This window comes from Elaeis guineensis, chromosome 7 (assembly GCF_000442705.2).
Source record: "Elaeis guineensis isolate ETL-2024a chromosome 7, EG11, whole genome shotgun sequence".
In the NCBI taxonomy this organism is placed as follows: domain Eukaryota; kingdom Viridiplantae; phylum Streptophyta; class Magnoliopsida; order Arecales; family Arecaceae; genus Elaeis; species Elaeis guineensis.
Window position 1 is genome coordinate 89,885,002 of NC_025999.2, and position 122,443 is coordinate 90,007,444.

Genomic DNA, 122,443 nt, shown 5'->3' on the forward strand with positions numbered 1-122,443 from the left:
ATACCGATATGCAGTCAGTACATCAAAATTACCGATATATAATCAATATATTAGAAACTGCCAGAGCCGAAGGTGCGCAACGGCTACATAGGCACTAACTATCCATCCCATGATTACATAATTTCGAAATAAGCAGGATCCACGTACCTAACCGTTACAAACGATTACCAACAACTCGTCTATAAAAAGAAGATAAATGAACAGCATTGGTAAGATATTTCTGGACTAATACTCTGCTACTTTGAATATTTTATCTGCTGTTCACAACTCCCCACTGATATATACCGATATGCAGTCGGTACATCAAGATTACCGATATATAATCAATATATTAGAAACTACCAGAGCCGAAGGTGCGCAACGGCTACATAGGCACTAACTATCCATCCCATGATTACATAATTCCGAAATAAGCGGGATCCACGTACCTAACCGTTACAAACGATTACCAACAACTCGTCTATAAAAAGAAGATAAATGAACAGCATTGGTAAGATATTTCTAGACTAATACTTTGCTATTTTGAATATTTTATCTGCTGTTCACAACTCCCCACTGACTTAAGCATTAGAGAGTCTCCATCGGATACAATTCCGACCAGTGAACTTTTTTTGCAAGTTACTCTTCGTCGGAGCTAGATGCAATAGGGGATTGGCCACAACTAATATTTTATTTACATCCTTTGAACATTTTGTGGTAATGAAGTTTAATTCAAGACTTCAATACAAACTACACCTAACCACACCTAAGCAATTAGTAAGTCTATGTTGCATAAGCCATACTTGCCAACAGGTCAAGCTTCATCATACAACATGATCAAGTTAATTAACCCAAAACATGGTAATATACATATCATAACCATCGTATAGCCTTGCCAAATCTAAGAGCTGGTTAATAATTTTTTCAAATAATAATATTTGGCTCATTTTCAGCAACAACCTGGATGGTTAATTCAGATGTTTCAGCTTTCAACTTTCAACCAATCGACCCACTATCTTGTTGGTACCGGTTTGTTTGGGTTTCTGTAAAGATGTATGTTGGCCTGGGCTTCACTGTGAAACAGTTTCTTCCTATTGTGACCCTCTTATTGATCCAATAGAGCTTTGCCATTTCTTATCCAAAAAAAAACACAATCGAACCACTATAAATTTAAAATAATTCAAACAGTCAACAAGGTAAGATTAAGCAATTCTCTTTTTTTTAAAAAAAAAAAGAAAATGTGAAGTGAGATTTGAACTGCATGATGCGCAATCGCCGTGTCTTGTATATGGATCATTGTGAGCCAAGTCACAACTGCAGCCAATTTCGTCCATCAGGCTTGAAATGTGCCATGGTTGACCAAACGCCGGTCAAACGTCTGATCCATCCGAACCGGACACCATAATTGCTTAGCCAACTGGCATCAATAAAAATAGCGGTTCACTTTTTCAAATAAAAAAAATAAAAGAAAACAAACGCGATTCTACGAACTTCATTGACACATCGTAACCCGCTCCCGCGCAGTATAAAGTACCGAAACCCATCGATCCAAGCGACCACCCTCAGCCCGTTGATCCAAGTATTACTGGACCCAGTTGGATAACATGCCACGTTACGTATTTAATGAATTCCCGATTGCGCGCTATCCGCCGTGCATACGCTCCCATATTTGCCCTATTTCACTTGGACCTGGCGCATGCACTAATTTCTCCCGTCGCTGATCTCATCTTCTTCGTCATAAATTCGAAACCCCCTCTCCTCGATAAATTCCGCAAGCCTCTCCATCTCTCTCTGTTGCTCTTGCATCAGCCGCTGCGAACTCGACTCCAAGCGGGCTCCCCAATTCGACGACCGAGGTTTGTGGAAAACCAAGGGTTTGATGCGGTTCCGCTCGTGGCTTTGCGTTCGCTGGACGAGGAGAACGAAGGTAGATGGAGGAGGAAGAGATCAGCAGCAGCAGCAGCAGCAGCAGCAGCCGCCTTCTTCTTCTTCTTCTTCTTCTTATTCTTGGAATCTATTGATGGATCTCAAAACATTGGAGGCTGCCACGGATAACTTCTCCGATAACAATCTCCTCGGCCGTGGCGGTTTCGGCCCCGTTTATAAGGTATCCTCCATTCCAATTTTCCATCCCAATCCCCAATCTTATTTTCCCCTTTTACATTTGGCAATTCGGAACCAGCAAAAGAAAGTTTTACAAGCATCTCTAGGTTCTGCTCTTCTTCAATTTTTATGTAAATTGTGAAGTACCGACCTAGATTCTAGATTTAATTAGAATAATAGCAAGGTGGGTTTGTAATTGTGGGAGTTCGGGTTTTGTGGTCATTTAACCGTTTTGGTGGGCATCCAAGAGAGTTAAGTAGCGCCGTTCCGTATGTTGTCTGTCTGATGTTGATCGGACGGTCACCATTAGACCGGAAGCCTTTGAATCTGCCTCTCCTTATCTCATGTTACTTCCGGGATGGGCGGTGTTGCGGTTTTCTGAATATGTACGATTCTCTGTTTTTAAGGCCAACGGAAGCACACCGGAAACTCCTCAAAACATCCGGAAGCTGACAACTCCAGGACTCATCAATGCGAGAAGATATTCGTTCCAACGGTGATTTCACGTTAAACTTATAATAATGATCCAATCACAAATCGAAAATCGATGAAACAGCATGAATATCATTATAAAAATCGGTAAAATATACAGCGGACGATAAAATACAAACGTTCTCGTTGATTTATTATAAATCTAATGTGATGTCACCATTGCAATGAAATTTTTTTCATCAATGCTCCCTTGACGGTACTAAACTGACTCGCTGTTTTGGACGACACGTGTCATTTTTGCCGTCAACGTGACAACTTCCCAAATTGAGGAACCAGAATATTCTGCGGTGCCTGCACCTCAGAGCATGGTGCAGCCGTGGATGGCCGCCATCAAAGAACGGACGGCTATCAAAACAACGCAAACCGTGCATAGCACGGCCGGCGCTCGTGGACTTGTCGATGGTCTGACCCGCAAGCGCACAGCAGAGGATCCGTGCCCGAGGATGAGAGCAGATATGGACGGTCTGAACATGGTTTGTTTCATCCGCAGATTAGTCCAGAGACGTATCAAAGCCAGCCACGACGTGATGGTCACTCGAGTCCGCAACTTAGTTGGCTCGTTTCCGACAATTCCAGATGGGTTTCGTAGACGTGCAATAGGGGAGGAAAATTCCTATACCCTGACGGATGTCTTTCCCATGTCGAGGTTCCTTTTTGACGTTGACAGCCTCCGGTTTGCCGTCCACCTCGATGGGCGCACCTTGTTGACCTGCCATTCTTATTCTTAACCCAAGTAGAGAGGCTTGTTTTCAGGCGAGTGGAAGCAGGTTGATTTGTTTGGATGCCGGTTGCCATGGCATACTTTTATATTATACGTATGACCTAGTGTAACGGTTTAATCTTGGGACAGGGTTAGGAGATGGTAATATATGGTTTACGTAAGTAGTGAATTATGGAATGGATGGATGCAGGGAGTGATGGGGAACGGGCAGGAGATTGCGGTGAAGAAGCTGTCTCTGGAATCGCGGCAGGGGATGAGGGAGTTCACCAACGAGGTGCGGCTACTGCTCAAGGTCCAGCACCGCAACCTCGTCTCTCTGCTTGGCTGCTGCGCTTCTGCCGGCCAGAAGATGCTCGTCTACCCCTACTTCCCCAATGGAAGCCTCGATCACTTGCTCTTCGGTATTTCTCTTTCTGAAAATGTCGCTTCACTATGCTTGTTGTGTGCTCGCAAAAAGAAAAATATAAAATAAAATAAAATGCAATCTAAGACCGCTGCAAACTACAAACTGAGTTTCACAGGCTGTAATATTGTAGGCAGACCCTAAATGAAAACTCGGGTGGACTTCATAGTCAATCAGAAGGTACGACTTTGTATGTTTACGAGTCTTTTGTTTCAAATTCTCCAAAAGAAATTCACATGGGTACTGGTGGCTGATGGAGAGACATGGAACAACTATTAATGTCGCTTGCGTACTTTTTCGTCATCATGACATCATAATTGCTCATAAAATGGCATTACTAGATAGTAGAATATATCGTTACTTTATTGGTGATCCCCTGTTTACAAATTACCATCTTATGAATCGGTCCAAGACGTATTTTCAATATCAATAAGGTGTTAATGCCTTCTCATGGTAGTACTTGTCAACTTTTATGTGGTTTCACACCATTGTTCTTGTAAACTTTTCCCCACTGTCGAAAGAATTTGACCAAAAAATCACTGGACCCTTGGTCCACGTAAGATGACAGATTCATTGGATGATAGCTCGTATGTGCTAGTTATACTGGGGAGAAAAGTCAGAATACAGGCATTTAGAACTTTCTTCACTTTCTGATTTATGATATCCACATCTCCCTAATATTTGTATTGCTGCACAGCTGGTTTCCTAAGGAGATTTTAGTCTAAGATTGATCCTTTGGTGCTTATATTAACTTAAATGCAGGACTTTGTCAATAAAATGGACTTCTTTTTCTGGAAAAGCAAGCAGGTTGACTCAACTTGTGTAATGTCACGGGGCAGGAAGACTTGGAACTTTAGAGTTTGGACTAACCTCCATTTTCTACATGAACATAAGAACTCAGATTAATTCCTGCCATGTCTATTGGGAGATACGATCGTCATGTTAGATTTTTTATATGTTATCTTATGATTTACTTGATTTTAAATAGAACCACTTTTGATTTTGCCACCCTAGGAAACCAAGTCTTCTAAGTAAGCTCATGATTTCTATCTTAGCTGTCCACGAGCAAACCCAAATCATAGTGAGATTTAGAAAAGAATAACCTTCTCTTTTCCTTTTCCGGATGACATGATCTTCATACACTTTTCTAATAGTCAATATCAGCATATGTAGTAATCAAACAGTTCTTTGAATATTATGTAAATAAAAAATTAAGTGTGCTTTTTTTAATTTTTCTTTGAATTCTAACTTTGAATTCAAAGTGTGTTCCCTTTAAGTTGTTGTAAAGTTAATTGCAACTCTAACCATTGTGTAGCAGCTATTACTCATATTATTGTTGTACATCCATTATACCATTCCACAATAATCAAAAAAAAATTATCATAGCCATAAGTTGAAACCTCGAGTGACCTATGATGGTGACTGTAGTGGTTTGCTATGGAGTTTTAAAATTGATAACATGTTTTTTAAACATAAATTGCTATTATCTTTAAAAAACTTTATATTTATGGCACCCATACAACATCAGTATGAGTATCTTGTCTCTAAGTACTATTAAATTATTAATAAAATAAGAACACTATATATCTGGAAAACCATGTTATTTTCACAAAGGCTATTATTGCAGTATAGTTTTTGCAAGGATCATAATGCGTATATTATATCCTTTATGTGGCTACACATATATTGTTACACTTGTTCTCAAAAATTAGAGCTTGCAAGCAGAGGCATCCTGAATTGTTGTTAGCAGCTTTTACAAGAGATATTCTTCGAATTTAGGGGAATGTGCTTGAAGAAATGCAGTTTAGGAGATTGGTGAGAAGAGATAGAACCCAAATAGCTATGTGGCATAATATGAGTTTTTCAGAAATGTGTGATATCCACACGGTAAATCAGTGCAACTGGGAGGTGAGAAGCAAAAGTCATATTAATAATCTATAGTCTATGGAATCACAAGTAAGTTGATGGAGACAATTTTGCTTCACGTTTGACTGTTACCTACTATACTGTGGAACCCAAAAATCTGAGGTAGTCCCTAATGCGGTGTGCTGGCTTCAATGTTGGTTTAAAAGTCATGTCGCTCATCCACCAAAGTTTGCCCTGAACCACTTTCTTATGGTGCAGGAACTGACAAGGTACTCCCATCTTATAAGATGCATTCACTTTTTCTTATCTCTTAAACATTTCAGATAATAGTAACGAATGGAAATATTAAATAATAAAGGGGAGTTAGTATACAATCTAACTTGGAGTGTTCAGTTGACAAATTTTGGTAAAGCACGTTTCCAAAAAAATCAAAGTGAATAAATCTACAAAACTGGATTTGGTTATTTTCCATAGAACTTCTTTAGCCAAAATTGACGAGTAATAAAACCTGAAAAATGAGTTTTGTGGAAAACAGGTTTCTCCTAATATTTCATATATCCTGTTTTACAGAGAATCATGTTTTATAATTAATTGTTTTAGAAAAAACTCAGGCAACCAAACAGCTCCTACATGAAGCCCAAATAATTGGTTGCATAAATTTTAACCATTTATATACTATGGTAAACCTCCATCTGCATTTGCATGATGAAATCTAGCAAAACAGTGCATGTGGAAGTGTGCCATCTGCACCTTGATAACTCCCGTGTGATTGATAAGCAAAATGTTTTTGTCTCTCATGCACATCCTTTTGCTTCGTATTCCCATCTAGAGTTAACCATTCTCCATCTTTATAAATACAAATCTTTATTGTCGGACATTCATAGATCCTCACATTATTCATGATCATCTAATATGATCAAATCTAAGTAAATCCCTTTAACTCTCTCTAATGCATCATGATTGGAAAGAGCACATGTTACCTTTTCAAGGAATTAGTCTTCCTTGGACTTATTATTGGCATTGTAGGAATGTTTGCTTCTGTACTTGGCAGGATGTTTTCTTGAAATCTTATAGGTATGTTTTGTTAGGAATACTTGCAGACATGTGAATAGAACATGCACCGCATAGTCTACCACATGGTCAAAAGTTGCAGCGTGTCTAAGATTATCCAAACAAAAAGAAATGAAAAAAGGAGTAATTTGTCTCTAGAACTATGGCACTTGAGAAAACATAAATTTTGGCACTGCCACAAAGAAACAATTTTTCATACTGCCAGATTGGTAAGAGGGATAGTCATGAATGAATTCTTTGTATTTGTAAACTAAAACTTTCCAATTTATTTGGGTCATTAACTTACTGTCTAACCTTCTGAGTGAGTGCCCATGTTAAACAAAATATTTCTTTTTCTTTTTTTTTTGAATAATTAAAAAATATCTATTTGAACAACAATACTTACATAATTACTTGAATTGTTCTTCTAAAAGAAAAGGATGTAAAGAAGTATGCCTGTGTATCTGACCAGTGGTTGGCTTTTATTTTTATGATTCTCCAGACAAGAGCAAGCGTGCATTACTAGATTGGTCTAAACGATTTGAGATTATTGTGGGAGTGGCAAAGGGTCTTCTTTACCTTCATGAAGAATCCCCAGTGAAGATCATCCACAGAGACATTAAAGCTAGTAACATTTTGCTTGATGACCAGTTGAATCCAAAGATCTCTGATTTCGGCATGGCGAGGCTCTTCCAGGAGGATGCTACCCATGTTAATACATTTAAGATATCTGGTACCTAGTGAGTTTGCTCCCCCAATGCCTTTAATGTCTTCTTGCCCGAGCTGCTCCTTTTAATGCTTCTGAAGATCTTTGATTTCAAGTTTAAGAATTTCATAGAATTCTTGTCTGAAAAATGATTTGGGGCTTTGCAGTGGTTATATGGCTCCCGAGTATGCTCTAAACGGATATCTATCAGCAAAGGCAGATGTCTTCAGCTTTGGTGTGTTGGTGTTAGAGATTGTGAGTGGGAGGAAAAATCTCGATAAACATTTGGAAGAAGAAAAGGTCGACTTATTGAGCTATGTAAGTTTTTCAAGCTTAAAGCAATAAAAACAGCATCAGAATTTTTAACAATGCATGCAGGCAGTCACTTGCACAAACTAGGAAATTTTACAATCAGTGATATCAGAATCTAATAAATAAACAAAATAGGTATGCGCTGCAGTTTGTTTCATCAAGACATGCAGATTAATGATTTGAGACTTGATTTGAAAAGATAAAATTCCAAATTTCAAATCAATCTTATCTCTGTTTTGTTTTTGATGCAGACCATCCTTAATTGCACTTCATATTGATCTCACAAGCAAGTTAGTCTGAAATACACACACTCATACAGGAGGTTCTCTTTAACATAAACATGTTCTTTGCTTCTGTCTTTTACAGACATGGAAGCTGTCAGAAGAAGGCAAAGCATTGGAGGTTATGGACCATTCTCTTTCAACTTGGAACAGTGATGAAGCAGCATTGTGCATCCAGATAGGGTTGTTATGCTGTCAAGCTATTATCTCAGACCGGCCTGACATGTATACCATCCAACTCATGCTATCAAGTGATTCATTCACATTGCCAAAACCTGGTAGGCCAGGAATACGAGGCCGCACAGGGCGTTGGACCAGTACTTCCTCTTCCACACTTACTAACACAAATACAAATAGTACTTTAACCGGTACCGACAGTACGAAAGCCTCTACTTTATGCAGTATACCAGAAGATTACTCTAGGAATTCTATTTCTGTTTCTTTTACTTCAGAAGGTCGGTGATATAAACCTTCCATGCACTATATTTCGAGCACCATGTAGCATACCTTTCTGGGGCTCTGCCGAGGAGATTTTTGATGAGCTATAGCTGTAGAAAGTATATTACCAAATTTCGGTGCAGTTTTAAGTGAACATTTCCTTGCAAGGTGGGTAATGATATAGAAGGGTAACTAATGCCACTTTCATGTGCTGTCTTAAATGGATTCTTCTCTGAAAAAGCAAACGAAACGAGCATTTGTGACATGGCAGTCAGGCACTTTGCCAGTTGACACCCCTCTACACAATGGAAAGGTCAGTTTGATGTGGAATCATGACTAAGCTTTTGACACTGTCCACATGATCTGGTGGGTAGTGGCTGGACAGGTGCCTGCAATTTAACTGAAGCTACAGAAGTCCAGGCAATTTTCTCAGTTTGAAATTGGGAGATAGAGTGCGAGTTGAAGTTCGTCGCCCTCTGAAAATGGCTGCCAAGGAGTTGAGGATCTTGCTTCATATCATTCCTCCAGCTGACAGAATTCAACTCAGAACATGAGGGTCTGGGATTTCTTAGTAATGCCGAACAGAACTGAGAACTTCACCATTGTGATTTTCTTTCTTAGATTGTGTAAAATTTCTTCAGCGAAGGGATGAAGTATTGTATTTTCTCTTTCCAAGTTAAATATTAATTAGAGGAGACAACATCATTTGTATCATCTCCATTTGTTTGAGTCTATTCTGCTGTCAAAACACGAACAAAGATCACCAGGATGTATACTGGTGTGGATCCTTACAAGCCAGTGATTGCAATCTCTGAATTTTTGTTCTTTATAGAATTAAGTGGGCAGCCTCATCATGTTCCCAAGTTACAAGTTGTGCTGCCATGATGAACCCCCTTTTTTTCCTTCTATCTCATTCCCTCTGTATTGCTGAGGGCTCACGACTATGGCGCTGATAAATGATTAGGACTTCCACAAGTTATTGAAAGATCATATGGTAAACTCTAGACAATCTTTTCACACATGAACCAGTTTTAGCTTAGAGTCCAAGTAGATAATTAATTGTAGTTTAAGGGACCCAAAATCCATGCTTACTTTAAATAAATATAATGTGATACAACTATCTATACTTAATATCTATGTCTGTGATACTTTTGAGATTCTCAGGGGCCTGATGGTGTCTGAATGTTGGCAATTGGTGCTGCAGAGTATGTGGTAAACAAGATCTGGTAATAAAAAACAGGGTGTATTAGAAGCCCGTGGTACATGACAAAGTTCTCTACCGTATGCTCCTCATTCAAACCACGCTTGGCTGCTGGTTTCCTTGTCCTTTTCACCCTCTCTTTATAGTTTTTCTTGTAAAATTTCCACAAACGTTATGCGTGACTAAGTACATGAATGCAGGGGTTCTGGTGGTGAAAGTTTCATGACATGTGTCTGTACCTTCAGTTGGATGGTTCAAAGAGATACACACAAGGAAGAGTTGGAGCATTCAAAGTGATACACACAAGGAAGAGTTGGAGCATCATCAACAGGAGTGACTGGTTTGGGCTACCCCCAATTTTTTGGGAAAACAACGTGTCGTAAAGATCATTAATTTCCCTCTCTTCTTTCATCATTAATTTCCAACTAGCTGCACATGAAGTAAGAAAAGAATTTCTATCTAACATAAGAACAGCAAAAAAGGAAACTTATGTCGATGCCGTGAGGATTTCTCGAAACAAGAAAAGAATTTCTATCTAGAAAAGTAGTTCTATCTAGCATAAGAACATAAGAACAGCAAAAAAGGAAACTTATGTCGTGAGGATTTCTCGAAAGAATTTCTATCTAGCATAAGAACAGCAAAAAAAGAAACTAATGTCGATACCGTGAGATCTCTCTAAACATAGCGTTATCAACATGATTTTTAAAAGTTAGGAATGTAAATGGAGCGGCTGCAAATTACATATACGTGTATTTATATTCAACTTTTTATTTTGTTGTCGGACATGAGACTGCTTTATTTTTTTTAGGTAAATATTTTTTTTGAATCTTAAAGTCAATAACCACAGTATTAATGAATACTGAGGTGTCGAAAACACTCCACAAGAAAAGTGTCTTTTGTCCTTCCCTATTTTCCCCACTTTTTGAGAATTATGGTGGGGTTAGTACCAATCTGTTGAGGTCAAACGCTTGGAAAAATGGGTTTCAATATGGAACCTCGTTTATTTGGAGCTCGGGTATGGCTTATTGCTTCACAAAGGTATAGTGGGATCTGAAAGGATAAAAGGCAAATAAAGAAAGAAATAAACCCGAAACTAGTTGAGCCTTGAAGGATATGAAATTATTTTGCATATATCAGTATACATAAGGATGCTTGTCTTATGGTTTGTTTTGATCAGCGTCAAAATCTAAAAGCTTCACTGTTTTCATTCCTGAATATGAGTGAGAAAAAACTTATACAAGAATATGTATTATATGCATATATACCATAGAATTTTCATGTTGTATCTGAAATCTGAAGGTACAATCACATCTATGCCTGATTCCAGTTAAACTAAAAACGTATCTGCATCTATCTGCGATATTAAATTGCATATGATAGATACTTTTGTATTCGGTTAAACTCCATTGTTGTCCAAATTTTGTCAAATATACATGGATCCACTGGCAGAGTCATAAGAGGGACCAGCGTGGGTCACTACCCCTCTCAAAAAAAAAAAAAAAAATATTTATTACCTATATATTTATATATACGGTAGCTCCTTCAATATTTTAATCTTACACTTATTACAAATCCATCAATTTGAGAAAAGATCATATAATTAATTTATATATTAATTTTTTATTAAAAATAATAATTTTTTTTTAAAAAATAGTTGTTTATCTATTCTTTAATTCTTTATTTATTTTTTAACCTTTAATGTGGAAGAGATTACTGAGATTTTTATACAATCAAAATCATTTTGCAGATGACATAAGGTAATATTTTTTACTTATCTTTGTTTATACATAAAAATAAATATTTATTAATATTTTTATAATATTTTAATTATATATATTTATTTTATTATTTATTATAAAATATTTTATTTAAAAATTATTAATAAATTATTATTTTATCCTTCCAATATTTAATATCAAGCTCCACCACTATATAGACCGGTTTGCATCCCTACAAAAAGTTTACGCATATCGTGTTGATGTCCATTATGAACAAAATTTGTTGTACCTTCTCATATCAGATGGGATTTCTATACTATATCCGTACGATACATTATCCTATATGCATATTATTGTACCATACCAAATCGCATGTCGATTCTATTATAAAATTTTATCGGTATGAAATTTGATAGTGAGATGATGAATCTTAAATATGAATGTTTATTTCTCCTATCTTTCTTGTAATGCTATGCCACAACCAAGCAAGATGCGCTTGTAGAAGGGATGCTAGCTTCCTCTGCCATATTACTTGAATACTATATACCACTAGAATTGTACCCCAATATTGCTTTGTCATGGTGGTCCATTAAGGGAGAAATTATACCCCTCATTACAGATATCACATCAGCATGCATCCTACTATTGTAGGAATAAACCAAGATGAGCAGGCGGCAACCCAAGACGCGAAGGATCGACACAAATCATATACGTGATGGGTATGGTACACCACCATGAGGTGCATGGTTTAACTTCTCCCATTAGGGCCCACACACACTACATGGAATGATCCACTCAATCCAAACGAGGGAAAAGGAACAAGTCCCGTCTAACTTGATAGAGTGCAAGCCGGAAGATCCAAGCAAACATGTGCATGATGAAGAGGTGAACAGGACAAGATTATTTATGACAAGACCACATGCTGCATGCTTTCACCGCAACGGATGAAAACTTAAAAATAATGGAGCTTTGGATCCATCATTGTGTACTTATTATGTTTTATTTATTTATTTATTTATTTATTTTATAAGACTCTCTCCCTATCCTTGGGTGCATTATCATGGTCTCTACTTTTCTCCATCCCCTTTTTGTGTTGAAGGTGTAGGTTCCTACGCCGGTCGTCCTGTCTCCCTCCTTCAATTTTTTATATCAAAAAAAAATATTTTAATCACCATTAAATTTTTTTTAAATCAATTTTTGACAACATCTGAGATCAAAATATTATTATGCAAATTTTAAGTTGGTTGCTTAGTTGTGGGGATATTATTTGTTCTTATAGTTTAATCAAGTCCGATATTATTAAGAGTACCTTTCAAGCTTAATGAAAGATGAAAAAAAAAATTATATTTAAAAAAAAATGAAAAAAAATATCGAATGCGATTTGAGGTCGGGACTCACATGAAAAAATTACTGCATGTATTAAATGTAAGTGAATTGAGATAAATTTTTGAGCATATGTATGATGGAGAGCACATTCGAGAATAGGTGAAATAAAAAAGGTAGCATGATGTGTTATCTATCGTGAGATCTGCGGGATCCTATTGCACCTAATCAAGCAGTACGGAGGCCACCATGTGGCCCATAAAAAGAGACACAGGCACGTGAGACGGACGTACTAGCTCCGCGTAAACCATCATAATTGTTTATCTATTCTTTGTGACTTTTGAATCCTTCCCTGAAACGGGTATGAATCTTGAAATGCGTGTAGATGATAACTATCTTTGGTATCTTCGTTGAAAAACAAAAAGATCAATCCACCCCTTGTTTAGTCTTTGCTGATGGATCTTTTATTTGCTCACCTTGATTTAGATAGTCATTATATATGCAAAAAATATATCTCTGTGAAGGATACTTCGTGTAACCCCGTAATGACTAAAGTGAGACCACCTTGACATGTTTGAACTCGTTACTATGGACATGGATGATCTGAAGGCGCAATCACATTGATCCAAAAATATCGGCAACAGTTTATATCTACAACCACCATCACATAATTAAAACAATCGAAACTATAATAGCATATGGATAGTTGTTATGGTCCATTTAATCATGAATGGATCAAAAATTCAAATCTGAATCCGACTTATTTATTAAATAGATAATTCGATCCGTTTAATATATTAATTTAATAGGTCAAATTAGGTTAAACGGGTTAAACAGATTAAACAGATCAAGTTAAATGGATCAGAAACAGGTTAAACAGGTTTAAACAGATTAAACAGATCTTAAATGGGTTAAATATATTAAACAGATCGAGTTAAATGAGTCAGAAATAGATTAAATGGGTTATTTGACTCAATCCAATCTAAATATTAAATAGGTTAAACGGATCAGATATCTAAAATCCATATCCGACCCAATTATTAAATGGATTAAACGAATCGATTCGTTTATGATCTAAACCCGTTTAGCCTAAATCCAAATCTGTTTATGGCGGGTCGAACACGGATTAGATTGGAGGATTGAATCATATTTTGTCGGTCCTAGTCGCGCACGGTCGTTCCGTGAATGATTTGCGCTTGCACGGCTGTTCCGCATGTGGTACGTGCTTGCACAGTCATTCCACGAATGCTCTGCGCGCAGGCGGTCATTCCGAGAGCAGTTCATGTACACGTTACTTCTGTGGCCGATTTGAGTCTATAAAAATGCCGCTTTCCTCAGCTTTTCTATCTACCTCGAGTTCTTTTTTTTTTCAAAATCTCTCAACTCTCTCTCTATCCCCCACTCATTTTTATTATTTGGGCTGAAAATGAGTTTCATTAGCATCTGTTCGAGATCATACCATCAATGGATATTGGAGTATTTAGTTTTTGGATTATACCTTGGAGGAGAACATGTGGTCTAAATTTTTGTACGAGAAGAGGCCGAAGTCTTCTTTAGGACAGTGGTCTAACCACCTCCCAAGCTAGGTTCCGATATTTCTTTTTTGACACCAATATATATTTCGGATAGGTATCTGTATTGCAAATAAAACTTTTTTTTTTAATTAATATTTTATTTAATATTATTTTGTCAGAAACTTCCTCCTAAGGCACATTCTTTAATACATAATTTTTCAAATAGTTCATTTTCATATCGTTTAACTTTCTGTGGTTATATATATTATTTTGCCAGAAACTTCCTACTAAGGCACACCCTTCAATACAAGATTTTTCAAATAATTTATTTTCATATCGTTTAACTTTCTGTGGTTATATAATATATATACATATACATACATACATACATACATACATATATATATATATATATATATATATATATATATATATATATATATATATTTCATATAATTTCTATAACAGTCTAAAAGAGACTTTGTAGATATTTTCATAATGCATGCATATAATTTTATATTAAATAAATTATTATACATAATTATAGTTTATGTTCTCTATATATTTTATATTTTTCTTTAATTAACCAGCATCATTTCTATAGTTTTGTGTTGTGCGAAATTAATCAAAGATTCTCACGAAACTTGTATTGCTACATGCTAAATTAAACCTTAATAAATGTTATTAAGTGACACTAGTTAATAAAGTAAATTAAACAAAGAACTAATAAATTTTCTTCAAATACCAGTTATCTCCTCTGAACCATACTTAGACCAAATGGCTACCCTTAGAGATGAAATCATTAGTCTTAAATCTGATAAATTTGATAGAACCAACTTTAGAAGGTGACAAAGCCCAATAAAATTTTGGCTAACCACATTGGGGCTTTGGTCGATTATTAACCAATCTTCTGCTTCCTCTAGTTCAACCACTCCTACCATCCCTGAAGAAAACTTTCTTTGTAAGGATAAAATTCTAAATATCTTTTCTGATTCACTCTATGATGTTTACCTATCTACAAAGAGTGCAAAGGAATTATGGGATAACCTAAAGTCTAAATATGGCCTTGATGATGCTGGGGTTGAAAGGTGCAACATTACATCATTTCTTAGATTTGTTATGGTAGATGATAAACCTATAAATGACCAACTCCATCAATTTCAAAAATACCTTAGGAAGTTTCAAACCAATAGAACTGTTCTCGCTGAAGAATTTAAAGTCTCGAACCTTCTTGATAAGATGCCTTCTTCTTGGGACGGCTTTGCCAAAGGTCAGCTCCATAAGCAAGGAGAGCTAACCCTAACTCAACTTCTAAATTCAATCAGGATAGAAGACCAGCATAAGATCCAAAATCCAGCAAACCAAAGTCCCAGATGCCTAAGCTAACCTAATCCATACCAAATCTAAATCAAAATCTAGATTTCAACTAAACCAACAACACCAGTCAAACCAGCCTAACAGCCCAAACTCAAATAAGTTCAAGCCCAAGGGTAAAAACTTCTAGACTAATAACACTAGATCCAATAAGCCTGCCTAAGGTCCAAATGATAAGTTCTGCTTTGTGTGCGAAAGGATAAACCATCTTGCGAGAGACTATTTTTATCAAAAGAAGGAGCCCTTTTGCAAACTTTCTGATTCCTCGGGGCCTCAAATTCATATAGTTGAAGGTCCAGAAGACACCACTTTTAGGTCAGTAAGCTTTGATCCTAAAGTTAATGTTATTTTCTCTAACCTTGATTGGTGGTTGGATTCAGAAACTAATGTTCATATTTGGTTTGACTACTCCTGGTTCACTACTATTCAAGACTCAAACGGAAGAGGTGTAATCTTTAAGAATAATACAGCCACTAGGATCAAGAGACCAGAACGAATTGATTTGAAGATGACTTCTGAAAAAGTTCTTACCCTAACGTATGTATTGTATACTCCAGACCTTAAAAAAAATCTAATTAGTGGGTCTCAACTGGTTCAGAGAGGATATAAAATTATCCTTGATTGTAATAAAATTATGATAACTAAAAATAATGCTTTCATAGGAAGAGGATATGTAAGTGAAGGCTCATTCAAATTGAATGTAATAAATTATTTTATTAATAAAGTTGAGAATCAAGTTTATTTTGTGAATAAATCTAATCAAAATTTGTGGTATGATAGATTGGGTCATGATACTTAAGAAAAATCAAACATATGATGGATTTAAAGCTTATTCTCAAATCAATCTTAGATACATCTAAGTGTGAAATATGTACTGAATCTAAATAATCAAGAAAACCATTCAAATCAGTTGAAAGAATTCTTCAATCTTGGAGTTGATATATAATGATTTATGTGACTCTACTAAAACTACATCCCGTGATGGCAATAGGTACATAGTAACCTTTATAGATGATTTTTTTAGATACTGTTATTGTTACCTAATTAAATCTAAGGATGAAATTTTCAATAAATTCAAAATTTATAAGAGTTAAGTAGAAAATCAACAAAAAAAAATTAAGACTCTTAGGATTGATAGAAGAGGAATGTATACTTCAAATTTTTTTTTCTGTTCCATCAAGAACATGAAATAATTCATGAAGTAACTGCTCCTTACTCCCCACAGTCCAATGGTGTGGTTGAGCATAAAAATCATATCCTCTTGGATATGATGAACGCTATGTTGATTAGCTCAGATCTACTTGAGAACTTGTGGAGGGAAGCTCTTATATTTTCTTACTTCATCCTAAATAAGATCCTTGTTAAGGATAGTGGTAAGACCCCTTATGAGTTTTGGAAAGGTAGAGCTCCTATCTTAAATTTTCTTAAAGTGTGGAGGTATCTAGCTAACGTAAATATTTTTGAACCCAAAAAGAGAAAGCTAGGATCAAAAACTATAAATGCTGTCTTTATAGGTTATGCCCAAAACAATAGTGCCTATAGGTTCTTAGTGATTAAATCAAATATTAGTGATATAAATTATAATTCAATCCTTGAAGCTAGAGATATTTTTTTCATTGAAGATATATTTTCTTTTAAGATTAGAATTTCTAGATCCCTAATATGTGAACCATCTTCTTCTAGATCTATAGAACTAGAACTTGAAATTGAAACTGAATTAAGAAAAAGTAAGAAGAATAGAATTGAAAAAAATTTTGGAAAAAAATTCTTTACATACCTTATAGAGGGTGATCCTTGCACATATGATGAAACTATGTCATCATCAGATTTATCATATTGGAAGGAAGCCATATATAGTGAAATTCAATCAATCTTAGAGAATAAAATTTAGATTTTATCAAATTTATCTTCAAAAAATAAAGTAATAGAAACTAAATAATTTTTTTAAAAAAATTAAGACTAGATGGAATAGTAAAAAGATATAACCTATGGATTATTTTGATACCTATACTCCTGTAGCTAAGGGATCCAGTCAAAGGAAAGACATAGATTATTTTGATATCTATACTCCTGTAGCTAGGATAATCACTTTAAGAATCTTTGTAGCATTAGCATCAATTCACAAATTAATGATTCATCAAATGGATGTAAAATTTGTATTCTTAAATAAAGAATTAGAAGAAGAAATCTATATAAACCAACCTTAAGATTTTATAATCAAAGGACAAGAATATAAGATATGTAAACTAATTAAATCACTTTATGGATTAAAACAAGCTCCTAGATAATGGCATATTAAATTTGATAAAATTATCCTAGGTGATAACTTTAGGATTAACAAACATGATAAATGTGTGTACTATAAAAGAAATAACTCAAATTTTATCATTTTATGCCTGTATGTAGATGATATTCTATTATTTGAAATATCACTAAAAATAATATAAGAAACTAAAGATTATTTATCAAGTAATTTTAATATAAAAGATTTAGGAGAAGCTAATATAATCTTAGGAATGAAACTTAAAAGAACAAATAACGAAATAGCAATAAACCCAACAAATTCAATAAAAAAATACTTAAAAAAATTAAATATTTTGATCTAAATTCTGTCTCTACTCCATATGATCATAGTTCTCATTTAATTAAAAATTTAAGAGAATCTGTAAGATAATTAGAGTATTTTCAGAGGATAGGATCGTGGTTATACGTAACGAATATAATCCATCCTGATATAGCTTATGCAGTAGACAGACTAAGTCAGTATACTAGCAATTCTAGTGAAAAATATTGAAAGCTCTCAAAAGAGTCTTTAGATATTTGAAGAGAACTCTAGATTATTCTCTTTTGATCTCTAGTTATCCAGAAGTACTAGAACAATACAGTGATACTAACTGGATAATAGATAATTTAGATGTTAAGTCTATCACAGGATATCTCTTCATATTTGAAGGAGGTGCAGTATCTTGAAGATCATGTAAACAAATAATAATAATAATAATAAATACGTAAGAATTTGAATTAACTACTCTTGACATCACTTGCACTAAAACACAGTGGCTAAAGAACTTAATTAATGATATTGAAATTCTTTCATTCAAAATATCTGTAATATCAATAAATTATGATTGTAGACCTCTAATAGATCTGTTAAATTAACAGACATCAAACAAATAGATGAATAATCATATCCTGATCAGATATAAAACTATGAGAAATAAAATGAAAGATATGATATCACTTCAATTTATAAGATCAAAAAAAATAATCTGTCTGATCTTTTGATCAAAGATCTTTCAAAAGCTTCGGTATTTGAGACATTGAGGGGGATGGGGCTTAAGGCTGTATATTGGTCCCCAGAGTGGATCCCTATCTTTACGATTAGAGATCTTAGGGTCAAGATTCAAAAGATAACGACCTCTAAGGTGACGTCTGGGAGCATCGATTTTTAGAGTTTGTCTCCAATCCATCCCTATGGTGTAGTGCTCTATATATAACGATTAGGTTGAGCATAACTCTTAATAGATCCAAGGCTGAAAGTTCAGCGAGGTATGATTTTGTTATACATATCCTTAGAGGATCTATCTTAGTGATAATAGTCGTGAGGCCACGACTATGGGATTAGAACGAATCCCTAGTAACTCTCATAAAAATCAAGACAAGCGCATAGCCTAAATAGCGTTATCCTGCATTTTCGTCAGTTCATCTTCATACTATGTGTATTTTTATACTAAATACAAGTTCAAATCCAGAAGGTACTTGTACTAAGCACAGTAAAAACTCAAAATTTTTTTTAAAATATTTACTAAATTTAAATATTTTTTTCATGAGTTTTTGAAATTTGTGGAGGATTGTTGACTTTTTGGAGTTTCAAAAACTCCTCTCGATCGCACTCGGCCATTTCGTGAATGGTTCGCACTTGCTGGGCTACTCCACATGTGGTAAGCATTTGTGCTATCGTTTTGCAAATGCTCCATGAGCAGGCGGTCGTTCTGCGAACGCTCCATGTGCAGGTGGCCGTTCCGCGAGCGATTCATGCACACGTTGCTTCTACGGTCAATTAGAGTCTATAAAAAGACCACTATTCTCAGCTTTTCTATCCACCTCGAGAGTTCTTTTTCTCTTTCAAAATCTCTCAACTCTCTCTATCCCTCACTCATTTTTATTATTTGGATTGAAGATGAGTTTGATCAGCATCTGTTTGAGATCATGCCATCAACGGACGTTGGAGTACTTGGCTTCTGGATTGTACCTTGGAGGAGGATATGCGATTCAAATCTTTGCACAAAAAAAGGCCGAAGTCTCCTTTAAGACAGTGGTTTAACCACCTCCCAAGCCAGGTTAATTATGTTATTTCTTTTTTCATATTAATATATATTTCGGATTGGCATCTGTCTTGCAAACAGAACTCCTTTTCTTTTAATTATTGTTCTATTTAATATTATTTTGTCAGAAACTTCCTACTAAGGCACACTCTTCAATACAGGATTTTTCAAACAATTCATTTCCATATCGTTCAACTTTCTATGGTTATACAATATATATATATATATATATATATATATATATATATATATTATATTTCATATAATTTCTATAACATTTACTGTATGTATTCCACTCATCTCGGAAATGATTATTGACCTCCCTCTATAAATAAAGAAGTTAAGGGATCCTTAGGTAAGTCGATAACTCTCATTCTCTCTCATTCCTTTTTCTCTCTTCTACTAATTACTGAATTTCAATTGACTTGAGCATCGGATGTTTCTATTAGAAAAACTTCAATAAAGTGACTTTGTTTTAGATTATCGAGGAGCAATGAGAGCCATATCCTTAAGCCTAGGCAGTATATCGAGAGATTACCAATCTCATCACTATCATGGCCTTACCGACCTCAACATGACCTCGAAGTTCAACAGCAATAATATATAAAAATAAGTCTAATTATGAAAAATAAAACTAATTTTATGGTAAACAAATCTATATGCAAAAACTAAGTGCAAAATGGTTAATGTGGATGGGTTAAATGTCAGATGGCAATAAAAAAAAAGAAATATTCATACAAAAAAAAATTAAATGAAGAACTAGATAAGTTTTCTAAGATTAAAAAGAAGTCTTTGCCGTAGTAGTTTCAAAGCCTGTAGAGTGTTCAAAAGAGACTCTTCTTCATAGAAAAATTCATTTTTTCCCCACACAAACAATGCTCTAGAATAACATAGATGAACAAGAAACTCCTTTTCACCGAAAAGTACTCATTATTTGAATGCCCATAGAAAAATCTGACAAGATTCTTTTTTTTTTTTTCATTGGATATACTTGGTTTTAGATGTAATGGTTTGTCAACCCTAAACTAGAAATTTTTCTCATTGGCAGGAGAAATCTAGCTAGACATTAATGTTGTTTATGCTAGTTGTATGGGGGGTGATGCATCACTAAAAAGTAAGAAATCTAGCCAGATACCAGTATCATTTATGTTATATATGAAAAGGTGAGTGAGTTGGCATTGTTGGTTAATGGGAATATATTTTTTCCTCGCAAGTTGTGCTATCTAACTTAAATTATGATATTAGATGCATATTGGTCCTTATAATGTGATATAGGATATTGTCGGGAACATCATCATAGTACATAATGTTTGATTGTCAGACAAGATACAAATTAAATCAATGAGAACAATTATAATTGATGTATCATGTTGGACAACCATGCAAACTCTAGAAAAAAAGGCACGACTTCTTCCATCATCCATCCATCTATTTAATTTTTTAATGCCTATGTGGATCAATTTGGAAATAATTTGCTCAAAATATTAATTATTCTTAATATTCCTATATAGTGCTCATGGTTTGTTGTATTTACATACAATGTATCTATTCTCTATCCACTTCATTTTTATTTTGCTTGACAGTAGTGGAAATAATATATATTTTTTTTCACTTTTCATTTTTTCTAAAACATATTTTATGGAGTCACAATCTTGAAAAAAAAATAATATAAAAAAAGTTAATTAGATAGTAACTCAGCCATCTGTGCTTCTGCACCTGCTTCAAATTGGCAGCCATAAAAAGAGAAGTCCCGGTGCAGTCCATCCTTGTATTCTTTTTCTTTTTGGTACAAGTCCACCTTTGAATTCTTAACCACTGATACAAACATCTAAATCGAACCGGTGCCCCACGCTCAGGCTAATGTAAGAAATTTATGAAAGAAGACTAATAAAAGTTTGACATACTGTGAGGCCCAGTGGGGTAATGTCAACTTACCTAACTAATCGGAATCTGCTCACCTCCAGTTAGGATCTCAATTGTCCACCAAAGCCCGAACTCGAGACGGTAAGTACACGGAAGAGTAACCGGATTCCCGCGTTATCCCAGAATCTCCCATTTAAAACTATTAATCAAATACACACGAAGTGGATTACTGGACCACGCAGCTTACACCATAACCTCACGTCATGTAAAACGTGTGACACGTACCACACCAGACCACAGGTTCGAAACATGCGCTTCCACCCATCTCCATCGTACACCGTCCATTAACTACCATCTTCCGTGCCACAGCATCGCCCACCGATCGTCTCGAATCCGATGGTCGACGCATGGATTCTGGGCCGCACAACCGCGTTAACTTGAAGCACTGTTTCCGTAATTTCGCGCTCTTTCCGTAATTTCGACAAGTCAAGGACGACGGTGCTTCTCTTTTCGCACTAGATGCCAGGTTTCTTTAAAACAGGCGCCGGTCCGTTAGCCCAACCGCGTCGGAGCCGTTACGAAGACGACAAATAGCCGCCGCCGAATCCAGCATCCGGCTCCACTCCACATTACAATTGTATGGGTTTTTGCTTGATCATCCTTTACCTATTTTGTAACTTCAGAAACACTTTCTATTTTCTAAACACAATAATCGCACTTTGTAAAAGCATCCAAGTAGATCCCTGCAATTTGTCCGATTTGTTTCATATGCGTTCCTCTTGGAACCTTGTTGACAATGTTATCTTTATTATTTACCAGTTCTATTGGCTATTGAAAACTTAATTGGCTCAAATAGTTATTTTAAGACTTCAACGTCGGTGATGAGATGATGGGTGTTGGAGCTTTGGAGAAACAAGGAGATGAAGATGATTCACAAAGAAGATGCTGATCAATAGAGATGATGGTTTTATATGCTGGAAAAAGAGGAGAAAAAGAGACAAAAAAAGATGCTAATGCATGTCCAGAGCGCTAGACAAAAATTAAAGGATGAAATAAGAAAAAAATATCTTATAAAGAAAAGATGATAGTGGAATATTATGTTGATCGGTAGAGCATAACATGTTAGAAAGGAAAAAAATGACGAAGAAAGTTAAGTGGGCGAGATAACCTCGGAAAGAAAAAAATTGGCCAACTTTTTATTGAACTTGATCCAACCAATTTAGAACAAAAATTAATAAAATATTTTTTTTAAAAAATAAAGAGATTGATAATGCACTGGTAATTTGTTAACAATAAAATATTTTAAATATTTTAATCTATCAAATGGCCAGGATCTCTTTTAACTTTATACAATAATATTAAAGTGTACCCTTGTTGCGGTTACGGGAAATACAAGCAGGAGCATGCAAAAAGGCCCAGAATGGGACACGGCTGGGCCTTAGGGCCGAGCCGCGCCACGGTGAGGATGGCGATCGGATCGATGTCCTCTATACCGGCTTTTCAGTCGGTCTCACCTCGCAATTCCCTCGACGATCGCGGCTTTTAAAAACCTCGGAGACGAGTTCTCATGGCGGACCACCGAAAGTCTTTCTCCTTCCCCTTCTGGTTCACATTCTCTTCCTCTCCTCGTCGCTCTCTTGTTGTAGGGTTTTGGACTCTGTGGTCGAGTAGGGGATGGAGATGGAGGTGTCGAGGCCGCTAAGTCTGAGATGCTCGGTCCAAAAGTACGATTGGGGGAAGTTAGGTAAGGACTCGAAGGTCGCGAGGCTTTTCTCGCGGAACTCGGAGGCGGAGATCGAGCCGGAGCGGCCCTACGCCGAGTTCTGGATGGGGACTCACGAGTCCGGGCCTTCGTTCTTGGTTCGGGGCGAGTCGGGGAGCCCTGACTCGAAGCCGGTGTCCCTCAGAAAGTGGATTCTGGACAACCCTGGCTATCTTGGAGAGAAGGTCGTGCACAGATGGGGGAGTGAACTCCCCTTCCTGTTCAAGGTTGCTCGCTTACTCTGGCTTTCTCTTTCTTTTGGTGCTTCATGTGTTTGTTGTCCAAGTTGATAATTATTGTCGTGTTCTGTTCTTTGCTGTAGTTTCCTTTTTTGGTTTTCGTATGTGATGTTGGTTGAGGTTTCAATTGGCTGTTGCGGTAGGTATTATCGGTGGCGAAGGCTTTGTCGATACAAGCACACCCAGACAAGGAATTGGCGAGGGTGCTGCACAGGATGCAGCCGAGTATATATAAGGATCCTAATCAGAAGCCAGAGATGGCGATTGCTCTCACCGATTTCAGGGCCCTGTGTGGGTTTGTCAGCATTGAGGTATATCGTATGGTTCTTTTGCATTATTGAAGCTTAAAATTGCTGGATCAACTTCTGTTGAAGCCATCATGAATTAGTCACATAAACTTTCTTTCTGAAAATTGAGCCCTTTCGCTACTTTGATATGATTATATTAGTTTTCAAGAAAGTTGTGACTGATGCATCTTTGCCTAATGCAGTTGAGTTTTCTCTCATCTTTTGTTACTCTTCTATAATATTACAACAGTGTCAAAGAATGCGATAATCAAAGATTTATGTTTGAACCTACTTAAATGATGAATTTGAATTTGTTGATTTCAGGTTATCTAGATGATCGGTATTGAAATAGTTATCTGAGTAAATCTGTAGTATAAGATATCTGTAAAGTTATACAAAATGCAAATGTTGTAAAAGTTATTTTTTTCCCTAGAAATAACTGTTAGAAAACTTATAGGTTATGTTGCATGTGTTGAAGTTGACACAAAAGTTCTCTAGGATGCAGTACTTAATACTTATCAATGTTGCTAAATATAGACTGATATGCCATTGTTGCATTTACCACTACCTTCATTTCTTCTATGGCCTTCTCTTTTCTAAGGTAAAACTTCAGTTGGGTAAGCTTGAATTTGTGTTTTATGTGGTGATTCTCGCTACTCATGGATCACCATCTAGATGGTGGCCCCTTTGTACACTATGTGATAGACACTTAAGCTTTAGGCAAGCTGGAGTGTTGACATGTTTGAAGACTTCAGCACAGTGGGGCATGGCAGGACTTCAGGAGACTCTATGGCATTTGGAAAATGGAGTGCCTTTCTTACATTGGTTAGAAGCGTTGGCACTTGACATTGCTTGTCGTAGGTTCCTGCCTAAGGACATCATACTGCAGTTGATGACACTTTAGGCACAATGTGGCATGACACAAGACTCCATGGCACTTAGAAAATGGGTGCCTTTCTTACATCAGCTATAAGTGTGTGCACTTGCCACTGGTTTTAAGTACCATGTAGTATACTTTTAGTATTCTATAGTTGCTTGACTTTTTCCCATTTTAGCCTTCCTTCAGTTTTTATATATCCCGTTATGTTTTGTCAACAAAGAATTTCAAAATATTTAGTCATATTTTTATATCTCCATGCTTTTGATACTTCCCTTCTTGATATCCTTTTGGACATGCCTTTTGATCTTCAGAAAATTACTGCATTATGTGCCAGTATCTTGAACACTTAAAATGTAATGATTCTTGTTTATATAATCCTTGACATGATTGCATTTGCATATGAGATGTTGGAATATAGTTACTTGTGTTTTCCCTTGCAATTATGAGAAAGTGCATATTTGACCTGAAATCAGTCTTTGTTGTTTCAACATACTCAAACTTTGACTGAGATCTAAATAATGGTGTGCATGTGCTTGTTACCCACTTTGGTTGAGAAGATATTTGCTTCAAAACTCAAGGCTTTCAAAACCATGGTACAGATTTGTACTGTAGGTGGCTTGTATGTATACACAGTTTGGTAGGCATGGTCAATATTTTGTGTTGATATGAGTCAATATGTATTGGTTAATATGAGCCATGCTAACAGTACTTGAATACTTGTTGGAAACCCATATGAAAAACTAAGCCCCGCAACCTTGTTTGCTTTCTTATTCCTCTATCTTCTTATGGTAACTATTTTCTTTATAATCAAGATTTTAAATCCCGTAGGATGGGGCTGTTTCGATTTTTCTATGGAATAGGATGCGCCGCCGTCCTCCTCCGTCCCAATACTTAGGACAGAGGATGTCCCAAGTTATTCCAATTGAAATGCTGGGACGCTAATGGGACAGCTCGGTCCCGACACATGGGATGGTACCCTGTCCTATTGTTCCACAGAACGTCCTGTTAGGATCTGAATCCTTGCTTATAACTATTATTTACTATGTTATTCAGTATTGCTTATGTCATTGCTGGTTGTGTGTGTGGATGAGGGGTTGTTCTGATCTGTTGTATAGGAGCAAGCACTTCTCCCCCCACTAATTTTCATCCCTGTTGAAATTTCAGCTTTAATTGGCATCTTCATCTGGATATTTGAATTCTGTATCACTTTCTTCTCAACCATTGCATTATCTATTGGGTGAATATCAATCTATCTATTGTTTGACTAACTAGGCCATTGTCATTTGGTGTCCTGTTAATGAACTGTCATTCTTCATTGTCGTCATCGTGTGACCAATTAATGGATCACTTTTAGGCATGTGGAAAATGCATCTCATCGTCAAGTTCATCAGATCCACTATAGAAGATGTGATTTTTTGCAGTTAACTGATAAGGAAAAGTTATCCAGGAGATATTGGTTGTTTTAAGGGAATTTTTTGTATTATATTCTTTAAGATGGATGTCTTTTTATTTTTGGGGGCAGGCATTTGTAGACAATAACCTAGGTGATCTAGGGGTTGATAGTTATTTATATTCAAGATTTGTAACATGGATGTGAGTGCCTTTTGCCCCTGTTCCTTTAAAGGAATTTTGACTTTAAGCTAGCTTTTTGTTGAGCTGATTATCAGGAGCTTGTCACCCAACTAAAGATTACAGAATCAAAGAATCAATTTCATTTGATGGAAACTGATGAAATTAAACCTAAAATAAGCAGGTATCTTTGTTATCTGATTCCCCATTTTAATTGCTTGTAGGATCCTCCTTTAAATTACTTGCAGGCTTCTAACTTTTTTTATTAGGTTTGAACTACCTCCATGCAGGGATTTTAGGTCTAACCTCAACTTCTTTTATCCATTGGATCTTTTTTTAGTAAGTATTGTTAACACATTTTATAAGAAAGGATTGTAATAATATGAACATATGTTCTAGGGTATATACAAACTTCTTGTTTTAGTGGGATGCAGGCATCGTATAACAGGTTGGTCTGTATTTATGTTTGGTGTGTTGGTACCTTTGTTGTATTTTTTGCCAGTTTAAAGATGACCATAAGTGACAAATGGGAGGCCAAGAGGCCACATAACACCTAGTCTCTAGGTGGTTGCCTAGAGGTTAAGGCCTTGCAAAATGAGAAATTATTAAACAAATAAATAAAAAAAGAAGTCAAATATACAATTATGTTCCAACAATTAAACCATCTACATGCCAATAAGATGCAGTGAATGAATGGTAATTATTATCTTGACAAATTCCAACAGTAATTTATAAATCAGTCTCATCATCTATAGTTAAACATGATGCAAAATTTTAAGGTAGGTGGCCTGTTCGCCAAGGAGGTTGTCTTTCGAAACATTGACTAATATGGACCTTAATTTTGAAATGGGTGATTGAAATGAAACATGGACCTGTATTTTTATATATGGGGCGTTGACATTTGACTAGGCATTTCATGGCACAGTATGATGCATACTGAGCTGTCCACGGACCAGCATTGATGTGACATGCTATAATTAAATGTAGTTTGGTTGCCTGGAGATGTCCTGACGTAATCCAGGTGGTGGTGCACCAAGAATTTGTGGATTTCATGATTTATCTTGTCTTTAATGTAGTTTGGTTTGAAATAGTTTTCTTTGATAAGGATTTGGTTTACCTGTATTATTATCTTGCCAAGCCATTGAATGTCAATTGCAGGTTCTGTCCTTGGCTTAACCAACTTGTCTTTCATGGAGTCCCCACTTCCTTTATTCTCAGTATTTCCCCATTAGTTCATTTCAGCTTGGCCATCTGCATCATGCTAGACTTCCTATATCCCTGTCCCTTCTCTGCTTCCTTGACATCTAAAATGTAAGTTGGACCTCTTTGCTTTCTCTACTAGCATGTTTTCAATGAGTGCCATAACATCTTTCTGCATGTATTATAATATCCATATAATCGCATCGCAACTGAATCACAGGTTTTTTGATTCTCATCATTCATAAGTGGCTCGCTTATGTATCAATTGACCACATAATTTGCCTTTTTCATTGCACTTCCATGCTTATCTATATCTGACTTCACCAACTAGCATGTCTGTTTGTGATCTCTCTTCTCATCTTGCATCATCTGTGACACGTGCCTGTTCTACTTTGCAATCACCATTTCAGAGGATATTTGTGCTATTAGCATTGTGGCTTAAGTCTCCTTGAAATGGTTGGATAGCACTCATAGCATCATGTCTTGTTACTTTATGCCTTTTGTAATGGTCAATACTGTGCTTTGTTGGTTCCTTTTGGGGAGTATTCGGCTCATTTTCAGGCTTGCCTTTTTATTGGTTAACACTTATCACCTTGTCTTCATGGCTGTGTCCTCAAACCTCATCTTGGTTCATCATGCAAACTGAACACCTTGAGTACACCAGATGAAGCTACTTCATGTCTGTCTCTATGCTACATTTTCTATGCTTTTCCTCTATTGTTTAAGTTTTTAGTGCATTTGCCACCTTTAGTTTGATGGTGGGAAAGTGATTAGATTGATCGCATGGTAGCTTCTTGACTCTTGAGCATGTACCCCTCTCTCTTGAGGAGGTTTTTAGTGTATTTACCAACTCTAGTTATGGTGGGAAAGCAATTAGATTGATTACATAACAGCCTCTTTACTTTTAACCTTGTATTCATTACAACATATGCAAGTTCAGTGCCTTGTTCACTGATGTGTATCTTTTCTTTTTGCCTGAGTTTTTCCCCATATGAGGGAATGATCTTCTAAGCTTGATGTGTGGATGATATCTTGTTTTGCTTGAAACTTTATAAACTAGTCTTTAATCATTTCTTGTTATAATAAATTTTTGATAGCTCTACCTTTATCAAGATATCTGCATGCTAATTGGTCTTTCCTTCTTTTCACTTTCATGCAACGAAGAGCCACCATCCTATGCAACAGTATTGTTGCAATTTTTATTTTGACTAGAACAAGAATGAAGTTCTATTCAAAGTGAAATAACTGAGTGATATAACTAACACCAAATCATATGACATTTTAGATGTCTTTTTTTTTTTAAAAAAAATGAAATATGTATTCATAGCCTGCCCTTGTGCCAGATCTCTGGCATTTTTTAATCTTGTACTGCCACTTTGTAGGCATTTTTGGAGTAATTTTGTTGTTGATGTGTCTCTAATATTTTTCATCATGTCTCTTCACCATGCTAAGTACAGTTTCATATATGGTGTCTGCCACCTCTATGGGAAGGCACTTAAGCACGTTCATCTTGTTCTTGGAAACAATCTTGTTTTCTTTCACCCCTTTCCTATTTTCTACAGAGACCTGACATTTTATGATTAGAAACTGTTAGCTTTTACCTACGTTGCTTATCAATGGTTATTGATGTCATGTGGCACCATTTAATTTCTTAGAAAGAGATATATTTATACAGTAGTTTGTAAGAGGGGAACATTTTGTATAAAACAAGTAATTTTGGTCTATCTGATAAGCTAAAGAAAAAGCAACAAACAGTTTGACTTATGGATCACTATGACTGTGCAGTTGCTTAAGGATGTGCTTGCAGGTGTACCAGAGATTGTAGAGCTGGTTGGTGATGAGGATGCAAGCAAGGTTCTGAATATTAAAGAGCAAGATGGATACATGGAAGTAAAATCTATTCTGCGATCAATCTTCACTAAGGTTATCTCTGCAAGTAAAGAGGCAGTTTCTGAATTGCTGTCCAAACTAAAATGCCGCTTGAATGAGGAGCATAAGGTACTAAGAATTACTGAATCATATGGAATGTGTAGTTGCTGGTTATTATTTGTTTCTTCGAAATTCCATATCTGTATAACTGTTTCAGTTAACGTCATTTTGGTAATTGATAAATTACCTTCTGGTCAAGTAAATCTTCATTATGCTTCAAAAAATTCTCTCTCACTTCATGATAAGTTCGTAAATCTTTTCCTTTTTTTTACCTTGGTTTAGAACAAAATTTAGAAAGCTGTCTCCGTGCTATCTTAAGCTCCCCATTTGACTAGAATACGAGGTTCAAGCTTAAATGTGAAATTTGATATGCTGTTAAAAAAATGGACCTTATTCTGCTATTTGTACCCATTATTGGCATACTATGTCAAAATGTTTGCATGATCTGCTTGAATCTTCTAAAATTAGGTTTTGGAATTTAATATTTATTCATAGCCTATCATATCAGTTAGATTTTTAATTATTTACCAATATATGAGTCCATAAGAATAGTTCTATAAGCATGAGTCAGCACATTACTAACTTTTCCAGCCACCTGTATCATCAGTGACATTTTTCAATTTTTGATTCCCTGTCTGTGGCCTTGTAGCACTGCTGGACCTTATTTTTAATAGAAAAGAAACCTAGATCTTTCTTAAAAAGGAATTTCCAGATTTAAAATTTAGCTTAACTGCAAGACTTTTTGATTGGATGTACTTCTATATGCATAGAAGTTTCCAGAAAATCTACTATTTGGTGGAAGATATTTGATTAGTTGAATGAAAACATTAGCAGGCGGAGTTTGCTGCAATTCCCTGACTTTGTTCCCGTTTAATTCTTGGAGAGCACATTATTGGTTTGTAAACAAATATTTAACAACATACTGAGTTTTGCACGTGCTGGCTTCTAAGAAAAGGCTACTGGTAATCTGATATATATATTTTTTCCTCTGATAGGAGCATCTGGAAATTGGTTTTAATGGATAGTTTTAGAATGCTAACTTTTGATGATTCTTGATATTTAGAAAGGCTGCTTCCTGTTTCCTCTGATAACTCTGCATCTTACATGTGCAATTCTGCAATATCTCAAGGTCCTTTTTTTAACTATTATTATCATCTTAGACCACTCTGTCCTAGCAGCTAGTGCACAATCCTGCAATATCTCAAGGTCCATTTTTTTAACTATTATTATTAACGTAGACCACTCTGTTCTAGCAGCTATTTGATTTGCATTGTTATGCTGAGTGCTGTGATATAATAACCTGCATTTGTTGAATAGATGGGAAGTACGGCATATGCCTAATATCGCATATGATATAGAAGTTAAAAAAGTGCTTATTTTTCATTCTCGACTGTTTATCTAGCATGGGAATCCAAGTGTAGAGTTACATATGACATTTTTTTAAACATTTTGTTTAAGATTATAAAAATCATCAAAGTATCTTCTGCCTAGTAAGTCGATGCAATGACATTTAGTTCTGATGGAAGATTTGGAATCCAATTATTTGTGGTTTCCAGTTTTTTAGTTTGTCATTGTATTTACTGATGTTACTAGCCTGTCATGTGGATCAGATTAGGATGTTGACAGAAAAGGAACAGCTAGTATTACTGTTAGAGAAGCAGTATCCAGCTGATGTTGGAGTTATATCAGTCTTTTTCTTTAATTATGTGAAGCTTAGTCCTGGTGAAGCGCTGTATATTGGTGCAAATGAACCCCACGCATATATTTCTGGTGACTGTATTGAATGCATGGCTACATCAGATAATGTTGTGCGAGCTGGGCTGACTCCCAAGTACAGAGACGTGCAGACTCTTTGTTCTATGCTGACATATAAACAGGTTTGTATTCCTTATCATCTTTCCTTGGTGTAAAACTTTTTCCTTTTTTCATGCATTAGTTTTCTTCATTGACGAGCAATTCTAGCTCAATTTTTATATAAAGCGTGTTGGTTGCATATTATCTTTCATTCCACAATAAAGAACATTCTTGTGAAATATTAGAATATTTTGCTGAAATTCATAGCTGATACTTCTGGTGGACAACACAACAGTAAACGTGTGGTAGCAATTATAGCCTTGTTTGTTTAGTAAATCTATCACATTCTTCCACCATCTTCATTTGAGTATTTATTATTGCTGACATTGTTCCATTGACAAATATCTTGGTTCAACAATACATATTCCATTCAACATCTTATCTTTCTTTTGAATCCCAATATCATGCTTTATTTTAAACTCTAGATGTAATGACGAAATGAATAAAAATTGATAACTTTATATAATTCACTATTTTCATTTATTTGGGTGCTCTCTAGGTTGTTTAATACCTGTAAGTTTCCGTGCTTTACTTGCTTTCATATTCATCCTTGATTTAGGTACCTATGAGTCAGCTTTACTATTCATTAGCATCTATTGATGTCCTGAGTTTGAAGGTTTTAAGTTTATTTGTGTGGTCATTGTTGGTTTGTCCTAGTGACTCTATGGGAGTAGACACCTCTTCTTAATTATTGATGGTCTTGGGGTCTGCGACCCTGTATGCAGATATATCAATGTGTTGATGTATTGGTCATCTTGCATGTGGCTTTTCTGCACTCTTGTCTCATTAGTTGGTTTGTTACCCTCTGATGGTGTAGTCAAAGTTGCATGTATTGTTTCTCATCATGCTTGGATGTCTTCATTGGGGGCTTTACCGCACTTTGCAGTGTTGGTTCTCTGTCATATCTCAGACGGTGGGAAACAATGAAGGTGTCTTGAATAGGTCTGTATTGGTGCCAAGACGAGGTAGCTCTTTGACTCTAATTCTTGTGTATTAGGAATCTAACGTGTATTGCTGGGTAATACACTATTTATTTTTTGTGTTTGCTGTTCTCTTCTGGTTGGACTAGCATAACTTTAGCATAGTGGAACATCAGCACTTATCCTATAAATTTGCCTGATGGCCTGAAGTGCATTTTGATCTGCATCTCTTTCGTCGTTACCCTGTGATGTTTGATTAGTTACTTTTTGTTAATGTTGCTAGCTGTCATTACTAGTTGCAAGGTGTCAAATGGTTTGGGATAAAATCGTAAACTTCATGAAGCACTAGGTTTGCACATCTTTTATATTGCTTTACAAGGATGATGACTTGTATCTGCACATAGTAATTTTGTGCCTCTAATCAATTCTGTATGTAAGTTCAAAATTTCCTTTTTTAACTTATGAACGGTTATAACTTTTGGTCATGATATTTCCCCTCGATACACATGCATTTGCACATCAATATTTATGTGTATACAGATGCGCGTGCACACACATAGAGTCTTTTTTCCACAGGCAGGTTTTCCTGTATTTTTCCTATTCATGAATCTCTGAAACGTGAAACTTGGGCAGGGCTTTCCAGAAATTTTGCGAGGGACTCCCTTAAATCATTACATTTCAAGGTATACACCCCCATTTGATGAATTTGAAGTTGATCACTGCTTGCTTCCACCACAAGAGTCTGTGGTGTTCCCTGCCATTCCAGGCCCATCTATTTTTGTTGTTGTGGATGGGGAGGGAAGAATGCGGATGGGTTCTGCAATTGATGAAGAAATGGTCGCAGAGGGCCATGTATACTTTGTGCCTGCGCATAGTGAGATTGCGCTAACTGCTGCTCCTGCTGGACCATTGCAACTATATAGAGCTGGAGTGAACAGCAGAGTTCTTTGATTAGTAACTGTCGAACATATATTACTGCAGTTCTCAAATAATAGAGACAGTTCTTTGATTAGCAATCATCAAAGATTTATTATTGTAGTATTCAAATAAATAAAGATGGCCCATTCCATGAGACTCCCTACCACTATCTGGGAAGGTTTAAATGTATGCTGTCTTACCTGTGTATGCAAAGAGGCTGTTTCCGTGCTCCCAATCGACGACACCCGAGTCACAATGCAGCAAACTTGCCGTGGTGCCAAGGCTCGGCCACTCATGTAGTTCTCAAATAAATATGGCAAAATTATATGGCCATTATCCTTTTTTTTGGTGGACCTTATCCATGTTTATGGACGGTATGAGATGTAGTATGATACACGTATAGTTCAATGAAATCAGCTACATGACCTTTTTGTACTTGTTTGTGACGTACTTGCACACATACCCGTGAAGTATTAGTTGGTTCACTTTGTGTCAGCTGTAGGAGTCTTGCATCGGTGATTGGTTATTCAGTCAATTCTCAAAATAATCGGATGTGATTCAAGAAACCAGAATATTTAGTTGGAATCAGTTTGCTCGTATAATTCCTATTTTTGAACGTAAGTCTGTTGTAAATGGAGGAAAAATAAGGGTTATAAATGAATAACCTCCTTTCAGTCTGTTACCATTGGGAAAAAAAAAACTTGGTCCAATCCTAACCAAAATAAGGCTTAGGCCGAAAATTTTGGCCTGTTTCTTCCCACCCACTCTGAGCGCCGTTGAGTTTAAGAAATTAAGGTGTTATCAGTAGTTATTGGTATGTAGTTAGTTTATAATGTCTTGCTGATGATCACATGTAATTAATCTTTCGTGGAGCGAGTTGTTGGTAATGCCTACATGTTCTTATGATTTTTTAAACACCTGACGAATTCAGTTAGGTAAACCTGGTCTCAACTTTTTCCTTTTCTTGTTTGTTTTGGGTTCTTATCAACCCCATTTGACCCAAAAATCTTATGGATTATAAGATCAATGAACCCCGTCTAGATTGACATGAATGGAAGTGGATGGATAAAAGCAGATTAGTTTTGGAACCATAGATATGCAACATTGCAAATCTGTCAGGCTTCCATCAGGTCATACCTTGAGCCTACCTGAACTGATTGTGGTCCTCCCTAGAAAGGATAACCGAAAGGTTCAAGAGGTTTATTGAGAGAAGAAATTTTTTGAATGAATTGTTTTACCTGTCTTTGGATGTAACCCCAAGTTATTTCAATCTCTAACGCATGAAACCTAGTGTCAAGGAGCTCTTCGGATGCTATGACTTCTTGCTAATTTAGAACCCAAGGCATCAAATGTTCAAGCAACAATAGTTGGTAACTCTATGATCTGATGGATGTTTTCTCTCTGAGGGGGTGGTCCAGTGGGGATCTTTTCTTGACTCCGTCACAAACTGCTGTCAATTCGATGTAAAATTAATTAATTCTCGCAGTCATCAACCCACATGCTCTGACCCAACTGTAACATCAGCAAGGTTTAAAAAGTTATTTTATTAATATACTTTAGAATTATCAATAATTTTTTGAGGAAAGCAGTGATGTAGTCGTCACCATTTCAAGGTAGTGAAAAGAGAAATATTAAACAGAGTCCGCTCTGCTTAAAGTACCCCTATGGCCCAAAATAACAACGGTGTAATAACACCTTTTGGCACCACTGTCCTAACAAATTCGGGATCCATTAAAATTTTATAAATTTCAATAATTTTGGTTGATATAAATTAAATATTTAGAGATTGATGTAGGCACGAAGAAAAGAACTAACATTGATTAAAATATAATTTTTTGAATCTATGAGGTAGACTAAGATACATCCGAGCATAGTTTCACTAAACATTATTAGATGATAGGAGATTAACATTTATTATCCGAGCCATTAGATACAATTTATTGTCAATTACTAACTATAAAAAATTATATAATTTAAAAATTATTAGTAGATCCATCGAGCAGTGAAAATTTAGATCATTTAAATAATATAAAATAATATATATTTTTAATTATTTGATAATATAATCTAGTGATCTTCAAATCTCCTATGATTTTCTGTATATAAATAGTTTGGAGATTGAAGAGAACATATTTAAATTATCACTTGCAATAACTTCAAATTTCTCTTGGGGAGGAAAAACTTCATATCTTATGGTAACAAATTTGGGAACAACAGCTATCACAAATTTCTCTTTCGGGAGAATTACATTACGTGCCTTTCAGTATGTTATGTTTCTCTGAAATATGAGTTTTTGGGAGTTTCTAGTTTATTTTTTCCACAAGCTTTGCAGTTGGAGAATGGCTCATTCGAGCAGGACGAGGTCCTGACGTGTGTAACATCTCTCCTCCATTGGAGTGGTGGGGGATAACGTCAAGTAAATAAGCACATCAAGCTTTTCTCCTCCATTGGAATGGTGGGGGATAGCATCACATAAATAATCACATCGAGGAACTTCGGAACTGCAATCTCCGTATGGTCTTATCACAAAAGACTTTGTAGCTATAAGTGGGATGGTGACGACCGAAATGTACTGTTTTCCATAATGCTTGCCGTCCGTTCTCTAGTGACTGACAAGGAGGTCTACTGTACCACATTGACGTGGGTGATTGGCATTTGATGCCAACATAACAAAGCATGGAGGGAGATCACCATCTACGATATCAGATTGGTGAATGAAATATAAAAATAGCTTAAACAAACGTTTGTTTTTTCTTTTCTTTTGACCCGGGCAAGAAAAATGAGAATCTATCAACTAATCAACTTGACTTCGGTTCCAAAGAGTATCCTATACCAATTTTACTTTACTAACCGAAAAATTATAGCCGATCAAGTAACCAACCATAGCCGTTGGTTTATGTAACAATGTATTAACATACTTATTTGATGAATAAAATTCATAAAAATCAATAATTTTGATAATTTCTTCTAATAAATCATGTAGAACCATATGAGGACTTTCAAAGTCGATGGCCAGCAATTTTTCATGATCAGATAATTGTCGCATTAGAAAAATAACTAAAAAATTGAAATAGATATCAAGCATATAAATTAAAATATTTAAATAGAGCAGATGGTGCGACTTCTCACATCATGAGAGAACTTGAAGGCTTCCTCTCACCAATATTTTGAAACTAATTAACCCCTCCAGCTCTTAGTGATTACTTGTGTAGAAGGTCTACCAAAATTTGTTGACGAGTACTCTCAATGGCTTTCTCAAGCAAGGACTAGCTAAGTTGTGTAAAACTATTACAAATAAGTCAGTCTCTGGCTTTAAAGAAGGAGCAAATAAAGAATTATCAATTTAATTTGAATGGAGAAACAAGAAGTAGATGTGACCAGCAGTATCTATCCTTCTGATGTGTCCGTATGTGCTGGATAGTATTCACCATATTTCTTTGGACTACATTAATCACTGGAAAAGATATTTGATTTGGACTGCACTAGTCTTCGTGGTGGTTAAATGGGCCAGGTATCATGAGGTGGGTGCTAGAAGTTCTATATTTTGAACTTTAAATGTGGTTAGGGAGTCTACCATGGGCCTCCTTTATGTTCTATTTGCAGTTTGTACCAAACTTACGTGGGGTTGCTATTTTGTTATCCTTGAGTTGGCCTATCTTGAATTCAAAAGCTAATTGGATTTGAAATTTTCATTTTTCTCTTTTTTTTTTTCAAAAATTATACTATATGCAACATACGCACTACGTCAGCGGTGCATCATATGAGCAACCGACATAAGATGCCCATGATGCACGACCTCTATAGAAATTAAGATATGATTGGCATGATGCACTACCATATTTTTTTCATTTTTTTTTTAAATTTTACTGTTTTGATTTTTGTTTTATTTTATTTATCAATAAAATATTATAGTGATTTTTTTGATATTGTAAAAATAAAAGATTGATTTAGTTCCATTGAAAAATTAAACCGTCTCATACTTTGGAAACTATTTGTTGGCGGTTTCGAAGGAAGCGGAAACAGTAGAAATATTTCCTTGTAACATCTGGCCAACAACAGTTATCGTCAGCAGCAGTGAAGGGACAGAGGTCTAAATGATTTGGCCCCATGGGCGAGAGTTTAGTCCCCTCACGGGTCTAGCTGACAAGGAAATGTTGATTTGATTGAAAGGAGGTTCTCCTATGCATGCGTCCATCACCACTTTGGTCACATGCTGATGGTCCAATTTTCTTCCTCTTTCACCGAAGATAAGAACTCCTTTGAGCATGACTTCAAAGCGAAGCACTTGGGAGCTGGCCTCCTTTTTCTGGATTCTTCACTGGGCTTTCTTGCTGCTTAATTTCTTGTTCGAAAAGAATCAATGATGGCTCACAACGTTCGGCTCACTCTTGGTGGATGAGATCATCCAATCAAACTCATCTTGAGATGCGAGGAACGCCAATTAAATTAGCAAAGCCAATTCTAATCTACTATGTATGAATTATATATAGTAAGACAAGCATAGCCAGTCATAATTTTTTTTTTTTTTAAATAAGGGGCAATTGAGGTGTTATAACAGGTAAAATGAATAATATATGATATATATTTATCAAAAACCATGGCTTAGGTGGGATTTTCTGCCCATTCTATTCCCGATTTTTTTTTTAATAAAAAAAAATCATCAACAAATAGGCGATTGCTTGCAAGATCCTACCATAAAAATTGGTTATTCACAACTAAATTATGTGAAAGAAGAAACAAACCATCTTTTCTTTGAGAAAAAAGAAATGCTTGTTTAAAAAAAATAAATAGAAGAAGTATATTTTAAATGTCTCCTAGATGTTCCAAGGGTAAGAAGTCAATATATGAAGGGTGTTTTCATTCTCTAGAGTCATTTGTAGGTGAAGATGGAAATGTTGGCAGGCCTGTGTTTCATGTTTTCCGAGAAAAGATTTTGGGAGGCTTAACTTGAACTAGAAGTACAGAGAAAGGAGATAAGGATTAAGGAGGAGAGAAGGATAAAGAGAGTAAAGTATTCCCTTGAACTAGAAGTACAGAGAAAGGAGATAAGGATTAAGGAGGAGAGAAGGATAAAGAGAGTAAAGTATTTCCTGTTGATAGAAAAAATTTATTATTCACGACCCACCACATAGGTTTGAACCGGAGAATTCTCCCAATAGGAGACGTCTGCTAAATAACTCACCTTAGTCCTGCTGGCCAAAAGAATATAAAAGATAACTATTATTGGTATCTTCTTTTATTCAAATATCTAATTATTTTATATACAATATCTAGATATAGAAGAAAAGCTTTTCCTAACAAAATTTATGTATTACTAAATTTGCCAATTGTCCATCAAATCAAGCAATATGCACATGAGTTGTTGAATATTTAGTGACCATCATTTGCAAAGGCTTCATTTAAACTAGTCTTTAAGGTAAATAAATAAATATATCCCAAAAGTCTCTTCTTTCGAGGTTTGTCAAGGTAAACTTTGATAGCAATGCAGGGATGGAACGGATGATACGGGGTTTGTCATCTGTAGTCTAGATGCCAGGCTTCTGGCGGCCGAAGGCTCCTATTTTCGAGCCTTCGGTCCCGAATGTCGAGCTTCATGCCTTCTGGATGGATATTATCTTTGTCAGACAAGAGTTACATGCGGAGAGGATTTTTATTGAGGGAGACTCTATTACCACCATTGGATGGATTTATGATAGCACAAGGCAACCGAAAACCCATCTGCTCCTCTCTGACATCAGAACTGCACTTCACCTCTTTGCGTTGGTGGTGGTGCAGTATGTCTATTGAAAGGTAAATAGTACAGTAGATTGGATTGCATCGTATGTAGTGGAGCACTCCAGAGACTGTAATTGGCGATGGAGCGAGAGCTGCACGCTGGAGCTGCAGGATCTTTGGTACTCTAATTTCTGAGTTGCTCTCATACCAGAGTGGTGTGATCGTCCGCATGTACTATTTAAAAAAATAATAATAAATAAATCATAGATATGAAAAGGCATTGTGTGATTGAGAAGTCCATGACTTATGATTAGAAGACTAAACTTAGTCAATCCCAAAATCTAGCCAAATCACGGCCAACCAAAGTGGTTATATACATCAGTTCAACCTAGAAAACCATTGGTTGAAGCTCACCTTTTCAACTCCCAGGTCAACCCAATGGGGTATCCAAACTTTGCTTAAAAGAATTAAATGTTTCACCACATTAGGTGGGGTGAGCTAAGCAATCTGATTGAGGAATATTTGAAAACACATAGATTTTGTATAGATCCACTGCGTTTAAGTAAGGAAACAGAAGACAACAATGTTACGCATGCAATGCTTATCTTGTATGGCTATCGGTTTGGAGAATGTTGTTTTATCTCCACTCCTTGTCCATGTTTTTAGTGGATTTAAGATCGTGAGTGATGTGTTTGCTCTGCACTATGGTGTTAGATGTCGTTTTCTTTAGTTATTATTTATGCATGTTAATTCATATGTGAGATGGTTCAAATTAGGCTTTCTTGTTTGTGATTGGTTGTCAATTGAAGTACCTTAGTGGACACACCTCGCATCAAGTGTTTCATATAAAATTTGCATCAATGGATTGGATGGCAAGCTGATTTCTTAGTTTGAGTCCGGTGCATGTGGCCTACTTTTGGGAGGGACCATTTCCATTCTGGAGCCCAAACTAGCCTCCAACCGGATTATTGGGAGGAAAAGGAAATTATTATCTATATCTAAAACTCTGATGCTTTCCTCAAAAATATATAGACAAGCAATTAACCATTGGAAAGAATATCCTTCCAATCTTTACCATAGCGCCGTGGCTAACTTCGAATTTGAGCCACTGTCTCATGGTAGTCATGTTGATATCACTGTAATTGTAGTTGGCCAAAATGTTGCATTGAAAGTTTTTTCATCAAAAATCATGTCCTATTGTAACTCCCTCCCATGAGATTACTACATTATAGTTTGACAATGAATGCGCGAAGAAGTAATTGGAGGAGGTCAGCATCTTCTCCAAAATGATAAAACTTGTGTTTTAGCTCAGTCCAACAAAACAAAAAAAATATATAATTCTCTCTAAATATTTGGATTCTTAATTTAATGTATACATATTATTCCATATTGTGATAACCCGGCCTACTAAGCCCAGTAAAAAAAAAAAAAAAAACAGAAACAGGGAGGAAGACTCCCGATCGGAGTTTTCCTATTCCCCGATTCCGATCAAGAATCGGAGTCCTAGGGCCATTAAAAGACCCTAGAACGAGCTCTATAAGAACCCCCCTCCTCTCCTCTAAGAGTAGATCCATCAGCCACCGACGATCGTCGGAATTTTTCTCCGATTTTTTCGATTGAAGCCGCGGCCCCTCGACCTGTGCTTGCCGCAATTTCACACTGGTGGGGGTCATCGGAGGTTGTGGTAAGACCTCCTTCCTCTTCCTCTCTCCTCTCCCTTCTTTCCCGTGCCTGTGGACACGATTGCCGGCGACAGGTGTCGTCGAATTTTGTCGGAAAAGAAAATCCCTATCCGGCCTCTTCTTTTCTCCGATTTTTCTGCACCGACGGTCACCACCGACCGCCGATTCTAGCCCCTTCGAACTCGGGGGAAGGTCGCCCTTGCCGCCGGCCACCGCCGGACAAGGTGCGGCCGTGAACGGTCGGTTTAAGGAACGGGGACCTCTAGGTCCCCTGTTCCGGCCAAAGAAGGCCACGGGAAAAAAAAAAGAAAAGAAAAGGAGAAGGAAAAAGAAAAGAAAAAGAAAAGAAAAGGAAAAAGAAAAGAAAAAGAAAAGGAAAAGGAAAAAGAAAAGAAAAAAAAAGAAGAAAAAGAAAAGAAAAGAAAAATATATATAATAATAATAATAATTATATAACAATAAAAAAGAAAAGAAAAGAAGAAAAAGAAAAGAAAAGAAAAATATATATTTATAATAATAAAAATAAAAATAATAATACACATAAAAGAAAGTTTCTCTCATCCCTCTCTAAAGTCTTTCTCTCTCTAGAATTGGATTCGTTCTCTCTCCACTTTCTCTCTCTACTATCTCTCTCTAAAAAAAAATTCTCTCTCCAAGAAGTCCTATGAATCCCCTATTAGGCTATCTTCTCCACTCCTAGGGACCTATGATCTTAAATCGGTTTAGAGCCGAAGGGAGAGATATATTGGATTGATCATCAAATCGGTCATTTCTTTATATTATATAATTTTATTAAATATATGAAATAAAATTTATTGATGATTTGATATTTTAAATAGGACTGTCCGATTCTTTTAAGGAAGATTAAAAAGGTCCAGGACGATCGAGGTAAGTGAATTTTATGCTCCTTATTTATTTTTAAATGATCATGCTTTTATGTAAAGAATTGCTATTGATAAAATCATAATTTTTCATAAAATAAGGATCGGCATATGTGATATGAAAAAAGCATGTTTTGTTATGAGCATTGATTTCATGAATATGTCTTATGAAAATAGCATGATTATGAAGCATGAATTTCATGGTTTTTCCATCTATGTATATGTATGTTTTAAGAAAAAGATAAAATGATTTCAAAGGCTCTCAGATAGCTATGAATGAATCCCTTCGGGAAGGTCGACATCCGGAGCTAGCATCCACACGAAACATGGTCCTGCCAGCGGGTATAAAGTTGGCACATGAATTAAGAACTCTGTCGATTAAGAAACATGGCCCTGTCACGGGTATAATAGTGACCTTAGCACGAATGTCTGTGAGCAGTATTTTTAAACATGACATGAATACATGATGAAAATGATTTACGATTCATAATTGTGAAATATACATGATTTATGCATGCATGATGAGCTTATAACTTATTTTATTATATGCTCTATGAAATATTTATTTTTACAATAATTGTTATTTGCTAAATGATGCATTATCATAGAAAACTTATGCTTGATCCGGTAAGGAAGCGGAAGTCTACTTACTGAGCTGGTGTAGCTCATATTCTTTTTGTTTTCTTTTTTATGTACAGAGAAATAAGGCTAGGACTGAAGGAAAGGGAATCCAGGCTTCGGGATCAGCAAAGCAAGCTTGAAAATTTTGCTCTAGGAATTCAGTTTATGTTTATGGATTGTAATCATTATGAATTTTAAGACTTGGATTATTTCATCTTTGGATTTAGATGCTCTGAACCAGTTTTGGTTTAATTAAATATTTGAATTGAACTTTATTATTACATTTATTTGTGATACACCTGTTATTATATTTAAGAAGATGAATTTTGGCTTCGTGTTATCGTGGGTCCATCCCTTGGTAGCATGGCCGTGTTATGTCTCGGATTTGGGGCGTGACATTTTATGGTATCAGAGCGATAGGTTTAATCAAGGGTAGAACTTAAAACGTAACAGTGGGTAGTTAGATTACGCATAGTTAGACTCTGACTTAAATTATTAACTGTACTGCAACTCTGTTATAAAATAACGTAATAATGTTGGTATTTGAATAGGAAGCGATGAGCGATAGGGAGGGCAAGACCTTGGCAAATATGGCTGCTAGGACAAGAGGATCAAGAGGAGCAAGATTGACGTCATGGGGAGCTGACAATCAACCAGTTGAGCGGGATCCTGATGCACCGGCCACACAGGCGAACATTGCTGGTGTATGTCAAGTGGTGGCTCAGCTTATCCAGCAGCAGGCACAGACTGCTCCTCGATCGACATTATCTATGGAGTCATACTACGAGAGATTCAGAAGGCTCAACCCACCTCTATTTGAGGGTGGATTTGATCCTATGACTGCAGAGATATGGATTCGAGAGATGGAAAAGATGTTTGATGCCCTGCAATACCCTGAGAATGTGAAGGTCCGATTAGCCGTTCCTATGTTAAAAGAAAATGCCGAGTTTTGGTGGACTGCAATAAAAGCTGCCTATGGGAACAATGATGATCAGCTCGCTTGGGAAGAATTCAAAGAGATATTTTATGATCAGTACTTTTCGGGGATAATGAGATTGGTAAAAGAAAATGAGTTTCTAGCCTTAAAGCAAAAGGATGATATGACGGTGTTAGAATATGCTAACAAATTTAATGAGCTAGGTCGCTTCTGTCCCCAGCTTATGGAATTCGAAAAAAGTAAAGCTAATAGATTCGAACAAAGTCTAAGATATGGAATTCGATCCCGTCTGTCTTCTCATATTTTCAATAGCTACAAGGACGTACTGGAGCGAGCTTTGAAAGTGGAGTCTGAATTGAAAAGAGCAGATCTAAAAAGAGGAGATAAGAAGAGACCGAGATCAGCAGAAAATCTAAAAGATCAGCAGAAAAATTTCAAAAATAATAACTCTGATAAGAAGAAAGAATCTTCATCCTGCTCTTATTGTGAAAAAAATCACAATGGACCTTGTCTCAAGAAGATTGGAGCATGCTTTTTATATGGTGAGAAAGGACATATGGCTCATGATTGCCCAAATAAGAAAAGAGATGACTCTAGACCTAACAAACCAGTTGATCAAAAATAAAAAGGAAACGCACGAGTGTTTACTTTAAACCAGCAGGAGGCCAATGCAAATGATCAAGTGGTGACAGGTATTATCCCAGTCAATTCTATTTATGCTCGTGTGTTATTCGATTCTGACTCTTCACACTCTTTTATATCTCTCAAGTTTGCTACTTCTTTGAATTGTGTGCCTAAAAAACTAAATGAACCATTATATATTAGCACACCTTTTAAAAATATTGTTGTTGCTAACATTATTTTCAAGAATTGCATAATCTAAATAGAAGAAAAAGAATTAGCAGCAGATTTGATTCAGCTAAATATGTATGATTTTGACGTTATTCTTGGGATGAACTGGTTATCTTCATACCATGCATATATTGATTGTTTTGAAAAAAGAGTGGTATTTCAAATTCTGGATGAACCGCAATTCTTCTTTCAAAGCGAAGTTCATAATACGGAACCCAAACAGTCTTTGGGTATTATCTCAATCATGAACGCAAGAAAAGCTTTCAGGAAAGGATGCAAAGTATTTTTGGCCCATGTAATAGACGTTGAGAAGGAAAAGATAAAGTTGGATGATATCCCAATTGTCAAAGAATTTTCTGATATTTTTTCAGATGAACTACTCGGATTGCCCCCAGAGCGTGAGGTTGAATTTAAAATTAATATCACCCCAGGAACCGGACCTATTTCGAAACCTCCTTATCGGATGGCTCTCGTAGAATTACGAGAATTAAAGGATCAACTGCAAGAACTTTTGAATAAAAAGTTTGTCCGACCAAGTACATCACCTTGGGGAGCTCCTGTGTTATTTGTGAAAAAGAAAGATGGGAGCATGCGTTTATGCATTGACTATCGAGAGTTGAACAAGGTAACCATAAAGAATAAATATCCTCTTCCTCGAATAGATGACTTATTTGATCAACTTCAGGGTGCTCAAGTTTTCTCCAAAATTGACTTACGATCAGGCTATCATCAACCAAAAATTAGAGATGAAGATGTACTTAAGACTGCATTTAGAATCAGGTATGGCCATTATGAATTTTTAGTAATGCCTTTTGGACTAACCAATGCACCGACTGCTTTTATGGATATGATGAATAGGATTTTCAAGCCGTATCTGGATCAATTCATTGTTATTTTTATTGATGATATCCTAGTGTATTCTAAAAATATTGAGGAACATGAGAGACATTTGAGGATCGTGTTTCAGATCTTGAGAAAAGAGAAGCTCTTCGCCAAGCTTAGCAAGTGTGAATTCTGGTTGGATAGTGTTATCTTCCTCGTCCATGTAATATCTAAAGAAGGAATCTCAGTCGATCCAAAGAAGATAGAAGCCATGGTGAATTGGCCTCATCTGACTACTGTGACGGAAGTTAGAAGCTTTTTAGGCTTGGTTGGTTATTATAGAAGATTCATCGAGGAATTTTCTCAAATTGCAATTTCTCTGACTCGCTTAACTCAGAAACGAATAAAATTTGAATGGAGCAGTGAATGTGAGCAGAGTTTTCAAGATCTGAAGCAACGATTGATATCTGCCCCAGTTCTTACTTTACCATCTAATAAGGGAGAATTTGTCATTTATAGTGATGCTTCCAAGAAGGGATTAGATTGTGTGTTGATGCAGAACGATAAGGTCATAGCTTATGCTTCTCGACAACTAAAAGCCTATGAGCAGAATTATCCGACCCATGATTTGGAGTTAGCAGCTATTATTTTTGCTTTAAAGATTTGGCGACACTATTTATATGGAGAATCATGTGAAATCTTTACTGATCATAAAAGCTTGAAATACTTATTTACTCAAAAAGAGCTGAATATGAGGCAAAGAAGGTGGCTTGAACTATTAAAAGATTATGATCTAAATATTAAATATCACCCTGGAAAAGCCAATGTGGTGGCAGATGTACTTAGTAGGAAGTCTTCAGCGAATGTGATGACTCTGCTATCCTTTCAGCAATAAATTCTGAGGGATCTTGAAGATTTACAAATTGAAGTGACTTGTACTGATATTAAGAATATGTTAGCAAATTTAATGGTACAACCAGCATTGATCGAACAGATAAAAGCGGCCCAACAAAGTGATATTCATTTATGTCAGTTTAAGAAGGACATGGAGAAAGGGCTACGAACTGAGTTTAGGCTACATACAGATGGAACTCTTTATTTTGAGAACATATTATGTATACCAGGAGATCCTGAACTAAAAAAAAAAAATTGGAAGAAGCCCATAAATCCCGTTTCTCCTTTCATCCCGGTAGTACAAAGATGTATAGAGATTTAAAACAACTCTTCTGGTGGAATGGAATGAAGCAGGAGATAGCTCGATTTGTATCTCAATGCTTGGTATGCCAACAAGTGAAAGCTGAACATCAAAGACCTGCTGGTCTGCTAAGACTATTAGAGATACCAGAATGAAATTGGGAGCATATCACGATGGATTTCGTTACTGGACTTCCAAGGACAACAAGAAAAAATGATGCAGTGTGGGTGATTGTTGATCGGCTTACTAAATCAGCTCACTTTCTACCTTTTCGAGTTGGCACTCCACTTGATAAGTTAGCCCAGATGTATATTGATGGAATTGTACGCCTGCACGGTGTTCCAATAAGTATTGTATCTGATCGAGATCCACGATTTGTGTCTAGATTTTGAAAAAGTTTTCAAGATGCTTTGGGAACAGAATTGAGGCTTAGTACTGCATTCCATCCCCAGACCGATGGCCAATCTGAAAGGACAATCCAAACTCTTGAGGATATGTTAAGAGCTTGTGCTTTTGACTTCGGAGGATATTGGGATAATCATGTAACATTGATTGAATTTGCATATAACAACAGTTTTCATTCTAGTATCCGGATGGCACCCTATGAAGCCCTATATGGAAGAAAGTGTAGATCCCCTCTGTATTGGGATGAAATAGGTGAAAAAAAATTATTAGGTCCTGAGTTAGTTCAAGATGCTAGAGACAAAATTTATCTAATCAAGAGAAGACTCAAGACAGCACAGGATAGACAGAAGAGTTGGGCAGATAGAAAAAGAAGAGAATTAGAATTTCAGGTCGGTGATCATATTTTTCTAAAAGTATCACCTACTAAGGGTGTCATGAGATTTGGGAGACAAGGCAAGCGGAGTCTGCGATATATTGGACCTTTTGAAATTTTAAATCGAGTAGGAGATGTTGCTTACGAACTAGCCTTACCATCAGATTTATCCAAAGTGCACAATGTCTTTCATGTTTCACTACTGAGAAAGTTTGTACCTGATCCAAATAGTGTGATAAAGTATGAGCCATTGTAAGTTCATGAAGATCTAATCTATGAAGAATTTCTCCTCCGAATTATTGATCAAAAAGAGCAAGTTCTAAGACGGCGTATCATTCCATACGTAAAGATTCATTGGAGTAATCATGAAGAGAGAGAGGCCACTTGGGAGCTTGAAGACGATATGAAGACGAGATATCCACACTTATTTATAAATGAAGGTATATTAAATTTTGAGGATGAAATTTTTTTTAAGGAGGGTAGAATGTGATAACTCGTTCCATTAAGCCCAGTAAAAAAAAAAAAAACAGAAACAGGGAGGAAGACTCCCGATTGGAGTCTTCCTCTTCCCCAATTCTGATCAAGAATCGGAGTCCTAAGGCCATTAAAAGATCCTAGGATGAGCTCTATAAGAACCCCCCTCCTCTCCTCTAAGAGTAGATCCATCAGCCACCGACGATCGTCAGAGTTTTTCTCTGATTTTCTCGATTGAAGCTGCGGCCCCTCGACTCGTGCTCGCCGCGATTTCACACCGGTGGGGGTCATCGGAGGTTGTGGTAAGACCTCCTTCCTCTTCCTCTCTCCTCTCCCTTTTTTTTCCGTGCTTGTGGGCACGATTGCCGACGACAGGTGTCGTCGGATTTTGTCGGAAAAGAAAACCCCTATCCGGCCTCTTCTTTTTTCTGATTTTCGGGCACCGACGGTCACCACCGACCGTCGGTTCTAGCCCCTCCGAACTCGGGGGAAGGTCGCCCTTGCCGCCGGCCACCGCTGGGCAAGGTGCGACCGTGAACGGCCGGTTTAAGGAACGGGGACCTCTAGGTCCCCTGTTCCGGCCAAAGAAGGCCACGGGAAAAAAAAAAAGAAAAGAAAAGGAGAAGGAAAAAGAAAAGAAAAAGAAAAGAAAAAGAAAAGAAAAGGAAAAAGAAAAGGAAAAGAAAAGGAAAAAGAAAAAAAAGAAAAAAGAAAAGAAAAAAAAGAAAAAGAAAAGAAAAAAAAATATAATAATAATAATAATCATATAATAATAAAAAAGAAAAGAAAAGAAGAAAAAGAAAATAAAAGAAAAATATATATTTATAATAATAAAAATAATAATAATAATACACATAAAAGGAAGTTTCTCTCATCCCTCTCTAAAATCTTTCTCTCTCTAGAATTGGATCGTTCTCTCTCTACTTTCTCTCTCTAAAAAAAATTCTCTCTTCAAGAAGTCCTATGAATCCCCTATTAGGCTATCTTCTCCACTCCTAAGGACCTATGACTTTAAATCGATTTAGAGCCGCAAGGAGAGATATATTGGACTGATCATCAAATCGGTCATTTCTTTATATTATGTAATTTTATTAAATATATGAAATAAAATTTATTGATGATTTAATATTTTAAATAGGACTGTCCGATTCTTTTAAGGAAGATTAAAAAGGTCCAGGACGATCGAGGTAAGTGGATTTTGTGCTCCTTATTTATTTTTAAATGATCATGCTTTTATGTAAAGAATTGCTATTGATAAAATCATAATTTTTCATAAAATAAGGATCGGCATATGTGATATGAAAAAAATATGTTTTGTTATGAGTATTGATTTCATAAATATGTCTTATAAAAATAGCATGATTATGAAGCATGAATTTCATGATTTTTCCATCTATGTATATGTATGTTTTAAGAAAAAGATAAAATGATTTCAAAGGCTCTCAGATAGCTATGAATGAATCCCTTCGGGAAGGTCGACATCTGGAGCTAGTATCCACACGAAACATGGCCCTGCCAGCGGGTATAAAGTTGGCACATGAATTAAGAACTCTGTCGATTAAGAAATATGGCCATATCACGGGTATAATAGTGACCTTAGCACGAATGTCTGTGAGCAGTGTTTTTAAACATGACATGAATACATGATGAAAATGATTTACGATTCATAATTGTGAAATATACATGATTTATGCATGCATGATGAGCTTATAACTTGTTTTATTATATACTCTATAAAATATTTATTTTTACAATAATTGTTATTTGCTAAATGATGCATTATCATAGAAAACTTATGCTTGATCCGGTAAGGAAGCGGAAGTCTACTTACTGAGCTGGTGTAGCTCATATTCTTTTTATTTTTTTTTTATGTACAGAGAAATAAGGCTAGGACTGAAGGAAAGAGAATCCAGGCTTGGGGATCAGCAAAGCAAGCTTGGAAATTTTGCTCTAGGAATTCAGTTTATGTTTATGGATTGTAATCATTATGAATTTTAAGACTTGGATTATTTCATCTTTGGATTTAGATGCTCTGAACCTGTTTTGGTTTAATTAAATATTTGAATTGAACTTGATTATTACATTTATTTATGATACACCTGTTATTATATTTAAGAAGATGAATTTTGGCTTCGTGTTATCGTGGGTCCATCCCTTGGTAGCATGGTTGTGTTATGTCCCGGATTTGAGGCGTGACATATATTGTTGCCTCCCTATGCATTTTACCCAGGTAACAATTTATTACAATTTTAGAAGCCTAAACTCAAGGTTTTCTCAAAAATTTTTCAATGTAGTTTTCATGCCTTGGGACGCTCTTGTTTGTTGATGCTGGTAGTGGGTCCCCTATGATTCTTACAGGAATCTATGCCTCAATATACAACCAAAAAATTCCACCATCTGGTTTTGTACGTTTTCTTACCTTATTCTCGAAAGGCCACATAAAAGCAGTACGCAATTCCATATAATTTATATTGTGGCTAAAAGATAGGATTCGTGCTACGCCCATCGCATTAATTCCACCATGGTGTGTGATAACAAATCAAGCAGCATTTCGCCAACCTGATACCGGATGGACATGCATCCAAAGTACAATTATTTTTTTTCACCGAGTACAAAACACAATTAAAAAAATCATAAAAGATTCGACATGGGATATATATACTTACTTTGCACTCCTCTTTTGTATACGGCGGATACCTCTAAAAGGTGTGATGGTCATATGATCTGATTTTTAATAGAGACATATGATGGTTCATAAAACAATATATTTAGTTCCATATTAATTATATATTATATAAATTTTAAATATTTATATAGATTTAAAAAAAATTAAAAAATAATTTTTAAATAATTTTTTTAGATAAGATACTAACTTGTTACACAATCATCACAACTAGCTGGACCTGAACACAATGATTCCTATAATATAAGTGCATTTGCCAAAATAGTTATAAAATTGCCTTCAATCAAGGCCTGATGGGATTGATTAGATCCACAATTTCGCCGGCCATCAACCAAGTCACCTAAAGCCTTGGCCGCCATTTGCAAGTGGAAATGTATCATAATTTTCTGCAACTGGAACTCTCTCTCTCTCTTTCTCTCTCTCTGTAGAACACCTGTATGGGACCCATGAAGTAGACTTGACATAACGTAGAACGGCCAGGGGGGGCTTCCCTAGAATTTAATCACGTTGCTGTGTCATGCATTTCAAACCATGCAGTGATCGTCAAATTCTTTTTGTATGCTTTCCAGGGTAAAACTTTATCCAATCATAGAGATGGTATAACCAGTCAATGCTTCGTAACTTTTAAGAGCATCTGTTTGCCTTGCTGTGGCCCATATCATTATCCATCTCGAGGAGAAGTTTTGTGAATTGTTTCCATCCGTTGCATTCTTCCATTCTATTCAATCTGTCGGATGATTTTGTTTTTCTCCCTTTGTTTAATCTAATTTCCAGAGCACTTGCCTCCAGATTTTAAGAATAGCTAAGTGCTAAACAACCACAAGTTTCCCTCGCTATCCAAAAGTGGTATCAAACTATATGATGTAAGCTTAGAGCTATGCACTTCAACACATTATTATATTTTCTTCAAATTCTCTACCGTAAATTGAGACGACATATTATTGACAAGAAAACGGTCAAGATTACTACAATGGATATTTCTTACCTTTGACCAAGAGAAAAAGGATATTTAGGCTGACTAGGTGGCCTATTTGCCGTGAATGAGATACTTGTCGAGGCAAAATTTCGAGTATGGATTTTTTTTCTTTGGCACAATGACGTGTTTTTTTTTTTTTTTTTCTTGGGAGGGGGGGCGCGGCGGGGCGGGTTATTCTTGCTTTGTGGGCAGTGGATAGAGAGTATTTCCCGTTGTTCCATGCAAATAGTCAAAGTTAATCTTTTAAAATTTTCTTTTCTTTGTTTCTCAGCATTCCATTGTAGAAGTGTAGCGTAGATCTGCTTAAATAGAGGGCTTTGATGACAAGAGCATGACTGAAGATTATCCCAATTCCCAGTGGTGACAACGATGATAGATTGGGATGGGATCCATCTTCTGGATTGACCGTCAAGGTATTTGATTTTTATAAATTATTTTTATCTAAATCTCAACCAAATCATAATATCGTTTGGGTTTGGAGGATGCGTGTTCATCCCATAATTGCTTTATTATGTAAAAAGTAGCTTGGTATCGGCTTCCATGTAGAGATATTTTACATCAGTGATACCGAGCCATTGTGACTTGCGAGTTGATGTTGTCGAGTCTATTCTTCATATCATACTTTGACGAAGAATGGTGGCATGGGTATGGAGGCTGGCACCACTTCAAGATTCATCGTCCTTCTCTTTTTTATCATTTGATGAGTTTCTATGAAATATTAAAGAATGATCTTCCTCCAGTGATATAAAATCTGAAGCGATTTTGATCTGTTACATTATTTATCATGTTTAATTAGCTAGAAATGAGCATATATTTCAAAGTGAGAGGTAAAGTGTGTAGTTGTTTTTATTAAAAGCTTCCACTCATGCTCATAAATTTATCTAGAATTTTGCCTCAAAGATTCCAATGATAGTAGAGGCCTCCTCTGGCTCTTTCTAAGTAAGCTGTGCACATTCATCAGTTAATTTTCTTGAAAGTCATTATTTCTTTCTCAAGATTAATTTTGATAGTAGTATTTAAGAAAAAAATATTTTTAATGGATTATAATTTATTAACAGAAATGCTAGTGGTGTTTTGGTAGCTACCGGTCATATTATGATATTTGAGAGGAGGGGTTGATTTATGCTCCGAGGATATCCCGTATTAATTTGAGGGGAGATTCTCTGGTAGTTATTGGGTGGTTATCAAATCTGCCAATCTACTAAAATCAGATTGCATCCCTTTCTACACGATTGCTGGTGTTTGATGAGTATATTATTTTCTATTAAATTTTTTTATATATATAAAAAAAATTAATAGTGTAGTTGATTAGATGGTGCCTCAGCTAATCATAGTAGCACTACACTACGTGATTTTTCAACCGTTTCTTTTCTATCATTATTATTTGTTAACTGCCACGAATATATTTATTTTTATATAATTTAATTTATTTAAAAAAAATAATCACTGTTGGCGAACTTCCTCAACAATACGGGGATTTAACCTTATAATACTTAAATGCTTGGGATGGTTAGGCATATTAATTGGACCTCTAACCAGGCCTTTCAGGCTGTGCTGCCAGCTACTCTAGTGGCAAGTGGCTGCCCATCTAGGCGCCACTGAAATTTAAGACGTTGTGAGCGACGATCACTTGCCAACGAGGTATCCATTTTGAAAATAGCCGTTGGGGCACCGCATCTATTTTAAATAGATGACGCGAGAACTACGCAGGTCAGACATTCGAGGAAGTCACTACCTCGCAGTTGAACCACTTTCCGAATAAAAGAGCGTTGCAGCTGTTTGGCTACAGTTGCTTCCTCTTATTTTTTTTGGGATGAATATAAATAGATGAATCAACACAAGCGAGAAGAGCAAGGATTAGGGAAGACCCTTAAAATTTCATGAATTTCGTCATGAGAAAAAAAAAATATTCATAAATTAGAAAAAACACATTGTTAAATACGTAGGTATCAACACAACTTTAAATCAATCAAGCCACTAAGAAACATTTTCTACCCAATAATATGCCATTGAGGGTCTATTTAGATATCCTGCAGGATTGGACTAAAAATTCCAAAAGAATCAGATTTGATTCATCCAATATATATGTGCTCGATTATGTACATATATTGTATCTAACATTATAGAATATGAGATCTCTTCTAGTCCATTCTTATAGAATGGAAAAAAAAAAAATAGCGAAGTCTTTTTTTTTCCTCTATATGGGTGCCAATCTACTCTGAAAAATTTTTATGAATATCATGAAATGGGTCTTAACGGATCTGTATTCTTATGAATCATATGGATTTGCACAAGAATATTCCAAATTGACCCTTAGGAGTTCTAAATCAACCCAAAAACTATACAAAAACTTTCCGATAATAGAAACTCAATAATTTGACCAAACTAGGTTTTTTTTGGGTAAATACATGAAAATTTAATTGCAGTACTCAACCAATAGTGCTAAAGCCTATGAAAGAACTGCGAACCACAGAAAAAAAGTGGCAATCCAACAAAACCCATACAGTGTAATTGGATCTGTAACACCCCGGCCCAGAATCAGCCACAGCCCACATAAAAAAAAAAAAAAAGAGAAAACAGAGGAATCGGGAGGAAGAAGACTCCCGTTGAGAGTCTTCTTCCCACCGTGAAAAGGAGAGAGGAATCCGAGTAAAAATCGGATTCCTCCTCTATAAAACCCCCTTTCCCCTCCCTTTAGGTCTTTATCACGGGATTTTGAGAGATTTTTAAGAAATTGAGGGATTTTTTTTCAAGAGGATCCGCGGGTTCTTAGATGGAAAAGAAAAAAGATTGCCGGAGTTCTTCTCGGCTGCCGGAGCTCGAGGTGAGCCCCTCCCCTTCTTCCTCTCCCTCTTCCCTTTCTCCTCTGGCCCAAAGCCTCGCCGCCGGCCACCGTCTTCGTCGGAAAATCCATGAACAAGAAATCTCCTGTTTTCCGATCTCTTTTTGATTCTCGCCGGCCGAACCTTGCCACCGGCCGTTCATTGTCCATCACCGTCGTTGCCGGATCTCCGATCAAGCCACCGGAGCCCGAGCCACCGCGAGGGGGGACCTCACGGTCCTCCCCTGTTTCAGCCAAGGGAGGCCGCGGGAAGAAAAGAAGAAGGAAGAAGAAGAAGAAAAGAAAAGAAAAGAAAAAGGAAAAAGAAAAGAAAAAAAAAGGAAAAAGAGAAAGAGAAAATAAAAATAAAAATAAAAATAAAAATAAAATAAAAAGAAGAAGAAGAGAGAAAAATCTTTCCTCTCTCCTCTCTCTACTTTCTCTCTCTAGTTTCTCTCTCTAGATTCTCTCTCTATTTTCTCTCTCTAGATCTTTCTCTCTTTTTGTGAATTTTATCTCTCTAGAATCTTTCTACTCTCTCTCTGATTACATCACAAACCCTAGGATAAATTTGAAATAAAAATAAGATGATCTGAGGTTGCTCCGAAATTCGTGCGGTAGATCTGATCCCAGTCCGATCCTATTCGAAATTGTAACACTTGATTCATATTGAGTCACCATGATAGAACCTCTGATGATCTCGACCATGATTGCCTCATCGAAAGGATACGAAGATTCTCTCTCCACTTTCTCTCTCTACTTTCTCTCTCTAGAATTTTCTCTCTCTTCATGAATTTTCTCTCTCTAAAAGTCTTATGGATCAGTGGAGGATCCAGATACTTAGATAAATCCTAATTTTGATTAATCCTAAGAGAGATCCTCGATTTGTGTATTAGGATCAATTATCGGTAATTTTCTCCATATATGTGATTTTTATATTGATCAGGGTTATGAAGAGATGATTGTCTGCATATGATATCGAGTGAAATATTTTGTTAAAGAAATTCATAAATCAAAGAAGAACATCAATTTCTGTGTTTGGATCAGTCACCGGTAAAGGTAAGAATCTCTGTACATGATCACTATTATATATATGCTATTTTACTGTTGGTCTTGCATTATTGGTTTTGCATTATCGGATTTGAGATCGATGAATTTATTATATCTGAGATACTGTTATTTGATTTTGAGCATGAGTATGTTATATCAATATATATGTATCAGAGATTTATAGCATGATTATATGGATATGACATATCTGAGTTGATCATAATGCAAGTCGGAATTGATTTGATGAAATCAATACATAATGATTAAATGAAAAGAAAGAGATATATGGTATGGACTAACCTTGTCATGTGGAACAGCCGGCCAGGAGCTTATGCCTGGGACAGCCCGCAAGGAGCTTATGCCTGGGACAGCCCCCACTGGCTTACAGGTGGATCAGCCGGTCAGGAGCTCATGTCTGGGACAGCCCGCCAGGAGCTTATGCCTGGGACAGCCTCTCACGGGCTTTGGTACGTGGGACAGCCGGCCAGGAGCTCATCCTGGGACAGTCTTGAAAGACTTTTAAAATGGATTCGATCCGGATGATGACTGAGGTATAGACTTGGATAGTCCAGAGCCAGAAGGAAACTGTTAAAAATCATGTGATTGTGAAAGAAGAAATGAAAGATAAGACATGAAATAATTGTTGAACAAAAGTGTTTTACCTGTTAACATATGATGATGCATCTATTTTGACAAGACAGAAAATTTATGAATGTTTGCATTATTCTGGACATTGAACATGAGATTTTATATTTTATTGCTTATCCTTATTTTCAGACTATATTACTATATCAGTGTGATATGGGAATTCTTACTGGGCTGTAAAGCTCACACCCCTTCATCTTTCTTTTTCTTCTCAGAGTTACAGGATGACTTAGATTGGCTATGGCTTGGATTTACGGGTGAGGAGAAGGATAAATGGAGTATCATAGTATCTGATCAAAAAATTGGAAAAAATTTAAATTGTAATTATGCAAGATTTTATGAATTATTATTGAAATTAAATATTATGGTTGATGAGATTGTAATGATTTAATTTAGCCTTGCATATTCTTTAGGGCTTGCTCTAAGGAGTGTGCGGCCATCACGTATCCGACCCGGGTGTTGGGTTCGGGTCGTGACAGAATGGTATCAGAGCATAGATTATGATCGTTAGAGATTATGATATAAGTGATTAGAATATTACAGAGTGATATTAGAGCTTAGATTATGATCATTGGAGATTACGATATAAATGATTAGGATGTGATAGAATAATATCAAAGCTTAGGTTTAAGATCATTAGAGATTATGAAGAGACATTAAAACTTTATGTAAGATTAGTAGGATGTGACAGAGTGGCATTTGAGCTTAGAGCTTAGGTTATGTTTATTCGAAGACAATGATACAAGTGATTAGGATATGACAGAACAGTACTAGAGCCCAAGTTTAAGGTCACTAGGGATTGTCATATAAGTGATATCAAAACTTTGGGATTATAATCACTAGAGTATGATTGATAATATCAGAGTTTAAGATTTTGATCATTAAAGGTATGATAGAATGATATTAGAGTTTAGGTTATGATCACTAAAAAATATGATTTAAGTGGTATTTGAGTTTAAGGTTATAATTATTCAGAATTGTAATTCTAGTGATATCTGAACTTAGGTTATGATCATGAGGAATATGATAGATATAAAAGAGATGATTCAATATTTAGATTTTGAATCAATAGATATTAAGATGAAATCTATGCATAAGTGGCATATGTTATCTATAATAAAATTGACGAGTTATATCTTGGATTTCAATTAGTAGGGTGGCCTGAATATAAGAAGAGTTGACCTTAGAATGAAGTGGGAGGTATTGATATGTAATGTTGAGTATACTCGCTGATTTTGGAATGCTAAACTTATATGGAAGGAAATTATGATAACTTTTCTGATTTTGATGTTAATTATTTGAGCATTATAAATTTTTGGACTTATCAAGAGAAAATTAATTAGGGTATGGTCTAAGAAGAAATTTCATCATATGAGAGAGAAATATTTTTGAGCATTGAACCTATAGGAGAATCATATATGAAATTCAATCTTAGATGAAAAATATACTTGAATTTTATTATGAGAATATGAGATACACATTTTGGTAAAATCTTTGGTTACTCAAAATATCATATTCTGAATATGATTCCTTGATCTTTCAAGTTGTATTGAATTTAAAGTCAAAAGCTTACTCTTCTAAGTGGTTCAAAAGTATTTTGATATTATTGTTAAATTAAAAAAGAAAATTTATTGTGTCAGAGAATGATATACAGGTTATGATGAAATCTTTTAATAATTCATATTACTATCTTTGGATTAGATTTTTTTGGTGATTATTGAAGATGGTGAAGTGTATTAATTATTCAAGTCAAAGTTCAAATTTTTAAATTAAATTGAGACATCTTGCTAATGTTAAATTTTGAATGACTTATACAAGGGATAAGATTTTGTATAGATTTATTGATTAATATTAAGGGTTGTGATGAAGGAAGTTCTATAAGAAATAATCAAGTTGATTCTACTTAAGGATGCTGGCTTGAGTTCTTCTAGTTTGTCAAGTTAGAATTAATTCTTTTAAAAAGGAAGATTGATTTAGAAATTATCTAAATGATTGTAAGATAAATCTAAGGTTAACTCCAACTGATTCTAGATATGTTGGATTCTTGAAGAGTGATGAAACTTATGCAATGATTTCAAACATAGAAAGTGGATCAAGATTTAATTTTTATATGCTATACTCAAAGGTAGTAAAGATAAAGAAACTTAAAATTTTGCCCTAAGTCTTATATGAAATTTGAAGGTTGGATCTATTCTGAATTGATCTAACATATAAAGATATTTTTATCTTTGATATAATTATATAAATTGATAAATTAAGATCAAAGTGTGCAGCAAAAGCATGGTGGGTTAAATTGATTAGAAATATTAATTCTTTGATTCTGAAGATATTATGGAATACATTAGTTGTTAATAAAGAATAATTTTTAATCTGATCATAGTCGGATAATTTTTGTTAGTAGGTTGCTTCATTGTAGATAATGCCAAGAAATCTTAGATATCTCAAGTTTATTAACAGCTTGATAGTTCTGATATTAGTTCAAACTTAGAATGTCCTGACATAGATCTCATATTTTTTTTAAAATCTAATATTGTTAGTTGAACTGATATAGAAGATTGAGATTTTTCTTAAGATGAGAGTCTACATATAAAATTTATTGAAAGATCAAGTGAAAAAAAAAAGAAATCGATGATTGTGAAGAGCGCCCGATATTTGACCTTTATTTATTTTCTATCAAGGGTAGTCTGAGATAATTATGAATTTCGAGTGAAATGTATTAGACAAATAACGGTGGTATATTAATACAAGTCCAAAATGTTACAGTTCTTCAAAAAGTTGAGAAATCAATAAGAAGGGATGAGTTTGAGATTTCAAATAATTTTTGTTATAACAAGATCATAAGAAATAAAAGACATTATTGTAAGCTTGAGAATGATATGAAGAATGTATACTTTGAAATATGTCTCAACAACATAACTTAATTTCGAGGACGAAATTATTTGAAGGGGGGAGAATGTAACACCCCGGCCCAGAATCAGCCACAGCCCACATAAAAAAAAAAAAAGAGAAAACAGAGGAATCGGGAGGAAGAAGACTCCCGTTGAGAGTCTTCTTCCCACCGTGAAAAGGAGAGAGGAATCCGAGTAAAAACCGGATTCCTCCTCTATAAAACTCCCTTTCCCCTCCCTTTAGGTCTTTATCACGGGATTTTGAGAGATTTTTAAGAAATTGAGGGATTTTTTTTCAAGAGGATCCGCGGGTTCTTAGATGGAAAAGAAAAAAGATTGCCGGAGTTCTTCTCGGCTGCCGGAGCTCGAGGTGAGCCCCTCCCCTTCTTCCTCTCCCTCTTCCCTTTCTCCTCTGGCCCAAAGCCTCGCCGCCGGCCACCGTCTTCGCCGAAAAATCCATGAACAAGAAATCTCCTGTTTTCCGATCTCTTTTTGATTCTCGCCGGCCGAACCTTGCCACCGGTCGTTCATTGTCCATCGCCGTCGTTGCCTGATCTTCGGTCAAGCCACCGGAGCCCGAGCCACCGCGAGGGGGGACCTCACGGTCCTCCCCTGTTTCAGCCAAGGGAGGTTGCGGGAAGAAAAGAAGAAGGAAGAAGAAGAAGAAAAGAAAAGAAAAGAAAAAGGAAAAGAAAAGAAAAAAAAGAAAAAGAGAAAGAGAAAATAAAAATAAAAATAAAAATAAAATAAAAAGAAGAAGAAGAGAGAAAAATCTTTCCTCTCTCCTCTCTCTACTTTCTCTCTCTAGTTTCTCTCTCTATTTTCTCTCTCTAGATCTTTCTCTCTTTTTGTGAATTTTATCTCTCTAGAATCTTTCTACTCTCTCTCTGATTACATCACAAACCCTAGGATAAATTTGAAATAAAAATAAGATGATCTGAGGTTGCTCCGAAATTCGTGCGGTAGATCTGATCCCAGTCCGATCCTATTCGAAATTGTAACACTTGATTCATATTGAGTCACCATGATAGGACCTCTGATGATCTCGACCATGATTGCCTCATCGAAAGGATACAAAGATTCTCTCTCCACTTTCTCTCTCCACTTTCTCTCTCTAGAATTTTCTCTCTCTTCATGAATTTTCTCTCTCTAAAAGTCTTATGGATCAGTGGAGGATCCAGATACTTAGATAAATCCTAATTTTGATTAATCCTAAGAGAGATCCTCGATTTGTGTATTAGGATCAATTATCGGTAATTTTCTCCATATATGTGATTTTTATATTGATCAAGGTTATGAAGAGATGATTGTCTGCATATGATATCGAGTGGAATATTTTGTTAAAGAAATTCATAAATCAAAGAAGAACATCGATTTCTGTGTTTGGATCAGTCACCGGTAAAGGTAAGAATCTCTGTACATGATCACTATTATATATATGCTATTTTACTGTTGGTCTTGCATTATTGGTTTTGCATTATCGGATTTGAGATCGATGAATTTATTATATCTGAGATACTGTTATTTGATTTTGAGCATGAGTATGTTATGTCAATATATATGTATCAGAGATTTATAGCATGATTATATGGATATGACATATCTGAGTTGATCATAATGCAAGTCGGAATTGATTTGATGAAATCAATACATAATGATTAAATGAAAAGAAAGAGATATATGGTATGGACTAACCTTGTCATGTGGAACAGCCGGCCAGGAGCTTATGCCCGGGACAGCCCGCCAGGAGCTTATGCCTGGGACAGCCCCCACTGGCTTACAGGTGGATCAGCCGGCCAGGAGCTCATGCCTGGGACAGCCCGCCAGGAGCTTATGCCTGGGACAGCCTCTCACGGGCTTTGGTACGTGGGACAGCCGGCCAGGAGCTCATCCTGGGACAGTCTTGAAAGACTTTTAAAATGGATTCGATCCGGATGATGACTGAGGTATAGACTTGGATAGTCCAGAGCCAGAAGAAAACTGTTAAAAATCATGTGATTGTGAAAGAAGAAATGAAAGATAAGACATGAAATAATTGTTGAACAAAAGTGTTTTACCTGTTAACATATGATGATGCATCTATTTTGACAAGACAGAAAATTTATGAATGTTTGCATTATTCTGGACATTGAACATGAGATTTTATATTTTATTGCTTATCCTTATTTTCAGACTATATTACTATATCAGTGTGATATGGGAATTCTTACTGGGCTGTAAAGCTCACACCCCTTCATCTTTCTTTTTCTTCTCAGAGTTACAGGATGACTTAGATTGGCTATGGCTTGGATTTACGGGTGAGGAGAAGGATAAATAGAGTGTCATAGTATCTGATCAGAAAATTAGAAAAAATTTAAATTGTAATTATGCAAGATTTTATGAATTATTATTGAAATTAAATATTATGGTTGATGAGATTGTAATGATTTAATTTGGCCTTGCATATTCTTTAGGGCTTGCTCTAAGGAGTGTGCGGCCATCACGTATCTGACCCGGGTGTTGGGTTCGGGTCATGACAGAATGGTATCAGAGCATAGGTTATGATCGTTAGAGATTATGATATAAGTGATTAGAATATTACAGAGTGATATTAGAGCTTAGATTATGATCATTGGAGATTACGATATAAATGATTAGGATGTGATAGAATAATATCAAAGCTTAGGTTTAAGATCATTAGAGATTATGAAGAGACATTAAAACTTTATGTAAGATTAGTAGGATGTGACAGAGTGGCATTTGAGCTTAGAGCTTAGGTTATGTTTATTCGAAGACAATGATACAAGTGATTAGGATATGACAGAACAGTACTAGAGCCCAAGTTTAAGGTCACTAGGGATTGTCATATAAGTGATATCAAAACTTTGGGATTATAATCACTAGAGTATGATTGATAATATCAGAGTTTAAGATTTTGATCATTAAAGGTATGATAGAATGATATTAGAGTTTAGGTTATGATCACTAGAAAATATGATTTAAGTGGTATTTGAGTTTAAGGTTATAATTATTCAGAATTATAATTCTAGTGATATCTGAACTTAGGTTATGATCATGAGGAATATGATAGATATAAAAGAGATGATTCAATATTTAGATTTCGAATCAATAGATATTAAGATGAAATCTATGCATAAGTGGCATATGTTATCTATAATAAAATTGACGAGTTATATCTTGGATTTCAATTAGTAGGGTGGCCTGAATATAAGAAGAGTTGACCTTAGAATGAAGTGGGAGGTATTGATATGTAATGTTGAGTATACTCGCTGATTTTGGAATGCTAAACTTATATGGAAGAAAATTATGATAACTTTTCTGATTTTGATGTTAATTATTTGAGCATTATAAATTTTTGGACTTATCAAGAGAAAATTAATTAGGGTATGGTCTAAGAAGAAATTTCATCATATGAGAGAGAAATATTTTTGAGCATTGAACCTATAGGAGAGTCATATATGAAATTCAATCTTAGATGAAAAATATACTTGAATTTTATTATGAGAATATGAGATACACATTTTGGTGAAATCTTTGGTTACTCAAAATATCATATTCTGAATATGATTCCTTGATCTTTCAAGTTGTATTGAATTTAAAGTCAAAAGCTTACTCTTCTAAGTGGTTCAAAAGTATTTTGATATTATTGTTAAATTAAAGAAGAAAATTTATTGTGTCAGAGAATGATATACAGGTTATGATGAAATCTTTTAATAATTCATATTACTATCTTTGGATTAGATTTTTTTGGTGATTATTGAAGATGGTGAAGTGTATTAATTATTCAAGTCAAAGTTCAAATTTTTAAATTAAATTGAGACATCTTGCTAATGTTAAATTTTGAATGACTTATACAAGGGACAAGATTTTGTATAGATTTATTGATTAATATTAAGGGTTGTGATGAAGGAAGTTCTATAAGAAATAATCAAGTTGATTCTACTTAAGGATGCTGGCTTGAGTTCTTCTAGTTTGTCAAGTTAGAATTAATTCTTTTAAAAAGGAAGATTGATTTAGAAATTATCTAAATGATTGTAAGATAAATCTAAGGTTAACTCCAACTGATTCTAGATATGTTGGATTCTTGAAGAGTGATGAAACTTATGCAATGATTTCAAACATAGAAAGTGGATCAAGATTTAATTTTTATATGCTATACTCAAAGATAGTAAAGATAAAGAAACTTAAAATTTTGCCCTAAGTCTTATATGAAATTTGAAGGTTGGATCTATTCTGGATTGATCTAACATATAAAGATATTTTTATCTTTGATATAATTATATAAATTGATAAATTAAGATCAAAGTGTGCAGCAAAAGCATGGTGGGTTAAATTGATTAGAAATATTAATTCTTTGATTCTGAAGATATTATGGAATACATTAGTTGTTAATAAAGAATAATTTTTAATCTGATCATAGTCGGATAATTTTTGTTAGTAGGTTGCTTCATTGTAGATAATGCCAAGAAATCTTAGATATCTCAAGTTTATTAACAGCTTGATAGTTCTGATATTAGTTCAAACTTAGAATGTCCTGACATAGATCTCATTTTTTTTTTAAAATCTAATATTGTTAGTCGAACTGATATAGAAGATTGAGATTTTTCTTAAGATGAGAGTCTACATATAAAATTTATTGAAAGATCAAGTGAAAAAAAAAAGAAATCGATGATTGTGAAGAGCGCCCGATGTTTGACCTTTATTTATTTTCTATCAAGGGTAGTCTGAGGTAATTATGAATTTCGAGTGAAATGTATTAGACAAATAACGGTGGTATATTAATACAAGTCCAAAATGTTATAGTTCTTCAAAAAGTTGAGAAATCAATAAGAAGGGATGAGTTTGAGATTTCAAATAATTTTTGTTATAACAAGATCATAAGAAATAAAAGACATTATTGTAAGCTTGAGAATGATATGAAGAATGTATACTTTGAAATATGTCTCAACAACATAACTTAATTTCGAGGATGAAATTATTTGAAGGGGGGAGAATGTAACACCCCGGCCCAGAATCAGCCACAGCCCACATAAAAAAAAAAAAGAAAAAACAGAGGAATCGGGAGGAAGAAGACTCCCGTTGAGAGTCTTCTTCCCACCGTGAAAAGGAGAGAGGAATTCGAGTAAAAATCGGATTCCTCCTCTATAAAACCCCCTTTCCCCTCCCTTTAGGTCTTTATCACGGGATTTTGAGAGATTTTTAAGAAATTGAGGGATTTTTTTTCAAGAGGATCCGCGGGTTCTTAGATGGAAAAGAAAAAAGATTGCCGGAGTTCTTCTCGGCTGCCGGAGCTCGAGGTGAGCCCCTCCCCTTCTTCCTCTCCCTCTTCCCTTTCTCCTCTGGCCCAAAGCCTCGCCGCCGGCCACCGTCTTCGCCGGAAAATCCATGAACAAGAAATCCCCTATTTTCCGTTCTCTTTTTGATTCTCGCCGGCCGAACCTTGCCACCGGCCATTCATTGCCCATCGCCGTCGTTGCCAGATCTCCGGTCAAGCCACTGGAGCCCGAGCCACCGCGAGGGGGGACCTCACGGTCCTCCCCTGTTTCAGCCAAGGGAGGCCGCGGGAAGAGAAGAAGAAGAAGAAAAGAAAAGAAAAGAAAAAGGAAAAAAAAAAGAAAAAAAAAAAGGAAAAAGAGAAAGAGAAAATAAAAATAAAAATAAAAATAAAATAAAAAGAAGAAGAGAGAAAAATCTTTCCTCTCTCCTCTCTCTACTTTCTCTCTCTTGTTTCTCTCTCTAGATTCTCTCTCTATTTTCTCTCTCTAGATCTTTCTCTCTTTTTGTGAATTTTATCTCTCTAGAATCTTTCTACTCTCTCTCTGATTACATCACAAACCCTAGGATAAATTTGAAATAAAAATAAGATGATCTGAGGTTGCTCCGAAATTCATGCGGTAGATCTGATCCCAGTCCGATCCTATTCGAAATTGTAACACTTGATTCATATTGAGTCACCATGATAGGACCTCTGATGATCTCGACCATGATTGCCTCATCGAAAAGATACGAAGATTCTCTCTCCACTTTCTCTCTCTACTTTCTCTCTCTAGAATTTTCTCTCTCTTCATGAATTTTCTCTCTCTAAAAGTCTTATGGATCAGTGGAGGATCCAGATACTTAGATAAATCCTAATTTTGATTAATCCTAAGAGAGATCCTCGATTTGTGTATTAGGATCAATTATCGATAATTTTCTCCATATATGTGATTTTTATATTGATTAGGGTTATGAAGAGATGATTGTCTGCATATGATATCGAGTGGAATATTTTGTTAAAGAAATTCATAAATCAAAGAAGAACATCGATTTCTGTGTTTGGATCAGTCACCGGTAAAGGTAAGAATCTCTGTACATGATCACTATTATATATATGCTATTTTACTGTTGGTCTTGCATTATTGATTTTGCATTATCGGATTTGAGATCGATGAATTTATTATATCTGAGATACTGTTATTTGATTTTGAGCATGAGTATGTTATGTCAATATATATGTATCAGAGATTTATAGCATGATTATATGGATATGACATATCTGAGTTGATCATAATGCAAGTCGGAATTGATTTGATGAAATCAATACATAATGATTAAATGAAAAGAAAGAGATATATGGTATGGACTAACCTTGTCATGTGGAACAGCCGGCCAGGAGCTTATGCCTGGGACAGCCCGCCAGGAGCTTATGCCTGGGACAGCCCGCACTGGCTTACAGGTGGATCAGCCGGCCAGGAGCTCATGCCTGGGACAGTCCGCCAGGAGCTTATGCCTGGGACAGCCTCTCACGGGCTTTGGTACGTGGGACAGCCGGCCAGGAGCTCATCCTGGGACAGTCTTGAAAGACTTTTAAAATGGATTCGATCCGAATGATGACTGAGGTATAGACTTGGATAGTCCAGAGCCAGAAGGAAACTGTTAAAAATCATGTGATTGTGAAAGAAGAAATGAAAGATAAGACATGAAATAATTGTTGAACAAAAGTGTTTTACCTGTTAACATATGATGATGCATCTATTTTGACAAGACAGAAAATTTATGAATGTTTGCATTATTCTGGACATTGAACATGAGATTTTATATTTTATTGCTTATCCTTATTTTCAGACTATATTACTATATCAGTGTGATATGGAAATTCTTACTGGGCTGTAAAGTTCACACCCCTTCATCTTTTTTTTTCTTCTCAGAGTTACAGGATGACTTAGATTGGCTATGGCTTGGATTTACGGGTGAGGAGAAGGATAAATAAAGTGTCATAATATCTGATCAGAAAATTGGAAAAAATTTAAATTGTAATTATGCAAGATTTTATGAATTATTATTGAAATTAAATATTATGGTTGATGAGATTGTAATGATTTAATTTGGCCTTGTATATTCTTTAGGGCTTGCTCTAAGGAGTGTGCGGCCATCACGTATCCGACCCGGGTGTTGGGTTCGGGTCGTGACAGGATCAATCTAAACCCATATAGTATAATTTGACCAATCTAGTTAAACTCATAATATAAAACTTGTAGGACTTGAAGTTAGCTTTGAAACAAGTAACGTCTCATATCAAATGGATATGTATAACTCATATAATGGACATGTATCTCATGTTACAACTTTGGAAAATAGCTTATGCAAAAGACCCAAAAATTAATAAAAATCCTAATTACAACAGGAACCTTGATTTGCAGCAGTCCCTTCTCCTTGAAAAGAAGTCATCCTTGAGTCTCGAGCTTGAGACTTTAAAGTTTAAACAGACTCTAAAATCCAGTCTCACTAAAAATAAAATGTTACAGTAATGAAATAAGAATTCTACTTAACTGCATACTACATCTTAGTCATTGCCATGATCACAAGGGTTGATGAAAGTATATTAATGCATCTCGACTACATACAACTTCTATTAATCATTCTTTTAAACTATCAGGGAGAATACACCACTCACTCCAAGCTTTATCCCTTCACATGTTCTGCATGGTAAAATTTCTCATTGAAAGGCAAAAGTTGCTCGCTCACATGTGAGCTCTTCGTGAAGAACATTGCAAAGGAACCTTCACACTTGCATTGCATAACTGAAGATCTCGGTGAGCTTCTTGATTTCTCTTCTATCATCTTTATAAATTTCTTCAACTTGAGAGGCTTCAACCTGATTAGATGCACTAGAACGGACCTTGTAATTCACATGATTGTTTTCTAACATGTTGATGATCATTTGGTGGAAATTGGGGTTGCCATGCATATTTCTTCCTCTTTCTTTTTATTCATGATAAAAACTTCATCAATCATTGATCCAACAATTAATTCTATGATCCATCTTTATAAAAGACATAACATTCCTTCCTTTTTTAATATTTCAAAATTGCCCTTCTTCAATATCGCCTTAATTAGTTGTCTTGATAATAGAAAACAAGAAGTCATATCCACAACAAAATACAAGATTTTCTTGAAATATTTGTTGCCTATAGGAAAATAACTTTTGCAACAATTTATGAACTTAAGCTTACTATCCTCTTTGAATACTGATGTACCTGTAAGGATTTGCATATGGCCCCACCATCAAGTTTAACTTGCTGACCATATATTGCGATACAAAATTTTTGAAATATCTTATGTTGAGGATCATATTATAGAACTGATCTTTTGATGCACATATCGTTTGAAATATCTAAAATCACCTCTCTCCAATTAGAATGATTCCTTGCAAGGAAGTTTAAGATCATAAAAAGCACACTAATTGTGTACCACCAGTGTTACCGGGTCTAAGAGGCCTATATTGCTCCAAACGATTAGCTAAGTCATCAACGACATGTTGGAGTTGCACAAACTCCTCATGACACACAGCGCATGAGCCAACATGGTGGTTTTGTCTCCTCTTCTTCCCCTTTCATTGGTGTTGATAGTCTCTAATACTAGAGAATGCAAACGAGAAGAGTAGGGGAATAAGATAAGACCATAATCTTATGGAATCCACTATGAAAAGAAATTTTGTTCATAAATTAGAGAAAATATATTATTAAATCGGCAGGTATGGCTTTTTCTATATAAAACTATTTAAACAGCTTCTAAACCAACTAGTGTTTTCCTAGTAATATCGTACCGCTCACAACTTTAAAATTAACCCAAAAACCGCATAATAACTTTTTTAGAATAACATAATCTTTAATTCTATTTTGAAAATTTAAGCTAACTTTTGACACTCTTACATGTGTGGCTTCTAAGGAAGGAGTATTGTTACATCATAAATCAACATGCATGTATAAATCATGTTAGGACTTACAAATTAAGATTCTTGATTCAAAAAATTTAAAATTTAATAAAAATCTCAATTTTGGTGGAAATATTAATGAAAAAACTAGAACAAACTATCCACTTGAATTTAAATTTAAAAGTAGCTATCCACTTAAGTTTTAAGTAAAAGCAGCTATTCATTTGAAACATAACTTAAAAATAACTATCCAAATAGAGGTGAAATGATCCAATTGCCCTTGCAGTTATAAAGCAATACTACACTATTATAAAGTAATACTATATACTATTATAAAATTATACTGCACTATTGTAAAGCAATACTGTATTGTTGTAAAGTAATACTATAATAAAGAAATACTACACTATATATGATAATATAATACTACCTTATATATTGTAAAGGAATACTATATTAGTATAATATAATAAAGCAATACTGGGTTATTATAAAAGAATACTACACTAATTAATATAATATAATACTACTTTATTGCAAAGAAATACTACACTAATATAATATAATAAAGCAATATTGCATTATTATAAAGTAATATTATACTAATATAATGTAATAAAATATTATTGTAAAAGAATACTACACTATGATAATATAATACTGTAGTATTTTAAATGATATAAGGATATAAGAAATATTTTATCTAAAATGGGTAGCTACTTTTAACTTATGTTTCAAATGGATAGCTACTTTTAATTGAAACTCAAGTGAATATTTATTTTTACGTTAAAAAGATAGTTGAAGATTTATTTTTAATTCTTTAAATATTATTTATATTATTAATAAAATAATTTAAATTCAATAAATTTGATTAGATGAGTGCCGTTCTTTTAGTTTGGTTTGCATCGGATCCGTGACATACCAATATGTAGCCTAAATCATTTGCCCTGCACACCAATACAACTGGGCTCGTCCCATATGGCACGTGGCATTCACGGGGCCACGCCCCACGTATGACCGGAATCCACTACATGGACGGCTGTCGGCAATCCCAAGGGTGAATGGAAATAAGAAGTGCGATCCATCATATTCTTGATAAGATGGTTCAATCACAGAGCGAGCATCATCTCCCTTCCTTGGCCATCACACCTTTATCCCATTATCCCAGGCTTTATTTATGTCATGCAGGTGATGCCATGCAACTTTGTGGGGACCCTTCCTACAGAGGAAGTCCAGAGAAACAGTTTGCTTGAAAGCCTTGCCTCCCAGAATCTGATAAGAGGACTGGTGGGTCTTAAGAGTGTTGGAAGCTAGCCTTTCTACCCTGAGAGCCAGATGAATGGGGAGATGATGGGTGGTGGGGTGGGGGGTGAACGTGGCGTAAAGACCGAAGTTGGTCCACCTCCAATTAAAACCCTCACCTCAACTCGATCCAGAGTGAAGGTGACCGCACTTGTGATCCCCTTGGCTGGCATGAGAGCCCAAGTCAAGGATCCCATCTATTCCTTTCCATTCCCCACAGCCTCCATCACCTTCTCAAAATCTTTCACTTGGAGAAAGGAACTACTCTCATTCAAATCTCAAAACAACACACACATACACAATAATCAAACTTACACACTCAATTGGTCTCTCTTTCTAATACCTTTACAAGAGTTATCCTCACAAGGAACCTAGATTCCACCGCTCTCTCTCATGTTGCTTTCTTACATATATACCATAACTCATCCATATTCCACAAGCCATCACCAATGTTGTCCACGCAATTATTGGCAGCCATAGAGTAATTATATTCTGAGACTGAAGAGCCAAGCTGTGATGCTGACGCAGGCGCTGGATCCATGGTGTCCAAACCGTAGCCACTGTGATCAATGCAGTGGCCGCCCATGAATGGATTGAAGGTGAAACCATGGTAACTGTTGGCAGGGTTCGATGAGAATTCGGACAAATACGGGAGTTTGGGGAGAGCCATGGACGCCGAGGAGGTGCTCGGGCTGTGATTCTCCGAGCTTGAGGGGTCGTAGGAGCTACAATTCTCGAATGGGTGTTGCATGGCTGGATTTGAGAACGGCTGGGGAGGCCGGCCGCCGTGGGGAGTTTGGTCGATCATACCGGCGGTGGCCGTGGCGTTGGAGTCTATTAGAGGTGGCATGGATTGAGATGAGCCCATCTTCTCGAGCAACCTCGGCATCCAGGAGCACCGGATTGCGTCTCGGAACGTGGCGCTGTTGGCATCGATCTTGAGCTGCCTCGCTTGCTTCTGCACCCTGGTCCTCCAGTAGTTCTTTATCTCGTTGTCAGTCCTCCCTGGTAGGTGTTGTGCAATCCGAGACCACCTATACAAGTTGAAAGTTTGAACAAAGACCAACAAAAATGTATTGATTATGGCAGAATTAATTATATATATCTGATACCTTGCTGATGTTTTGATTCATCAGTAATATACTAATTTACCACATGAAGGAAGACCATAAACTAAGGAATTGTAAGCAAGTCGATGGAAAAAATGAACATGTACCGGTTTCCCCACTTGGAATGGAGTTCGAGGATCAAGAACTGCTCCTCCGGGGAGAGGTTGCCGCGCTTTATATCTGGTTTTAAGTAATTCAGCCACCTAAGCCTGCAACTCTTACCCGTTCTCTTCAAGCCTAGAGATGTATAAAAGGAGATAACCTATATAGATTAGTATTTATTCTATACAGCATGTATAACTGTGATTTTTATTAGGGGGTAGGAAAAGCTTGCTAACAAGAATAAAAAAAGAGATCGAGCTTGCTAACTGTGCGTAGGTTTAGATGATTACCTGAGCACTTAGCGAGGAGATTCCACCTGCCTTCGCCATGACAAGCAATGTAGTGGATGAGGAGGGTGTCCTCCTCGAGAGTCCATGGCCCCCTCCTCAGCTCCATATCCTCAAATTTGTTGGATCCCCTCCTTTCGGACATTGTTGCCACCCTTCCCAGAAGGCTCTCTAGGAGAAGCTACAAAGTCCCATATTATATAGACCATCCAAGAAGAGCCAAAGCCTACCACTAATGGGGTACAGATTTTTGAAAAAAAGTAGCACCCTAAAGATGAACTCTATAGGCTTCCTTTATTTAAAGAGTTGAAGCAATCATAAAGGAATTTTCGGAGGTCATCCACTCCTACACATAGACATGGGGCTTCTAGTGGGAAAAAAGCAAGGGAAAAACCGAGTTTCAATATTGGGAATGGGTCATTCTTTCAAGCTTCTTTGGGGCTTTTGGAAAGTTTTTCTGGATTCTTTCTACATGAAACGTGTTTGACTGACCAATATATCACACAGTAGCTTATATTATTAGACTTGGAGATTTAGAGAGAGAGAGAGAGAGAGAGAGAGAGGGAGAGAGGGAGAGGGAGAGGGAGGAAGTGGGAACTATAATGGTTTACCTAATCTAGCGGCGTTTCAGCTGCTGGAATTTTGAGAACATCTTCTCTTTAGGTTTCACCTTTCAAAGGATGTCTGCCTCACAAGCACAAAACAAGAGCACCTTTTCTCCGTGCACTCGAGTCTGTTTAAAAGCCAAATTAAGCATCCATTTAAGAGACGGTCCTGAGGTGTGAACATAAGATTTAGGTTGTTAATTATTATGATATCCCTAACTTTTCTCCATGCACTCCACCTTTTTTTCTTATTTATTTATTTTTTGATTGAAGGGGAGCCGAAGCCACCAATTTTACTAAGGGGAAAAAGTTATGCACGTCAGCAGTCGTGTTGAGTTATGTACAGACCAAGGACGAGAAGTTAGAGAGCAAAAAGATTACAAAAACAAGGGAGGAGGGCGTCTGAGTACTTGGCTTAAATTTGGAGGTAGCACGGACAATGAGGGAATAAGCAGGGAGAGGCAGGGGAGATCAACCATGAAGACTGGAAGACTGGTGTGCCACATGATGATGAATATATAGTGATCATCAGCAAGAAATCCAACAGAGAAGATCTGAAAGATTGGGAGATGCTCGGATGGTCAGCCGGCCTACATATATCGAGCAAACCAGTCATTAATTAAACAAGGAGACTCCTGATGAAGCGCCAGAAAAAAATGGCAGAGATAGCTCTTTTGAGAAAATTCTGGTGTTGGGCTCCTTCTATATGGACCAAGATATTATTGCCATTGAGAGGGCTGCCTCCCCTTTTTACCCCTAATTTTAACCTCACATGCAACTGTTGTTTTATTTCAATCATTTTCTCAAAAAATAAATGCACAACAAGCAGAAATCCAACTTCCATTGTCTTTCCCTATTTCTTAAACTCAGAGTTTTGGCGTCACACGTGCATATTACTACATTGAAGAAACTGGACATTATCATTAATGTTTTGCTTCATCACCATGAAGGCACATCCACCGCGTGTGTGTATAATGTGTATGTATGCGTATGTATTGCATGAAGTAGATCTCACATTGATGAACTGAAATATTGGATGTGATCTATTAGCTATAATTTGCTTACATATCAAAAATCAAATAATTTAGAGATCTCTAATCTATGCATCAAGTGGTCAAAAAATTTGATAATTTAAATAATATTTTTTTAATCACTTGATATATACGTTAGTGATCTCCAAAATTATATAATTTTTCATGTGCAAATTGTTTAGAGATAGAAAATCGTATCCAACAACTCAGATGATTAATATAGAATCTATATCATCCAGTCTAAACTTAATCGCATTTAAGTAGATATTCAATCGAGTGTAGCCAATTAAGTTGAGCTCTCTCTCTCTCTTTGTGTGTGTGCGTATGTATAATGTACACATACACTCTTTTAAATATGATTTGGACCACATGCATTATATTGCTATGATCTATACAGCAAAAGATATTATATTGAACATTGCATCCCAGAGAATAATGTCTATGTGCACTCTATATCTCGATAGAAAAAGATGCACGGCATCTTTAGGTAATAGTTGTCTACTCCCCCCTAAGAACATAGGAGAGCTAACTTGATGCTAATCATTGCTTCCTACTTTAACTTTAAATTGTAAATAGAAAAATTCTTTGTGCACCGTAGGTGGTTTAAAAAATTCGATGTGGAACGTACCATTTTATGTGATTGGTCTATATAGCTACCGCTTTCCAACGTGTATTTAATGCCTTCAGTTCTGTTTTTTCGTTTAAAAATTTTATATAAAAAATTTTTTTTTTTTGAAAAAAATTATGACATCTTGTGGCATATTATGACTTCCTATATGCAGAATGCCATAATATAGTCCAAAAAATTATGACATCCTGTGCATATTATGACATCCTGCATCAAATTATGACTTTCTACATGCAAAATGTCATAATATGGCTTACGATGTCATAATATAGTCCAAGATATCATAATATGGAAGGAGTATTTTTGCCTAACCACTATCCAACGCGCATTTAATGCTTGCAACTTTATTTTTTGGTTTGAAAATTTTGAATGATGAAAATACTCTTATTCTTTGAAAAAATTTAAGATATTTTGTGCATATTATGACATCCTGCTTTATATTATGATATTCTGTGGATAAAAATTATAATTTTCTAAACATAGGATGTCACAATATGAACATAGGATATCATAATTTTTTCAAAGAACAGGGATATTTTTATCATTTAAAATTTTAAACGAAAAAATAAAACTGCAGGCATTAAGTACGTATTGGAAAGCGATGACTATATAGACCAATCAGATAAAATGGTGTGCTCCACGATGGATTTTCTACACTGCTCGTGGCGCACAAAGAATTTTCCTTGTAAATATCTTCATAAACCATTTCCTCTTGCTGTGAGGGTGCATACATCTTCACATGCTAGGCTCAATGGATTAATGATATTAATTTGAGACTATAAATTGATCACTTTTTGCTTAAACATGGACACAGATCATATGTTGCAATCGACTAAAGCCTTCCATAATTAATCACTTACAGATGATCTTTTCCTTACCAAGTTAATTAATGCATCATCAGCGCTTAGATTCATATCCTTTGTTTCATATTTTTAAGCTCTTATTTAATTTGTTAAATGATTCTTAATTAAGGTAATCTGCATCATAAGAACCAACTGCATAAAGTTCTATATAATTCTTTTCTTTTAATCATTATTATTATAGTTCTAGAGCAGTTTATGGAATTGTTTGCTTTGTTTAATCCATAAAGCTCATCATCCTATGATGATGGATTGTAAATGTAGATTTTGATAGAACAGATCTCTGGTTGAATCTAAATCTGTGATCAATATTCAGAATACCGGTGTTTAGCTTAATATCCTAGATGACGACTGCCCCCATGATCGGTCCAATGGTAATCTGCCTTTGCTATTAGGACTATGCGCGCCTTTTCCACGGATGGTGATGATAGTTACTACCTATTTCCTTTCTCATTATTGCAAGTGGCACTATCTGAACTGAGTTCCGGGATGCACAAGGCTCTTGCGGCTCTCTTTTCTGGTCCTTTTGGAGAATCTACTTCAGCAGAATTCCGAGCCCGCACCGGTCGGTGCTGACCATCAAAAGTAAACCAATAATGGAACCTCAAGCATCCTATACCACAACAATATGAACTCCAGATAGGATTGGAAGTTATTGATGTCAGTAAGCAAGAAAAAATAAGAAGTAAAATGAGATCTGATTACAGAGAAAAATAAAAATACAGACTGCATTCTTTTTATCGAGAGCAGCTATCAAATTTCTGAGCTAGTGGTTCTGCATGACACCATTTATAGGATTTTCGTATCTAGATTTTCTTGGCTGGTACAAAACACTATGAGAACTTAGTGAGGACAATCGCACTGAAGTTTATGAGGCAATAGTAGGAACAATCACCTTCTCCGAATATTCTCTAAGGTTGCGTTTGGTAACAGACAATCTATCCAGATTATCAGCAATTTAAACCGGACCTACCAGATAACTATGTTTGGTATTCATTTTTAATGACAATCTATAGTGTATTGTTAACCTAGATTACCTCTCATGAGGCAATCCAGATTGCTTGAGCAATGGGTGGCTATCCAGATTATCGGAGATGTGGTAATCTGGTAATAAATATTTTGGATAAAATTGTCCTTGTCCTCTTCTCTGTGTGCTGCTGCTTCTCTTCTCTTCTCACAGTGCTTACCCTCCTCCCATGTCGCCGGTGAGCTGTCCCCTCTCCTCCGCCACCGTCCTCTCCGCGCCTCCTCCCCCCGGCCCCACCATCATCCTCTCAGCCCCCCTCCTCTCCTCCACTGTCTTCTTAGGCCCCCCCTCCTCTCCGCCACCATGCATCTTCTCAAGCCCCACCCCCCTCCTCTTCGCCACTCTCTTCTCAAGCCCCTCCCCCCTTGGCAAAGATCGAGAGATGCGGCAAAGGTGTTGAGGGCAAAGCTAAGGGGGATGATGGTGGTGAGGAAGGGCATCGGGAGGAGGCGAAGCAGGGTGGTGGTGATGGCGATGGGAACGAGACTGGTGAGGCTAAAGAGCGGTGCCGAGGGGGATGGTGGTGGTGAGAAAGGGCATCGAGAGGAGGTAGAGCGAGGCGGCGAAGATGGCAGTGGGGACGAGGCTGGTGAGGCCAGGGGGTGGTGCCGAGGGAGATGGTGATGGTGAGGAAGGGCGTCGGGAGGAGGCAGAGCGGGACGGTGGTGATGGCGGTGGGGACGAGGCTGCTGAGGCCAAGGGGCGGTGCCGAGGGTGATAGTGGTGGTGAGGAAGGGCGTCGGAAGGAGACGGAGTGGGGCGGCGGCAATGGTGGCGGGGGCAAGACTGGTGAGGCCATGGGGAGGTGCCGAGGGGGATAGTGGTGGTGAGGAAGGGCATCGGGAGGAGGTGGAGTAGGGCGGCGGCGGAGGTGCAATGGCCAGGGGGCAGTGTCGGAGGTGCAACGGTCAGGGTCGGTGCCGGTGGCTTGCGGGGTGGGGGGGAGGGGGGTTGGGGTGTGGTGTGCGGGAGAAGGAGAAGGAATGGAAAAATAAGTAATAATAATAATAATAATAGTAAATATTAAAAAATAATATTTTTTTCATTTAATAATTTTTATCATTAAAAAAATTAAATAAATAGTTTAAAATACTAAACTAATAATTTGATTTAAGGATATTTTGATAATTTGATATTACCTTACCAGTAATCTGATAGTCATATCAAACATATCAATCAAGATTTTCAGTAATTTTACTGCAATATTACCTGCGTGTATCAAATACAATAATCAACATTACTGGCAATCTATCCAGATTGCAGATAATCCAGATTTTTAGGTAATCCAGATTATCACTGCTTGGCAATATGCCAAACGCAACCAAAGGATAATAGTTAACAGTCAAATACACAGTACATTATGTGCTGCGGCCATTCGACTAGTCACAGATCATTGTCCATCCTTGGAGTGGACCTTTAGCTTGTAACATCCAAATCAACGATAAAGAACAAACGTACCCCTAGGTAAGGACAGCATGATCTCTTATACACAGCATCATATTCTCCGCAAATAATATGATTGAACTCTACCATTTCTACCGCAGATGCTCCCGGTGTAGCTAAAGTTGACCCCATTTTACTGTTTCATTTGTGTCCCTTTGATCAATAGTTGTCTTATTAAAAAAGAATGCAATTGTGCGGGGAGTGCTTGTCTGGTAGTTGCTCAGACCAAGTTGGATGCATGCAACCCTCAAGTCTAGGGGTATGGTTGAGGATTTGAGTGATGGGAGAAAGGGGAGCACGCTTCTGTGGACTTGGGACACTGAGGAGAAGAATCCTCCAAAAGATGAGCTATTAGCCAATTTACCAAGTCCTTCAATTAATTGGAAGCAGGGAAATAGAAGAAACTAGGCACCTCATGTGCCAATAGTATGGTGCTAAATGGATTGGAGGAATTTTTCCAAATAAAATTATTTTTCTGACAAAACACTTGAAGCGTAGATTGGTCTGATCTGATGATGCTTAATTGGATGCAATTCTACCCACCACCTGGTTGGTAGGTGGTGACAACACTTGGAAGTTTCCAATTTGTGGTGTTGCTTATCCAATGAATCTCATAAAATTATTATCGATCACCTCATGACTCCAAGGATCGAAAACGATCGCCATGATCGTTTCCTTTTTCTTTCACCGATCTGTTATTTCACCTAGTGGACCGTATAGTCTAAACCTATTCGTAGGGTTAGATCGATCCTAAGTGATGACATGGGAAACAATGACAATGATGATGACCAGTATACTTATGACGATGTGAGTGAGGATTAATGTATAGCATCATTAGTTAAAACAAGCTTGTGGGGCTTCGATGGTGGACAGATGTCACATTGCATTTCCTGTGCATGGTGGCCTATCTTTAGTCAACATTGCCCATGGCTTTAGGAAAATATTGGTGACCTTAGAAACCATTGCATGAAGGAATATTGAATCGATTGAAGGCTAAAATTAAGAAGGGATACCTTTTTTCTGATGCAAATGGAGACTCTGGGGTCAGAAGCCTCAGAAGTCACCAGAATCTGTTAGAAGGAAAGAGCTAGTACATTGAAGAGGGGATACTTGGGAGAGCTTAGCGGTACAATCTTGCTTCCTAACGGAATGTTAAGAGAATATCAACTTTACTTAATGGAGGCCATTAGTTTAAGTTCCACTAGCTTTACTGGATCTGTTCTTTTTGAAAAGACCAGCTTTTAAGGAAGGAACAAGAGAAAAGAAGAGAGGGTTAAATTTCTTTTCTAATGCCTAGGCTAGGATCTTCACCATAGGCTTAAAGAAGGTATGCGGAGCCATCTTTTTATCCGTAACATTTTAATAATCGATAGATGATGTCTTATAGTTTGACAGATCTATAATTTCATATTAGTTTCAGTGGTCCCATGCCATCAATTGGTAAATGCGACCACCGCCCGTGAGAAAAAAAAAAAGATTGATTTGCTTGAGGTCATTTAGATGCTTCTTTTGACACGAACGCTGTAGTCATCAGTCAGCAATACATGGGACGTTGATGCTTGTTGGAAACCATTTCCTCCATACAAGATGGTCCATGATACTTTTATGTTGTTCCTAAGCCAATGCCCCAATGAACCAAACCCCAGAGTTTGCTGGTTTCAAGATGTGATTCCAAAAAACAATGTAAGATGTGTGTCTTAGAGAGGTAACATTGCAGATTTACAACGTTGGCATCAGGTGTTTGAATTGCCGAGGAAAAAAGAAAAAGAGAAAATGAGGTGCTTAAAACAGTGTTGCTGGTCGTTGTGCTATTAAATATCGAAAGCAGCCATTATATGTTGAAAATTAAGTTAGGCAGTTTGAATGGAAGTTTTCTCTGGACTAGCTGTTCTAATAATCTTTTGTTGATTTGTTAATTCTGAACAATCATCCAAATTGTACGTCTTAGACAATTCAGAATAAGCCGATCACATATGACAAAGTAAATGCGATTCATGGAGTAAAGAAAGAGGGCTAGTTTGCGAGGAATCACATGTATATAATTCGTCAAAGCCCATATAATAAAGTTTCTGCAGAAAATTTATATAACATGCAATGATGATATCACTTTGCTTTAAAATGTCAATAACATGTCTTATTTGTTATTAGTCTACAGTGCTCGGTTGATGTTATTGTTTGCAACAATTGTTTTCTCAGTGAATTTATTGGTTAGTTGTCGAAGCTGATCATTTGTCCTCGACTTCTGGTGCAAACCTATGGTTGTCAAGAGATGCAATTAGACTGGGGATGGAGCAATCAAGATTATCCCCTATCGATGCCACTTTGGTCTTAAAGGCACCTGCTCAAGATTAGGGAATGAAAGGTGGACTTAATGTTCAAAAATTAGAAGATGAATGTCACATTACATTGTTGGACTCAACCTTTTAGGAGTCATGATACAACTAGATGGATGCTTAACTTGTGAACCGAGCTAGCCGGGATTGTCACTAGCAGCCTTAATGAAGTTACTAAACAGGGGCTGCCAAGGTAGTTTATGGGCAAAGCCTTCTTTGTGCTGCTCGACTCTACTTAACTGGGTGATGGTTTATGACTGCATTCAATATGTTAGCAATAATCATTCTAGAAAAGTAGGTGGTGGAGCATGTGGTCTCACTAACTATTCTTTATTCGAAGAGCTATCAATTTCTAATCATTGATATCTAACTCATCAGAATCTATTCAACATTGGCTTTTTCTAGAAGTCTAATTAAATGCAGATTAAAGTCATCACCTACCTTGAGCTTATGCGGACCAGCACCTAAGACCAGTGTATCTACCTAATTACATTATCCCAATGAATTATTGTCTACGTTGCATGTACCACATAAACGTGCATGCAGCGAATAACAGAAGCTGATTTTTGTGAGCCCTATTCATCAAACAAGTATCTTGATGCATCACTATAGAAATCAACAGTCGTGTTTAGCTGCATGCCCGATCATGTTGGTGCACCATCATAGAAACTAGCAGCCATGATGCAAATAATTGATCTCTCGTCAAATTGCCTTTGAATTGGACAACTCCAGTGAACCCCAAACTAGTATTTCTCCTAAAGTGAGCACTAGGTAAATTTCACATTCACGTTTGAAATATGATTGAACCGGCTAGGTTAGAAGCACTTGAAATTGCAAGTGAATAACTCTACACCACGCACCAATCACTAAACTACCCTATTCAAGACTAATAGCATAGAATTAAAAAATGATATTCTTTCGTTAAAATGTTAGGTGTTAAGTGCTGGTCCATTAGCCAGTTGGCTCCCTCTTGTCCTTATATAACCTCTTGTTCAAGGTACATGCGGTAAAATTTTGGAGTATGCAACAAGTTGGATATGATTTAATAGATAAAATTTTTATAGTCGGACCGATCAAGAAAAAAATTATGATTGGACATGCTTCAGGAATGTCCATCAAAAGATAGATGGCCGCATACGTATTAAAATACTAAAAAAAAAGAATGAATAAATCTTAAAAATATTTAAATAGTTTAGATAAATATCATATAATCATTTTTTTTTGTGGATGTCTCAATATATGTACATGGCAGATGATGACGGTCTGACCATAACTTCTTCTATAGTCGGTCCGACTATAAAATTTTTTTTTTGATTTAACTACTATTGACTCAAGATTGACTTGAAGGCTTTGTTTGGTTAGGTAATTGTCTTTAGCCCAATTTTGATGCACGTGCACCTTAACCTTATCAAGAAAAAAAAAAAAAACTGTAGAGACAAATTTTCCTCAACATCCATGCAGCCTAGTAGAATCGATAAACTTCTTAGATCATCTGAAATAGAATGACTTAACTGATTCGACACAAGTAAGGCATCTTCTCAAATCCATGGGAAATGCTATTTACCTGTGAAATCTTTTCTTTATGTAAATCAACAGCACAGTTACACAGTCATTAAGAAACCTTCAATAATACAACCCTAGAAAGCAAACAGAAAAGTAAGGGAATCTGAAAAAAATAATTATAAATTATTGCATGTCTTCATCTACTTGACAATGCTATTTTCTACATGTGCATGTAGACTAATTCTCTTTGTAACATCAAATTTGTTGTATGTATTGCTTTTGAACCATTCCTTGTATCTTTCCATGGTCTTGTTTGAGTATTAAGCATCGCTAGCATCAAAAAAGAGTATTAAGCATCGATGCCAAAGCATAAACAGATAAAGATGGCTCCATATAGATACCATGCACGTGTCCACAACAACCGAAAGTAACGGAGAATGCCTGGATTGCCGCCAAGTCAACCAATGGTTTTATCACAGCTGCCACGTGGCAGCAGCATTAGAAGTGATTTGGATGTTCTACACTCAATGGATCGGGACCCACAATAAATGACAACTGTCTGTACCGAGCGCGAATCACGTGAGTCTTCCTCCAGGCTCAACGAACCTCGGGATATGGCACGTGAGGCGGTCCACTTCGCTCCACCCCTACCCTCCTGGCTAAACAAGAAAAAGACCACAATAACCCTCTCCGCCCTCTCCGCCGCTGGAGGAAGGGCGGTCTCGTGTTCTCCACCGGCTACCTTCAGGCCTAAGCGTGGAGGTCATCTTCCAGAAGGGCTTCTCGGCGGTGGTGGCGGTGGAGGAAGGGCGGCGCCCGCTTCCACCTCTGGTGCTTGTCCATGGATTTTCGTCTACGGGAGCTTCCACTGGGCCTGGCGGTGGCCGAGCACCGACTCCCCTGCTTCTCCCGCGCCGGCTTCGCTGCTACGCCCTTAGCGTCTTGGGCCAGGTGTAACCCCATTCGATCCCTTTCATCACTTGTTTGTTTATTTGTTTTTCCGTTATATACGTATAATTTGGATTCGAACATGATACTTTTTGGATTAATTTTTGTCGAAATTTTGCCCGTTAACTGCTCGAGGAATTTACTGCTTGTCTATGAAGAGAAAGTGGCGATGCTAAGTAGATTGACAATGCAGAGTGCTGGGCAGTGTCAACTTGGATACTTTTCTTGTCGGATATATGTACTTTGTTAAGGAGGAACTTTGTGGCCAAAAAGGCTTGGTTTTCATTAGCTATGACAACAGGTTTATATGCACTTTATATTGGAATCGATATCCCTACATCAAAGGGATTGAAGATTTGGTCAATGATATGATACATGTAAAGAAAATCTACATAAATATGTACAATATTGGGCTAGAAGTATGTGATGAAATTTGAGTAACGGAATACGTCCAGATTGCATAGCTGGCCATATCAAGAAGTGATTTTTATCACATGGGATTGTATAGCTGGTCATGTCTAGCGAATCTGGTTGCATGATCAACCGAGAAAGTCAAGGAATGATTTTCATCACAGGGGATTGCATAGCTGGCCATATTTGGCAAATCTAGTTGCATGATTTTCATCATACTTGTGTTCCTCATGCGTGTCCTGTTCTGCAAGGCAAAGTTTGTTATTGATTTGGCACAGCTGATGTCTATGTCCTAGGCATAGGTGCAGAAATTGGAGGACTGATGTCGAGAAATAGGAGTTGGATCATCTGATGGTTTTGTAGTTTATCTTTCAGAAGTATGAAAAATTATGGGAAAAATTGGACTGATTTTCATGATGAGTTTTGTGCTGGATTGAGTGGAGAAGAATCGTTGCATGAATAGGTTGTGTGCATGAGGTGATTGGTGAAATGGTATATTATGTGTGTGGCAAAACATATGAGATGTGAAGTTGACAGAGAATAATGAGGCATGAATATAGCTACCACTTAAGAAACCAATGTACATCTAACTTAAGGTGTTATTACATTGTGATTACTATTTAAATCCTGAATTTAGATGGTGTACCTTGTATTTTGCTCAGTTTGTTCAGTGGGATCTGACCACAAATCCAACCAGCAGACTAAGAGTTTACAACATGCATATATGCATACACATACACTGACTTTTTCTAGAATTCCACCAGGAGGAGGATCTAAAGTGACCTTTGGTTTTTATAGGTTTTCTTTGTTCCCTTGAACCCTTTTTAAGCATATAATTACTTGCATAGTTTATTATCAATCTTATTTAGTTGCAATGAGATATTGTTTTAATCAATGTTGTCAAATCGGGATTCGACTCGTGAATCGTCCATGCCTTAATTTGAATCACGACTCGAATCGTGACTCGAATCGTAAGATTCAATAACAAAAAGCACAATCAAATTGTATACCAATCTATTCATTAACGAATACTCAAAAAGATATCCAAAAAGTATAGATAAGTTTAAAATACTAAGTCCAAAACATAAATTAAAAATAAACATGAAGTATCACTAATTCACTATTCACTCAAAAAATTTAATAGAATCTTCAGTCATCACAATCATCCTCAAGGCTAATGTCGTCATCACCGCCGCCGCCGCCGTCATCGTCATCATCATCATCTTCAAGCATAATCATCTCTTGATTCTCTTCTTCTTCCTCTTCTTCCTCATTACCTTCATCTTCTTCTATCACTTCAATATCTTCCTCAACAACCTTTTCTTTCTCTTTATCTTTACTATCAAGATTTAAGTTTCTTGGTCCTACAAAAATATTTTAAGAATCAACAAAGCCAAATAAGAAAATAATGCAATTGTTTTAAAAATTAAGAACTAAAAAAAAGAATTAGAAAATAATTTGCATACCTCTCTTCCTTGTTCTGTTATTAGGTCCCTCATCAACATCAAAACATTCATTTACATCCAACCAAGACACATCATCCGGTAAGCATGGCTCTTCTTGCTCAGTTATCCACTCATCATCTGATTCCATATCTGATAAATATATCGGATCATATGTCTCTCTCTTTTCTTGTCTTTTTTGTTGTCTTATCTCAAGTTGAATATTGTACTTGACAAATACCAAGGCATTCAATCTTTGTTGCTCCAAACGGTTTCTTTTCTTGGAATGAATATGTTCAAATGTGCTTCAATTTCTTTCACATCCAGTGGCACTACAAGTAAGACTTAGTACTCGAATTGGTAGCTTTTGAAGTTCTTTGCATTGTTCTCCAAAACTTTCCCACCATAGAGCTAGACAAATAAAATAAGATAAATTAAATTTAAATTTGATAGGTAAAAATGAATTCATAAAATTAAAATTATAATTACCTGGTTGTTTTTTATTTCTTGTTGATACCACCATGTCCATCCCAAATAAACCTTCAGCCTTCTTAAATTTTTCAAGTTGTGAATCAATGATGACTCTTGTCTCAATATCTGGATACATCTTCTCAATTGTCTTAAACAATCCAATTTTTACTTCAGCATCAGCATTAAAATTAGGATCATATTGGAACCTAAAGATCAAGAATCAAAAAATAAATTTAAAATAATAAAATTTACTAATAGAATAATGTAAATTAAAAAAATTGTTACTTACTTGGGATTAAGATAATATGCTGCCGCATGGAGTGGTCTATGAAGTTGCAAATCCTAACGAATGTCAATTATCTCTCAAATTCGATCATATCTCTTCTTAACATTGTTAAAATTTTTGTCAATTTGTTCTTTTGCTCTATCCATTGCTTCATAAATATAACCCATAGCCGGTTTTGCATCTCCATCAACAAGTCTCAACACTTTGACCAAAGGAAGGACACACTTCAAACAATATTTTGTAGCTTTCTAAAATCTGTTATCACTCAATACAATTTCTTGAATTTTTCTAGCCTCAAATTTGCATGCATAAGTGCTCCTTGCCCATTCTTCTGAAGCAAACATAGCCCTTAAAGCAATCTTCCTGTTGAGTATGCTTCTCAAAGTGAGATAGGATGTTGCAAATCTACTAACCGCCGGTCTTGTCAATTCCTTGTTCTTAGAATATTTTCTAAACAAACTAAAAACCCAAGTATGGCGGTAAATATAAACTGTAATTTGCCTTGCCTTGCCAAGTATTAAAAAAAATTGGAATATTTTCAATGTCACTAAGTATTAAATCTAAACAATGGGCTGCACATGGAGATCAAAAAAGATGCTTTCTCTTTTCTTCTAAGAGTCTACCCGCGCCAACATAAGCAGAGGCGCTATCTGTCACCACTTGAACTGCATTTTTCTCTCCAATCTCCTCTACTAAGCTGTTAAGCAATTCAAACAATTTATTTGAATCCTATCTAACATCAGAGGTATCCAATGATTTGAGGAACACCATTCCACTTGGACTATTCACAAGAAAATTAGTAATAGACCGACTTTTTTCATCAGTTCAACCATTGAACATGATTGAATATCCTATTTTTTTTTCACTCATCTTTATATTTTATCAAACATTTATTAATACTTTCCACCTCTTTCTTCAAGAAAGTAACTTTGGCTTCATGATAAGAAGGGAGTTTCAATCCTCTTCCATACTCTCCAACAGATTTCGTCATTTGAGCAAATAAAGGGCTTTTGACCAAATTGAATGCGAATGCATGTCCATATAGAAATCTACAAATATTTCTAACCACTGGTTCTCTTTTTTTTATCATTTCATTCATTGTCCGTTGTTTACATACATTTTCCCTTTCTTTCATCATAAATGAATCCATAGTTCCCTCTCTTATTTTTGCATTTGGCTCATCTACTTCAAAGCACTCAACATCATCATCCAAATTTTTTTCTATTTCTTTCTCCCCCAATAAATTTTTAAAAAAATTCTGAATTTCTTCAGAAACTGAGTACAGGGAGAAATATTGTTGTGTACCCGCAAGATGATTTTTCATTCTATTCACTCCTCCCCAAAAACTCTTGTTACAATAATTGCATACAAGATGTAATCGATTTTTATTGCCTCCGTTGCCATCATCAAATTTTTTACAATGGTTCCAAGTGGGATCCACAACTTTAGATTTTTTTTCTAGGTGCCATTATTCAATAAAATAATAATACACAATTCCACTGTAAGTATGTAAATTAATTTCTGTTAAAAAAATAAAAATTATTAAAAAATTATCAAAAAAAATTAATCTTACTATTACTGTTGTTTTTATTTTTTTGGATGAGGATTTAAGTGGATAAGTATTTATCTAAAATCAAAAAAAAAAAGAGAAACAAATCGTTCCATTCTGTTGGTGGCAACGAAACGGAACAGGACTGTCACCGACCTCTCCCCGTTCCCCTCTCGCCTCTCGGTCTCGAAGCTTCGAGAGAAGTCCCGCTTTAAAAAAAAAAAGGGACAAGGAAAGCTCCGGTCTAATCGGAAAAAAAAAAAAGGCTTGCAGGCTCCGACAGCTTCGGGGAAGAGAAACAAGGGGGGGTTCGGGCGGCTTCGGGAAAGAAAAACAGGGGAGGGTTTCGAGTGGCTTCGGGAAAGAGAAATAGGGGGGTTTCAGGCAGCTTCGGGGAAAAGAAACAGGGGAGAAACAGAGGGATTGGGAAGGCTTCGGTTTGATAAAAAAAAAAACTTCTCGGAAGGAGAAACAGAGAGACCGAGGAAGAGCAATAAACAAAGCAACGGAAAAGAGGAACCTACCAGACCTACGGCGAACTTGCGGTGATGCTTCGAAGGCTTCGAGCTCGAGGCTTCCTCTTCCCCATGCGACCTCTTCCTCTTCTTGCCGTCATCTTCGAAGGCTTAAAGCAGCTAGAGAAGGGTTCAAAGGTAAGAAATCTTTTTGATTTGCTTGTGTTATTTTGATTCTCTGGCTCTTCGGCTTCCAAAAATGGCGAGAAACCACCATCGGACCTATCTTTTCCGACTCGACAGTATTGGATGATTCCTCGAGTCACATGATTCAGCCGACGGACTCGCGATTCAGGTGCGATTCTTCTCTTTTCCCGATTCTTCATTCCGGTTCGACTCGGCCACGCTGTGAATCGTTGCGAATCGTATGAGTCAACTCGCGACTCGTACGATTCTAACAACAGAGGTTTTAATTACTTCTTCAAATACTGTGCATTTATAACCTAATATTCAAAATGATTTACCAAGCTGTTTCATTATTGTCAGGGTGGTATTGAGCATTGTCCTCTGACTAGTGCATGTAAGTCCCTAGTCTCTATTGCTAATTTACCATCTTTGCTATGTTGTCAGGACGAAAGTGATGTGCCTACAGGAGCAGCAGCAGGTACTCTCCAGGTATTTCAGTGGATTTTTTATTTGTAAGAGTAACTCCTACCGGGATTCGGCTGGAATGTTTTCACATCACATTTCTGTTCGAAAACTATAGGTGCCCTATTTGGTGCTTCAATCTTATCAAAGTCTAGAAACTTGTGTGGTATAAGCATACAAGTGATATAGCTGATTTCATCTGCAAAAGAAATCAGCCGGGCACCTGTATTGAACAGATATTCATTTGGAGGATTTATTGTTCAGTCTTACATCGCTAACATGATGGATCAATATTCTCCAGTCAAACATCATCTGATGGTCGATGCACAGTTCACACCGAGCTATATTTCTGTTTTCTTGTCTTAAGTTTCATTTTCTGTTACCTAAGCTGTCCTTTTGAAATTCTTATATGGGAATTAAATTTAAGGAAGCTACTGATTTGATAAGTTAGACTTCAACTTACTTTCATGCTTTTTCCCCCATTGTTGGTTATTAGAGTGCTTGCAGCGTATTAAAAGCTCTATTTCCTGATTGTTGTGGGAGATGCTTGTCACCCACTGCTTGCAGGAACTGTGCTTGTATGTTCTGTTCCTCCTCTAATATGTTACTGAACATGCAGAAAAAGGGTGGTCATTATCTTGATTGGTGGTCATTATCTTGATTATGTAAGAACTCTCTTTATTCTTCTATTCTAATGAAATTACTCACATATAACACTTGTCATATTATTTGCATGCAGTGGTCTAGTGTGGAGGTATCTCATAACCAAATGGATTGCCACCGTTAAGGTAAACAGTGTCACAATTTTTCTCTACATTCTACGTGATCTGGAATTCTGGATATATATTTATTTGCAGGTAGTATGTGATAAACACTTATATTAAGTCACTAGAGGCACTAAATATTGTAATAATTAATGTTATTTTATTGAAATTTGATGCTCTCTAGTCTATTTTACAGATAATCAGGAGTTTGGGCTCATACAACTCAAATTGGATTTAAATTGGTTCAGATTCGAATGAATCAGGCAACCAGCTCAAGGGCTAATCAAATCCGAGTGTGAACACGACTTACTCATAAAGGGATCAGATGCAAGCTCTCAAGATTCAAGGGTCCAGATTAGAAGATAATCTTTCACATGGATCCAAGTGTGAACATGACTTAAAGATCAATGGATGAAAAGTAATTAATGAAGATCCAAGGAAGATTAATTAAGGCACCAACTCATGAATGCCAAATAGGAAGAAAATCAATGGAGCAAATAAAGAATATGATTCAAAGGCAGAAACCAAACTCTAGATCCAATGGTCCTTATTCATGGCGCCTCTTCTCCCTCTTCTCTATATAAGCCCATGCCTCCTCCCTCTTGTGGAGGAAGCTTCACGCCCAAGAAGTCTACCTAGCTGCCGTCCCCCTTCTTTTCCCTCTCTTCTCCACGCTCAAGAAGTCTAGGGGAGGTCCTAACTCTAGCAACCCCTCCTTTTCCTTGCCACCACCGTACTCCTCTATAAATCCCTTCTCCACATCCCAAAAAGACTAAGAGAGGTCCTAACCCTAGCATTCCTTCCACCATATTTAGGAGAGATCCTAATCCTAGTGCTGCTATCTTTCTTCTCCATTATCTTCATGCTTCCATCTACCTTTCTTCTTTGGAGTTCCTGGACCAAGCCTTCCAGCCATCCTATCGCTGTCTGTACGGAGGAAGACGAAAGATTCAAAGAAGCACACCTACCATCGGACGCAATTAGAAGATTCAACTTGGAGTTAATTGTCTTGTATCATATTTTTATCTTTTTTTTTTATGTATGCTTTATTAGATTAATAAAAAGTATTTTTATTACAATTTCCTTGTCTCTTTATTAGTTTCTCTCAATTTTTTTTTTCTTTTTTGTTTTTTTGAAACAATCGGATTTAGATCCCTGCGGATACGATCCCGACTCATCTTATTTACATAATAGTGAGTAAAATTAAATTCAGTACGCTACGACATGCATTAGTATGTCATTGCATGATATATACTTCATCTACTAGATGTCTCAACTTTCTGGAGTAACTCGTCCTTTTTCCCTGCTGATGATGGCAATGACCTTCAATGTGAAGATTGATGCATTTGCATCTTACCGTGGAATGGTTCCAAGTTTCCATTGAATCCTTAATTATGAAAAAAAGAATCACTTGGAAACCTGCAATCATCTCAAGTGATCTTGTTTGCTTAAGAAATGCTAGGCCTTGCTGTCTACTTTGCAAAATATGTTTATGTCCTAAAACCTTCATTATATCAATTGCCAACTTATTTATCCTTTTGTACAACCTCCATATTGCTCATTTTGGCTTATGCATGCACTTGTTTACGCTACCGCACAAACTTTTTAAACACACCTTTGATGGCCGGTTTTAACTTTTGAAGCATAGATTGTGTATCTGAAAATTTGTGAAAGAAGATCTAATTTGAGAAAAGAAGATGGAACCATTCAATTCACAGTAATTCAACTTTTACTCACTATTATTGATGCATAATATCTTATCTTTGCCATTCCGGATTTCAGATGAGTACACTACTATCTGGTTTATTCTTTTACCAGGTGACACTCAGCTTGGCTGCAAAAGTTTTTGAAAATTCAGTCCCCCTTTGCAAAGAAACATTTTTGTCTTGAGCGATGGAAGATCTACTAGTCCTAAGGTATGATTGCACTATAGTTTCTTAATGCACAAAACTCTTATCATATGATCAACCCATTTTCTTTTTGAAAAGAAAAAAAATGAACCCACCATTTTTTCATGCCTTTTGACCTTTTTCTTGATCTAGAATATTGTTAGTGTTCTAAGAGTTTACTAGCTTAAACAATCATGAATTTGACCCAGATTCATATTTCTAGTACCTCGAGATTTATCTTGACATGTATACATAGTTCAGATGAACATTAGGAAAATAAAAAGCTCTTGATTGATTAACTTTCTTATGAACTGCTTATTAGATGTGGGTCCATCCACAAAAATGCATAAATTGGGTCTTCATATTAATGAGCAGCAAGCAACAATCATAAAAAGCACCTAATCATCCTTCATCACTTTTGTAGCCCATGTGATATAAAAAAGAGCTGCATTTGGTTTGAGACTTGAAGGAAAAAGAACTCCACTTTTACCCAGTTTGAATCTTGGTAAGATGTTGTATTATCATACAGTAAATATACTGTAAAGAAGTAAATCATGTTTTAAAAAAATGTCGGTGTTTACTCTTTACCTCCTCTTCCTTTATTGGTTTTATTTGTTTATGTTTTGGATGGGGTAGGGAATAGGGGGTATTTGATATCAAAGCAAGGTGGAGTTATTGGGGTGGAGTCTGAGATCCAGACAAAGGGCAGAAGTACTGTTTTAATAGGCAGATATATAGTCTTAGGCAGGTAATCAGCTGCCCCACTAGGGACCCAACTGCCCAGGTCGGCCCTGTAAGTGTCTTGGACACCTAGACCTAGGTAGCCCGACATACTAGGTTTGCATTATCCTTTTTCCCCTCAATAAAATGGTTAGACAATAGGCAGGATCTGGGGGCATATTTGTTTTAACCTCCTATCTTGTTGGTTTTCTAGCACCTTAAATTTCATACATCCTATAAGTTTCAGTACTTTAAGTTGGATATGTGTTCAACTTTGTAGTGATAATTTGTAATTTGATCAAGTTTCTTGTGCATTAGCTTGATTATTGAGCACATATTTTTCAATAGTGATACTGATTAACAGTCTCATATATTTATAGGAAAAGATTGTCATTTCACTTACTAACATGTCATGTTATTCTAGATCTTCAAATAATCACGTAACTTACCTCACCTAGTTATTTCTTTTGTTAATTAATTTATAATTCATCTAGTTATTTTATTTCATGAGCAGTAATTTTCTTATTATCCTTTTTAAAGCTATCCACCTGTATGACAACATTTGCCTAAATAATATGCAAGTCTCTTATCACCCTACGGAGTATCTCAATTAATAAAAAACTGTAGTAAAGTTTCATCTGTCTTCTATTCACTGTATAAGGGGAAGCTAGCCCTCCTGCTAGAACAGAGAACATGGAAACCATTCTGCTTTTCTGTCGAATTGTGCTGTCTTTTCTCACTTCTGTTTTTCTCTTTTATTTACACATAATTTATCAAATTATCATGTCCTTACTTATGCGGCTGTCTCTTACAATAATGGATATGGAGATATCTTGTTTGTTCCATGGCATGCTATATAGGGTTACAATGCTGCAAAACCATGCAATGTATCTTAATTTTATGGTTTTCTAATTGTTATACATTTAGATTGAAATTTACTTTCTGATATCCATGTCTTATACTTAAAAGAAATTGGAAACTGTACTACATAAACCTCTGGAGATCCAACCTAATCCAGCTTCTAACAATTTATGATGCGATTATGATAGAAAAAAAAATTGTTATACCTTCTGCCAGATAATAATAATGTTCAACTACCGTGTGCAGGCATGCATGTGTGCCATCACATGTCAATGCATGAAAGTGTAGCAAAATACGAACCCATCTAGTTCATAAATAGACACCATTAAGGATAATGGTTAACAAATTGCTTGTTAATTCTTAAATATTTAGGCATATATAAAAAACATGAGATAAGAGTAACACAAGTAGAGGCCTTCTGCCATCCACTTGTGATTGGTTATGTGTATCCTACATTGTCATTATTTCCTATTGAAGGCCAGGTTAGATAGAAGGATATTCCTCCAATGGTTATTGGTTACCTTGGTCCAGAAGTCATATCAGCTAGGAGTAAAAAACATAAGCTTTTTGGAAATTCTAATTTTTCTTAATCCTTTGTTGTAGTTTCTAACATGGACTTGTGAATCTTGCTTTTGTTACATTATAAGCATTATAAGCATCAGGAGCTAACAAAGGAAAGTTTGAATCTGCCATTATTTGACCTAAAGAAGCTTAATGCATCTTTGCCTGTACCATCAATATTGAATAAGTCTATACAACTCCTTGTAATGTGTGCAAGTGATAACTTCATAGTTGAGGAATTATATTTTCCTATCAATTCATATTTCTGTGATATCGTGTTATCATGGTGAAGTTATGGTAGGAAATGTTACCTTAATTTATAAGATGTTGATGGATATATATATATATATATGTATAATTCACTTTTCACGTACCATGTCAAGTTATAGATTATGATTATATATAAAACAGGGGAAGCATCAGATCAGCTGTAGACCTTGACGTGTGAGGCTTCAGCATCACGGTATTCCTGCGGGCTTAGGTCTAATGTCTTAGGGCAAGGATGGCAGCTTTTGTTGTAAACTTGTAACTGCCAAGGTTTAAGAATGGATCATCTGTCAACTTTTCTGCTCTTTCATGGAAAAGTTTAAGCCAGTAACTTTCATCCCATAGATAATTTGCTGGTAGCCAATAGGAAAGGACATAGATGATGAGATGAAGTTCTTATTCTGAACCGGTAGTTCTCCTGAGGTTTGTTCAAGTTTCAAGGGGAGAACAACTGAAGACAAAAAACCTGTAATTTATATTTTTTTGTATCTTTGTGTGTGCATTTGTGCTTGTGACTTGCAGTCACATTCACATACAAATGTGCATGGATGCATGCACTCACACACATACACATACATATGTATGCATATGTGCATGCATAAGTGTATGTGCATAGACATTTATTATGGAACATTTAAAAGACAATAGGTGCCTCTTCCATCATCTACATTTTCTTTCCTTCTCTTTTTCTGTTTCTGCGGAACATACATCAAGGGTATTATTTTACGGTACTTTATGGTTCTTCATCGAATATAATGTCTTTTAGATTTTCTTCTAAGGGTGTGTTTGTTGTTTCTTTGAAAAGTGCTTTTGCAATTTCTAAAGAAAGCACTTTCCAAAACAAAGTCTGGAAACATGATGTAAAAAGTGCTTCTACAAGAATAAAAGTAGGGGGAAAAAAAACTCTTTTAGGGGAAGTTAGAGAACCTAGCTTCTAGCTTCTCCTTTTCTTTCCTCTTCTGCTTTCTAATTGCTTGCTGGAGATGACTTAAAGCCATCTTATGGACCTGACTTCTAAACAATAGACTGTATTTGCGGCTTCTCATGGTGACATTATTATGCCTTAAAAATATCATTCTCTTGATTATAAACTTTTGCGATTTGCAGCCAGTTTGAATGGAAGGTGTTGCCCATTATGTGATGTTAGATTCTTCATGGGAAACGGTGCAGAAATAATGTTGTCATGGCTGAAGAATTTGCACAATGAACTTTGATTTATTGACGAGATCCTCTGAGGCGTCCCTTTTCCTCTCAGTTTTGATTTAGTGGCATAATTTCACTTGTGCATGCACATTGTTTGAAAGCCCAGATTGAGGTGCACCAATTGAAGGGTGACGATACTCATGCCAATCTTATGATGGAAAAACAAGATTTGTTTACTTTATCTTTCGCGTTTCCAAAACTATTTGAGTCAGTTGCTGATGATTAATATATTATATTATATTATTATAAGTGAAGCCTCCAATTCTTTGTTTTCCTTCACCAGATATGGTTCATATGGTAAACATACTGTTTTCGTTCTACAAGTTTGGAACGAATTGGTAAATTTGTCCACCCGGATGTAACATTATGGGTCTTATCGGAGTATGATTGCCTATATTATGTGTTTGTGTGTGAGTTTCTACCTGGACCCCTTTTATAGCATATGTACATGTAGCATGGTGTCATGCTGATTGAATATAAGCCATTTATTTGTATTTATTGGCTTTGTCTTAATGAGAAAATAGCATATATACGAGTGCTTCTTTCGCTAATTTTATTTTGTCAGATCTGTAATCACCTAGTATGACCATTTCGAAAATAGGACCTCCAAAAAGGAGAAAATGAAAGAAAAAGAAAAGTCTAATTCAGTGAGACATCCTGGCTTGGCTTGGACCTCCATGAAATAAGAATCATTGCTCTGCTTTTTGATAATAAAAATACACGGAACAGTCAACAGAAGTTAGCTACTTGGACGCCAGGAATTTGATTAGAATTTCGAGCATTCCAGATCCAAATTTTTATATCATCAACATGATGATACATTTGAAGGTTTCCGATCAAAATCTCAGAGATCAAATAGTTCTCCTCTAAACCTGAAAAAGGCATATTTTCAGTATGCAGTATAGTTCAATTGAAATTAAGTAGTTGTTATTCAAGAATAAAATGGAAATTTTGTAATTAGAATAGCAGGTATCTGATTTGCTAAAATTATTTGCATAATATTTAGCACATAATTGTTCAATAAGTTGGTCATAATTTGATCTAAAAATCAATGTGCTGGACTACATGGAGAGCATGCAATGCTAGGTTCTGTCTCAAAGAGCAAGAATGGTGCAGATGTTGATGTGCTTTTCAGTGGTTTAAATCTTGGAATGTTATTACTGGCAACCTTTCAAACCCCTTGTCTTATCAAACTTGGACCCCTTATCCTTATGTTGCCTTGGCTTAGCCCCTTACTTTTGCCCAATATGCTATTTATTTTCTTAGCGAAGCAAGTGGAGCTCAAGTGGTTGACTTGAACTATTCCAGATTTTTATCAGAAATTCTTAAATAATTTTATGTCCTATTTTGGGTGGTGACTACTTGAGATAACGATGGCACACTTGTGACCCATGATTCAAAATTTCATTCAGGTCTTGTAAGATTTGTGAGGATGAAACCTTCTTTATAGGTGAGTAGAAGTGCGCCTCTCCAGGGTTTTGTCGAATGATATGGGTTTTGGAATGCATGTTGAAACATTTGTTTCTCTCTCTTGGTCACTATTGCATTTTAAACTGGTGAACTCGACAGGTCCCAGGAAACATGCTATCCTCTTTCTGAATTTATATGACCCAATGTAATTTCCACTAGAGCAAATGAATACTTTTCCCCTCTCCTATATTATATTGTTCATGAAGTCCATAGTTTGTGGAATATCTTTGTTCAATCAAGTCGCCATCCTCCAATATTTGTTAAGCTTTGACTATGAAAAACCAAAGTACTCTATTGCATCTAACTGCAATGAATCTAGATAAGTTTATTTGAACCGAAGGTTTGTGTGGTTGATTAAAGGAAAGAGAACCCAACTCATTGTCTTCCTTTTTGTTTTTGAGAATGTGGGAGGCTACAAGCCACCCAATCTTTATTGAAATAAAGATCTATACAAGAGTACCATTCACTCCTAAGCAGTTTTCTAGGTTCACCATACCAAAGTCAAGGTGACTTGATTTTGTTAGAATAGTAGTAGTGGAACGCCTCAAGAAGTCTGCAACAATTCATTCCTTCAGCCTACTTAAAGTGGAGATTTGGTTTCTCCTCATTTTCTTACCATACCAATGTAACCCCCTAACCTCAATACTTTTGAAAAGTCTCTCTTCTATTGGGTTCGATATAATCGGTCATGTGACATATAATGAGTTTGAGGTTGATGGCATCCTCTTTTCCCAAAGTTAGGTTTGTGTTAAAAATCTTACAAGGTGTTTAATTGAAAAGTCTAATCTGGCTGTCAATTCGTTTGGTTCCGGTACTTGTCAAGATATATTTTTTTCTCAACATTAAAATTAATATTTGTGGTTGAAAGCTGTCAGATTTTATTGCTAGTTATGGTTGAATAAGTAGAAGGTGGTTGGTATGCTGAGCTTTCCATAGTTCAAAGATTTATCCATGTAGCCAACTTCACTTAATGCATATGACATTTAATGATGGATTTCTTGGCCTCAAGACCTATGAAGGCATAGCTTTTAGAGGAGGTGGAAAGCCTTTTTTTGCTTTTATATCCTTTTCGAGATTCACTATTTATGCAGTCATGAAAGCAGTTCCATCATCTTGAATACAGGTAAGGCAGTAATAATATTTTTTCCTCTAAAAAAAAAAACATAAATGAGTTTTTCTCTCTAATAATAATATTTTTATATTTTTAATGTTATTGAATATTTCTTAAATAGTTTTTTGATTTTTTTTTTTCTCTATCTATTGCTGCTTGTTTCGGATGAGGTCAGAAGACGAGCAACTGGACTCTGCGCAGTGGTGCTAGAGTGACCTGCAAAATAAAGTCCAGCATGGAGATTTTCGCTCCAATGAGAATTTTTGACGCTCAAATCAAGAATCAGAGAACAATAGAAGAAGCAACTGGTTCTTTGAGAGGGATTACTTATCTGGATTCTCAGGACTTTAGCAATTTATAGAGAATATGGCCCAATAACCGTGGGAATGTGCAGTTTCGAGGTTGTCGGATTGTTGGACGTGCTGTTAGTGAGCGAAATATGCTAGCCCTTATCTACTCCCGCAAGATATAGAGAGTTGGTTACACCTAAACTTATTCACTCGAGGTGGATAGCTACTACACGTGTCAGAAAACTGGTAGGCCGAGGTAACGGAGGAAGCTCATGTGACAGACAGACCGCACAGCAAATTGGGTGCAAATAGCTCATCTCCACATACCTCAGCTCGATGCTTAGGTCGGCAATCACGACGATACCTCACTGGCCTGAGTTATTCCATGATAGCATGCCGATCTAAGGTATTCACGGTACCATCATAACACTATCTCCCCTACTTCTGAGTCTGAGAATCAGATAAAAAGAGTACCTCTGAAGTCATACCTCGGATCTGGAGATGTGCGCTCTCACGATTTCACATGTGCTTTCAGCATTTAAAATTAATGACGTCAGCCTGACAGCCAAGGCTTATTGTGAATGATCGCGATTGATGGGCCACTCATATGGCGGTCTTCTCGAGAATTTAATTTCTCCAACGACAGCTCTTTGTCTTCTCCTTCGACTTTAAATCTGACTTGCGAGGGCATTGAGGAGGCAAAATGAACCCAGAGCTCTTGAGGAAGCTTAAACTAGCATCGGCCTAGAGGAGGCAGGCTAAAGTTCTGTCCGCTGGTCCTTCGGCTCTAGTGGATGGGGATGTCAAGGTTCCAGCCATTGAACCAACTACCGTGCCTGTGGGAGATGAAAATCCCCTTCTGATTGCTGAGTCCACAGTTTCTCCATTGGAGGCTATGGTGAAAGCTCCATCGGAGGGGGTTTTGACAAAGAAAACTCCGACGAAGAAGCCACAGGCGACGGATGCAGTCAGTCATCCTGAAGAAGCTCCAGTGATGGCAGCGGAGACTGGAGAGTCTTCAGAGCAGGTGGCTCCTATCAAATGCCTTCCCCCAATTGATTTCCAAGCAAGTCCTTCACAACCGGCGCACTCTGTTCCATCTGCGACAGAGAATCTCAAGTCCATGGTGGAATTTCTAAGAAACTTTCTTTCTTCTACTGAGAGATAGTACCTGGACGAACAAGGGATTGAACAGCAGATGACGGGTGCCCTTAAGTCTCTCGCTCAAGTAAAGAGTCTTTGGATCTTTCCTTTTGATCTTCTGCAGCTTGCTGCATTCAGTAACCTTGGTATAAATTTTGTACAAGTTGGGTATTATCTAGCCAACTTCGTCAACTCTATATCTAAAGCTTTGGCATTAGAGCTTACAGTGGCGAAGGAAGAAACATACTGGCTGAAGTGTCTTTTGGAGCAAGAATGATTGGCCATCGTCGAGTTGACCAAGGAAGTCAACTCTTCTGAAGATGCCCTCCAAGAAGCCCGAGAGATGATCAATCGTCGAGATGATGAGTTAAAGAGGGCTGAGAAGAAAATTAAGGATCTCGAGAGTCAAAGATCCGAGGCCAAGAGAGACTGCTGTCGAGCCCACAACGACATAGAGTGCTTAAGGAGGACACTCGAAGGAAGAAGGAGTCGAGACTCTACCCCTTTTGAGGTTCGTTCTCAAAGAAGCCCCAACAGAAGCTCAGCCAAGAGGGCCAGAACCTCAGACAGACGAGACCATAAAGAGAAAACACCTTAGAGGGATGAGGGTTCTGCTTCCAAGAGAGCTCGGGTGACTCAGGAGCCATCTGCACCTCGGAGTGAACTTCAGGAAGTCCTGGCAAATGTATAGTATCTGAAGGAGAAGCTGAAGGAAGAGAGAGAAGGTCAGGTTTTTCTCCACCATCGACTCTTAGATCAGGAGCTTCTCACAATGAATGCCCTTAAAATAATAGATCAGCTAGCAAAAAGAGGAACTGAAATCATAAACCAGACCTACAAGATAGCATTCTCTGTAGGTTTCGAGAGGTGTAAAATAATGGCTTGGGTGCATCTTCCTGCTAACAGTGCTGAGCTTCTGCAAATCAGTTTTTTAGATGAAAGTCTGAAGGCCGTGATAGAAGATAGCACAAAGAGATTTGTAAAAATATCTCGATGCATTGTTGAAACAAATAAAGTCGATATGGCCACCCAGACAGAGGAGGCTACCAGTATTGAGGAGGGCTGTGCTGAAGTAAATCACTCTGATGGCGCTTCGAGACAATGATGTATTTTTTCTTTTGTAATTTGAACTTTGTAATCATTTTGATGCAAATGAATAAAACTTATTTTTGTTATTAATGTTCACTGTATTTGAATGGATGAATGCAAACCACAGTTTGAGCCATATTGGCCAAATTCCGATCCATACTAGGAGATCCATACTAGGAATTTAGTTTTGATTCAAATCATAAGGCATAATCTAAGCCATAATCTGAGCTATATAACTCATACCTGTTGTGCAGGTTTTGAAAGGATCGAAATTCAAATCACCTCCATATGGCAGGTACCATCACATGTCTCTTCATGTCTCTTTGAAAATGATGCAGGACATGATTTGTCTATCACTGACATTAACTACCATATCGACGATAGGAACTATACCTGACTGGCGACCGCCATGCGTCAAGCATCCGTTCAAATATTGCCGATCATGCCTCAAGCCATTAATGCCCTGAGAGAAAGCATCGCTTGAAGATTTTCTGAGTTTGAATTTATTTAAACCCCAGGTGAGATGAAATTCAGGCTTCTAAGATTTTTGTTTGTCCTTTTCTTTTGCCGCAGGTTCTCCTCCTTCGTCTTTCACCTCAGAGCTTCTTTTTCTGTGATGAAAAATGGCTTCTGGAGGCTTCGAGTTCATCCCTCTAGAATTTCAGTCTGAACTAACAAAGAGGGATATGGTATTGCTCCATGAGTAGTTTCAAATTTCTCCGATGTTCCAACTAAAAATTTTGGAGCCAAACGATCGAGTTTGCCATCCCCCCCAGATCGGATAAGCCCCTATGAAGAGTGCTTCCGGGCTAGGCTGAGGCTTCCTCTCTATCTATTTTTTATAACTCTTCTTCAATTTCTTGAAATGTCACCATGCTTGGTAGTTCCAAACTCATGGCAGCATATCTGTGATTTTACCGCAGTATGCGTATTAGCTGGGATTGATCCCAACATCACATTTTTTTACTATTTTTTCAGTCTGAAGAGGCATCCTGGATCACACGGATGGTGGTATGTGTCGTCATGAAAGAGTAAGAATGTTCGTCTATTGATCCAGGATGCTCCTTCTGCTGTCCATGGCCGGAAAGAGCATTTTGTCTTCATCTCTCAGACGTCAGATAAAGATTGGAGGCTCGTCACCTAAGGTGAATCTCAAGAGGATGTATTCAAAGAGCCCTCATTAGATCAACACTTGAAGTAGAAGATGGAGACCCTGCATAACTTTAAGGTTTCGGTGCTGGAGGATCTTCTATCAGTGCAGACATTATTTAATGTCGGCATTAGCTAGGCCGGTCCCCAAGATGCGCATTGGTTGTCTGCCTCAGAGCCGCTCTCTCTCTCTCTCTCTCTCTCTCTTTTTAAATGCTAATCACTTGACCATTTTGGTTGTAGAGATGGATTCAAGTTTGCCGAAGAAACTGGAGCAAAAGGCCCACCAAAAAAGGGCAGCAGCGCCTGCGAGTGGCCGAAGCACCCGCATCAAGATCAAAAGTCCCCTTATGCCACTAGCTTCCGAGTCAGAGGGATTCGAACCCCCTTCTGTCGACGACTTTAGGGTCATGAGGGTTCACTCGGGCTCAGCTTCTACAGCCTCTGATGGGGATCGAAAGAGCCAAACAAGTCGAACCTCCGAGAAAGTGATAAGTGATATATTTTTGTATTTATTGAAGATATTTTTAGTAATTTATGATGCTAACATCTTCTTAAAAATTTAATTTTATGAATAAATTAAATTTTTTTATAAAAATAAATAATTTTAAAAAATATAAAATTAGAGTATATTTATAAAAAAATATATGTTAATTCAATTGAGCAATTTAAGCACTAAAATGATGAAAAAATTTTGAAGAATTTAATGTATATTTTTTTTAATTTTTCAAACAAAAATCGAAGCAAAAATGAGCCAAAATATCCTTAAAAAAGCTTTAAAAAGACCTCCAGTGCATGGTGGACCGACCGCTCGGTCCACAGAGCTAGGGTACGGTCCACGGGAATAGTTTCACGATCTACAGGTGCGGCTCACAGTGGAGAAGGATTCTGGATGCGATCCAATGATTGAAATTCATTCTGACCCAGATCCGACGGTCAGCATCCATTGCTGGTTTATCAGAGGGGTTTTTGTGCGATCCGACGGCCCAGAAGCGATCTATCGCGCGATTGGATGGTTGAGGACATTCTTGACTTTGAATAGGAGATCTTTTACACGATCCGATGGGCCAAAACTTCATCAGAACCCAGATCCAATGGCTGACATTCGATCTGACTTTGATTTGGATTAAAATGAGAATTTTTCGGGCAGATCTGGGCGATCCGAAGCTGATCCGACGGCCAGAAATATTCTTAAGAGATTAAAATGATTTTTAAAGATTTTAGGACTCCTTTTCCTACCAAAAAATTATGAAAATTTTATCTATAAATAGGAGATGCGGGAATAAGCTTTGGGAGAAAAAAAATTGAGTAGAAAGTATAGAAAAAAATAGAAAAAAAAAAGATAAGTTTAGAGACTCAAGAAAAAGGAGAGAAGCCAGTTCGCTCTACGGAGTACAATAGAAGATGGAGAGGTCATCAACCATCTTTCCAACAAGGCTTGGCTGATCAACTTCAGATCTTTGTTATAGTTTTTTTTTTTTATTATTATTATTATTTAAATTCTTTGTACTTGAATTTTAATTTTAATTAATGTAAATTTATTTTTTTACACTTTAAATTCTTGTCTTTTATTTTTATTGCAATTAGATGCTAGGATCTAATTAGTAGATCTTAATATCAATTTATTTTATATTTTTTAAATTTTTATTATTTATTTTTATTACAAGTAGATGCTAGGATCTAGTTAGTAGATCTTAGTATCTAATTTATTTTTTACACTTTTAATTTTTATTTTTCAACTTAAATTATTTTTTTTTTAATTTTATTTTTTTTATAAAATTAAAGATTTCAAATCAAAATCTTGCCATCTCTGTGGATTCGACCAAACTCACTACTTTCTACATATTTTTAATTTTTATTGAAGTCAGAATTAGATTGATAATCACGGTGTCCTAACGACAACATCGCGATCGTATCAATTTTTGGCATCATTGCCAGAAAAAGCATCAATTTTAATGTTTGATTTCTTTAATTTTTTTATAAATTTAACTTACTAACTTTTCTATTTTTTTATCTTTATGTAGAAAAAAATTTAAAAATTTAAAAAAGAAAGGTAAAAAGCTTCAAATTTTGCTTGGTGAGATCAATCCTAATCCTAATTCTTACTATTTTTTTTAGTATTAATTATTTTTTTAAATTAATTTAAAATTCATCTATATAAATCTAATAAAAATTATATGACAAGAGTAGAAACTTAATTGTTAGAAGTATTCATCATCTTAGATTTTTTTTTGTGATCGCTAGAGACAATGTAAGCTTTCAGGTTTAATTAATTTTATACATCTAATTTAGTTGCATAGAACTCCTTGTTTGAAATTGGTTGTGCATATTCATCTCAAATCAATTTAAGGACAACACCCATAACAAGATAAGGTGGAGATCTCATCATTCTTTCTTAGCCCAAAAACAACCAACCAGCATCCTGCATTAACCCAAACCTAGCTAAAATCAAGTAGACATGGGCCCCTAGGATCAATTGAGTTCAGTTTGAGTATTATGGTTAAGTCAAGTATAAAGTAAGTTTGGACTCACCCCTGAAACTAGTGTCTAAGGCTAGAGGTTACAAAGGCTCTGCTTAAGTGGACTCGTGGTTATTTAATTGGTTCCATTAGCTTATCTGACCAATTCAATTGGTGTCTAAGGCAAGCAATGGGAGGACTCTCAAGACCTCACCTCTTACCTGGCTAGTTGAAGGAAGTGAGAACAAACCCAATTTGTATCTAGACTAATCCACTCTACATCGAACTGTTAGGTCTAAGAAATTCGTAGGTGTCTAGGTTTAATTGTTTGCTAACTTGATTGCAATTAACACTTAACCACAATTAATTCTTCTCATCTTACGTCTTTAGGTCTAAGATTTTTCTTAAGGATCTCATCTTTAGAACTTTTCTCTTTCTTTCTTTTCTCTTCTTTTTCTCCTCCTTCTTCTTAAAAAAAAATCTTAACAATACACATATTAGGGTTTGCACTAATACATGCATGGTATAATTTTTTCTGACCTAGTTGAACCTAATCTTGAAATTGAACGACTGATCCATGTTAAACATGATAATCAAATGGCTAGAAATTCTAAGAACCATCTAGGCAGATGAAGAAATATTTTATTCCTTCCATCTATAATCCATCGATGTTCCTATCATTCTATGGGATTAAATATTCTGACTCTAGTCCTGAGGTCGATTTAAACCTGCTAGCCCAAAAATTAGATAAAGTTGACCTTCTTATAGATAAATGCCTAGTTCTAGGTCAACAATCTCCTGCACAATACACACCACCTCCCAATTATTAGAAGATTTGTTCTATCTGTGCTAACCCAGTCCATCATGTTAGTAAATATCCTATGACTGCACAGTTTTCACCTTTCATCCAAGAACAAGTTCAAGTTGCTCCAGGTTACTCTAATCATGTCAATGACCCATTCTTAAATGCATATAACCAAGATTGGAGGAACCATCTTAATTTTTCTTGGAGACTCCAACAGACTCAGACTCAGACCCAAATCTTTCCTGTGCAGAACTTTTAGAATAGGCCCCAATACCAAAATTATGCCTATAATAGTGGTCAGCCTAGTCAGCCTACTCAACCATTCTATTACAATCAGCCATCATACCCACCTCCTCAACAGACTAATCTAGCCGATGATAAGTTGAACCAACTCCAACAAATGATTATAACCCAACAGCAATCTCTCGTTAGGCTAGAAGAACAAATAGATCAATTAACTGAATCTACCATGAGGAGAGAACTAGGTCAATTGCCAAACGAACTAATACTGAATTTTGAAAATGACCCACCCATCCACCAACCACCTGGACTTAGTCATCAATCTAATATCCCACCTACGAATCCTCAATTTGAAAATGATAATGTAATTTTTGAGCTTAGAAATAATAAGATTCTTAAGGACCCATATTCAGACCAGGTGAGAGAGGCTAGTATTGATGCTAGTCAAAATAAAAATTTAAAAAAATAGGTTAGTACTGAGGATAACTCAATAGAAGAATCTGAGCCCGAAACTGATACTAAGAAGAGAGTGGATGAGCTACCCAAGATATATCCACCAAAAGTTTCATTTTCTTCAGCCCTAGAAGTCGGTTCTTCTTCTTTAGAATCACCATCCCCTCTAGAATTGAAATCGTCCTCAGTCATACTTGAGAATACATGTTTAGAATCAAATGGCATCCTTCCAGTATCCATTGTATCGAACTTAATTCCTAAACTAAAAACTCAATTTATGAGCATTATAGAAGAATAAATAGGAGAAATTCTCAACAAACAAGGATCTGGGAATTATCTTACTATAATTAAAAATAGGAAATACTTTTTGAAGATTAGTAATAAAATATTAAAATTTATCAAAGATCATCTTCTTAAGATTGGCAATCCAAAATCATTGAAATTTATCAATCCAATATTTGACACAGGATAAGTAAGAATTGGCATGTTCTGGCTGAAGACGGTAAACTTAGCACTTCCTGGGAGGTAATCCAGCTTTTAATTTTCAGTTTTATATTTTTTGCTATCTTTTGTATTTTGTTTAGATTAATCAAGTCTTACTTAGTATCTTTTGTAAGGATCTGAAGATAATCTTGATCAAGTTGGGGGGGAGAATCAATTTTGAAAAAAGATTTTTGAATCAGGTGACATCTTTGCTTTTTTTTTTCTTTGCATGCACCCTTCATTTTTTCTACTTCATTGAGGACAATGTCAATTAAGTTGGAGGGAAAATAAAAAAAATTTTAAAGTCCTTAAGTAAGTTAGTATTTAGTATTTAAGCATCTGATTATACTTAAGAATCAAGTTAAACCAAGCATTTTAAAAGAAAATTGATGCACAGATCAGAGAGTTTGTGAGATATTGAGGGGTCAAGTATTAAGAAAACTCAATAAAGAGTTAAGCTTAGAACTTAAACAATTTTCTTTGAGTATTTCTAAATTTTTCTACCAGCATCAAAGAAGAGTTAACTTCTTATGGGCTTGTGTAAAGTAACTATACGTTTCTTCATATATTCAAAAAAAAAAAAAATAAGTACTTCATGTTGAGTAACCAGACCTCTTTGCCTAAGCAAGTATTAAGTTTCGCATCAAAAGATATGAAGGAAAAAGAAATTTTGTTGTAAAACTAGTTTTAACTCATAGCTCATTTAATTCGAGCAAGTAGGTCCGAGAGGTATTCTATACCTAATGCCTTAAAACCATCTGGTTCAAGAGTCACTGGCTGAAAACTCGCTACATGGGTCAAACAGAAAGCTTAAGGGGTTAAGACACTCAATAGCAATACAACGTTAAAAAAAAAATAAAAATAATCAATAAATAAAAGATGGAAGTAACAATATACTTGTCCATATGAAGGTTAATAATTTGGAGATAAAGGTAGAGATAATTTGAAAAAATTTAGAAAAAATTTAGTATTCTTAGTTTAACTCTCATATTGACTAGTATTAATACCCCAATGACATACCTCACTCACGCTCTACTGAATATCAATGGTCTTTTGAAACATATTTGGTGAAATTCGAAACTTTAAGTTAAACGATACTTAATTCTAAATTCTTTCTTTACTCAATGACGAGCAAAGTTCAAGTTAGGAAGTGTGATAAGTGGTATATTTTTATATTTATTGAAAGTATTTTTGATAATTTATGGTGCTAACATCTTCTTAAAAACCTAATTTTATGAATAAATTAAATTTTCTTAAAAAAATAAATAATTTAAAAAAAATAAAATTAGAGTATATTTATGAAAATATATGTTAATTCAATTGAGCAATTTAAGCATCAAAATAATAAAAAATTTTTGAAAAATTTAATGTATATTTTTTTCAAATTTTCAGACAAAAATTGGAGCAAAAATGAGCCAAAATATCCTTAAAAAAGCTTAAAAAAGACCTCCGATGTACGGTGGACCGGCCGCTCGGTCCACAGAGCCAGGGTGCGGTCCACAGGCGTGGCTCACAGCGAGAGAAAGATTCTGGGCGCGATCCAATGGCTGAAATTCATCCCGACCCAAATCCGATGGTCAGCATCCATTGCCGGTTTATAAGAGGGGTTTTTGCATGATCCGACGGTCTAGAAGCGATCTATCATGCGATCAGACGGTTGAGGATGTTCCTAACTTTGAATAAGAGATCTTTTGCGTGATCCAATGGGCCAGAACTTCGTCAGAACCCAGATCCAATGGCTGACATTCGATCCGACTTTGATTTGGATTAAAATGAGGATTTCTCGGACAGATTTGGGCAGTCCGAAGCTGATCCGATGATTAAAAATATTCCTAGGAGATTAAAATGATTTTTAAGAGTTTTAGGACTCTTTTTCTTACCAAAAAATTTTGAAAATTTTATTTATAAATAGGGGATCCAAAAATAAGCTTTGGAGAAGAAAAATTGAGTAGAAAATATAGAAAAAAATAGATAGATTTAGGGACCTAAGAAAAAGAAGGAGAGAAGCCAGTTTGCTCTACGGAGTAGACAGAAGATGGAGAGGTCATCAATCATCTTTCCGACGAGGCTTGACTGATCAACTTCAGATCCTTGTTATAATTTTATTTTTTTTATTTTATTATTCTTTTTAAATTTTTTGTACTTGAATTTTAATTTTAATTAATATAAAATTTATTTTCTTACATTTTAAATTCTTATCTTTTATTTTTATTGTAATTAGATGCTAGGATTTAATTAGTAGATCTTAGTACCAATTTATTTTCTACTTTTTAAATTTTTATTATTTATTTTTATTACAAGTAGATGCTGGGATCTAGTTAGTAGATCTTAGTATCCGATTTATTTTTTACACTTTTAATTTTTATTTTCCGACTTAAATTATTTAAAAAAAAAATTTTTTTTTTTATAAAATTAAAATCTTGCCTTCTCTATGGATTCGATCCGACTCACTACTTTTTACATATTTTTAATTTTTATTGAAGTCGGAATTAGATTGATAATCACGGTGTCCTAACGACAATATCACGATCGTATCAGGAAGTAACTCTGAGCCTATCGAAAGTACTTTTGAGCCTACCAACCCCTCAAGTTGTCGATCTTTCCCTAGAAGAGGCATCAGCTGAGGCAGCCGGGGCATCTGGGACTGTGCCAACTGGCCTGAAGCTCGAGGCTTCGGTCTTGGAGGATTACAAGCTGGTGAATGAATTATTCATCGAGATGCTCCTCCTAGCCAACGCAAATAAGCTGCTGGCTTCATCATTTGGGGCAATAAGAAAAAAAGCTATAGAGTGCTTCAACCAGATAAATTGAAGCTCTTGCAGTGTTTTTAGTTATTCTAAGCATATGCTTATAATATTATTGATAAGAGGCTTTCTTTCTTTAATAGCTTGCCCATTATCTGAATGGGTATATAGAGCACTCCTGTGAGATTTCGGTGGAGGTGAGGAAGCACAAGGCTGACGTCGAAACACTCAAAGTCATGAAGGACAAAGCTAAAAAGAAGACTGGAGAGGCCTCCATGAGGGCCGATGGCCCTGAGAGGAGCTGTAGAAGAAAATTCTCGATTGCTGGGCATCCAGGAAGCACAGACAGCAAGAATAAAAAAGCTTGAGGTCCTCCTAGAGAAGAATAAAGCCGCGGCTGAGACAGCAGAGAGAAAGATAGCGGAGGCTACCTCAAAAGCCATTGAAGATTTTCGAGCATCAAAGAAGTACAATGATGAAAAGATCGAGTTTGCTGCTGATGCTTATATCGATGGGAAGCTGCTGGTTTGAAATAGAATTGCTGCTAAGTATCCAGAGTTAGATCTGAATTTTTTGGATGAAGTCTGGGAGCCCCCTGCAATCAACGCACCCCCGATGGACACCCCCGAACCAGATGCTGCCTCTTAGATTTTTTGTTTCTTTTCTTTTGTACTTAGACCTTTCAAAGTCATTGTAAAATTTTTAAGAAATGAATGAAGTTTATTTTTCTTCATACTCTCCATATTTCATTTATGCTCGTATATTTTTATTCAACACGTAGAGTTAGCTTCGATCTAAGAAAGTTAGAATTACCCAAACTCGATTCAATTCCGATCTTAGGAATTTGATGAATCCGTTTCAACTTAGGGGAGATAGAACTATTTTTAGCGAAGAAACTTTGATAAAAATGGTTCCAACCAAAGGAACTCTGGTTCTGAACAAAGAAACTCTGGCTCCAAATAAAGAAACTTCGATTCTGAACAAAGGAACCTCAGCAGCAACAGTTCCGAACAAAGAAATGCAACAGTTTTGAACAAAGAAATTTTGGTTCCGAATAAAAGAACCTCAGTAGCAATAATTTCAAACAAAGAAACTTTGGTTCCGAACAAAAAAATCTCAGTATGGAATGAAGGAACTTCAACAGCGATTTCGAACAAAGAAACTTCGATTCCGAATAAAGGAATCTCAACAGCAATAGTTCCGAATAAAAAAACTTCGATAGAGCTTGTTGGATAGGAGCTTTGGCCTTTTATACCATTTTTATGTTCAAACACGAGTTGACGAATCCAAAAATTCATATATATATATATATATATATATATATATATATATATATATATATATATATATATATATATATATATATATATATATATATATATATATATATATATATATATATATATATATATATATATATATATATATGTAACAAAATAATATTACAACATCACTGATAATACATGTGCAGATTGGCCGAATTTCATGGCCTGAAGAGTGGAGTCCCGTCGAGTTGCTTCAGCAGATAGATCCCTAAATGTACCACTTCGTCCACCTGATAGGGGCCTTCATAGTCAGGTGATAACTTTCTTTGCTCAGTGGGCTGTGAAACTTCAGCTCGTCGCAACATCAAGTTGCCAGCTCGAAATTATTTGGCCTTGATCCGGACGTTATAATACTTAGCAACCCTTTGGCGATAAGCGATCATTATAACAGCGACGTATTCTCTACTTTTTTTGATCAAGTCAAGATTAGTCTGGAGCCATACTGAGTTGGTATCTTCATTATACTCCTCAACTCTAAGAGATGGAAGCCCGAACTTCATTGGTATAACTACTTCAGTCCCAAATGCGAGATTGAAAGGAGTTTCATCGGTTGGTAGTCTCTGAGTGCTTCGATAAACCCATAACACATGATGGAGCTCACCTGCCCATGACCCTCCTATCCGATCGAATCTGACCTTTAAGCCCTACAAAAAAATTCTATTGGTTACTTCCACTTCTCTATTTGCTTATGGGTGACCTACCAATGTGAAGCGATGTTCTATTCCATGGCTTTCACAAAATTCGTGGAGTCGAGCACCATTGAATTGTCTGTCGTTATCTGTGATCGGCACTTGAGAAAGATCACACCAGCAAATAATGGATTTTCAAATAAAATCCTTCACTCTCGCTTTAGTTATACAGGCTAGAGACTCGACTTCGATCCACTTTATGAAATAATTGATAACCATCAGAAAAAATTTATGCTGACCCGATGCATGAGGAAAAAGATCAAAAATATTCATTCTCCACTAAACAAATGACCAAGAGATGCTGATAGGAGTCAAAAGTGCTGTTGGCTGATGCTGAATATTAAAATTTTTCTTGCATCGATCATACTTTTTGATGAAACTATCTACATCTTATTGTATAGTAGACCAGTAGTAGTCCTGCCGAAGAATCTTGTAAAATAAGAATCTATAATGAATGCTTCCCAAATTATTTTTGAGTTATCAAAATAAACAAGGACTGCTCTTTTGTTTTTTCATCAGTTTTTTGACTTGTTCAGCAATTATTTCATATAAGAGAACTCATTGCTCACCAGTTTGTGGTGATATTAGTTGTTGTCAGCGATGGTGTTTTTACTGTTCTTATTTGTTTCTATTTTTCTCATATATCTTATTAAATTAATAACTCTATTTCTATTTTTTACTCGATTTGTATATCCTAATTCATTTTGAACTTTTGATGAGTCCTGTTTTCTTTCTTTGTTCTTTAATTCAGAATCTTTTCTTAATTGGGCACGTATCTGCTCTGTCATTTACAATAACGCGAAGGAGGAGATCCATACTTAATTATTAGCTTTTTTTTTCCAAAAAAAAAAGAAGCTTGAAATCCGTTTGAATACTTGAGAGTTCTTGATGCCTTGGAGGTTGGTTGCGAAGCTCTTCCTTTTCTGGGGAGGGCTGCAAGGCATGTCGAACGAGATTCATTTCCATTTCCATCAGAAAGGTCCATGCAGTGGTATAGAACTAAGCATGAAAAGTCTTGATATTGTACGTCAGTACTTTCATTCTTGCACCCGCTCATTCTTTATGTTGGACTCAGCGTGAAGCCTAACTCGCCATTTCTGGGAAGTAAAGTGGATCGCAGGTCGGCTGTGGATGAAACTGGGGCATGCGGGGCCTTACCCTTTCTAAAATATAATAGAGGGGAAAAAAATCAAATCTATTCAACTCAGTTGGCCCTTTGTAAAAATGAACTAAGAAAAAACCACTAAAATTAAGTCGTCATAGGATGAGGTCCTGAATGGAAGTAACAATTAAAAGATCCATTCCCCGTTGATCAAGTGAACCAAGGTATCGCCACTGGAATCCAAACTGGTGAGCTGAGGGAGGTAGATGACCAAGGTGAAGTGGTGAGGTCGGTAGTAAAGTTTTAAGATTGAGAGATGATTAGTATTGCGGTCAACTTTCTATCACCTATCATCAGTAAAGAGCATCTGCAAGATAAAATCCTCACAGATCGAAGTTGTATCCGACGGAAATCTTCCGATGTTTAAGTCAAAGAGGAGGTTGGTGAACAGCTAAGAATATTAAAAATGGCAGAGTCTTGGTCCAAAATTATCTTACCCGTGCTACTCGTTTACCTCCCCTTTTATAAATGATTCTGATGTAATCGTCGAGTATGTAGTCTCGTTTTTTATGACGTTAGATTATCAGACCATAATCGTGGAGTTAGTGGACTGTTTATTCCTATTAATCGTCGTAACACGTAGTCGATAACCGTTCATAACGATTAGGGTATATAGAGCAGATAGGCCGACTATATATCAGTATACTGATAAATCGGTAGAAGATTTGAATATCCATCGGCTGGTAACTTCGATATATCGATGATTTTCGATCGGAGGTTAATTAAGTCATCTGTTGTTGGCCGATAATAACCGACTCTCGATCGGTCAATCGATTGTGAGTCGGCATAATATGTTCATTCGATCGATGTAGAATCGGAATCGAAGGTTGGTTGATTGTCTCAATAGTTAAAAAATTAATTGAATTTGATGATAATTAAATTTAATCTTAAATTGAATGATACCTATCGGATTTGAAAATAAAAAATAAGAATTTATTTTTAAAAATTTAGTCGATGGAAAATCTTTTGATACTTAGGTTGGTTGGATTCTAAAAATATAGAAGAAGGTTTGGGCAAGGCCGAATTTCTGAAGAGTGAGAGTGGAGAAAAAAATATGCCCAGGGATCTCTTGTCCGTCTTCTTATATAAAAGAGGGTCCGCGTTCCTTATCGAAGTTGGCACGATGTACCTTCACTACTTGGTAATGATTGCCAGGTCATGCGATGCGGATAGGAATTAACTATCCTAATCGTACAGTAACAGCTGATCAGCCATAATAAATTATAACTGCGGTTGAGATCTTAGTCACATTCTCAATGGGCATTAACTATCTTTAAATAAATTTAAATGAGGAACGCAGGGCTCTATTCCGTTCCTTTATTCGATTAGAGCTGTCACTTCAGCTAGCCTTAAATTTTAGCACAACAGACAAAATCGAGATTAGATCGATAAATATACACCATATGACAAGATATCCAGGATATTGATTTGATCCTCATGTCTGGTCACAGGTTGTTTTAAGGGGTGAAAGTGACATGGACACAGCCCATTCAAATTTATTTTTTTTATTTAAATTAATTTAAATATAAATATAAATTTAAAAATTTAATTAATATTTATATTTATAAAAAAATAAATATAAATATAAATAAATAACTATTCGATGAGTATCCAAATATTCAAATCCACATATAATTTTATTAATTTTATATAATATTTATTAATTTTTTAAAAAATATTCAATTATATAAATATGTTATTGATTTGATTGGTCATCTATTTAGTAAAATTTTTGACTTTATAATTATAAAATTTAATTATTTAAATTATATTTATTATTATATTTATATTTTTAATATTTGAATTGTATACGAATTCGTTTAAAATAAATATAGATATAAATTTTTACATCTGAATAATATTTTTATCTATATTTATAATAAAATAAATATAAATACGGATATATTTGATATGATCTGATTTTAATTTTATTTTTTTAAATTATTAACAAGAATGTCTCATCACAATAAAGATGAGAAAACTTAGCTCATGCTTACTGCTGCTCAGAAAAAACTAGGTTACTTGCTCTACCCATCCAAGATCTATCATGCATTGCCCTCACGAAAGTTGAATTGCCTGTCACATGATAACGCAGATTGCCCTCTTAATTTGAAAAGAAAGTGTCTATAAGCATGATATCTTGTTTTAAATATATTGCCTCTAATCATACATATGGAAGGAAGGTAGGGAAGGTGAATCATTCTCATTTCTCAAGGAAAGATTCGCCACAAAAGACTTCCAGTAAGTCGTAGCCATTTAACGCCTCAATTTACGGACCAAACAGTTTAAATGCGGTGGGAAAATTGCCATTCATGTATTTATTACCCTGGCTACTGATTGGTCCTCTTGGCATTTAGGCCCAAGTCACGAAGTCTTGGAGGAGCCAAGCTTTGTCAATTTATGGACCTGTGCCAATTGCCCACCGGAAAATTCACGTGGGAAATTCAAAGATGAGGCATTGAAAGGGTGCACTTGCCTTGGCTCACCGTCATTAAAGCGGCTTTGGATAGATAAATATTATAAAAAAATTAATAATTTTTTTATTAATTAATTTATATATATATTTATATTTTTTAAATAAATAAATTATTTTATTATATATATATAATATAATTTAAAATTTTATTATGATATTTTTAAAAATATTTTTTATTTTTTATTTATTTTTTATTCTCAAATTAAATATGAATCATTCAGATTTCAATCGGATAGAATGTAAGCACGGATGATTGATGTAATATTTTAAAGATTAAAATTATTTTATATTATAATTTTTTTTTAAAAAATCTTATTTTTCTCCATAGGCCATCGGAGGGAGGATGGCGGTGGGGGCAGTCATGATGATGGTACGAAGAAGCCACGAGCACCATGGGGGTTGGGTTGAAGGGTGGGGGTGCGGAGAAGCTGCTAGCCACGAGACGATGGTGAGAAGAAACTATTGGCCACGGCAATGAGGGGGCACGAAGAAGCAGCCGGTGGTGGGGGCAGGTGTGGAGAAGCCGTGGGATGTGCAAAGGGCGGTGCCATGAAGAAGCTGTAGACCATTGCAAGTGGGGAGGGGGAGGTGGTAGTGTGGGTAGGTGGTAGGAGGGTGGTGGTACGGAGAAGCTGTGAATCATCGCGGGGGGTTGGTAGTGCAGGAGGGAGGGAAGAGGATGGAGGAGCAACAGGCCATTGCCCCAGGGGGGTGGGGGGGTTGGTAGCGCGGGGAGGGGGGGAGACATCGGAGGAGGGTGGTGGCATGGAAAAACCACGAGCCATCGTGGGATGGTGGTAGCATGGGGAGGGGGGAAGAGAACGGAAGAGGAGGGCGGTGGCAAGGAGCCGCTGGCCATCGAACGGGTGGGGGGCATGGTAGCACGGGGATGGAGGAGTATGGTGGTGCAGAGAAGCCATGGGCTGCACGTGGCACCAGTGAGACGAGCACGAAGAAGGTACAGATAAAAAGAGGAAGAAGAAAGGGTAAAAAATAATAATAAAATATTATTTTTAAAATAATAAAATATATAAAATAATAATAATATATAATATCTTAAATATCCTTCATACTAAAATAATATATAAAAGCACCATAGCAAAATTTTATAATTTATTATATTATATTATATATAACGTATATTGTAGTATGTAAAAATATAATATATAATAATATTTATATAATAAAAGATATTATAAAAAATATGGATAAATCTTAGTAATTTATTCACGAAGTTAGTAACGTAAAAGAACATCGATAAATTATTTTTTTATCTAAATATTATTAAAAAAATATTTAGTCAAAAAAAATATAAATTTTAGGATAAATATTTTATCCTAAAAAAAAAAAAGAGACCCAACAGATTAAAAAGCTTCACCAAAAATTTTTGATGCATTGCTTGACTTTTTATTTTTATTTTTTTTTCTTGGAACTTGTTCTTAAATAAAAACTTTGGATATCTTCGAGCTCATGATACGTAGAAAGAGATACCTGTCTCAGGTTTCTTCTCCGCTGCACCTCTGTAAAACATTTTCTCTTGGTTCTCAGGCCATCAGAGAACATATTTCAAAGTTTTTTTGATGGAGAACACATCAAAATAAATAAATAAATGTGGATCACCTCCACTACACACAGAATTTCTTTTCCACGAGGTTGTGCAATGCACACTAAATGTTTGCTGGCATATTAATGGGGCATATGAATGTGGCACAGCCTTTCAAAACAAATCTTAAATCCCATTATGTTTTGTGTAGGTCCAGCAAGACCATATCTTATTCCACTTAGTGGCAGAGGTAACCTTTTTTTCCCCTCTAAATTCTTTTGCAGATGAAAATCTTTTAACATACTCGGATTGTCACATTACAATTTACAACCTCTCTCTCTCTCTCCCCCCTCTCAAATAAAACTTGAATATGTGGACAAGAGATAACTAATATTTTCAGCATAATTTCTCCTCTACGTATAACCTGATTTCTTTGACATGGTGAACCAACAATATACATGTCATAGTTCTTGGTCCCAACTTATCGTTACCTTCCCTTTAATGTTACATCTCTAATAATTAACGTAAAGCAACATTTCAAGAATAGTGATTAAAGAGTTAACCAAATATTCCGTTCAGTGATCCCAGTAAACTACAGTACTATTATTTGCAATATAAAAGGATATCCTCAATGTAAGAAGTACAAGATCAAGTTTTTTTGAGGAAAAGTTATTGCTTTTAGATTGAACTAGGTAGGGTGCCTATTATTAAGAGAAATTTCAAGCAAGGTCAAATTTTTACACCATTATTAAGATCGGACTTATGTTTCTTTTCACTATCTAGTTCCCTGATCATCGCAAAAAAGCATCTAGGAAGAAATAAATTCTCTGTTGCAAAGGGCATAACATATTTCTTGGAATAAATTTTTTTTGCAAGAGTCAGGCCTGTAGTCCTCCACGTCCAAATCAAAAATAGAGTCTCTCAAGTCTCAACCATCTAATGCATCACCAGAGCCTTAAAACCACTAGAAACATAAGGCGAACACATGATATAATAAGTTTTCAACCCTTATAATAGAAGCATTTCAAGTGCTTTGGTATATTACTAGTGGTACCTCTCAAATCTTGTCCTTCCATTTTTGTAGGATTTAGAAATCGTAAGGACATTTTAGAGATGAGGAACTTTAAATGAATTTGATATTTTGATTAATTGGAATGAAAAGTATATATGTGTATTCATGTATTTATGTGTATATGTATATAACTATTGCTCCTTCAAGAGGAGAGGATATCTACTCTTTTCGGTGTCAAAATTAATAATAAGCATTCAAATTAGAGATCTCCTCTCAAGAGGAGAGACTATTTACTCATTTCCACCTTAAAATCAATAATAGAGCATCCAAATTGAAAAGCCACATTATTAATCATAAGACATTTGCTATAGTACTCTTTTAATAATATCTTATTTTAAAAAATATTTAAGACATTACATTACAACCATTTTTTATATTTTATTTTTTTTAAAAAATATTTTATTATTTTTAAATTCTCCTCTTTTATCGTAGCTTTTCGCCGCCGCCAACCTCTCCACCACCGCCACTCGCCTCCCCATCGCCTTTCCCCTTTCGCCACCTCCTTCCTCCTCCACCTCCGTCGCTTGTCTTCTCATAACCACATGCTGTCCCATTTGTTCCTTCTCCTCCGCCACTCGCCTCTCCAACACCGCCGCTCGTCTCCCCACCCTCTTTTCCCTTCCGCCGCTTGGGCTGCCACCTCTTTCCTCCTCCACCTCCACCGCTCACTTCCCCACCCCCTTCCCTTTCCATCTCTCAAACCCATCGCCCCCTTCAGCCTCCATCGCTCGCCTTTCTACAGCCACGCACCGCCTCTCTTCCTCCCCTCCTACTGCTTGGGACCGCTGCTTGCCTCCCCACTGTCGTCGCTCGCTTTCCTACTTCCCCCTTCTGCCTTCTCGTACACCGTTTGCCTTCCCGCCACTATACGTCGACCCCTGATGGGAAGGATCGGTGGTCCATCGAGATTACACATGACTTCTAAAAGGCCCCAATCAGCTTTTTAGTTTCTGGATTACACTTAAAATTTGAGTTATTTACCACACTAATCATGTGCATAATTCATTAAAATTGGTTGCTGATAAACAAACAGATCGATGACATCCATCTTAAAATGGATAGTTATAAAAAAATCAATAGTAAAATGACTAAAAGAGGCCTTGGAGCACTGCAACAAAACCATTAATTATAATGTATGCTACAAAAAGTGCTTAGAAATCAAAAACCATATATCTTGACGTTATTTAATCTATGCATTAAGCAGATACAAGATAAATAGCTAAAATGACATGGGACCATATTTTGATCTGAATATTAAACTCTGATGATTTTCAATATAGACATATTTTAACATATATAAATAATAATAAATAAGATGAATTCATGATTTAAATATTTTATTCTGTATTTTACCATACTAACACAATAAAAAGTTCACTTTTATATCCACATGATGCATAGGTTAAAAAGCAGCAAAGAAATATTTTAATTTTTAGAGGCATAAGCCATGATTAACAATGTGAATCTTTGATTTGGATATATCTCTCTTAGTTTTGAAATCAAGAAGAGTAAATACTCTCATTTCTTGAAAAAAAAATAGTTCATCTTATATACATATATACATACACGCATACATACATAGATATATATATGTGTGTGCACGCATGCATTGACATACAAAGACTACTGGATGCAATTCAACAGTTGACGTTGTGACAAAAAGTTCAACCATTTTTTTGTACGAAGGATATAATTAAAGTCATCAATAATTATTAAAAAAAAAAAAAAGTGGCTACTAGATTGATCTAAAAAAATCCTCTCTCTTCTTACCTGGCAAGAATAGTGCCATTTTTGGCACTTTATACTACGGCATCCCTTCCAATCAATGTTCCCACTCTATTTAAATCTAACTACTATATATTTTTCAGCATAAATCCAAAAGTCGGGGATATATTCTGTGAGACTGACCCACATGGCAAACCCAACCCCAGAATTTGTATGTGCCACGTTCCCATTCCTTCAATTTAGGGGCCGTATTAGAAACGATCCCATCAGCCCTTTCCTCCATCCCTGTCGCCGCCCAGAGGCACCTCTCGTTTAAACCAAATTGCAGCCTTCCTCCAGAAACTCCTATGGAGGACTCAAAATCTCAATACATGGCAGAGTTCTTGGAGAGTTTCAGCTGCCTTAAGCCTTCTCTCTCCTTAATGGAAATTGACTCAAGCTTGGAGCTGATGGGCCAGTTTCCAGAGCTTAACGGCACTGCCCTGGAGTATTATTCCAGCATGGGACTCACGGGCTTCTCCAGTGAGAATTATTCTTCTCTCCAGCCTGAGTTCTCCGTGCCACTGGCTGATAACTTGTCGAGCTTTTTGCCTCTGGAGTGCGCGAAACCAATTAGTGTGAGTCGGCCGGGGACTTTCGACGGGGAGCGGAGTCCTGCAGGGGGCAAGAAAAGGAAGGAGAGGGCAGCACCCGAGACCAGCTCGACCAACTCCTCCGAACCACCTACAGAGAGTCTTTTAAGAGATGACAAGTCTAAGAAGAAAAATGCATGTCTACTTAATTTGCCCTTGCCATTCAAATCTGTGTTTATTCTATTCATTCTTTGCAGGCGAGAAGGGTACTAAAAGTATGTTGTCTTCTTCTGTATTAAATTTTGCCTTTCAGATTTCGGGGAATGCGAAGAGAGGGAGGAACAATTCAAAGGAGGTGGAGAAACCAGGGGAGGTGGTTCATGTGAGGGCAAGAAGAGGCCAAGCTACTGACAGCCACAGTCTAGCTGAGAGGGTAAGATGGCAATTCCACAAACTCCAACCATCCATTTTTTTTTTTTTTTTTAAAGAAAAATTCTTTGGGGTGCCTCCACTTATTAGAATATTGAGTATGCCACAGTGATAATGTTTGATTTCAGTGACTGCATACAATGTATCTAGCAGTTCTGTTATGTCTGCTTCTGCCACCTTCTAATATTAATGAACTTCATATTGCTCTACAGGTAAGAAGGGAGAAGATTAATGAAAGAATGAGATGTTTACAGGACCTTGTTCCTGGATGTTATAAGGTACTCTCTGAAGATAAGCCTTCGCCCTACGATTCAGTGTATATCTACTACAATGCTGTATTCTTTTAAATGATCTAAAGATTGCCCCATGTATAACTTGTAGGCCATGGGCATGGCGGGAATGCTCGATGAAATAATTAACTATGTGCAGTCGCTACAGAACCAAGTTGAGGTGAGCCATTTCTTACTCGTTGTTTTCAAATACATAGGAGTTTCTTTTGTTCCATTTTCCTGATCTCTGTTCCTTTCGGTCTGTGAGCAGTTTCTTTCAATGAAACTTTCGGCGGCGAGCTCTTTCTATGACTACAACTTGGACTTGGAAGCTACGGCAACACCACAGGTGCACTTTGTACTAACCAACAAACGGTTCATGTGTAGTGAATAGGGAGAGGCAGATGAGCAGGGACCACAACTTGCTATGATGATGCCTGAACAATAAGAGTACAGTTAAAAGACTGCTCTAGTTTAGTAAATTATAAGAAAAATAAAAATCTTGCTTGGAAGGTTGAAGAGGACAAGATTCTAACAATCCTGTCAGCTTTTCAACTATATCTACCTCCCCACGTCAAAGAAGTTTCACACCTCTAGTAATTAACGTGACGACAATTAATGCTTGGGGAGAGGAAATCATAGAAGTTTTGCCATTCAAATGATATGAAGTTAAAATTTAAAGGAGCATTGAGATATCTTTGCCAATTGCTAAGCTCAAGTAAGTGAAAATCTTGCATACGTGATAAGAACTAGACATTTACCTTAACATGTGGATTGTGTGATCAGACGGTTTTCAATCGCATCGAGTATGAACCCTCCTTTTTGTTTTTCTTGCATTTAACATAACTTTTGAACCCTATGTTTGTTTAACAAACCAATGCAAGAACCAAGGAAACCCAAAGTTTGATTGATAAAAGCATTGCAAATTATAAAGAAATAACCAAAAGTATTTTCAGAGCTCACCATACAAATTTTTAGATTTAAAGAACCGTCAATTAGCACTTCTCTTCTCAACACTCGAAAGAGGTTGTAAACAGCTTTTCCTTGATAAAAATAATAAATTTGACCTGATTCAGAGAATGGCTTAGGATGCCTTCAAACTATTATGATACATGTACAGGAGGAATCATGCAATGCTAGTCCTTTCCAACTAGCTTGCATTTGTTTTTAACCTTATTTCTTACCTTTAGACATGTATTTAACTCCATACCCATGCATAATTATGTGCTTATGCCTGTCTGCATCTGAAGTGGCGGGTTTATGTGGGGTTAATAATGAAAGGGCGTTGTCTTGTTGCAGGTGCTTAATGCGTGCGAGGCCCACGATGTGGATAGGGTGCTGAGAGAAGGATATGGGTGTTGCACCACCTTCCACTCAACAATGCCCTTTTGACTCTAGTTTTGGCTCTTGGCTCTGCCATGTCTTCAGCCACATACTTTTGCACTGCCTCATCCCAGCCCATTTCAAGAAGCCTACGCGGCTGATACCATGCCATTCAAACGTGCACATGCATGAACCATTTACTTCCCACACGAGTAGGGCAACACATGACATATCCCATGTCATGTATCTTTCTCATCTTGTAATTTACTATGAAAAAAAAAAAAGAACAATAATAATCTTGTCATTTGACATTCTTTTTATTGTGCCTTGATCTTGTTTTTCAGATAACTAAGGTGTCGGTTGTAGTTGATTATAAGCAGCATGGAATTAGATTTTTCAAGGAAAGTTTCAAGTCTGATCAAGTGCCTACCAATAATTCACCTTGTATTTTGATTCTTTAGTGTATGAGGTTGGAGAATAAAGACAAGTTGGTCATGATGAGTGTTGAAACTCCATATCAGATAGCCATTGGAAGCACCTATTTTCCTAAAAATCAAATGATCAAAGTTGAAGCATCATCCTAGCAATCCTTGCTGATCCTGCAACACGCATGTAAAGCCCCAGCAGTAATATGTACCGAAAATTGAATCAAAAAAAAAAAAAAGGCTCCAATATAAATTGTTGGTGAAGTTGCAAATCCTATCCCAGCCAACTTATATTCTCTATCTGATCACCTTCTCACAAGCCTAACTTAAATCATATAAAATATAAATATATTAATTACTATATATGTATAAATGTGGAATAATGTATTCTAATTATTATAAATACTAATAGATTTATGTGTTTATAATTCTTACTCATACACAATCTAACGGAGGTAATATTTGCATTTGTAATCTTAGTTACAACAATTCCAATTGCAACTACAATTTCTATTATACAATTAAAATTAGAGGCAACAAAACAATTCCTAAATTTACTCAATATCTGCCTTTCAAAGAAAAACCTAACTTTCTACCAAAAAAAAAAAGAAAAACCTAACAAGGCCTGAGCTAATGGCACTAATTATGCGCTGATCTGATTAGCTAAGCACATTATCTTTTTTTGGGGGTATAAATGAACAGTCACACCATTATAGTGTGAGCACAGTTTAAAAAATCAGAATACAAAATATTTTTCAGAGTCAGAAGCATCACCTTGACGTCGAATCCAGTCTCTAGTATGCTCAGCAACAAATGAAGCAATCCAAGATACAATACTATTAACCTCCCGAAATATATGCCGCATAGTTGTCACGATGGAGTGACGAAAAAATCTCTAGATGTCATGGAGAAGCGAGTAAACATCCAAATACTTTGCCTCATCCCAAATTTTACTAATGACTGTGGTGGAGTCATCCTCAATGAAGATCCTCTCTGCTTGCAGCTTCTACCTCACACAAATGATGCCTGCACAAGTGACACAAACCTCTGCTCCAGGAATGGACGGCTCAAAAAGATGTGAGCCCTCCGCCACCAACAATCTAGCATCTGAATTCCGGATGATAGTATGTGAACCACCTCTGTCATTTCTGACATAGCCATTGAAGTTAATATTGATAAATCCCAATGAAAAGATTTTCATGAAATGAACAAAACCCTCTAGATTGCTGTAAGCGCAGCAAAAAAGTCTCAAGAACTCGAGACAATAAGACTCAGACCAGTAATATCGAAGTGGCAATATCTCGCAGTTAAGTAACATACTCTCTCAAGCACACATTGTGTAAGCACAATCTCAACATCGAACATAAGACTATTTCTAAATAGCCAAATCTGATAGACGATGTACACCATCTTATCACCCCCGAGCTAAACGCATTGTCTTTACCTAAAAGCTTTTGCCCTCGACAGTTGAAAGATATTTGACAATATTATATATCTTTCCCTGTATCAGTGGTCTCATCCTTCAAAATCTCTAATCCTCACAAAGAAGAATTCTGTTCCCTCGCAATGGTAGATGCGCAGCACCAAGAATGCTAAAGATGAAAAGATAGCCTCGCTACATAACAAGAAATATCACGTGTATATGAACACCATGTAGACGACAGAGCTGCTTGGGCTTGAAAGCAACACCATCTCTATCACACGGATCCTATTCCATCAGAATATATCACCTTATACTACCAGTTTTTACTCTATGAGCATCAAAATTAAACTCGAATACGTGCCCCGCACCAGGTAGACCTATGCAAATCTTATTGTTATCAGATATATTGATTCAAACTTCTTCAATCATTCTGTAGCCCATGCCAAAGACCATCGAGCCTGTTTGGGAATTCCGGTGGGATTAGGCTACATTTTCTATAGGAATCGATATCTGTTAGCCTGCCTAATTCGTGTTTTTCTAAATGCCCATCATGGTCTTGACCTAAATTATATCCCATCTATGGAGGTTTTTTGTTTCCATAGGACTGGGCTGGAGAGGACTTGGGTTGTAACCATGATCCAATGGAAAATCCAACCCAATCCTACTAGATTTTGCAAATAGGCCCTCATCTGTCCCTCCGGGGCGACCCAACCGGACCTGCTAACAACTGCAAGAAGGGCATACATCAATGGCTGATGTTGAATATAAGAAGCTGCATATCCACTGAAAACCTCAATTCAGAGGGTGAATGATTGCAAACGAGGAAGTTTTCCAGGCAAGATCCGGGAGTAGATCTCATCCTTTTTGGTGTTGTTATTGGGTGAAAGGGGGGATGTTCGTGATTTGGCAGATGCATTGAACCCATGAAAATTTTGGCATCCTTTGAGAAAAGAACTGCTTAATGGACCCTTTTAAGGGATGGGTGTCCGTTATGATGGACCCTCCAAGCCATAAGTGGGAATCATGGCCGGATGGACACCATTCACCCTTTAACTTCCATCCCTCCAGCAACATGGACAGGAGATCAAAGTCCTTGGCACACGATGGTAACGTGGGTTGAATTTGTGAGGATTGAGTTGGATTTGGCTTTTGGGAATTAAGTAGAAGGCACCGGCAGATCGCTGGCTGTGGAGGTTGGCAGTGAGTCCTCAATCCTTGGGAAAGAGCATGGTACGAGATATAGTAGGGAGGTGTGGGATTTTGTCTATCTCAAAGTTGGCATTTAAACGAGAGTCAAGGGAAAAAAGTGCCAGGAAAGGGGAAGAAAGCTGAGTAATTTCATCGAATCTCAAGTCCCTTGCAATTCATGCATGCTTTGAGGTACTATACTTACCTAGTTTGGCCATATGGTTGACATATATATACTGGACTTACAATTAGTTAATAAGAAAGAAAAATATGACTTAAATATGCTCTAAAAATTGCTTGCCTAATGGAGAAACTCAAAAATTTCACTCGACTAATATGCAGCTTCCATTGTTCTTGAATATGGTTGCCACATGACATCGAGGAGCAATATAAAAGATGTAGACCAGTTGAGTCATTTTTTGTAGTGTGATTTCTCACACACAGTTTAACGGAACCCAGCTAAGTAGCCTCAAGTGGGTCGCACTGCCTGTTCGATCACCCTATGCTTTAAAGTTAAGAGTGACCAATCTAAAATCAAATCTAAATAGATAGCCAGTATGAAAGCATCAATTGCGAAGAATCTGAACCCCATGTGAATGGAATGTTCTCATTGTCATGGCCAGTTATCCAGCTAAGCTAGTGCTGGACTCGAGCAAACAAGACCCACTACTGGGTTGTTAGAATAGAGAAAAAATCTAGAGGCATCAACTCACTTGCAAATTAGACCTTGGACCACACCGCGGGGCGTGTTTTATTGCGGCACCGGTCGTTCACCCTGTTGATGTGTTGCTTCGCCCGAGATTGCATTTGAACAGCGCAATGTTCCTCCGCATTGTTAAATTAGAAATGAAAGTGGTATGGATCATATCTATTCAGATCTATTTTTATAGTCGAATCAATTTAGATATAGATAAAAATTTATGAATTCGATTAATATTCATATCTGTATCTATATCCGTAAAAAAAAAAAAGATATGGATATGGATAGACAACTATTTGATCCATATTCGAATATTTGAATCCATATGTAACTCTATATAATTTATAGAATAATAATAAAATGATATATAAATATTAGAAGTAGCATTCCACATTGACATGTATATTATATAATCTGTATAATAATAGTAAAATGATATATAGGTATTAGGGATAGCATTCTATATTGACACGTAAAATTATATGATAATCTCCCGCAATGCTATGTATCAAGTTTTATTTTTATTTTTTATATTTTTTAA

General features: G+C 36.3%; 5 protein-coding genes and 1 pseudogene across 49 annotated transcripts; 5 read left to right on the top strand and 1 right to left on the bottom strand.

The window, feature by feature from the left end:
* Positions 1-1,589: 1,589 nt before the first annotated feature.
* On the top strand, positions 1,590-9,163 carry LOC105048423 (cysteine-rich receptor-like protein kinase 44). Of its 2 annotated transcripts, none has more exons than XM_010927720.4 (5): positions 1,590-2,086; positions 3,486-3,696; positions 7,117-7,354; positions 7,488-7,638; positions 7,999-9,163. In XM_010927720.4, the coding sequence occupies exons 1-5, from the start codon at positions 1,859-1,861 to the stop codon at positions 8,374-8,376; spliced, it is 1,206 nt and encodes a 401-aa protein (XP_010926022.1). In that variant the 5' UTR covers positions 1,590-1,858; the 3' UTR covers positions 8,377-9,163. The 2 variants fall into 2 exon arrangements, with proteins under 2 accessions (XP_010926022.1, XP_019707099.1); XM_019851540.3 differs by lacking the exon at positions 1,590-2,086 and adding an exon at positions 2,756-3,389.
* Positions 9,164-23,102: 13,939 nt separating this feature from the next.
* On the top strand, positions 23,103-33,662 carry LOC105048424 (mannose-6-phosphate isomerase 2). 2 transcript variants are annotated; one of them, XM_019851934.2, is made up of 5 exons: positions 23,103-23,658; positions 23,814-23,981; positions 29,392-29,604; positions 31,146-31,412; positions 32,953-33,120. In XM_019851934.2, the coding sequence occupies exons 1-5, from the start codon at positions 23,344-23,346 to the stop codon at positions 32,974-32,976; spliced, it is 987 nt and encodes a 328-aa protein (XP_019707493.1). In that variant the 5' UTR covers positions 23,103-23,343; the 3' UTR covers positions 32,977-33,120. The 2 variants fall into 2 exon arrangements, with proteins under 2 accessions (XP_019707493.1, XP_010926023.1); XM_010927721.4 differs by having other exon boundaries at positions 23,107-23,658; positions 32,943-33,662.
* A 9,234-nt stretch (positions 33,663-42,896) lies between these two features.
* Positions 42,897-68,754, top strand: LOC140859358 (uncharacterized; annotated as a pseudogene).
* A 236-nt stretch (positions 68,755-68,990) lies between these two features.
* Positions 68,991-70,548, bottom strand: LOC105048425 (transcription factor MYB2). The gene is made up of 3 exons (XM_010927722.3): positions 70,244-70,548; positions 69,959-70,088; positions 68,991-69,776 (listed from the first exon to the last, which is right to left on the bottom strand). The coding sequence occupies exons 1-3, from the start codon at positions 70,383-70,385 to the stop codon at positions 69,134-69,136; spliced, it is 915 nt and encodes a 304-aa protein (XP_010926024.1). The 5' UTR covers positions 70,386-70,548; the 3' UTR covers positions 68,991-69,133.
* Positions 70,549-80,265: 9,717 nt separating this feature from the next.
* Positions 80,266-93,415, top strand: LOC114914365 (uncharacterized). Of its 43 annotated transcripts, none has more exons than XR_012143034.1 (7): positions 80,266-85,907; positions 85,999-86,545; positions 86,620-86,668; positions 86,841-88,361; positions 88,463-88,560; positions 88,958-89,038; positions 92,050-93,415. XR_012143034.1 is itself a non-coding variant. In XM_073261476.1 (5 exons), exons 1-4 carry the CDS (start codon positions 80,512-80,514, stop codon positions 88,532-88,534), a joined length of 312 nt encoding a protein of 103 aa, XP_073117577.1. In that variant the 5' UTR covers positions 80,266-80,511; the 3' UTR covers positions 88,535-88,560; positions 92,050-93,415. The 43 variants fall into 43 exon arrangements, 4 of the variants coding, with proteins under 4 accessions (XP_073117577.1, XP_073117578.1, XP_073117579.1 ...); XR_012143006.1 differs by lacking the exon at positions 86,841-88,361 and having other exon boundaries at positions 80,266-80,621; positions 85,863-85,907; positions 86,500-86,545; XR_012143017.1 differs by having other exon boundaries at positions 86,841-88,560.
* A 22,179-nt stretch (positions 93,416-115,594) lies between these two features.
* Positions 115,595-118,737, top strand: LOC105048427 (uncharacterized). Its single transcript, XM_010927726.3, has 6 exons — positions 115,595-116,340; positions 116,459-116,578; positions 116,787-116,852; positions 116,956-117,024; positions 117,115-117,192; positions 118,143-118,737. Exons 1-6 carry the CDS (start codon positions 115,921-115,923, stop codon positions 118,233-118,235), a joined length of 846 nt encoding a protein of 281 aa, XP_010926028.1. The 5' UTR covers positions 115,595-115,920; the 3' UTR covers positions 118,236-118,737.
* The last annotated feature ends 3,706 nt before the right edge of the window (positions 118,738-122,443 follow it).

Coding starts and splice junctions, on each gene's coding strand:
- LOC105048423 (XM_010927720.4), top strand. CDS start 1,859: ATGCGGTTCCGCTCGTGGCTTTGCGTTCGCTGGACGAGGAGAACGAAG. Junction 2,087..3,485: donor GTTTCGGCCCCGTTTATAAG/GTATCCTCCATT, acceptor GGATGGATGCAG/GGAGTGATGGGGAACGGGCA. Junction 3,697..7,116: donor CCTCGATCACTTGCTCTTCG/GTATTTCTCTTT, acceptor ATGATTCTCCAG/ACAAGAGCAAGCGTGCATTA.
- LOC114914365 (XM_073261476.1), top strand. CDS start 80,512: ATGGATTTTCGTCTACGGGAGCTTCCACTGGGCCTGGCGGTGGCCGAG. Junction 85,908..86,619: donor CAGCAGCAGGTACTCTCCAG/GTATTTCAGTGG, acceptor ATTTGCATGCAG/TGGTCTAGTGTGGAGGTATC. Junction 86,669..88,426: donor AATGGATTGCCACCGTTAAG/GTAAACAGTGTC, acceptor TCCGGATTTCAG/ATGAGTACACTACTATCTGG.
- LOC105048424 (XM_010927721.4), top strand. CDS start 23,344: ATGGAGATGGAGGTGTCGAGGCCGCTAAGTCTGAGATGCTCGGTCCAA. Junction 29,605..31,145: donor GCTTGAATGAGGAGCATAAG/GTACTAAGAATT, acceptor CATGTGGATCAG/ATTAGGATGTTGACAGAAAA. Junction 31,413..32,942: donor CTATGCTGACATATAAACAG/GTTTGTATTCCT, acceptor AAACTTGGGCAG/GGCTTTCCAGAAATTTTGCG.
- LOC105048427 (XM_010927726.3), top strand. CDS start 115,921: ATGGAGGACTCAAAATCTCAATACATGGCAGAGTTCTTGGAGAGTTTC. Junction 116,341..116,458: donor ACAAGTCTAAGAAGAAAAAT/GCATGTCTACTT, acceptor TTTGCCTTTCAG/ATTTCGGGGAATGCGAAGAG. Junction 117,193..118,142: donor AAGCTACGGCAACACCACAG/GTGCACTTTGTA, acceptor GTCTTGTTGCAG/GTGCTTAATGCGTGCGAGGC.
- LOC105048425 (XM_010927722.3), bottom strand. CDS start 70,385: ATGTCCGAAAGGAGGGGATCCAACAAATTTGAGGATATGGAGCTGAGG. Junction 70,089..70,243: donor TCTCCTCGCTAAGTGCTCAG/GTAATCATCTAA, acceptor ATACATCTCTAG/GCTTGAAGAGAACGGGTAAG. Junction 69,777..69,958: donor CATTCCAAGTGGGGAAACCG/GTACATGTTCAT, acceptor CAACTTGTATAG/GTGGTCTCGGATTGCACAAC.